The sequence below is a fragment of the Haliotis asinina genome, chromosome 1, assembly GCF_037392515.1.
Source record: "Haliotis asinina isolate JCU_RB_2024 chromosome 1, JCU_Hal_asi_v2, whole genome shotgun sequence".
Taxonomy (NCBI): domain Eukaryota; kingdom Metazoa; phylum Mollusca; class Gastropoda; order Lepetellida; family Haliotidae; genus Haliotis; species Haliotis asinina.
In genome coordinates, this window is record NC_090280.1 from 56,821,144 (window position 1) to 56,952,216 (window position 131,073).

Below are 131,073 nucleotides of genomic sequence, written 5' to 3' on the forward strand. Positions count from 1 at the left end.
GATACAGGATACAATGCTTCTTTGACTTGAACCTGATACTCGCACGTCTACTGGCATGGTACTCTGAGTTGTCATTCTGATTTTGATTTTGGTGAAACGTTGGAACCATGTAAGATGGTTTGTTCATGTACTGTTCATTTGTTTGTATCGAATAATTATCTTCTGTATATGCGTCCTGTTTGACAGTTAAATATGTAAATAAAAATTATCTATTTTTTAAATATATTTTTTGGCTCTAACACCAAAGTATGACCCGTGCATTGGTTTGTGGTTTTGTTGTAGGTCTGTGGTGGGAACATTCCATGGCCATGGTGATACCAGTACAACTTCCTTATGGGAAATTCATTTATAATCCTTTTTTTGCTTAAAGGCCACATGCAACGCAAAACACAACTTTGCAGATTCTGATATGGACTTACAGAAACAAATGATCAAAAATGAAAATTCAACTTACAGGAAATTCATTCACTATACTTTGTTTTCGCTCAATGAAGGGTCCAATTTAAGACAGCATGAGCGATCTAATATTTTATCAAACTACCACCAACAGATTTAACACAAATAGGCAGAAAGCAAATGTCTACGTGTGGTACCAGTTCACCCCGGATGAGTAACTCATGTGAGGCCGACAAATAATTCAAAGTGGTTTTCGGAAAATATCTAAATACTATCGGTGTGTTTAATGATAGAGTGTTTCACGCCTTTCAATATCTGCCACCTACATGATATTTATATTGACAGCGTTCATAATTAATATGCAATATGCAATTAAATAGATAGAACACGTATTTGACTTATTTCATTGCAGTGCGTTTAAATTACGGATGTGCTTATGACGACATTGAACCTTGGGGTGTAGCTGATGACCCCTGTCCAGGTCGCCAAACAACAAGCACTAGTCAGGAAAACATTGACAGAGTGCATAGACTTGTGCTGGAAAATCGTCGAATCACACTCCACGAGTTAGATGAGACCACAGGCATTTCGCACGGATCCATCGAGACAATTCTTCATGAACATCTCGTCATGTCTTAGGTGTGCGGGAGATGGGTGCCAAGAATGCTTACAGATGAAATGAAGCAAACAAGGGTCGCCATAAGCAACTCCATGCTAACCAGATACAACAAGAATCCAGAAGATTTTCACTTTAGGCTAGTAACCTGTGAGAGCAAACAAGAATCCATGGAATGGAAACATGTCACTTCTCCCAGGACCAAAAAGTTCAAAGCCTCCATATCAGTGCAGAAGATAATGGCGACAGTTTTCTGGGATAGCAAAGGCGTCATCCACATAGATTACTTACCAAAAGGAAGAACAATGAATGGGGAATATTACGCTAACTTGTTGAGGCAAGTGCGACAGTCAATCAAGGAGAAGCGCCGGGGTAAGATCAGACGTGGTATTCTTCTACATCAAGACAATGCTCCAGTACACACCTCTCGCGTTGCAGCCGCTGCTGTCCAGGAATGCGGGTACGAAATCTTGCCGCATCCCCTCTACTCTCCAGACCTGGCACCAACTGATTACCTGATTACCATCTGTTCCCAAATCTCAAGAAACACTTGCGTGGTCGTAGATTTCAGGATGATAATGAGCTTATTGCTGCTACTGAGGCTTGGAGTGATGACCAAAATGGCGCCTTCTACAGAGATGGCATCAGCGCCTGGCAGAAAGTGTCTTGACTCACAAGGGGACTATGTTGAAAAATGAATGTGGTTCATACCAATATCTTGTGTTTTTCTATGCAAGGCTCAAAACTTATTGACATCCCCTCGTGCTTCTGTATCGGGTGATGAATATACTTACTCCATGAATTTACTTACTCCTTCATGAGGTTTTTACTGTACATGCCATCATTACATACACTGAACGTGACACCCGGTGTCATCACTGATTATCAATGATGCATTCATGTAATTTTCTCTGTATTTTTGGCTTTACCTCAAACGGAATTTGTCTCTGAGAATAGATAAGAGAGCGTGCTCTTTTCCACTAACGTTCTATGATTATGCTGACTGAACATGCACTAGTGCGTAGATATGTTCGCTAGATAACCTCAACATAGACATACTGAACCTGGTTCAGTGGTAAGGTTGCTCTTTGGACGTGGGGCTGAACTGCTCGGCGGTTCATGTTATCTCGGAACAAAAAACCCTTCTTCACGACCAGGCGCTACAGAGATTGGGAGTAGTGAGCGGGTAACCTCTATCCGGGGAAATATCACATAAGGCGTTGTTGATCTGTTTGTGGTTGTTCAAAACAACTTAAGGTCAGCTTTAAACGCTAAGACTAAAGTTACGATTACCTTACTTCAGCTCTTGAGTTACGGAAGCATCCCCAGTTACCAGGTGACTTAATTACCTCCCCTGCTCACACCTACAAACGGCAACGACGTTTTCAGTCACGCGGAAGCATGACTGGCAATCAAAATTTTCTTCTTCCGAGATACTTTGATAGCTGATGAACAGTGTACTCTGTCGCGCCATCACAAACACAGCCAAACTACGGGAATGGGATGATAAATGAAATTTAAATCCCCAAACTTATGGATGATTTTTTAAAAAAATGCCCATTTTCCATACCTTTTCCAGTCCCAGTCCTGGAAAGGCATTTTCAACTTTCCAAATCGTTTTAAGCTTTCCATGACCTGTACTGACCCTATATAATGTAAGTGTATATCAATCATGTAAACAAAGAGATTTATAATTTATTTTGTTAAAACTTAATTTAAGAATAATCGCCTGTTCGTACATCGGACCAACCCTAGTTATCAAAGGGAGGCTAACCTTAGTAAAGGTCTATGGTTGGAATCTTAGAGATGAGGTTGTTTTGAACAACGGAGCAATGTGCCACTGATGACGTCAGTCTGGATTCGCTCCTTGGGTCGGCCAAGTAGTAGGTGCGTCCTTCGTTCTCAAAAGGGGATGACTGTGAACGGTTTCGGTTAATGCACGGTCTGCACTTCATCTGCATCTTCTATTGCAGCCTATTGCAGTCAGTACACACCTTCAGCGTGTAGAAATCTGACATGCAGCCTCTACCTGGCTCTGCATACAAAGGCCTTGCTGATCACCTCTCTGCGGTGTCACACACTCCGTTTCCTCGAGATCTGCATTTTGATAACGCTTGTAGGAGACCGTATTTTATATACTGTGATTGTAGCAGAGTAATCCAAGTTGTCAAAAGCCATAGGCTCGGGCCGCTAATCGGCTGGTTTCAACGGATGCGGTTTAACTACACGAAAGACAAAAATGTCATTGCTGTTGCTCTACATTGTGAGTGAGTTTATTGACAGTATGGGTGGCCACTGGCCCATTATACATTTAAAAGAGAAATACAGTGTGTAGCACAACAAAGCGCCTGGAACATCAGTTATACATTTGGCAATACAAAACGTGATCGTAGTTTAACTGCTAGGAATACATATTTTGCAAGCAGTGATAATACATGAACATTTTTTGATGCTAACAACTGTTGAAATTTGGTTTCTGAGGGAAATGTGAAGTAGTATGCAGGAATGAGGGAGCGTCTTAGACTATCATAAAAAGGACATACCAAACAAAAGTGATATTCTGATTCAATTTGTCTAACTATACACATGGGGCAAAGTCTCTCTTCCCTGGCTAAACCTATTTTCCTACCCTGTTCAATGAATAATCTATGGCCAGAACAGCGGAATGCTGTAAGGGCAATACGATAAACCTTAACAGAAATACAAGATAAGTACTTTTCAAAACCTGCCTCTTGTTTTACAGAGCGGTACAAAGTTAGTTTGTTATATCTGTGGAGATCTTCAAACCAGCGCTGCTTATCAATATCTATGCATCTCTGCTTGAAAGAGGAAATGAAATGATTTATAACACCAACATCCTGCTTACTCCAGACTTCACCAAAGCCATACTCAAATAATAACGACTTTACCTTTAATGCCCAACAGCTCAAACCCTGATTTGCTAATGATAACTGGTAGGAATAAACTTTCTTAAGAATAACATTATCATCTTGATACAAGAGTCTTATCCAATACTTGATAATCTTTACATAACAGTTAACTCTAAGTGAATGGCGACCTAACTCACCACGTGCTACAATATTCGGTACAGATCTTTGTAAATATAAGAGCTTTTTACAAAAACGATCATGGACTCTTTCTACATCTGGTGAGGGGTGAAAACCCCACACCTCGCTACCATATAATAAAACCGGCCGAATCTTAACATCAAATATGTGACATAGCATGTTGATAGGCAAGTTATAGAAATTATATATCTTAGACTTTAAACACTGGATAACTTTAGTAGCTTGGAGAGCTAAAGTTTTTTGAGCAATATACCATTTGCCGGAGCTTGAAAAATGTACTCCTAGATATTTGTAGGAAGAAACTATGTCCACGGGTTGGCCATTATAGTACAATCTTTCATAAGTTTTAAGTTTACCTTTCTTACGAAAGACAATAACTTTACTTTTATTTAAATTAACTAGCAACTGCCATTTATCACAATACCTTGACAATTTGTCTAACCTTTTCTGGAGACCTTTAACTGTACTATCCATCATCACTATGTCGTCTGCAAACAGTAATATAAACAATTGCAGCATACCGATACTGATAGACCACTGATTATCCTGCTCAAGAAATTGCACTAAGTCGTTGATAAAAAATGAAAAGAGAAAGGGGGAAAGCTGGCAGCCTTGACGAACTCCGAAATTACAATCAAAGAATTGAGTACAATTATTTCCTACAAGAACACAAGACTTTACGTTTTCATACATATTTCTAATAAGTCTAAAGACTCGACCTTTAACGTTGCCAATCCATAGCTTATACAAAAGGCCATTACGGGGGACTGAGTCGAAAGCTGATTTTAGATCTATAAACGCACAGTAGAGTCTACCTTTATGCAGTGATAAATATTTGTTTATAACAGTGTCTAAAACAAAAATATTATCGGTAGTCTGAAAACCTTTTCTAAATCCTGCTTGCTCTGGAGCTAAAGTATTTTCTCTCGTGGCCCAAATTGATAACCTGTTGCAAATTATTTTGGCGAATATCTTCGATGCCACTTCAAGAAGGGTAATTGGTCTATAGTTGCCTGGTTCATTAGGATCACCTTTCTTGTATATCGGGATAATAATTCCAAACGTCCACTCTTTAGGGTAATTACCAGTCTGTAGAATTATATTAAATAATAATCTAAGCATCTCATAGCACGCAGACGGTGCATATTTGTAAAACTCAAGGGGTATTCCGCTGAAACCTGGGGCTTTTCCTGGCTGCATATCATTAATAGCTTCAGTAATTTCTTCATGTGAAATAATTCTATCGAGAAAGTCATTATCAACTGTACTGTCGATAAGTTCGTCATTAATAGAGTCAATAAAGTCAAAGACAAAAGCATAAAAGTCTTGTTCGCTGTCTGCAAAGTTTGTACCCTGAAATAATGAATAAAAATGTTCATTCCAATCTGCGCATGAGATATTATTACGTTGTGTATTAAATGATTTAAAATAAGACCAGAATAATTTACTGTCTTTGGATAGTAAAGCACTGTTTAAAGTTTGTACAAAATTATTAAACACGTTAGCAGATTTCTGTTTACACAGTTCTTTGTACATCTTTTGGGATTCACGGTATCTGTCCTTGTTCATTTCACTGTTAGAGTCACGTAGTTCACGAAGTGCTTGTCTGGCTGCTGCACGTGTAGCACGACACTCGTTGTCATACCAGCTATTGTTATTGTTGCGATTGACAACAGGCTGAGTACCAAAACTCTGCATCTTGAACGGTTCGACGCAGTGATGGAGCACTTCCTGGAAACATGTAAAGGCTTTTTGAGTGTTATTACATTTAATATGATATATAAAAGTGTCCTGAGCAATAGAGTCTCTCTGGCGATTCCAATGGTCAAGATATAATCCTCGTTGATCGTCACTCCAAGAATACCTAACACGTTGCAGTTCATCGTATGTTGTGTTTACATATCCTTCAGGCTTTGTTATTTTCAATGAGTAGGCAATAGGCATGTGTGTACTTTCTACTTCGTTATATATTACATCAAATTTTTCAAACAATACAAATGATCTTTCTGAGCATAATACATAATCTACAACGCTACTACCACTATTTGCAAAACATGTAAAGCGTCCATGATCCTGATCACTGCCTATCCTACCATTACATATGCGGAGTCCAGTTGACATGCAGAAGTCCAAGAGGGCATGTCCTCGTTTGTTAACCACGTGATCCTGAGATGTACGTGGAAGGTGGGTATCTTCTATATAGTTTATATCGTCATCGATGGGTAAGTAGTGGGCGTCGTCATTTTCAATGTAATCGCAGTGGTTTCCGGCTCCTGTTCTGGCGTTGAAGTCCCCTTGCAGTATGATGTCACAGTGCGGTTGTGCAGATCTGTACTTCTCTATGTCTTGTAAGAGGAGATCAAAGAGGTTCTCTTCGGCGTGTTGACTGGAGTGTTGCTCTACATTATGAAATATGAAAACTGTCAATAACACATAATTACGTATTGTCCGAGTATGTTAAAGACACAATAATATTATACTAAACATTAATATACAAGCAAAAGTTTTGAATAATAACTGAAACCGACATATTATGTCTTGACCAAGGAGTGGCGAAAACAGTGAAATGAGTTTTTCTGATTATGTTGACATGTTTGTGGCAAGATCAGCCCTATAAGTGTCAATATTTTTAATATTTTTGTAGAGAAATGGTCTCTGTATGTCACCCCCCCCCCTCCCTCCACAACACCTTCCAATCATAACAGTAGACATTGCTAACCTGTCCAATGCAATGTCTACTAACTTGTTTAATGAAATGTATGGATTAAATATAAGCTAGTATTTATTTTATAATTACCTGTCCTGTTTTCTACATATCACTAATGAGTTCAGCTGATGTGCAAATAATTTTGTCTGCACTGCGCTTCCATAGCATAGCGTGCAGTTTTTGGATTATCGCCCTTCACGGGCAACCAGAAGCGGTTGGTGGGTACTTCCGGACAAGAATGACAGTATGGTGAGTGATAAGTGCATTTTTTACTACAGTTCTGTCAAACAGTTGAGGTTTACCAGACTCATGTTGCGACTGTATTGTCTGTTTCTTCTGACAGAGGGACTATGTTAAGTGGGGATGGTCTCCAAATGCGGCATCATTTGGTAACACATGTGTACAAGTAGCATAGTTCAGTAATAGTACTATCAGCTGGAGGTTTCATTGGCAAATAGAACAACCCAACACATTGCGCCGACGTGCATCACAAATAATTTGAATGACCCTCCCCCTTTTCACAGTTGATTTCCAGATCCTGTTATTTTAGCATTTGTTGATAATTCATGATGAAAAATAACAGACAAGGTTTTTCTACATGGTTGCTAATATGAAAATAAAAAGATGTTTTAGCAAGGTTTGAATCTGGTCCTTCAAAGATATTACAAATCTGTAATGTTATGAATACTTCAAGGCAAGAGAAATGTGAACTGTGGAGTATTAAAGGCTTTTTGGTATGCGTGAAATTTATAGATGAGTAATTTGTTAACTCATTAATTATTTAATTCCAAAATTCAACAAGTCTTACTAGTAAAGTGTGTTTTGTAGACAAATATTCAGGAGTATTTACAGAAATACACTTTGAACTGGTAATGTGACAGCTGTAATCCAATATTGTACAAAGCATTGCAAACTCACCAGCAATCCCTTTGAAAACTGCTCTTAAAAGAGCAGGTGAGGTCAGTCAGTCTAGATTGGAAACGAAAGTCTCCATACAATCATTTTAATTATCTAAAAATGTATGGAAATTAGTTGTAAAGAAGCAATGAGAGATGGAACCCATGTGTTACTCTCTACGCGTCACAAGATACAAAGTGGTGCTGCTCGTACATGAGTGATCGACTAAGATGTTTGAAGTCTTGCAAGTATTTATTTTTTGATATTTTGATAATGAAAATAGGGCACACATGGTCAGACTGGTGCAAAAAGTATTCAGACATTTGACGTAATTTCCATAGACTTGCATGTTAATTTAGTGTAGCATAAATAATTTTCATGAAGCAAGTCTGTAGGTACAAGTACAAGTGCAAAGAAGCCATTCATATAAATTTTTCTTGTGCAGTAATTGTAAATAGTGTGTGAAAGTGTGACAAAGGATTTCTATCATTGCGACCTATGGAGGTGCTGCATAACATTCATGTTAGTGAACGCCATGTATCTTAGCTACTGGATGAAGGTTGATCTAAAAGTGAAACTGAGGGTTTCGTTTTGGATGCCTTGGAACAGTTACTCCCTTTATCACCAAAATGTGATTCCAACCCTCTAGATGCCGAGCTTTTTTATCAGACGCACATTTTGATATTCTGTCATTTCAATATTTTTTAAATGTAAATAGATCGATTTTTTTATCAAAAACAATGACAGTGAATCATGAAACATTTCTGACAAACGCGCACATGGCCAATCAACAGACATATTTGTTTTGTCTATAAAATGATGATGTTCACAAATTCGGTGAACAGAACATTTTCTTTAAAATTCTGTGCATATACGTTTCATACTATATATAAATTCTTTCCATTAATATTGTCAGCTTTACTTATAAGGTTAAAGTATATCGCCGATAATCGGTGTTCATTAACCTGTTAATATGAAACTGCAGTGTTACACCCAATGTGTTGCATCATGAGAGCTAAAGTACATGCGCAGTCTTGGCAACGTTTTATCTTCTAACACTTGTGTAAAGGTGTGTAAATAAGTTGTACTACACTAAATGTCTTAATTTCTTATGTAAATATTATTCAGACAGTGAAATACTTTTAAAAAAAAAATAAACCCACATACCCTATCTGTATCCATGTATGATATGATGTTAAAAAATGCTAAATGTAGATACTGAAATATGTTTCATGAAAAATATCTGAAAGATTCTCAAAATATACATCATAATACTGAAAGTGTCATTGGAGGGATATGGCGATTGATTGTGTTCACTCTAGTTCAACGGACGTTCACCTCAAAGAAATTATTAAATTCATGCATCATATTTCATATTTCTGAATAATGTTTCAAGTACCAAATTCAGAGGAAGAATGACTTAGAATTGAAGAATTCTTGTCAAAATGGAACTTCCAAATTGTATTGGAACCCTCAGTCAGAAACATTGCATTCAAGGCGTCAAACAACAGTGGCACGTTATTCTTCAATCCCAAAAAGTTCTTCAGCATCATCCTTTTAGCATTAGTGGATGCTAACTGTATTTTTATCTATGTTGATGTAGGGGCAGATGGAAGGGCAGGTGATGCTGGTGTATACACCGATTCGGATGTATCCCAGGCATTAGAAAATGATTCGCTTAATATCCCAGAACCAAAAAGCAAAGACCAATACACAGTGTCATTGCTGGGGATGATGCATTAATGCTGAAACCTTATCTCATTAAACCTACCCCATGAAAGATTTATCTTTTGAGAAAAGGATCATTAATTATTGCCTATCAAGAGCAAGGAGAGTGTTAGAAAATGAATTTGACTTTCTCACAAACAGCTTTGCCATATTCCAGAGGCCGCTTAAGTTTCACCAGATGCTCCTTTATCATTTGTGTTGGCAACTGTTGCCTTTTACAACTTTCTGAAGAAAAGAAGTGATGCTGTGTATCACAATGAAAGTGACATGTTGCCTGTAAATTAATCATGTTTCAGCAACAAGGGATAACAGAAATGCTACTTGTGCAAGACTTGTACTTTCTGATTTCATCACTAACAATGGCCAGGTAGATTGGCAATGGGACAAGGTATATTAAAACAGTAAAACTTTGTTGTCTTGTACTCGAATATGTTAGATAAACAGACCTGTGAAAGTCTGGAGTAGAACAGGCAACTAGTATGAGGCGACTAGTGGGGTCGGGTGGATTCTGCAAGTAGTTACCACAAGTTGTACCATGAGAATGAACCTTAACATGTCCAGGGCATCATGAAAAATGCTGCTTTCAAACTTCTGTGGAAACACATACAGAATCAGAGGAATTCCAGCCAACAAACCTGATCTCTTGTTTTTTGTTAAAGCCATTGAAATATTTATGTCATGGATTTTTCAGTTCCTCATGACAGCAACGTGATTGGCAAGATTCTGGAAAAGCATTCTAAGTATGCGGACCTTGCCTTTGAAATGTCTCGTTTGCATCCCAAGAACACTGTCGTCAGTCTCCACATTGTTCTCGGTGCCCTAGGTTTGGTACCTCCGATCTCTTGGCGCACATCAGGAAAGTTCTTGGTGGGTTACCAGGGAGAAGTCCCATTTTCTGACTGGGCTGCATGTAGAAGGGCCAATGGCCCTGAGCTGATGATGAGCCTTACCAGCCTGACTTTGCCAGGATCACACGAACTATCTCTGCTACGTTTTTCATCTTCATCTGTAAATTATTATAAGCTGACTAATAAATCAGTGTTCATGAATAGTGTCTGACCCTCTGACAAATCTGGCAGATACACCAGCGGTCATATAGAAATCACCAACCCACCAGCCCCAGTGTCTGACTGAATATTTCACAATGTCTTTGTATGAAGATGTTATTTGCGGCATATGACACTTGTTTGCTGTTCAGAAATCTTATGTTTGTTATCATATAATGTTAATAATTACAATGCAAATTATAAGAAATGTCAAATCTGAAATGTTTGTTAAACTTTATTCTGTGGGTCCTGTGAATTTTCAGTGGGTCAGACAGACATCTGAAACTTACAGGACCCAATGTCCTGTTACTTTGAAACACCATCGTGAACACTGAGAAATATTATAAATTGACTGAAACTATGAATAAAAGGTGTCTGGTATTTTGCATTCTTACCTGGGTTAGGGACCTAATGCAATAGGGCAGGTATTTTTTCGGTGTATTTCATGTGTAGCAATCAATTCATCAGCATCATGTGCATTCACATGTCGACTCATTGTTGTCATACACTCGTATACATAATACATGGAACTGAATGGCCATAAATAGGGTTATCGTTAATGTCATGTATCTGAAACGAGTCTAAAACAATAACACAGAGAATTTCCGTGCACAGTGTTTTTCCATATTCAGGAGGAAGCATACATCTAAATAGTGTATTTTGTTTAACTCTGATCATGGCAACCATACCATACATGGCCTTGAAACAGTGGTCTTCTCAGAAAAGGTTCTGTTGCTGGATCTAAAGGCCCTCAAGGTGTTTAATGATGGGGGTGTGTGACTCCTTATGATATGTAATCTAAATGATTCGTACATGTGGAAAGGAATTAATTTAGATGCTGCAACATTATTATGTAATTCAATTGATCAAAGATAGATCTAAATATGTTCTCATGAAAACCAGTCTCAGTAATCTTACTTAGAGTGTTATTTGTTACACTCCACCACGGAGTCGAACAAACCACAGTAGAAGGTCGCATCAGGTAATGTTTGAGCGATCTATGACCATCCAATCAAACGTTAGACAATTAAATAAATTTATCCAATCAGACAACGTCTAGTACTTAGGGATCAGAGGGACTTACAAAATATTCAGGTCACTGACAGAGATCTCTCCACAAACAAAAATCGGCATATAACACAGTTAATTGACCTCAGTATATACGCTTTGGCATATCTGTTGACATGGTTACCATTACTTAATATTTCTGCAAGATGACATCCTTGATAATTGCCAAAAATACTATTTTCAGAGACTGTTTACTCACCATTTTCATGGTTGTAACATTTGCTGTGTGCATCACCCTGGAGCGAGCGTACACTAAATAGCATTTGGAATCGTTTGGGTACGAATCTTTTTGAGATAAAAAGTTCAAAAGGTATGTGTGAATGTCCACTTTTGTGATTTAGTAAACTGTACTCTGTTTGGTCATTTTAAAAAGTTACCTGACACAACTTCCTGTAGGTTTTGTTAGACTCAGTAGTGGGGTGTAGTGAAAAGTACTGAGGCTAAGTTTAACTAGACTGCATGAGTGAGTGAGTGAGTGAGTTTAGTTTTACGTCGTACTTAGCAATATACCAGCTATATGGCGACGGTCTGTAAATAATCAAGTCTGGACCAGACAATCCAGTGATCAACAACATGAGCATCGATCTGCGCAATGGGGAACCGATGACATGTGTCAACTAAGTCAGCTAGTCTGACCACCCGATCCCGTTAGTCGCCTCTTACGACAAGCATAGTCACCTTTTATGGCAAGCATGGGTTGCCAAAGGCCTATTCTACCCCGGGACCTTCACGGGTCCTAGACTGCATGAAGATGTTTGAATTATTTCAATGTAATGTTTAGAAAATTATGCATATGAAAATATTGTGGCTAGTGGAATAATAACCGAATATGTTCATTGCTTTTAACCAAATTTGGTTAAATCACTTGGTGTATATCACAGTGCTTGAAAGACATCCATATGCTTTTGGTTTTGCTTTGACATGATGATGAATTAGTCTTTAAAAATATGGATATTAATCAGCTGAAAACAATTCACGGAGAGGCTATAGATAAGATAACTGTACATCACACCACCGACATTTTCCATACTGACTGTTGAAAATCACCCGCTAAGTTGTATATAGTGTGTTGTATTTGGCATGACATTTTACAGTATCAGATACATGTCATACCATCATACTGTTTATGGTCACTACCCTAGTTGTTATAAGAGAGTGACGTTTCTTATATTTCCAGTAAACACCAGGTTCATGATGGGAACTGAAAGCAATCCACAGAATCCATTTTCTGTCATTGAAACTAATGAAATCGGTGAAAGTGGTTCACTTGAAACAGGTGATCTCAAAGAGGAACCGATTAATGGAACCCTGGAAGGAGGTGATCTGATGAAAGAACCGATTATTGGAACCAGGGAAAGTATTGATCTCATTAAAGAACCCATTGTTGGAACCCAGGAAAAAACTGGGTGTGAGAATCATGAAAACCACTCGGGTAACCTGCAGACACACTTAAACATTCAAAGTAGAATCAAGCCTTACGAATGCGTTGAATGTGGGAAAACATTTACATTATCAAATAGTCTTAGGAGTCACATGAAGATTCACAGTGGAATCAAGCCTTATGAATGTGGTGAATGTGGAAAAAAATGTACACACTCGAGTAATCTGCATGCACACATGAGGATTCACATAGGAATCAAGCCTTATGAATGTGTTGAATGCGGGAAAACATTCACTCTATCAGGTACCCTTAAGAGCCACATGAGGATTCACAGTGGAATTAAGCCATACAAATGTGATCAATGTGGGAAAAAATTTTCACACTCCAGTAATCTGCGGGCACACACGAGGATTCACACAGGAATTAAGTCTTATGAATGTGTTGAATGTGGGAAAACATTTACACATTCAAGTAGTTTGCAGGGACACACGAAGATTCATAATGGAATCAAGCCTTATGAATGTGTTGAATGTGGGAAACAATTTACACGATCAAATCATCTGCAGGATCACATGAGGATTCACAGTGGAATCAAACCTCATCAGTGTATTGTGTGTGAGAAGACATTTAGACGCTCATGTGACCTTCAGATCCACATGAGGATTCACAGTGGAATCAAGCCTTATGAATGTGATGAGTGCGGGAAGAAATTTACACAATCAAGTGGTCTGCAGGCACACTTGAGGACTCACAGTGGAATCAAGCCTTATGAATGTGTTGAATGTGGGAAAAAATTCACTCAATCTAGAAACCTACAGACACACATAAAGAATCATGATGTAATCAAGCCTTATAAATGTGTTGAATGCGGGAGAACATATTCACACTCAAAATGTCTCAAGCGTCATATGAAGATTCACAGTGGAATTATCACACTCAAGCAGCCTGCAGGCACACATAAGAATTCACACAGGAATCAAGCCTTGTGAATGTGTTGAATGTGGGAAAAGATTTACATGATCACATCATCTGCAGACACAAAAGTATGTTCTCAGAGGAATTAAGCATAAGAATGTGTTAAATGTGGGGAAAAAATTTACGTCTAGATTCTTTTAGGGAACACATGACGATTCACTGTGGAGGAAAGCCTTATGCATGTGATGTATGTGGGAAAACTCAGTGAAATCAGATCTCAACAGTGCACGTTTGATTTGCGATTGTATGCTTATAATATTGTTTTTGTTTTGTTTTGTTTTTTCACAATCAGGAATGTATGTTATATGTCATGAACAAGTGATAATTGTGTTTTATGTTTGTTGGTTGCATGTGACATTTGAGAATGTGTTAAATGTTACTAAGGACTATAATTGACAAGATCAGATTATCTAAAGGGACACATGCAGATTCACAGAGAAATAAAATCTTATCAGTGCACTGCTTTTGTGGAAATGTTCACTCTACCAGATGGACTGCATGGACATGCATATGTGACACATGATGTATGTGTTATAAATGATATATGTGTTATATGTGTATATCATATGTGACACATGATGTATGTGGCTACTTATGTGTTATAAATGATATATGTGTATATCATATGTGACACATGATGTATGTGGCTACTTATGTGTTATAAATGATATATGTGTTATATGTGTATATCATATGTGACACATGATGTATGTGGCTACTTATGTGTTATAAATGATATATGTGTATATCATATGTGACACATGATGTATGTGGCTACTTATGTGTTATAAATGATATATGTGTTATATGTGTATATCATATGTGACACATGATGTATGTGGCTACTTATGTGTTATAAATGATATATGTGTTATATGTGTATATCATATGTGACACATGTATGTGGCTTCTTATGTGTTATAAATGATATATGTGTATATCATATGTGACACATGATGTACAGTATGGTTCAAAATTATTGAGAATAGCTAAAGCATTTCATATTATTAAACGAGAACAAATCAGATAAAATTGAATGTATTGTGAAAGTGAACTGACCTTTTCATGTTGTGTAGGTAACAACTTAATATTTTATCAAGTCTCCTTGAGCTTCACGGCACAGTCTAAGACGGGTAGGCATACTTCCTATCAGAGAGGTTAGTGTCTCGTGAGTTATGCTGTCCCAGTATCGGACCACTTCTCTCTTCATGTCTTCAATTTTTGTCAACCCCTTTTGATTCACACATTCCTTCATCATCCCCCAAATGTTCTCAATGGGATTTAAGTCAGGACTATTTGCAGGAAATGGTAATGCAGTCACATTTTTCTCCTGAAACCACTGTTTGGCATGTTTTGCGGTGTGTTTAGGATCATTATCTTGCTGCAAAATCTAGTCATTTCCATAAAACACATGTGCACTTGGAGGGAGAAAATTATCTAATATGTTAGTGTAGCGTTGACTTGTCAGATTTCTCTCAAACACACACAGCGGGGTCGTTCCTAGTAAGGATATCCCTCCCCATACATGAAACTTTGGGCTGTATTTAGGTCGTCGATACAACGGTGCTGACGCAGACTTTGTCCATATTTTCACATTATTGGGATATACCCATATTGAGCTTTCATCAGTAAAAATCACATTTTCCCAGTCAAAGTTTTCATGTGCCAAACACCACTCAACACGCCTGTCTTTATGTTCTTGTTTCATGAGAGGAGAAGGAATTCCAGTCTTTTTCTCCCATCCAAGATCAATCAAATTTCTTCTAACTGTAGATTTTGATACAACTGTTGATCCCCTTTCTATCATTTCATACCTGATGTTGGAGATGCTTGCCCTTTGCTTTTTAGACGCTAAAATTCCCAGCCGGACGCGATCTGAGAAGTCCAATTTTCTGGGTCTCCCTGCTCCTTTCTGGTGCCCCAAATCCTTTCCCTCTTTAAAATTCTTCCTAATTCTATACACAGTAGAAAGAGGAGTTCCTGTTCTCTCTGCCAATGTATTTACATCATCAATTCCTTGATTACACAACTCAAAAATCAACCTTCTTTTATCTTCAGCAGACATTGTTGACAGTGCTGAGGAAAATGACGTCTGCTACAAATTCAGGGGAGGTAACTCTAATTGTACTATAGTCAGTAGGCCAAGATGAGTTACCTCCCTTATACCATTACTTAGTTTTAAGTATCAGTGAATCAGTTGAGGTGTTAGGATAGCTCAAAGTAAGAAGAAAAATTCTCAATAATTATGAACCAGACTATATGTGGCTTCTTATGTGTTATAAATGATATATGTGTTATATGTGTATATCATATGTGACACAAAATTATGAGATGGTGACAAAAAATGTGTGACAAATGATATACATGCATGTGACAAATGACTCATGTGACAATTCGCTGACAAATGATATACAGGTATTTTACGTGTGTAACAAATGATATATGTGACAAATGACTTGCATACATATACAAGTTAATATTATCTAAGAAATGTGACATTGACGAACTGGGCAGAGTGAATGGCGAGAAGGTGTATGTTCAGTGAGAACATGGATGGATGTTTATGAGAATTTGTTTTGTTAATTATAATGTCACATTAATTAACTATAAAAAAATCTGGGTCACAAAATTTTAAAGGGCTGAGTGTTTATTCACATCTTGATCTGAGGCTCTGTATTTTTTAACCTGTTAAGACTATGCTGGAGTTGCCTTCCTTTGTTTGGCTTTCCGGGCTTTTGCAAAGGATGCGGAAAGCTAGGATTGTACTGTGGCATGGCGTCTGCTAGAATTTTCCACAACTGTATACATAATAGATATATAATGGATGAATTTTGATAGATAGAAGTACTGCTTTGCATTTTCGGGATTTTACCTCTCAAGAGGCCTACCACTCATCTGCATTGAACTCTCACCAGCTGTCAACAATCTTCTGTCTGTGCATCTGTTTTATTGAGAATATCAATTCTTTGTTGTGTTTAGATTTGTGACCCAATATTTTAGATTTGTGATATGTAGTTGTGCTTGCTTGCATTTCAGGTTTACATTTATGGATCTGCTGAGGTGATCCACTTTACCAGCAGAAGATGTAACATGTATTGTAGGTAACACTTATTGTAGGTAACATTTAAAAAACAAAAGATTTCAAGGATGAGGATCTAGGGACTGAGATTTCTTTGAGGGAGCTGTCAATCATCATCCAGCAGTTCCATCATCCAGTAGTGTTACAACTGTCCATGATCCAGCAGTTCCACTGGCTGTCGATCATCACTCAGTAGTTCCACCAACTGTTGATCATCACCCAGTACTACCACCCCTGTCAATAATCACCGAGTAGTTCCACAAACTGTCAATCATCACCCAGTAGTGAATAAACTGTTAATCATCATCCAGTAGTTTTACCAATTGTCAGATCACCAAGTACTTCCACTCACTGTTGATCATCACCCAGTGGTAAATAAACCGTTAATCATCACCCAGTTCTTGCACCCACTGTGAATCATCAGCAAGTAGTGCCACCCACTGTCTGTCATCACTCAGTAGTTCTACCAACCACTGATCATCCATCCTCTAGATCCTTCAACTGCTGAAGTCCAGGCATGTATGGTGCCAGTTTCTTGTGATATGTACAAAACTCACTCAGTGTTCTTGGTGAAATAACAAAGACATCAATGAGAACAAAAATATAATGTATTCCAACTTGCCTAAATGATGTGTAGAATATGTTTGTACAATGATCACAAGTCAAACACAAATAGGGTGTGATAAATAACGTTCAGAAAACAAAACCGTCAATGGATCCAAGACACCTCCACATTTCTCCAACGATCTCTGTCAAGGGCTTACTTAAACTCAATCATATTGGACCATGTTGCCGTTCAACATGTGAAGTAGTTTGATAGAACCTACATCAACAAGTTAATTTACATTTAACTAAACCTGCTGAATCTCCTGCAACATGTAACACAAGCCATAACTGCAATATGTGAAACATGACTGTATGGCCTGTAACATAAGAATCATGTCTGGACCATATGCCCTGCAAAATGTGAAACATGACTGTAGTGTATCTCCTGCAACGTGTGAATCATGGCTGTACCTTCTACACTGCTGCATGTGAAACATGAATTGGCTCTGTGCACTCCAGTATGTGAAACATGGTTGGACCATAAGAAACATCACTGGACTGTGTCCAACATGTGAAACATGATCTGACCATGTCTTTGGCAAGTAGAAATTTTCACACAGATTGGATGTTTTACCCTGAATAATAATATCAATAACTTGACAGTAATCACAAAAATTAAATATAAATGTAAAATCATTGTGAAATAATGTTTGATTTAAATTATATTAACCTCAGCAGATCAGAGTAGAAGGAGGAAAAGTGAAAGGAGCTAAAAAATTTAAATGTATCAACCCATGAACAACAAATTCCAAAATGAAATATTGGAAAGTTTTGTATTTGACACTATTCGAAAGTGTTTGAAAAGGTTTTTAAATATAATACACATACAAATTTGTCAATACTTTATTTAAAGGTTTGGATAAAATGGCATTGTGTGGACTCTTAAGGAACGCAATTAGTGACTGAGTTCAGTTTTACACCACTTTCAGCAATATTCCAGCAACATCATGGCAGGTTCACCAACACTGGGCTCAACATTGTAGACGTGGGAATCGAACACAGATCTTTGGCATGATGACTGAATGCTTTAAGCACTTAGCTAACCCAGCCTGGGCAGCTATGAGGTAACCTGATGAACCGCCCACTTACACAAAATAAAACATTTGGTAGAACAGCCTGGTTATCAACAAGTATGTGTGGTGAAATGTCAACTTCATGCAAATCACACACCTGTCTGTTCAACCAACAAGAGGTCCCCCTAGTAACAAATGGCGAAAACTGACAACATGATGATTGTTAAACGACTTTTATATTCAGGTGTCCAAAATTATAAGACAAATTATCAATTTCATGTGAGTGTGCAAAATTTGATTTTGTTGCATTTATTAAATTTTGTGTTAGCAGTTTTTCAATCTCAAACTGACTGGGGGTGCACTTGTCAAGCTATGAATTGTATAAATAATGATAACATATGTACAGTAGTAACATAGTTCTAAACCTGTTATGTTGTCATATTTACACTGACATTTACACTGCACTCCACACTATTCCAGTTATATGGCCGTGGTCTGTAAATAATCTGGACCGTACAATCCAGGGATCAACAACATCGTGAGCATCGATTTGCATCGATTTGCGCAAATAGGGACTGATGTGTCAACCAAGTCTCACCACCCGATCCTGTAGTCAGTCGCCTCTTTCGATAAGCATAGTAGCCTTTCACAGCAAGCATGGGTTGCTGAAGGCCTATTCTACTCTGGACCTTCAAGGGAGAAAAGTTAAGGGTGTTAACGCTTCAAGCCACATTCACATGTTGGGACAAGCATATTTCAGCATACAGTGTAGTGATGATATGTCTTCCTCAGTCAGTGATATGGTCACACAATGGATAATTATTAGGGCAAGTCAAGGATTTGGACACTTTATTTCATAAATGCTGCTGGGATGACTTCATTTGGAATTTTAACTTGAAATCATGTACAAGTGTTACCATAATTATAGCGTTACGCACATTTTGATGTAAGAAGAAAGAACTTTGGAAAAGCATTACATGTGCATGCGTGCGTTTTGAATATATCACGTAAGTTTTGGGGATGATGCTGGTGTCTTCATAAGCCTGTAGATTTCTATCTTCGCTTTGTAACATTCTCCATTATAACCAGCCATGAATTTTCTGGAATCAAATCACTGACAGTAATGTAACCATGGCCATCAATCCTGACACGATCAACGACCCTTGACGCCATGTTTGTTTTCAGTGTGAACGTAATCCCAAAAAATTGAATTTGACCTCTCTAATTTGCATCAATATCTGTATATGACCCCAACAGATACAAAAAATATCCATTAGCTTTGTGTGTGTGTGTGTGTGTGTGTGTGTGTGTGTGTGTGTGTGTGTATATATGTGTGTGTGTGTGAGAGAGAGAGACATTGACACAGTAAATTCTTTTTCAATTTGACAACTGGAAAATAATGATGTTTACATATTCATGTTACAATTGTTTCATAACTTATACAAATAAATAGGTACAAATCACTGTCCATTCACAAAATGTATCAGTATGTATTGACATGAAGGAACCTGATGTATTCAAAGCACAACAACAGTACATTCGAAATTGCAAGAGGGGACATAACTCCTTATAGCATCACAAAGGGCATCTGACAACTAGCCACCAATGCCTTCCATTCTGCCATATTAATCACATTTTATCAAAGGCTACTGCATCATTGTCTTCTGTGATGATATAAAATAATAACTTAGAAGCTATTCACATCACTGATGTCACCATGCAGTTTTGATTCCAATTACTCAAACTTATATGAAATGGGTACGAAGGAATGATGATGAGGTTTTCAGATGTTTACCCATAAGTGAAAATGAACAACAAACCTGAAAGCATAATCAATGCAAATCAGTGGATGATCATTTATTTCTGGTATGGCTAACATCTCCTGAAAGCATGCACAAAGAATTATGGCTCTTATATGCTTAGGCCATAAGCAAGAAATTGCTGATTTTGATGGTATCTTAAAAAAAGTTTGGTCAGTTTTAACAGAGAAGGCAATCTCTAACCTGTTTAAGAAAGAGTTTACATAATTTTACAACCAGTGGCAACCTAAACAGGACAAGCATGAGTTCCTGAAGACCAGTGCTATCCCAAACCTTCTGCAGGACAAGCATGACTTTCTGAAGACCAGTTTTAACCCAGACCATCACCAGGGAAAAGTATGAGTTCCTGAAGACCAGTTCGTGGTGGCGAGTGGTCCTGTGCGTTGAGCTCAGGTCACAAATCAGTTGAAGTAAAGCACTGTCGAGGTCGGGCAGTCCTTTGATGGGTGACCACTTTTGGTAGCTTGACTCCTGAGAGTTTCTAGGACTTCAGTCCTGCCTCACACTGAAGCACATGTAGTGCATGTGGTCTCACTTTAAGCAAGTGAGTTAACAATTGCCTCTGTTCACCCAACAGAAATGGGTACCAGGTGAGATAAAGTCATGTGACCATAACCTAGTGCCTAAGAGGCAGCTTGGGTTATCTGGGGTAATAAATAATCAGATTGTGACTATAGCATCCAGTGAGCAACTTGTCAGATGGATACTTGGCACAATATAAGTGAACTATTATTATTATTAGTTCTAACCCAGATCATCACCGGGGACAAACATGGATTGTTGAAGACCAGCTCTGAACCAGATCTTCAAAGGGGACAAGCATGGGTTACTGTAGACCTGTTCTAACACAGATCATGGACAGGGACAAGCATGGGTTCCTGGAGACTACAGGTTGTTCAACTTGACCTGATCAAGTGAATACTAATGCATAGCGTGAGCGTGTCGCAGCTGGTTGGGTCTATTATCGTGAAGGGGTGCAACCTTGTCAGTATCCTTGATACCTCTTGGGTATACCTTCCAATAAGTCTCCACTATACCTTGGATGCATCTAAAGGTCGGCCCGATAATTTTATTACCTCCCTTTGCTGGCTCCACATTCTGACAATAGCCAATCAGCTAACCCGCCGTTATAACCGAGCCTTCCAGTGTCAACAAAAATAGCAGTCGCAACTGCAAAGGTTTGCTCACAGTGTGACTGAGATTTTGGGGAAATCATACAGACAAATTTGTAGGTCCGAAACATTTAAAAAATGTATGCAAAAATTCCTTCTGCCTATCAGAGAACTTCTGCATGGTTTGTTTTGCCAAGTTTAAAGGGTTAGAAATTTTTAAAAACGAAAGTGAGTTGTTACTGGTCTGCTCAACTTCCCAGCGTAGACCTGATTGGATAAAACACCAGCCAAGGGAGGTAATACATTTATCGGGCTGAGCCGTAGATACTTCCAGGGTATAGTGGAGATATTTATCCTGGAGATATTGAGGATGCCTTGTCAGGTGATTGTCCACATGTTCGAACAGCTGAGACAAGGTCTCAGTGTCGAGAAATCATCAGCATTCTTAACAATTACCTACAGATGGTTCGATGTTTCCTATTCGGGCTTTTAGCCAGCAGCAATTAGATTCTGAAAGTAATTGACTTTAAGCTGCAAAGTTAGTAAACCAAACTAGATAGCTTATGACTGTAAAAACAAATCAATTAAAACGTGAAATGATTGGGGCTTTTTTTCAGAAGAGTTGTTTTCCGATACAAGTTCTGTAACAAATCCATGTATACATGTTTCACATGAATGCAACAATAACAACATTCTCTGCACCCCTATTTAATGAAGTTAACTCAACCAGCCATTTGTGTTTGTGCCATGCATATTTGTATGTTGAGTAGCTCAGGTCAAGCTGAACAATCTGTAATTCCATCTCAGTTCTCCATTGGGATTTTGTTCAGGTGATGATTTGCACCATGGTGATAATAGTCAGATCAACATACCTTTTGTTCACAGATATTTTGATGAAAGGGCCTTTTGTTCTAAAACTGGCACTGTATATGAAGTAAGAAGTGTTGCTCGTCTTTCAGTTTCAGAGACAAAAGGCCTCATGAACAACACCAATGCAAGTCCTTTGAGTGGCATTTAGTATCTGGTATGATGAAAGGGAGACTTATTTATGGATAAGTTATTTATTGCAATAGATAACAACGTTTTGGTGTAGATCCTAACACCGCTATAAAGCAAATGATACTCAACATGTGCAATGAGGAGAAATAAAAACCTGAAGGGAATTGAAGACATTGTAAAGTATGTTGATATAATGAAGTTTGTTGTGATTACAGAGATGACTGACAACGGATGGACAAAGAGGGGTTATTTTGGTTGGCTTTGATTAGTTTAATGTACACCTACCTCGTCATTTGTATGACCTTAAATTTCCTTCATGTTTATGTTTCTTGTTGCATATGTTGTGTATCATGTGAATGGCAACAGTATTAGGATCTACTCCAAAACATTGCATCTGTTGCAAAAGAAAGATGTCTGTCCATGAAAAAGTCTACCTCATCAACATTATTTACATGTTTCAAAGGAATTTTCATGAGCTACAACAACAACACTTTCAACATAAATTCAAGAAAGAAATATTTTTCTCAAAAAGAAATCCAAACAAACAAATCATCCAGTATGTGTAATTGATACCTGGGTGACAATGAACCACATTAATCACACTTGGGACTGACCATTTCATATCAAAATAGCACAAGGGAATATGCTATGGAGATCAATATCTTTCAACAATATATTTTTTGTGGCAGATAATATATTAATTTTCAAGGAATCTGAAGCATAATTACCTTTTCAAGTGTTTGGGGAACAAGTTTTTTGTAAGGAAACCCTATCAAAGGACCAGTCCCTTTATCATGTTAATACATATGATAAAACACTCAAATGTCTTATATTGAAAAGGTTCAATAAGTGACTAATTATTCAGATACCAAGGTTAGGGACACCACCATCAGGCAAGGGAGTTTACTGACTGAAAGCATGAGTGAAAGGCTAACAGTCACCCCCAAGTCTACATTATATGTATACCCACATGACCACATAACCTTGACCACACTACTGCCATTTTGCCTTCATATCTACAAAGGCCACTGAACAATGAAATACATGTAAAAATACCTTAGCCAAACAGTTGCATCCCCTGATCCAGTTTCCCAACATGAATGTCCTACACTAACTCTGCTAATTGTCTGTTCTGCAGGTGACTAACCTCTGACTCCAAAAATACATTCCTAATCCTAATCAGTATAACATTGCTAACTATGCTAACAGTCTGTTATTGTGGAACTACCAGCACAGCAACTGAAACGCCCATCTCTACCCTTGCTAACATTCTGTTCCATGTCTAGACCAAAGTTTGCAACAAGAATACCCGAACCTAATTTGGTTAAGATTTTATTCCATGGTTAAAAACATTTTTCGTCATCTCGAATGCCCCACCCCACAGACAACTAACTTCGTACAAAGAATGCCCAATCCTAATCTTCCTGACAGTTTGTTCCATATGAAACTCCAGCTTTGCTACAAGACCTTACAGTTTGTTCCTCAGGCAGACCCAGCCCTGCTTCAGGTCCTCACAGTTTGTTCCTCAGAGACAGACAGCCATGCTATAGGACCTCACAGTGTGTTCTTCATGGTAAACCCAGCTATTGTGCATGACCTTACAGTTTGTTCATTAGGGAGACCCAGCTCTGCTACATGACCTTACAGTTTATTCCTCAGGAAAATCCGGCTTTACTACAGCACCTTACAGTTTGTGAGACCCAGCTCTGCTACAGGACCTTACAGTTTGTTTCTCAGGGAGATCTACCCCTGCTTCAGGTCTTTACAGTTTGTTCCTCAGAGAGAGAGGCAGGTATGCTACAGGACCTTACAGTTTTATTCCTCAGGCAAACCAAAACCTGCTAAAAGACCTTACAGTTTGTTGCCTGAGAGACCCCCTAGCCCTGCTACTGGACCTTACATTTTGTTCTTCAGAGAGACCCAACCCTGCTAGTGCACCTTACTCTTAGTTCCTCAGGGAGACCCAGCTTTGCTATAGGACCTTACAGTTCGTTCCTCAAGGAGACCCAGCTCTGCTAAAGGAACTGACAGCTTGTTCCCCCAAAACACCCAGGAGGCAACAAAAACAGTTACACATGAGACCAAACTTTGCATGACGAATATCCAATGCTAAGAATTTCTTGCTCATGGAAACTCAGTCCTAGCCCAGCACTGCAGCATGAAAACTGCACCCCATAATATCCCTCTACTCAAAGTCCTGGTTATCATCCATAACAGGAGATGTTTCTGGTTCCAGTGTCCAAGCTGGAGGAGACCTGTCTGGATTGTATCCCTCATCACCCTCTATTTGGCAGTTGGTCTCTGATGGGTCTGTGTCTGTAGAAGCTGCAGCTGCATGGATCTCCTGAACATGCTGCAGGAGATTCAGACTCCCTAAACACCTCAATCCACAGATGTCACACTTCAGCACCACATTAGTCCCATCCTTAGAGCTCTTGTTAACCTCAGTGTGGGTTTCAGGGGTTGGGTCCTCATCTATTTCAGCTATTTTCACCTTCAGTCTTTCTGTTTGCTCTTCAATCTGTTTTTGGTACTGTTCCTTGTGGACAGTTCGCATGTGGCGTTTCAGGCCGTGCGAACCCTTGAACTCCCTCTGACAAAGGGCACAGCTGAATACCTGGTCGGTGTGAAGAATCATGTGCTTCTGTAGGTTTGACTTGTCAGAACAACCCTTCCCACAAACTCCACATTTGAATGGTGTATTCCCTGTGTGGATTATCATATGGCGATTTAGACGAGCTGGTTCGGTAAAACAACGCCCACACACATCACACTTAAATGGGATGAACCCTGTATGGGCAATCATATGATTTTTCAATGAAACTGCTGCAGCATATTCCTTTCCACAGAGGTCACACTTAAACTGTTTAGAGCCATAATGTGCTTCCACATGTTTCTTGAGAGCTTGTGCGCCTGACATAACTTTACCACAAAGATCACAGGAATAATCTTTTCCACCTGCATGAACTTTATTTGTGTGATAATTCAAATCTGATCTGTCAATGAACTCCTTTCCACATTGCACACACTTGAAATCACGCTTCCCAGTATGTGTGACCATATGTCGTTGAAGGTGGTCTGACCTCGTGAACTGCCGGCCACATTCAGAACACGTATGGGTCTTTTCCCCAGTGTGGTTCTTCACATGCCTTTGCAGGTGAGATGGACAGACAAATGCTCGACCACAGTATTCACACTTGTGTGACCGCTCCCCGGAGTGTATAAGCTGATGTGTTTTCAGGTGGGTCGGTGTCCGAAACCATTTTTCACAAACATTGCACTGGAAAGGTCTTTCATCGGTGTGGATTTTCAGATGCATCTTCAAAGCATGATCTCGACTGAAATACTTCCCACAAAGCTCACACTGATGATCAGTCTTATCTGCATGGACACACATATGTCGCTTTAACTCCGTCTTGTCAACAAACCCCTTGCCACAGATTCCGCAGATAAATTCCTTCTCTGCCATGTGGATCTTCTTATGAACCTTCAAGCGCCAACTGAGAGCGAAATGTTTTCCACACACATCACATTCCAGGTTGTCTCCCCCTGTGTGGCTCTTCCGATGAGCTTTTAGGTTTGATCGGTGACCAAACGTACGATCACAGATCTCACATGTGAAGGGTTTTTCACCTGTATGTACCCTTAGATGAATCTTAAGGTACTGAGCCGAATGCAGGACTTTTGCACATATGCCACATTTATATACCCGCTCATTTTTGGGATGGATGTTCATGTGTTTTTGCAAGGCTCTGAAGTCAGGGAAAGATATGTTGCAGTCACCACACATAAATAGCATCCGTTCAATCTGCTGCGCACTGGATATAACTTTGCGTCTTTGGACTGGTTTTGATTCAGTGCTCAGTTCAGCTTCCACAGGTCGACCTGATGGTACTGATAAGCAATCGGTAGACTTATTCTCAGAATCGGAACAGTCAGATTTATTTCTTGTTATCACAGCACCGTCATCATTGAATGCAATGGCAGTAATGTTCCTGCCATCTTCAGAACTATCTAAACTGGTGCCAGACCCATCTATTTCATCAGTTTCATTCCTGATGACTGAAGTTCCATCCATTCTGTCAGAATCAGTGTTGCCTTATGTGTTACATCAGTCATCACCCATCACCAGGCTGCCTCATCACCACAGGTACACTCATGAAGAGAGTTGATCTCAGCAAGAAATAACTTCATCCTAAAACAGGAAGTATTCATTGTTAATGTTTTTTTCTGGGACTGATTTAATAAATTCCTTGAAAATAAAAAACAACCCAAGACTAGTGTTGGGAAATGGAAACCAAATCCAAAACTGATTATTGGAGAACTTCAGGTGAATGATTATCAATTACTGTGGAAGTGGTCAAAACTGGCATCTGTACAATACAGCAAGTTCTCTACACTGGCGTAAAATCTCAGTCCCATCTGTGACTTGTACATTTATCATCAGCTCTACAATCTGGCCCATTGTCTAAACCATATTATTTCTTCACTCCAAGTGAGTGCCAGTTTACACAGCTTCCACTGTACATTAAAAAATATAAACTTTTTCATGTAATCATCAATATTTAGGAGTTTTCTTATTAATGTTTTTATAACAAATACTGTCATGGAGTGAAATGCACATATGCAAGAATGAGTGAGTGAGTTTAATTTTACTCAGCACTCAGCGATATTCTAGCTCTATGGTGTAGGTCTGTAAATTATTGAGCCTGAAAAAGACAATCCAGTGATCAACTTCATGAGCATTGACCTATGCAACTGCAATACAATGATGCCATTCACACCTGGATGGATTAAGACATATAGTCACTGTCAGGTGTCCAAGTCTACTGCACGTTGCTGTACCTGCAACTAGGTGTTTGCACGTATTCATATGGCCACAAACCAAAATTGCTCCTAGATACATATATTATGTTACACAAACTGTTCATAAAAAGGAGGCCTTAACCCTTAAAAAACTTGTTTCCATCAAAACTTACCCTCTTGTCTTCTTGCTGACTCTAATGGCAAGCACAACTAACGGTTGGGTTTAATAAGGAAAGAGGGACAGGAAATGTACTATGACAACAGTGTGAGAAGTAGCAGAAGTTAGCAGAAGTTAGATGAAGGATACATTGATTTTTTGACCAGAAAATATTATTTATGCTTTCACGGGGTGGAATAAGTAGTAGTTGTACCACTTAAAAACGGGAGGTTTGTCCAGATAGATGTTGGGTGAGCCACATTTGATAGACAGCTGAGACACATACTCAGCTGTCAATCAACACTGGCTAACCCCATCATTTATCTGGACAAACCTCAAATCATCAGATGGCTTAACTGCTTCAAACCACGCCCACATCGTGTGTTTTCAATAAATAAATGTACCTACATAAATTAATCTTATTCTTAAAATTTGGCATTTACCTTTTCCAGAGACAAATGGGTTGTTTGGTGAAAGGAAATTTTGTGTCTTTGCTAAGGTGATGTTTTTGTCTGCAGTGCAGCTGGTTAGAGTTGTAGTTAGTTATTGTTATAATTCTTTGATTGATGCCTCAAAATCCCTAGTTTAACAATGGGATAGTGAGTGAAAGAGTTTAGTTTTTAGTCACTTTAAAAATATCAATACAGCAGCAATATCACGTAACAGGACACGAGAAATGGGCCGCAAACATTTCACCTATCTGCAGAATTGAACATGAGTCTTTGGCGTGACAAGCCAATGCTATAACCACCAGGCTACTCCTTCGCTCCGATCCATATATCAGATGATATAAGATTGGCATGCTCAAAGGTTTGATCTCTGATGTTTCAAATAACTTCATGATAACCAAAATAGCCCAGTACATGTCGACATGAACACTTCCATGCTTAATCACAAAAAGTACAATCAGCTGTTATCCTTTAAGTCTCTATTTGCTTGGGTACAGTGTTTCTTTGAATAATATATTAAATTAACAAACTGCCCATCATTTGTTTTCAAAATAATGTTCATATCTCTTGCAAATGGTTGTGATAAATATACCAACGATACAGTGTAAAGGTAATACCAACAGTACTATTAATAACAAACTAACAGCTGGACCATATTCTTTGAAATGAGAAATGATCCTGGAATGGCGACCTATATTTGGAATATTATTATTTTTACAGGAAAAAAGGTCATAGTTAGAACAAAATTAGTTCAGATGAACTAGAATAAAATAAATCAAAGTGAAAAGGAGCCCTGAGACGTTCTTCATTTTCAAATCCTGAAGCTGTGAAAATATACTCTTGTCATATGTCACAGACTTGCGTGGGCTGTCTTGTATATATTTATTTCAGGATCTGTATGACAGGCTATAATGATAACAACCATTATCAACATCAATCATAATCATAGGAAACCAGCCAATGCCTCGTATCTGTAATAATTTCATAAACAAATGCACCCACAGAGGTTAACAGATTGAATAAGTTTAATTGCATAATGCCATACCTCCAAAATCTTCAGCACTCAGTTCGAGAAATAGCTTTTGTTGTATGTAAATATCGAGACATTTGGTCGATTTCAGCGTTCGGAGTTACTTCCCTTCCCGATGGCTTGTGATCTACAAAACTGCAACTGCTTTCATTATCACAATAACGAACAGAGATTGTTCTGAAAAAAAACCCCCCAAAAACAACCGCATGTAAAAGTCCAGCACTTGGGGGAATGGGGTGAGGGTCTTGAGCATGCATGTTGCTGTTCATACACAAGTCAAAAATGTTCTACTTCTGCTTTATGTGCAGGGAGTTGTCTGTGTGAATTCAAGAGAAGGTTCGACTTTCATTTTAAGAACTGTGTTGTAGCATCGAGCTACAAACGTTGCATTAGGTATTCATGTCATTTCCCACCACATAAATAAAGCGTAGAAGGCCATGCAAAAGAGTATAAAGTATCATTTTTTTCTTTTTCTATTGTTTAAGTCCATCACGCTCAGTGCTATTTACCCAAACACCCCACTACCCCTTTGTACCCAATCAGAGCATATTATCAAGGAGACTTTAACAGTATCCCTGATATTATATATCTGTAATAATTTAGTTCTGGCTTCCCTGATATTATCTATCTGTAATAATCTACTTCTGGCTTCCGGGGCAGATGGGATTTGACAGCAATTGAAGCGCACGCCCGTCACCACAAAGGAACGGGTTCGATTCTCCACATGGTACAATGTGCGAAGCCTCTTCCCTGGTGACCCGCTGCAATATTCTTTATATATTGCTAAAAGCGGAGTAAACGTAAACGTACTCACTTCTCCTGGTTTTCATTTGTTCGTCGCTTTTACCAGTCTGCTGATGACTTCCCTTGTTAAGTGCCTACCTTTAACGGCCTCTTACTCTTTTGGCGTCATATGTACATATATGATCTCTGCTTTCTGTGTTTCATTCCGATGATGAGGAAGTAGGCCGGAATACGGTGTTCCATATTATGTTGAGTAAGTGAGTTTACGCTTACGCCGCATTGAGCAATATCACGACTGGGGACACCAGAAATGGGCTTGCACGTTGCGTCCATGAGGAAAATCGAACCCGTGTCGTCGGCGTGACGACAGAACGCCTTAGTCACTGGGCTACCTCATGACCCCTCCATATAATAGAGGAGTTGGTACTCACTGAACTTTCTGAAAGTGAGTGAGTGAGTTTAGTTTTACGCCGCTTTTAGCAATATTCCAGCAGTATCACGGCGGGGGACACCAGAAAATGGGCTTCACTCATTGTACCCATGTGGGGAGTCGAACCCGGGTCTTCGGCGTGACGAGTGAACCACTAGGTTACCCCACCGCCAAACTCTCTGAAAGGTTTATACTAGTAAAGTAGTATTCGACCGAAATATCTCAAGGCGTGCAATGCATGTATTTAGTCAAAATCCTGTACTGTTGTGAAACCCAACTTTCCCACAAGCAGACAGAGTGACGTTTTGTTAGAGTCTCAGGGCGCGTTAAACGTCATTATAAACATGGACCAACAGTTAACGGTAACAAGAGACTTTTAAGCGTTATAAAATAACGCATCAACAAAAAATTACTTCCCGCAGCTGAGTAACCAAGACGATAGGAGGCTATCAACAGAAAAAGAATTTATATGATGTGTATTATGCATTTCCCCATATCCATAAAATTATAAAATATATCGGAAATATCTTGACGTCGATACATTGCAACGAAACTGGTTATAACGTGGCCATATGACACTCGCCTTCAGTTAAACACAGGCAATTAAAACAAGTCCTTTATTCACTATATGTGTTCTCATATCGTCCTGTTTCCTATCTTCTCGGTGATATACCGCTACGAAACCTGCCAAGGTTGCCTTGGTGTCTTGGTATACATTCTGTTACATGGGATACTGATTTAAAAACGATTTGAAAGTTCTGTAACGGCGTATTTTGTCTCCATCTCTACTGCTGTTTTGACTGTGTGTGTGCCTGTTCAATTTGCAACAAAATCATCCATAAGTTTTGAAGACTGCGATAAAATTGACATAAATAGGCGCTAATGGGAAAAACAAAATTGGACAAAAATGTTTGCAATTTGTGTCCTCTTCTATAATCCATCTGGGCCTGGTGACATCTGATTTCTCTTTAGCCCATATAAAGATCTGAATAAAACCCTGTCCGCTAAATGTTGTAATTGATTTCAATTGTCGAGCACAAAGTGGAATCCAGTCCACGTCCCAAATGACTACTGTGTTGTGAGCACATCTGTACAGTTCAATGTAAAAAAGCATAACTCTGCTCAATATGGCGTTAGCAGCTGGTGAACTGTTCCTGTTCTGTTCATGTAACCAATGTTTCTCCCGAAATGACACAGGCGTTCTGGATACAGCGTCATTACATACTGTAAAGTGAAATAACTCATAATAAGTGGTATTCGTCACTATTCGAATAATTCCGTAAACTGCAATCTAAGCTGATTCCACTTCCACAGAGCGCATGCGCTTATCGATACTGAGAAGCCACTAAGAGACGAAGGGCAGGGTGCCAGTGAATCAGTAACCTTGTGAGAAACCAGTATAGAATTCTAGCAGGGCACGTGTCACGAGCCGGCCACGAATGGGATTGCTTACCTGGACATATTACCCTTCCAGTCAAGACGACCGGTGACGTCACGCGTCATAAGTAAATGTTACACGAGGTAACGCTTCTGAAAGTATATAGGGAGACCAACAGGAAATGTTGATTAACATATGATTATCACATAGTTAACAGTGATTGTGGTTATACACTCTTCAGAAAACAAACCCAAAAAAACCCAAAACAACCACCACCACCACGCCCCCCCCAAAACCCCCCCCCAAAAAAACCCAAAAAAAAACCCAAAAAAAAACCCCACACAAAACAAACAAAAACCAAAACCAAACAAAAACAAAACAAAACAAAACAAAACAAAACAAAACAAAACAAAACAAAACAAAAGCAAAACAAAAGCAAAAACAAAAATCCCAACAAAAACAAAAACAAAACGAAACAAAAATAGAAACGCAAAACCCAAATATCAATGAAAATTTGGTGTTTTTCAAGGACGTGTAGATCAGCGGAAAGCAAAGGTACATGAATGAAATTTTGTGGAGCAATGAGTTGCTATCTTGTCCATATTTCATGCATGAGATTAACAGTCATTAAAGTCATTACTGCTGTCCACCAGATGGTGTTGAAGTCAGTACCTCGTATGACCACTTCCAACTGCATGCTACCAGATCGAATTTGTCGTTGGATGTTTTGTTGTGGAATCCTTCTTCATTCCTCCTGCAGCATGTGGAATAACTGTTGAAGAATCTGTGGTGGATTATGACGTCAACGTACCCGTCTATCGATCTGATCCCAAAAGTGTTCGACTGGGTTTAGATCCGTGGATTTGGAGGGGAGGGTATTGAGGGGATCCGCCAGGGGAGGGTATTGATGTTGTTATTGGCCAGGGGCCCCTTTCACAAAACTCTCGTAAGGCTAAGGTCTCGTAACTTTTCTCGTAGCATTCGTACCTCCTATACTGTAACATAGGAAGCAGGAATGATACGAGAAAACTTACGAGACTATCCGCTGGACTACATAGGCTTACGAGAGTTTTGTGAAAGGGGCCCCAGGTGTAACAACATTGGCCACGGTGGCACGCGTGCTGTTTGGGGCCTGACGTTGTCCTGTTGGAAGAGCTGCCGTTGACGGTCAACAAGGTGAAGGACGTGCGGACGGAGAACCTGGTCGATGTTTCGATTGGCCGTCAGATTGCCTTGGACAAGCACAAGTTCCGATTTGCGGGTGTATGAGATCTCCCCCCCCCCCCCCCCCCCACACACACACACCATAACACTCTGACTACCGAATCTGTCCGCCTGTCTGATGCAGGAAAACGTTCATGACGTCGTCTGTGGACACGATCTCTACCATCACGTCGCCTGAGGAGACAACGGGATTCATCGCTAAACCATATGCGCCTCCAGTTTGCCAGGTTCCATGGCAGCACCAAGTTACACCATCTCACTCGTCGACGTCGATGTAGTCGTGTCAAGGAGGGGGCAACTTTTGGACGTTTGACACGTATTCCTACTTCTCGGAGATCGGACACTCTTCGGGCCCCAAACTGTTCTTGTGCCGGGAGGTACAATGGCGGTCACGTACGTAGGTTACCCGGATGTACCGATTTTGGGCAGGTGTGGTGCCTCTTGGTCACTGATCTTGGACGGTCATTTGTCGAATTTGTTTGACGAATCGATCCCAAAATCGAGTTACTGTGCCAGGATGAACGTTGAAGATCCTTGCCACCTCACTCTTTGATTCGCCAGCTTGCAATCGTCAAATTGCCTGATTTCGATCGTCCCATTTTCGTGTACAGTACATGCAAAATCGTGGATGAAATTGTGGAATTCAGTTGGGTATTTTATAGTAATATGCTGTACTCATTTTGCACGAGAGAAAGAATCATTGTGCCTGATATTCATGCTACATGACGTCCACGCGCATCATGACAGTCATGATTGATAAAACCGCTAAAAATCATTTTTGATTGCGTTTGGTCAAGAATGATCTTCTGAAACATTACAGAAACAACGCGCAACCCTGAAATATGTTTGAGTTTACATACATGTGTATGTGTACAAAATTGTAAGTATCATGTGTAAATTTGATTTTGCGTTTCTATTTTTGAAGAGTGCATATTCTGAGTTAATTTACAGACTACCCGTCCGTACATTTCATGGGCGAATCCCGAAAGCAGCAGCAGTGGGACGGGCGCACCCCCCCTTTTGCCATGTTTCACATATACTGAATCATTTATGAAACCTTACGCTATGTATATTTGGTCATGCATATCGATGATGTCTGGGTTCAACATGAAAAATGACGGGGGACACGAAGGGTTAAAACATTGTACCCACGATGGGATTCGAACCCTTGTCTTTATGGTGATTCAAGGCAGTTTTCCGCGCGCGCGCGCACGCACGCACGCGCACACACTGTTACAAGGGTAACGCTATTTTTCAGGGCATTATCATTTGCAGAAGCCCGAGGTCTTTCATTAACTGCCCGACGAAGGAGTTGAAAAGACCGAGGGCTTCTGCAAATGATAATGCCCTGAAAAATAGCGTTACCGTTATCATAGCTAAAATGAATAGAATTTTTTATAAAAGAATAATAAAAACAGCGGCATTGGTTTAGAAGCATTTACTGCCAACAACAAAACGACGGAGGTCACTGACACACATTTTACAAATATAGTCACGTCATAGAACAACAGAGATGACGTCACTATTGAAAGTGACGACATTCGACCTTGACCTTTGCTCATACTACCAGCCGCCATTGTTTTCAGTGATCAACAACGTTAGACTTCAAGTCGATATTTTCATTGCTGTATGTTGTCATTTATGGCACAGTTGTTATGGATGGCACAAGCAGGAAAGTGCATAATGGCACAGGCACATGTGACGAATGTGAGCCAGATATATGGTCAATAATGAACCCAAGTTCATTCAAGCCGTAGGTGATTGAACTTCAACAGCTGAGCTACTTATGACGTCACCTAACAACGGGCTTGATAATGGCATTTTGCGGGCGTTATCAAGTTACAGTGGACCGCTCATTTCTGATAACGAGCGGTCGTTTTCATGATAATTCTATCCATTTTAGCTATAAAATAATTTAACACACACACACTGTTATAATACTGACTGCCAGATTCTTAAGTTCACCTGCCATGTAATTTTGACACGTAAACTGACCGGCAAAAAAAGTATATAGGTTTTTCAAGAGGCCATTATCATTGGCCCAGAGTAACTAGACACACAAACATAATACAGTGGTATTAACAAGATTTTTACTCAACCTGAGCTAAAAATCACACACATACTACAGAAACACGTGGCGTCAAGTTAGCTGGGGGCCCTGAAAAACAGTTTTAGTCACACAGAGGATGATCAGTTACTGAGTTACACACAATAAATGTTCACTACCATCTTTTTAGTATCCTGTACGTCCACCCCTTGCATCAATACAGGTAGGCAGCCTCCTTCTAGTCGAAAACGTCAGACGTCCGGCAGGTCACGTGGTATGCGACCCCATTTGTCGTGGAGGGCTTGTGCAAGTTGTGTATTCTGTTGTGGGTTAGGGCGTTCCCGCACGCGTCTGCCATCTGCGTGCCACATGTACACGATCGGGGACATGTTCCTCGATGCCAACAGTCTGTGACGTCTGCGTTCAGGGTCAACACATGTGCTTTCAAGGTTCTGTGCCTGATGCCCAAAGACGTCTAGCCACAGTGATTGTGTATCGACTGACACGGTGATCAAGGGAATTCGCCGCTGATGACGTTACCGTCAGGAAACGGTTTCTCAAGTGTGACGTCCTCGAATGCGGATCTCCAGCTGGTGTTGTTACTCGCCATCTCCCACTTCATTGTTTGTGTGTGTGTCTTGCCCGTCTGCCTGTACGATGCAGCAGTCTAGATGGGTGCAAGCGAGAGTTATCACAACGTTGGCGTGTGTCGACCCCATCTAGAGCATACCTATGGCCCTCTCACGATCAACTGCTGACAGTAAAGGCATATCTGTGGTGATTTTATTCACAAACTGCATGTGCAACCTGTCCGAACACTGACTGTCATACCCTTGGTGCACGTAAAATTCTGACACAGCCCCCAAATGATGGTTTAAACAATCTACAACTACGAGGTTTTATTATGACGTGTACATGAATTTCACTGCAGGTATCACATTGCTGTTTTGGGGCGATATGTTTCAGTGGATACATTTACCTACGAAAATATGTCTTTAAAATTTGAGAAATGGTCATTTCTGGTACACTTTCTTTGCCTGTCACTTTATACGAAGATATTTGGTCAGGGCTGGCAATATCTAACTACATGTATACCTGTGGTCTGGCTGACATTTTAGTTAGTCCGACGCCTTGCTCTGCTGCTATGTTATGATAAACATTTTATTTGAAATAACAACACTGAAACAACATGCACAACGTGAATCAGTTGATGATTTTGAAAGTGTAATGTCACCACAACGTCAAAAAACATATATTCATATAAATAACAACGTCTTATATTCAACAATGCGTTTATTTATAACTACATATGTTGGCAAGGAAGGGACGAGGTGAAATGGAGCATCATTAATGCTATGAGGAAAAACGCCCAGTAGGATATAAAGAGCATTTCCGCCAGGGCTATCAGTGTTTGTGTCTGTTTATGCTTGTGTAAATTACATGTGTAAATATTAATACATATTTCACTGAATTTCATGCTGTACAACATTTACAGTTAGTACAATAACATAACAAAATGAAAAAAGAATCAAATGCAATATGATATTATACTCTTGCCAACCAGGAAACCAATATTTAACATAAATACTGACATGCTATTGGTCGTTGTGTTTCAATGACATGAATGTAGACAACAAATATCTTTTTGCTAGAAAATGAAGATTACAGTGATCAGAAGGTCAGGAAACGAAGGCTGTACGTGGAGGCATTCAATGAGGATGATGACATGGTTTCGGATAACAATCGCGGGCAAGATTGTTTTGCAGTTTTGTACAAGATAGTTCCACTGAAAACCAGAAGAATGATTCGAGTGATTTATTAATCGGGTTTTGTTTTAGACAAGACCAGAAAATCCTTTTGTGTGTTTCTTTGTTGTTTTTATTCAATATTCCACCTAAGGACAGTTTGTTAATAACTGAGTCTGGAGCAGACACTCCAGTGATTGATATCAAAAGCACGGATCTACGAAACTGGGATACAGTGACAATCAAGTCAGTACGCCTGACCATCCGATCCAGTCAGTCTCCTCTTACAACAAGAATGGGTTGCTGAAAACCAGTTTTAACCCGAATCTGCATGTGTTACCACTATGAGTACCCACAGCCTGGCCAAAAGAGTGGTGTGCTGTGACTTGTGTGTTAATCTCGAAGAACAGCGAGAAGGCTCCCCCAGAAAGTATCAATGTTGACTAAATCTGTAGACCAGGTAAACACGGTAGTGCTCTGAAGAAAGGAGGACATTGAAGCTGACATGTATCTGTTCTCAATGTCCTCTAGTAGGACCACCACCAGTGCCTGAAGTTGGTCCTCAAAACGTTTCTGAACCAATGACAATTCAAACCGACATCCTTTATCCCTAACAAAGCTGTTGGACATAACCACGAGGACTGTCCTGCAGCAGTTCAGGCTCTCAACGATATTGTTGATAACGTGCTTCTTCTGAAAGAAGTCTCGTTGTCTGACAATGAGCCGAAGACAGCCAAGTTCCTCAGTGTTTGGCATGGCTTCATGTCTTACCCAGGAATAATCGTCATCACTGTACACTACATAAACGTCAGCTTGAAGTAAGGCTGTACCCTCTTCTGGAGATGAGGCAGACATTTTAATTTGTCTTTTCATGTAGTTGTACCTGATAGTCCATCTCCATTTGTACAACAAAGCCAAGATGATTAAAGATCCAAATACTGAACCTACTACACAGACTGTTGAAATGAAAGGAGAATCTTCAATGAGACATCTCTTGTCACCTAAATCAGGTACATCAACTATTCTCTTCCCTCTGTCCTGATCTGGACTGGCGCACGTGTAGTTCACCTCCTGACCACGGAAGAGCAATTTGTCATGAAGAATCCATTTCTTGAGCCAAAGGAGTTTACAGCTGCAATCGAAAGGGTTCTCCTTGAAGTTAACGCAAGTCAGGCCATATCTTATTGAAGCAACGACCCCGACGCTATTAAAACTTCTGAGCTTGTTCTTGTATAGAGAAAGGTTCTTCAGATTTATGTTTTTGTCAAATGAATGATCAGGTACATTGTCTATTTCATTTTCTCCAAGATCCAGACTTTGAAGACTTATCATCGTGGAGACAAAAGGTGGTATAGCTGTGAGGCCACACATACTACATCGGAACGTTCTTAATGTTAAACCATGCAGTATTGAAGTTAAATACTTCGTGTATGGTATGTTCCGAGAGGTATTGGAGAGGTCAAGGCTCTCTAAGGACACGCAATTATTAAATGATGTCGGTCTGACAGATAACAGTTTGGATGACGTAAGATTCAGATATCTAAGGTTTAAGTTATTAAATGAATTATCAGCGAGAAGCAAAGGGCCCGCATTTCCTGAAACGTCTAAAGTTTTTAGATTGGTCAGGGTAGAAAAAGTTTCACCAAGAATAGCAGGAAAATTGTTTCCCGAAAGAAAAACATGTCTGAGGTTCGTGAGACAGTTAAAATCACTTGAATTCAGAGACGTAAGACTGTTGTTGTGCAAACCAAGTGTCCACAATTGGGGAAACAATGCCTTGTTTTTTGGACAAAGTTTGGGGAAAGTGGTCAAATTATTGGACGTTAACCACAGAGTCCTTAGTTGACCTAGAGGCACCAAGCCCAAGCTACGAATACCGCTATATTCCAAGGATATAGTCGTTATATATCTCATGTCTTTGAATGCTGTCATATTGACTTCGTCCAGTCTGTTGTGGGATAGATGTATTCCCGTGACTATTGTATGATGAAGACCTCTGAATAGCGAAGCTGATATCTTTCTCAGATTCATGTGATTCAAGTACAAGTAACTGAATCTTTTTGGCAGTGACTGTAAAGCACCCTCGATGGTCTTTGGAGGAATTGTGTTTTTACTCAGATGAAGAGTCAGCATCTTACTCAAAAAAGAGAATCCGTTTTTGGCGATTGACCGAATCTCGTTACCCCTTAAGTCTAAAAATTTTAGATTAAACTTCTTAACGGGTGCGAACGTATGTTCGGCAATGTTTGGCAGATAGTTATTGGCAAAGTACAACACCTCGATATCTTGTATGTTAATAGTGGGGATAGTATCGAGAGCTCTACCATTACCACTGCAGTCAGCGATGACATCTTGGCACCAACAATACCTCGCAAAACATGGCCTGTTACACTCAGCAGGTACACAACAGAGGGAACTGATCATCATCAGAACTAGCAACTTATTTACGGATGACATGCTCATTATTGCTATCAGTCACACTGTATTTGGTGGACAGGAAAATAGTACACGTTTCTAATCGAACGTAAAATCACCACAGTGATACTGACAGTGCTAAACAGAAATTTAAAACACGTGTTGTAGATTAATGTGGAAGTGAAGCAGAAATATACTAAGGTATAACTAAATAACAACTGAGTGAGTGTGGTTTTACGCAGCTTTTAGCGACATTCCAGCCATATTACGCCAGGAGACACCAGGGATGGGCCTCATATATTGTACCCATGTGGAGAATGGAACCCGGACCTCCAGCGTGACGGACGGACCCTTTACACAATTAGGCTGACCCACCACCACCACCGCCACCTAACCACTGAAGTACAGACGGTGATAAAACTGCAGCATACAATCACTCGACAGCAACTGACTATATTTTCAATAACGATAAGAAAATAAAGTATATATCCTTCTGGCACAATTACTTTGCAAGTAGGTAAAAAAGTCTACTTTTTGAAAACTGTATTTGTCATCTCAGTGCTGAAAAGCCACATGTGAGTAGGTATGTGTGTCATCGGTTCGGTTACAACGATTCGTCTTGAATAGGGAAAGTAAACACATGCGTTTGTCACTTGATTGTCAACCATGGGATAAAAGTTGATGGTGTTGTTGTTCAGCTACTGCTAGATATAGGTTGACTGATATTTCCAAACACCACCAGTCCACCTTTTCAACGCCTCAGCGACAGTTGGGCCCCCTTGTGGCCCATGAATAGTGTTTACGTATGTAAGAATTGATTTTCAGGTGGTACGTTACAAATTCACACAGTCAAAAAGTAGTGGTCACTCAAACGTTAGGTGGCAATATAGGCTAGTTCGGTGTTTAACACATCCCTTTCACAGAGCACAGTCAGTGAAGTATTCTATATCATTTCCAACGATTAACCCCGGTTCGATTATGCTGAACAGCTGAACAGTACACAAACTAGCCGTACACGGTACAGTTCATGTGAAAGATGAACTTTCGAACTTTCAGAACATTCCATGTGAATAACACTGAGGAGAGTGAATAACGTTGAGCATTAGAATGTAATCAGACTCAACGTTCTACAGAAATGCCGTTGAATAGTTCATTGAATAATATGGAAGGTTTACATTTACCGCTGAACAGTTCAAGGGAGCGATGCTGAACAGCTCACAAGAATAATGCTGTACAGTTCCGAGACAAGAGTATAGCTGAACATCTCACAAGAATAGCGCTGAACAGTTCACGGGAGAAATGCTGAACATCTCACAAGAATAACGCTGAATAGTTCAAGGGAGTAATGCTGAACATCTCGCAAGAATAAGGCTGTACAGTTCCGAGACAAGGATACAGCTGAACATCTCACAAGAATAGCGCTGAACAGTTCACAGGAGTGACGATGACAGTTAACCGGACTAGGGCTTACAGCTGGAGGGCTACACTGAAAAGTAAGTCGCGTGTGAAACGAACGATGATCCAAGTTTATCTGACTAACACACCAAGGAGAGTGGGACCTGTGTGATAGAGTAGGGAAAACTGTCGTAGCGTCAAACTATGACCACCAGGGCAATTTGAACTTTGGATGTTTAATAGATTTACGAGTTGAAACACTTCCTCGTGGTTATGCACAGTGTTTTCCTCCTGTGAAACGCCGCCTTATGGGGTTGTGGGGTAGCCTAGTGGTTAAAGCATTCGTTCGTAGCTCCAAAGCCAAGGTGTAATGGGGTTTAACGCCGTCCTCAGAATGTTTCGCTCATCTGACACGGTGTGTGTGTTGCTGCTTGTGCTAGCCCAAACTGAAGCTTGTTTTATGGTGCAAGCTCACTGCGAGACTATGAAGCAGTTAAGCATGAATACGACACTCAGAAGCATTATACTGACTCCGAGCCAACCAATCCTTGTTGTATCCATGAATGTCGATCGCCAGGCCGGACCAAAAAGTACCACGTTCTAACATTTTTTCGTATGACGCGACCGGTGATCGAACCTGCGACCTTCCGCTCTCCGGTCGAACGCTCTGGCCGCTACACCAAGGAAGAGGTCCGTCACGTCAAACACCTAGGTTAGATTCCCCACATGGGTACAATGAGTTAAGTTCATATTCTGGTGTTCCCCGCTTTGATATTGCTGCAATGTTGCTAAAAGTGGTAACTCACTAACTCACTATGTCGCTTTATAAAAACATGTTATAACAGATGATGCTCTCAATTTCAAGGTTTTGGTAGCCTAAAGGAAATAATTTATGTAATCAGGAAATCGAAACGAAACAATCAATTCAAAACGTGAGTCTCATTAATTATCTAATTTTTAAGCCGATCCGAATTTTCTCATGTGGAAGTGAAAAGAGACACAACAAACACCTATGGTTATAAGAAGTTCCAGTTCCTTGTTTCATAAGGGTATTTACAAATGAATTGTAATTGCAATTTCAAACTTTAAAAAATCGTATTTCTATATTTTACGACGAGGTTTAGGCAGCATGTCCTTAACTAAGACGGCACAGATCAGTTTGAAGAAGTCGTAGTATGATCGACAATTCATCTGGCTCACTATTTACACCTGTTGTGTGTTTTTATTAAATGTATTTTTGCAACGTAGAATGTGACTGATAGAATATTAAGTCCGTGCAAGACCGCCAAACTTTTCCAGCGGCCGAGCCTTGTTTCCAGATTTCCACGTCGTGACTTTAAAGAGACACTGTTCCCCGGGTCTGGTTGTTGCCTTTGTTGTTGTTTTTGACTCGGGGGAACCTTGATCATAATCCATAATTTTAAAATGGTTTGTGACCTCTGCTTAGCTACCTAGGTACAGTCGAGACTGCCGAGTTGAAGCCATAAATCAGTGCCCCTTTAACTAACGTTGTCATGACGATTGATAAGACTATTAGAGGAAATGTTTAGAAGTTATCCCGTTATGTAAGATAACGATTAATTCAACACAGGAAATACTAAATATTAAATGACTGGTTCTCATTGAAACGCCCGTTATTAAAATTCTGTCAGTAAGAAACTCAGTCTATCGATCAGTGGTCAGTCGAGCTTGGACAGTCTGGAACGCTGATCAGAATATCAATCACTGGATTGTGTGGTCTAGATTATGAACATAACCCAAGCGTACAGCTGGAATCGTTGAGTGTGACGTTCGGAACCCAACTGAAACACAAAGAGGCGAGGGTCGAAATGTAGCTTACAATTCTTGAGGAACACGCAGCCAACACGGAACAATCACCCTAAATAACCGTATCGTTTTCAGTATGTGCCAGATTACACAACAGAGTAAACACTGAGAAATATGTGACTCAGCCCATGTTACATACAGTCCTTGGTCGGCTCAGAGAGAAAAGGAGCAGCATACAGACTATTGTATTGGGTTGGGGAGGTCAGACCAGGGTGGCATAGACCATTCCATTGGTAGAGCAGAGCAGACCATTTCACTTGGCAGCACGTACAAACCATTTCTCTTTAGAGAGTAGAGCAGACCATTTCACTTGGCAGCACGTACAAACCATTTCTCTTTAGAGAGTAGAGCAGACCATTTCACTTGGCAGGACGGACAGACCATGTCTCTTTAGAGGGAAGAACAGACCAAGTCTCTTTAGAAGGTAGAGCAGACCATATATCACTTGGCAGGACGTACAAACCATGTCTCTTGAGAGGGTAGAACAGACCATTTCACTCGGCAGGGAAGAACAGACCATGTCTCTTTAGAAGGTAGAGCAGACCATATATCACTTGGCAGGACGTACAAACCATGTCTCTTGAGAGGGTAGAACAGACCATTTCACTTGGCAGGGAAGCTAACCATTGCTCTATCGAGAGTAAGGCAGGCCATTTCACTTTAGAGTGGAGGGCAGACCATTGCTCTCGGTAGAGCAGGACAGACCACATCACTTTAGAGGGTAGGCACAGACCATTCTTCTTTGCAGAGTAGAACATTCCATTTAACTCGGTAGGGCAGGACATATCAATTCACTTTCGAGGGTAGGGCTGACCATGTCTTGTTAGGGTAGGACGGATCGTTTCACTTGGTAGTGTATGACAGATCATGAGTAGGGCATGAGTAGGACAGACCATCTTGCTATAAAGGGTTGGGCAGACCATTTTTCTTGGTATTGTATGACAGACCGTTTCCCTTTAAAGGGTAGGGCAGACCATTGCTCTTGGTAGAGTAGGAGAGGCCATTTATTTTGGTAGGCCAGGCCAGGCCAGGCCAGGCCAGGCCAGGCCAGGCCAGGCCAGGCCATTTCGCTTTAGAGAGTAGGACAGGCCATATCTTTTGATTGGGTAGGACAGACCATTCTCACGTTTGGTTAGGATGAACCATTTCACTTGGTATGGTAGGACGGACCATTTCACTTGGTAAGGTAAGACGGGTTATGGCACTTTGGAGGGTAGGGTAGACCACTGCTCTTTTTAATGTAGTACAGACCATTGTTGGGGCAGGGTAGACCGTTAATGGTCTCTGGACATAACTCTTGGTATGAAGTTTGACCAAGAGTGTGTCCAGTTCATTCCGATTTCAGAAACTCCTGTGTGATGATGCACATGGATGAGCTTCTCAGTGTAACACGTACGCTCTCTCTCTCTCTCTCTCTCTCTCTCTCTCTCTCTCTCTCTCTCTCTCTCTCACACACACACACACTCTTTCTCTCTTATCCACACACCCACATTGTCTTCGTGTTCAACTCTCACGCGCTAGCTCCATCTCTCTTATCAGTAGATCTTTCACCCTGGACCAGTGATGAGCGACCTTGTCCGGAGTGCCTTAAGCTAACCCCAGACGACAATTAAGTATACTAGTATATATTTATGGCTTTAGCCCCAAACACTAGTCCGTGCGTATGTCTTAAAAGAATATCCCCATTACCTTAAGTATTTAGGGGTAGATAAATCTTTTAAATACACGCTGTTACATAAGTATGCAATTAGAGAAAGAGAGAAATCAATCGTACAATAAGTGTTTTCAGTGTGGGAAAATATTTACTCACTCTGGTAGCCTGAAGACACACGAACATTCACAGTAGTCAATGGGTGTTTCATCAGTGTTATGAGTTCAGCAATAAATGATGAATCAGCCAGCATGTTTGTTGTCTGTTTGTACACTAATTCAAGTGATGTAGAGATATAGGTACTTTCCATTTTCTTTCTAAAACCACGTGTTAGGGTATATAATTAAGACTCCCTGTTCATTTGTACATGTATACAGTAATCATCATCCTTGATATCTCCAGAGTATACATTCCGATAAGTCTCCTTTATACACTGGAAGCATCCATGACTCAATCTGAAATAGATTGGGTGGCATTTTATCCAATCATGTGTCTACGCTGGGAAGGCGAGCAAACCATTCACAACTCACTTTGGCTTTTTAAATTATCTGAACCATTAAACATGGCAATACAAACCATGCAGCGGTTTTCTGAAGGAGGTAGGAGTTCCTGCATATATATTTTTGCACTTTTGGACCTATCAATTTGTCTGTATGATTTCCTCAAAATCTGACTGCTGCGACTGCTGTCTTTGCTGACACTGGCAAGCTCGGTTTTAAGTTCGGCTCAGCTGATTGGCTACTGTGAGGATGCGGAGCCAGCAACGGGAGATAATAAAATTATCCGGCAGATGCATCCAGGGTGTAGTGGAGATCCATCCGAACGTATACCCTGAAGATATCGAGGATGAGTAATTATCAGCAGCTGTAAAAAGTTTTCTTCAAGCATGCACATGGGTGTCTTCACATAGGATACGGTTGTGAAAGTTCCATCTTCTATGCTCGATATTACATTTTTGAAACTGGATTAAGAAGTTCCTCCCCCAGAAAATGGCTCCGTTCCAGACCGTGAAAAACCTCTCCAGTAAACATTGTTTCTTGGTACTGCAGTCAGTTATGTGTTTCTTTACTTATGTATACAATCATAACACAATGAACACAAATGTGTATACGTAAAAATAGTAGTTGTGTGTATGTGTATGCGTATGAATATGTGTATGTTTATGTATGTGTGTGTGTGCGCGCGCGCGCGCGTGTGTGTGTGACAGAGACAGACAGATAAAGAGAAAGAGAGAGAGAGAGAGAGAGAGAATAAGTAAATATGGATGTTGCTGACGTGATCTCGTGCGTTGATGAAAAGCAAAGCAAAAATGCTCAATGGCGCTTATGTCTGAAAGCCTTTCTAGAGAGCCATATCAGTACTTGGGTGTTGATCATCAGTCAGGATAACTCCTCGGATAGGTTTTAACGATTAAATGCATCCCTTAGACGATTCCTAACAGTCTGCCGTTCGTGAAAATCGGGTGATGTCAAGCAACTCCTGCTTGCCGGAAAAGACGATCAAAGGACCGGGTGATCAAGAAGGCTTATTTGGTTGACGCATGTCAGCGTATCCCCGGCCTATGCTCATGATGTTGATCACTGGATTGTCTGGTCCACACTCGACGTGAAGAAATGTATGAACCAGTCATATTCTGCAGTTGTGACACGTGGTCTATCAATCTGGGACGGATTTTGGTGTTTGACAATGCCTGGAAAAACCTGGCTACGAAAGAGTGAGTGAGTGAGGGAGTTTAGTTTTCTTTTAGTTTTGCGCCACCCTTAGCAGTATTAAAGCTACATGGCGGCGATCTGTTCATAATCAAGTCTGAACCAGACAGTTCGGTGTTGAAAAGCGGGAGCATCTCTACTGAGATACGATGACATGTTCTAACCAAGTCAGCGAACCTGGCCACCCGATCTTAGACCCGATCCTAGCCATTATTTACGGAAACGACGGAAACCGTAGCCGACACATTGCTCAGTGCTTCGTTAAATAACAAACAAACAAAAGTTCGAGTGATAATGTGGCTAGATCATTCAGTTGATAACACCACTGAAAAGGGCCCATGCACTTGCACAGAGCAATCTTAGCGCAGCATGCATAATTGAATGTCTTTCCAGATTTACGCCCATTTCATCAGTATGAAAGCATCACTTACACACAATCTAGAAAGGGACTTCACACGATTTAAACGTGGGGAATGAAACCCTGACATGGCGAGCGAAGGCTTTAATCACTGGCTACCCCTATGCCCCTCAGGATGGGTATACACCTCATATTGTACGTGTTTTCAGACAAATGTTTTGACATCTTTTACTGTACCCTTTTCAGCTAATTTATATTACTTGGAGCTTTGTCAATAATGAAACAATGCTTGTCGTAAAACGTGACTAACGGCTGGGATCGGGTGGTCAGGCTCGCTGACTTGGCTGACATGTGTCATCGTATCCTAATTGCACATCGATGTACATGCTGGTGATCATTGGATTGCGCGGTGCAGACTCCATCATTTACATAGGCGGATTCGTGTGTGTGTGTGTGTGTGTGTGTGTGTGTGTGTGTGTGTGTTTGCACCCCTCCCCTCTGCCTCCCTTTTGTCCTGAAATTTGTCACACACACACACACACACACACACACACACACACACACACACACACACACACACACACACACACACACACACACACACACACACACACACACACACACACACACACACACACACACACACACACACACACACACACACACTTTACTCAATGGTGTGCGGCCCCGCAAAACACCTACATGAAAAAAGCGCCCAGATAATTCAAGGGCCATAACTCCTACAGCTCTAAACCCGTTGGAAGTGCGCCACTGTTCTTTAACGATTCCATTTAACATTTCATTTTGTGAAAATTACAGATGTTTTTGAGCGCCCAAACATACAACAGACATTGGCATTAATGTATTCTGCGAAATATATAGATCTAGATGCTACGGTTTGGAAGAATCCGGTTTCCTTTGATTTATTTTTATGACAAAACGTATTCCAAAATCCATCACAATTTGGTGACACTAACTGACATTTCACATGAATAAGGTTTAAACTTGAGATAAAGATGTAGTTCGTGAAGAAGTTACTATTGGGTGTAATGACATTTACAACTGTAACAAATGTCCTATTTGTAATCATCCTTAAAATGACAATTATAATTCAAGCTTCAAGTTGCGGTCTTTATTTGTTCAGCTGTGTATAAAACGACATGTTAGTCCCGTTGTACAGTCTGATTAATGAACATTTTAACTGTTGAGACGATCCCTGGAGTCATCAAGGGAGGTAACTCTCACACTCGCAGGTTACCGCCATGACGTTCTGAGACAAGTTCAACAACTCGCTACAATCATTCGAAAAATAGAAGCCTAGTTGTGCTTTTTCTGGTATGTATGTGCCTATATATCAGCCAGCGATTTTACGTATTTATGAGGAATGTATCGTTGTTATAGCTGCTACTTACAAACATGCGTGAAATGCCAGTTACCAACACGAAATCGGATCGTTGATGGCGGAAGCGAAACGAAATCGAGGCTGTAGACGCTTATGTGTGCATGTTGCGATGGTTTGCTATCGCCATTTGTAAAATGTGTTTTGATAGTTTCATTGATCAGTTTGGCTCACAATGTCACATTTGTGTCACATTTTGTGTATTGTTTTATCTAGGATATTTATGCTGACACATATCACCATAAAAGAACAATCAGTAGCTTATGACCTTGATGTTTTCTTAATGGATCAGTTTGCTTTGAGTTTTTGCTTCTTTCTTGCGTCTTCAATGCAGTGATCATGTATATATAATTATATCAGAATATTAGACTAATAGGATTGTTCTCGGCAGGTGTGTATGCACCTGTGTGTGAGCATAATCAAAACTCCAAAATGTTGAAACTCTCTTAGGACTATGAGTGGGTTCAGAAAACTACACAGTGACAACTTTGAGACTCTAGGTCCCTAGCAGTAAGTGTGCTGACAACAGTCCAATCAGCAGAAGCTGCAGATTCAGTATGGTCGCAAATCAGTTATTATTTTAGGAGATGATTGGTCATCACCGTCCCAAAACTAACTGCATCTTTGCATGTTGCCATGTTAAGATATGTAACGTTGGTTTGGTGCTTTGTTGTTTAATGCCGTACTGAGAGATATTCCACTTGTATACAGGCTGGCTGTAAATAATAGAGTCTGGACCAGACAATCTAGTGATCAGTAGCATGAGCATAAGTATACACAAATTAGGTTATAATGATAAGTGTGAACCAAGTTGGCAATGCTTGAGTGCTTGATCCTGTTGGTTTTTAGATAGGAATGGGTTACTGAAGACCAGTTCTAACCTAGATTTTCACGGCTCTAAAACCGCTGAATTTTTCAGATTTATTACAAAGACACTGCAGACTTTCTTTATCTAGTTTATTGTGATATTTGTTGGGAATATTTTGATGATTTTAGTGGTTGGAATGGCTGGAATATTGCTGAGTGCAGCGTAAAACTAAACTCAATCAATCTGCCTTATTGTAAATACGTTTCAGGGCATTCCTTTGTCCCATCATTCATCTGATGAACTCATTCACCTTAAAATGTTGTGTATTCAGTAAGGCTAGAGTGCAGTTTACCGGGTGTGCGACCTGGAGACTGCTGAGCGCTTGCTAATGAGCACGCTGCTGTATCCTTAGCCATTGGGCACCCCCATTCTAGATCCTTAGCCCTTGGGCACCCCCCTTGTAGATCCTTAGGGTTAGTGAATAAAAGTTGGCTTACCTTTGGTGGGAGTATATCCATAAAAAAAAAATCAGAAAAATCAGTAAAGTGCACTACTCCCTTCAGTAAAGTAGTTGACATCCATAATAGTTTGTCTTATGCTTGGATACCAACAACTAGACATGCTTCTCAAGATCCTTAATATCCCATACATCTGCAGTTGTCAAAGAAACACTTTCAGTGTCACATGTCTCTTCAGCAATCTGATGTAGCATCGGATTGGCACTTCAGGATACTTAGTATTATCTTACCTTCATGTAAAACTTTAATTTCACTGGTCAGTGATGCTTTAACAAGTTTCCATGTCATCTCTTCCAAGAGGGTGACAGTTGGAAAAAATATTTTCTGCTACCACAGTAAATGTCGAATTCTCTGTTGAGGAGCTGTATCTGTAACAATCGTATGACGTCATAATATGATGTATGCAGTGCATGAAATTAAAAAAGTTCATTATTTAGACATTTATTTTACCAACTTTCACGGCTTTATTTCAACTATTCTATACAATGAATCGTTCACACACTCAACTGAAATATTAATTTTTATAGCAGTTTTATGGTCTTAGTAGAATCATTTACAGGTTATTTTTGTTAAAAAAGTGTGGTTTCATTGTTTATTGACCTGTACACACAAAAGTAGCAATGTTGTGGTGCTTACATGAGTTCATGAAACTCAAGACATGTGGTGTTCCATTAATTAAATTCATTACCCTTATGTTTTCCAGTACTCCTGATGTGTGAAAAATTATCAAGAGCCCTGATTACAATTTTGAAGTTTATGATTGATACAAGGGCAGTTGACTATTATGGATTCAGAATATGGCTAATAATCCAGAAAATGGCCCTTTGTCATCAAAGTTCTCTGTCACACTCCCTGATCAATACTATTCGTTACACTCCTCTACTGAGTCTAACAAACTGTAGTAGAAGGTCGCATCAGGTAACCTTTGAGATTGACCAATATTTCATGGTCTGTGCTGGGATTTGAAAGATGGATCTTCTGATCCGAAGTCGGACGCCTTGTCCACATACAACCAAAGAAGTTATGCCCGTCAGCAAGCTGACAAGGTAAGGACGTCATCTGTAGGATGGCTCCATGCCCTGCTACAAACACTGCTTACCAAATCGTGAAAGTGGACATTCACACACACCTTTTGAAATTTTACCTTGCAAGAGTTTGTATTTGAATGGTTGTGAATACTATTTGCCATATCATTTCTGGGTGATGCACGTGGAGCACACTACAACACTGTCAGCAGTGAGTAAACAGTTGAAAATAGCGTTTTTGTCAATATTCAAGGGTATCAGCTTGCAGAAACATTAGCTAATGGTAACCATGACTTCATAAAACCCTAAGCATACATACTGCAGGTCAAATATCTGTGTTGTATGCAATTTTCATTTGTTGAGGGATCAGAGTCAGTGAGTGGGGAATGTTGTAAGTCCTGCCAAACCCTAAAGAGTACCGTTGTCTCATTGGTTAAATCTGTTCAACCATATCGCATTTGATTGGACATCATAGGTAGCACAAAGGTTACCTGACGTGACCTCCTTCAAGGGTTTATTAGACTCAGTGTAGGAGTGTAACGAATTATACTGAGACTAAGTTTACTTAGACTGACTGACAGTGCTTCCTGGTGGTCGTCAGTGCAGTGGATAAGCGTTTCCCTCCCAGATGTAGCTGTGGAGTGGAAACTGGGTTTCGGATCTTTGATCTATTTAAAAACTTATACCAATTGTTGACTTCAAAGTGTACCAATATGAAAATGTTTTAAAAATTGAAACAAGTAGGTAAATATTCTGCAAACTGTGGAAAGTAAAATGTTTATATGGTTTTTGTTCCTTTGTTATTGACCCCAAACCTGAATTTTGGGACCAATCATCAGTATTTTCTCCACCCCCCAATGTTTCATGCCTGAGTTGTGTCAAGTTTGCGCTACAGTCACAAATAAATTTCTTGGGGTAACAAGGTGAAAAGAGATGACTTTCAGTTTAACATGTGAAACAGTTGCATGGCATTTTAATGAGTTATCTCCCTATAAATGTAACATTGTTGAATTTTACATTTCTTGCTAGCTTTGCATACAGATCCTGAAACAGATATATCCAAGAAAGTCCATGCATGTCTAGAATATGTGACAAGTCTACAGTTTCAGTTTCTGAAAAGGAAGAAAGTCTCCAGGTTCAGAGACTAGATGTTAGTCTAATTTCTTGTCAACTGACAGTTATTATAGGAGCCTAAGTTATCACTGTTGTTTTTGTTCTAGGTCTCAAGATGGAGAATGTAAAGATCAAGGTGGAACCTGGAGTCGAAGATCCCCGTCAAGATGTCAGCCAGATGGATAAGCCTTATGCCATGAAGCTACAAACTGAGGAAGGGGAGGTAATTGTTGTTAAACAGGAAGAAGAGGATGATGAAATTGATTATGGAGGTCCATGTCGGACAAGCTCATTAAATAAATCTGGCCTTGGGGAGACTCACGTCAAAGTCAAGTCGGGGAAGAATGCTGGGTCATTACTCAGGTCAGCATTGATCGATCTTTCTGACAAGGCTGATGATCATAAAAATGATGCGAATTGTCTGAGTTCCAAAGCAGTCCCCTCAAAATTCGCCTTGAACGTAAAGATCAAGAAAGAAAAAGATTCAGAGCATGACAGTAGATCGAAAACAATGAGTGCTGGGATAAGTCCAGGCATTGGTTCTGGACATATCCCTATCAAAGTAGGAAAATCAAGTAGTTCTGATAAACCTACTGCAAATGTGGGTTCCAATGTCTCTGATAGGGTTGTCATTGAAACTACGAATAGAAATTTGGATGAGGATCGTGAGAAGGCCAAGAACTTGGTGGTGTCTTCAGATGCTGCAAAAGCTTTGTTCAAAGCTGCAGCAGATATCGGTACCAAAGCGAAAGCAGAAAAATCTAGTACCATCAAAATAGTCTTTGATGTTGCTGGGAAACTGAAAGAATGGCGAGTTGAAGCCAAGTCAGCTGAAGGTGCCTTGCCAGCTTCAAATCTTGGTAAAATACTGATGTTTGCAAATATGATGAAAAATGGAGACAGTTCATTAGAGCAAGAGGCTAAAAGTGGGGAAGAGAAGAAAGATAAAGTTAAAAAAGTGGTAAAAGAAGTCTTAAAACCGAAGGAGGAGGTAGTCACTGGCAAATCACAGCCTTCACTTCCGAGAAAAAGAACAGAATCTGAGAGTGCAGAGCCCCCTCCGAAGAAGATCCGAATTTGTGAAGATGGCACATCAGGTATTGTTGATGCTGATTTTGAAGGTTTCAAGTGTAAGATTTGTGGCAAAGAGTATCTCCATAAGCCTGCTCTGACAAATCACCTGAAGCTTCATCACCTGTCACTAAGTGGGCTTCCTGGGAGCAGTGCTGATTATTCTGTACCTCAAGCTTCAGTTGTTAAAGTCAAACACCCAGCTTCAGCCATTGTTGCCTCATCATCTCGAACAAAATCTAATACACCTACAGCACTTTCTACATCATCAACAAAAACACCATCTTCATCTACAGCATCGTCTGCATCATCATCTACGTCAACATTTTCTTCAGCATCAGCGTCCACTCCATTATCCACAAGAATATGTTCATCCACTGAGAAAAAAAAATATGATACCTCATTGCCACCTAGACCAGTTACACTTGTGTCATCCTCTACCATATCAAAGCTTGGCCCTGCAGTTCCTGAGTCTAAGACAGTTCAAATCAAGCAGTTTGTTGCAGTAAACAAGCCAGTCTTTACAAACAAACCAACAACTGCGCTGACACTAGTTCCTGCTCAAAAGCAGAATGATCATGCATCTGAAGCGTGTTCTGAAACATTTGTGAAGACTGAACAATTATCTGCCTCTAAGTCCTCATCTGCTTCCAGTTCAGATGGACCCTACAAGTGTGACTTATGCTTTGAAGAGTTTTCCCGTCATGCTGCATTACAAGGTCACATGAAGTCTCACCACAAAAAGAAACCTTTCATGTGTGGAATCTGTGACAACTCATATCTTCGGTATTCTGATTTGGAGTGTCACCTGCTCAATCACTCAAATCCGAATCCTAAGTCACAGGTGCTTTTCACATGCAGCATCTGTGTGGAAGAGTTTAAGACTGATGAAGATTTACAAGAACACCTCAAGACACATGGTGACATAGAGGCAGAGACGGTGTTCGAATGCGGAATGTGTGGAGAAGAACTTAAAAGTCAACTGGAACTGCGACACCACATGAAAAGACATATGGGTGATCCCTTTGAGCCATGCAAGTGTGGCATCTGTTTGTGTTCATTTTCCGAAGTAGCTGACCTGAAGACCCATCTTGCAGAGAAACATTTTACCAATGCCCAGTTTGTGTGTGACTTATGTAAATGTCGATTCCTGACAGGACAAGCACTCAAGGCTCACATGCCTGTCCATGAGAAACTGAAAGATTCAAAGATCAAGATGGTTCCCAGATGGAAGTGTAAGCTGTGTTCAACGGGATATGAATTCAAAGCAGATTTAGTCAACCACATGAAATTCAAACACAAAGACACAGGTACATTTGACTGTAGTTTCTGTGAATTAGTATTTATGACAAAGAATGATCTCCAAGCCCATATCAAAACACACAGTGTTGTGGCACATTTCTTGTAAATATACGGAAATAGTAGTCATGAATACTTTACAGATGGCAGGGCAGTTTGGATTCCTTTATTAAGAATTTACTTGTATAGTTTTTGTGTCTTTATATGAACACTGTAAATGGGTATACCAGATTCATGAAAAATGTGTCCTGAATAATGCAGGATAAATGTACAAATATTTAAAAATATTTAGATTTTACTAGGACTTTTGACATTTACTGAAGCTGGTTGAAATTATTCATAATCGGACCTATCATAACAGTTAAAATTATTGATGATTATAAATATGAAAATTGTTGTCCATGATAATGTCATACATTAACTTTTGTGATTGAAACAAGTTTTAATTTTCTCAAACAACATACAAATGTAGGACTATTCATTATCTGCTTTTAAATAATGTTCATCATACTGTTCAATTAGTAGACCATTCCAAACATGTTGCCAGTCACCATTTAAAATATGTGAAATATGTTGATTTCTTTCAAACTTTTTGGGCACTTTTGCTCTAAGTTATGTCTGCAATATTTATTGATAATCGAGCAGTATTTAGATATCCATTATAGGTCATAATGAAATAAATAAATTTGGTTTACATCACATGATGTGATGACATTTTTGCATGGGTTATTAACAAAACAGTGTCCTGAATATACTTTTATAAGAATAAAGTCCTGTTTATTGTGTGAGAAATGAAAACTTTTTTTCTACCAGAATAGTTATTGTAAGACATATTATAAATAATACAGTTTTCATATATATATTGATAACCCTTATTGATTTTTCCTATCAACGATGTTTCTGATTATCAGTCATTTTAGCCAGCCTTGGGTTTGAATTCAGACTTACTTGGTATGTGGCCAAGTTTGCAGTCTGTAAACGTAGGCTCAATATTATTCATCTCAATGCTATACTGAGTCTAACAAACCCTAGTATATGGTCACGTCAGCCGAATTTCGAGTGACCTATGACTGTCCAACCAAATGCAAGATGGCCAAACAGTTTTGACCAATCCATCAATGGCAACTATTTAGGTTTCTGCAAGCCTTTCAAAGTATTAATTTGGTTTTGGTTTGTTCTTTTTTGTCTTCCTTGCTGACACTGATCTATCAACAGATGAAAATCCGCATAAAACAAGAGAAATTTGATGTGCAGCATGTATGTTTAGGGGTTTCAGATGACATAGTTACTATCAGCTTCTATTTTCTCAAGATAACATCTTGGAATATTGACAAAACACTATTTTCAGCAACTGATTAATCACTGTTGTATGACATCTTCTATGTGTATAAGTCAAAAGCAGTTGTGTGGATATAGCATTCATAATCATTCGAGTACAAATGTTTTTGAGGTTTAAGTTGAAACAGTATGTGTGAATGTTAACTTTCACGATTTGGTAAGCTGTTTTCTGATTGGTAAATTCAAAAGGTTAGCTGACACAACCTTCTACTAGGGTTTGTTAGACTCAGTATAGCAGTAAGATAAATAATACAGAGACCATGTAGACTGGCCATTTTGATGTTAATAGATTATCAGGATACTGTAGGTCTAAGATGGTTTGTTGAAGGTTGTTTAGTATGTGGCTCATATTTTATGTTTGTAGATCATCTGGGTACTGAAGGTCTGAGAGGGTTTGCATTCAAACCTATTTCCCATTTCACGAAACACTCGTAAGCCTAAGATATCGTAACTTCTCTTGTAGCATTGGTACCTCCTATGTTAAAGATCTTCAGCTTGCAAGAGTTTTGTGAAACGGGGCCCTGTATAGTGGCCGATCTTGAGGAATGTAGATTATCAGGAGACAGTGTTAAGTGTAACTAACTGTGATGAATGTGGAAGTCACCATGTTTTTTCATGACCCATGTGAATCCTGTGCAATTGTTTACATGAGTTCAAGCTCAGTATGTTTGATATAGCCATCTAGTACTACACAATTTACTGTGGTCACAGGTAGGTGCAGGTATTTGCCCTATCCTGATACTGAATCTGAAATCATATACTTTTTTCAAATTTATTCTGACAGTGTTTCAGTTTATTGCGGGAATAATGGAAAATTGTACATATAGACATGTAACGTTGGGATGATGCTGTTTCTGTGAGATTTGATATCTCTTTGTTCCAACTGACAGTCAATGGATACATAAGGTTATGTTTTCCTAAGATCTTTCACATTATTTCTATTTGTATTAAAACCTGTTGCAAGGCAATTTTTCTTTGGAGCTGAACAGGAAACTGGAGTTTTTGTTGTGCCACCTGTAGGCCAAGTTTAAGTATGGGAGTTATTTGCACTTCAGCACTACAATAGCTCTGTGGAGTGGAACTCTGAGCTATATTTTTGTTTTGTTTAACTCACGTAACAAGGTAATATTCTAGTGCATTATGTTGTTTTATTCCATAATATTAGGCAGGGGGCATTTCATGTTCTTCGGAGTCCTTTACTGGATTGCTTTGTTATCTTGTACAGCTGCAAAATCATAAACTGAGTGCCAGACGTCCAGAAGTGAGAGCCTTCAAAATGTTATTTGCTTTATGTGTCTGCTCAGATAAAGAAATATTGAGTCAAGGTAAAGATGTGTAACTAAATTATTTGAAGAATAATTAGAAGTGATTCCCTTCACACTTCATCTTGATGTCTTTCTTAAAGAATGTCTTGTGTGTCAGAATGTAATATACTTCTTGCTTATGGATTGTGTGTAATTTGATATAACTTAAATTGGATGAGAGAGAAAAAAAACGAAATTCACTTATTTGTCAAATATACTTTAGTTATAAGTTATGTATGTGTCCCAATTTGTAATATCAAGTATCTGTGCTTTAAGACAATTTGGTTCAATTTAAATCAGGTTTTATGCTTGTATTCAAGCAGAGGGAAAAAAATGTACCTAAGCATATTATTTGGTGGTCATCCTCAATTCTTTATTATATAAGGTTCTTTTTATAAGTTTCAGCACATTTATACAGCTGGAGAGGCCTGGTGCCTGTTGTCTTTGTGACATTGTTGTGTTAACTAACTATCTCATGTTGACCTTTTTCATTGTATATACCATAGTTTTTCTCTTTGTACAATATGTTGGACCTGTACATGATGTTGTTATATACCCCTGGTGATGTAGGACAATGTTCAGGTTTGGGTAGTATGGCATTTTATCACAGCTGGACATACTGTGAGAATTTTTTTGTAGAAGAACCTGTGTTAATGTGTGTATTATGGGAGGTCAACACATCTATAAATAGATGAATAAGTAGGGAATATGAGGGGACCAAGCTTTCACTTCAAGACTTTTACTTAAGTTAGCCGTTACAGTGTTTGACTGAATACTGAATGCCCATAAAAGCAACATATTGATTCTTAAGGCAATATGAGTGATATGACTAAATATGTACTTTCTATAATACAGATCAGTTAATGAAACTGGCCTTTCGATAAAATCAGTTTGACCTCAGTGTAAGATGATATCATTGTCTTTACTTAATATCAGTATTAGTACAAGATATAATGACTTTTAACTTGATTAAAAATAAAACAAAACTTCCAAAATGAGATGATATTGCTGGAAAAGTAATAATTTGTTTGGATATTGCAAATTGTAACAAATTTTGGCTTGACAGATGCATTGCTTTGTCTTGCTTCCAAAATATCCTTACATCACAGCCTGAAACTCAAGTAATAGAGTTCACATCAATCATTGTGTCACCATTATCTAATATCAAACTGTTAGTATATGATTATACCGTTAATTCGTGTGATCTAAGGCATGGCAGTTGGCTATGTGGAGTTCTGTCCCTTAAGCTTTCCAGGAGCCTGTGATCCTGGCTCGCCCTGTTTGACCTTTTCTTCTGAGGCGTAACCTTGTTGAAGGGCTTCATTAAAGAGGTGATGTCTTGGGTCTGCGTCACTCCAAGCTTTTCTCAGGTGAAGCCAACATGCCATGATATAACTGGAACACTGATCACAGCAGCATTAATCTATACTTCGTATCTCATGTGACTATCTTGTTGGTTATATGGTTGTATTGCTTTTGACCACCAGTATGTACATTTCTTGTCAGAATAAACATGATTGTGACCATGGACTATGTTGTTGGTTGCTGTTAGGGGTCAAAAAAGTGTATTTCGAGATGTTTCTCATCCTTGATATCTCTGGGGTATACATTCTGATGACTCTCCACTGTACCCTGGATGCATCTACAGCTTGGCCCGATATTATTACCTCCTTTGCTGGCTCTGCATTCTCACAGTAGCTAGTCATGTAAGAAGCTGTTACAACCGAGCTTGTCAGTGTCAACAAGCATAGCGGTCGCAGCTGTGAAGGTTAGTTTGCAGTGCAGCTCACATCTTGGGGAAATTATACAAACGAATTGACAGGTCCAAAACTTTAGAAAAATATACTGAGTCAAAAAAGAAACTTTAATTTTTAAAAATAATGAATAATTTTTCTCTGATGATACATCTGATGACACAAAACCAACTCCAACTCATCCATTCAGGTTTTGCATGTGCAGTCGATCACGTGATGTTCACATCAAAGTTTTCATCATTTGCACGTGTTTGCATTGGCCTCAAGATTTGAAAAAAACACTTTTAAACCACAGTTCTAACGGTACTTTGAATGCCGTGATTGTAAAATGTGCAACATGAACGTGCCGTTGGCATGTTGCAAGCAGGAAGATCAGTTATTGATGTCGCAAGAGCAATGGGATGCAGCGGTCTTACTGTGTATGACTTGCTAGGTCATCTACAACAAACTCACACCACTTCTGATTGCCCAAGGTTGGGTCATCCATGTGTGAAATCGTCCTACGTCACCTACGTGACAGATTTCTGCCGGCTACATGAACCAGGGCTGAGATTTTTAGAGGTCGACTGTCCTCACAGACCACACATAATTGGTTGCGGGCTGCCAGTCTCCATTCTTGACATCCATATCGTGGGCCAATATTGACTCTCTTTCAACAACGTCAACGTCTGCTGTGGGCCCAACGTCACCTCCGATGGACCCAGAGAGACTGGAATCAAGTCATCATCAGAAATGATCCGCGGACAGCAGGCACAGAGTCTGGAGACGATATTGTGAAGAGTATGCCCAATGCTGTGTACAGGAAGTCGACAGATTTGGGCATGGTGTGAGGTGCTTTCTGTGGGAACAGCCGTTCATGACTTCTGGTCGTTCGTGGAAACCTCACAGCTGCGGCTTACTGTGACCAGGTGCTCACCCCTTAACTCATTCCTTTCATGGCGGCTCATGGCCCAGGTCTTCTGATAATGTTCAGCCTCATACTGCGATGTGGACACGAAATGTCCTTCAAAACTCTGGAATCAACGTCATGGACTGGCTATCGAGGTCCCATGACCTTAATTCAACAGAGCACGTTTGGGATGCACTTGGGAGAGGACTTCATGGTCTTAGGAGCCAACCTCAGAATTTGCAGGAACTTTGTGCTGCCTTGCAAGAGCAATGGCGCAGAATCCCCAATCACGTGTTCACAAGCATCAGGCACTTGATGAGGAGATTGTGTTTGGCAGTGGTGAATGTGTGGGGCGGCCATACACAATATTGAACTGAGAAAGTTCGAATTTATATTCTTGTGACTTGACATTCAGTATTGGTGTAGCCTAATGGAACTGATTGGGCGAGTACATCACACAGATCTCAGCAATGAAATAATAACAATTTAACTATCTTGCCATCGCTCTTTTATAGTGCCCTGAAGAAAGAATGTGAAGTTTCTTTATTGACTCAGTATATATGCAAGAACTCCCACCTCTTTCAGAGAATCTCTGCATGGTTTGTGTTGCCAAGTTTAATCGATTAGATAATGTAAGAAGTGAAAGTGAGTTGTGATTGGTACGCTCAACTTCCCAGCGTAAACACCTGATAAAAAGCCAGCCTAGGGAGGTAATAAATTTATCAGGCTGAGCTGTAGATGCATCCATGGTATAGTGGAGATTTATTGGAACGTATACCCTAGAGACATTGAGGATGGATGTTCTTTTACTTGTTGTTACTGGAGATTTTAGATTGGGGTTGTTATTTTCTTCCTTCCTTTGTGGTTTAATGGAGCACTGGTCAATATTCCAGTTAAAAGGTTGTGGAATAATCAAGTCTGGAACAGAAAGTCCAGTGATCAGTTGCATGAACATTGATGTAAACAATTGTATCGACTAATTCAGGGGACCAGACCTCATGATCTTGTTAGTCCACTCTTACAACAAACATGGGATGCAGAAGATCAGTTTCAACCCAGATCTTGAGGTAAGGAGGTCTTTAGGATAGTGGTCTTGTCTGAGACTAAGGTAAGTCCCCAGCAACTAAAAACTTCAGTTGACTTGATGTACTTCTATGTCAATCCCCTTTCATGTAACTGCACCATTTACTTCCACACATAATACTGTGGAGGTCAGTGGGGTAGCCTAGAGTTAAGAGTTTCCATTTGTCATACCAAAGGCCCAGGTTCGATCCCTCACATAGGTACAGTGTGTGAAACTCATTCCTGGTTTTAACCTGCAGTGATATTGCTTGAATAATGCTAAAAACAGCATATACTGCTACCAGGTAAGAACATACGTCCCAAGAGGCTACAAAATGAAGGGGTTGTTGGTGTTCAGTGAATTTGGCAATAGCAAGTCATCACAACTCAATTACATTGATCAGTTCTCATGAGTGAGTGAGTAAGGGAGGGAGGGAGCGAGCATGATTTTGCACAGCATTAAACAATATTCCAGCAATATCATGGCTGGGGACACCAGAAATGAGTTTCAGAGATTGTATCCATGTGCCAAATCAAACCGGGTCTTCAGTGCTCCACCAGCACTGTCTATCAGTGAATTGTCCAGTCCACATTTGCTTATGTTTAGACAGGAGCTGTGAAGAGAGTGGCACTTAACTAGGGCTGAAATTGTCGTAAAACCCTACTCACTACCATTGGGTAAGAGAGATCCTGTACTGATGGTTTGGACAATATTTGCCAACTTAGATCTGGATAATAATTGTCCTACACATCCCATCGAAGAGATGGACTACCCTTGCTAAGTGAAATCAGCACTAATGACACTGTTGGTGCTCTACTGGACTGACGTTTGTTGCCAGGAACAGGTGATATTCCAGCAATATCACAGCAGTGGACACCAGAAATAGACATCACACATTGTATTCATGAGGTGATTTGAACCAGTCTTCTGTGTGACTAGCAAACACTCGGTTACCCAGCTGCCCATGATCCTTGGAAAAAGATGTAATACGTTTAAACAATTAATCTTTAAACTCTTTTCTTGAACAAGTAGCATTTTAAATGTCAAGAAACTTATACAAATGGTAGATGCGTATATAGCAGGTGTGTGCATGCTATAGTATTCACAAATTCTTTAATAAAACACTGAAATATGAAAACAGAACAACTTGCATGTTCATCCAATCCTTTTCTTAGATAAAAACTTCCATAGTACTCATATATCTGTGAGACTTTCCTCCCACATAAAACGAGCTTGGTGAGTGCTGAGATTGAGCCCACCTGCAACGGGGAGTAAAACCTTGGAGTCAACTTTCAGTGTTGTCACATCCCCTCTGTACAGTACACAACCCTGAGCACTTAAAAGAACCCACAAATCCATTGGTAGATGACCAGAAGATGGCCACATGAATACGTGCAAACACCTAGTTGCGGTACAGCAATGTGCAGTGAACTTGGATAAAGTACTGCAACTATGTGTCCCAGTCCACCCAGCTGTGAAAGGGTGCTACATAAGGATAGGAAAGCCACATTAACTCGGTGCACCTAGTAGGCAGCATGAGTTGTATGCTCCCCTAACAGTTGAGATTGACAATATGATGTGCCATTGTGATGGACATGTGTAAAGCTGACACACTGCAGGGAAAGATTTAGAAAATGAAAATCTCCTTGCACACAGTGCAACGATAGGTAATAACTTTGTTGCCCAAAAACATGATGCACCTCCTGCTCCATGTAAAATTATATATAATACTTGAGTTTTGGTATTGATGCTCTTGAACATTATTGGGGTGGTGTGGTAGCCTAGTGGTTAAAGCGTTCGCTCATCACACTGAAGACTTGACTTCCATTTACCCACATGCGCACGAGTTAAAGCCATTTCTGGTGTCCCCCACCATGATATTGCTAAAAGTGACATAAAACGAAACTCAATCACCCACTCTAGAACAATATTATAACAAACTTTTGGGTCTGTCAAGATCATTTCATTTTTTGTCATAAAAATAACATAAACAGTAACAATCATTCATTCACTGTCTGTGTAGTCATCCGAGTCACTGATCCAAGTCAGTTCCTCATCATTCTGTCTTCCTGCATCCTCGATAATCTCCTGGGTACATGTTTTCAAAGTTTCGGACCTGCCAATTTGTCTGTATGATTTCCCCCCAAATCTGAGTCACACTGTGAACAAAATTTCACGGCTGCGATCTCTTTGTTGATACTGGCAAGCTCAGCTGTAATGGCAGCTTGGCTGATTGACAACTGTGAGAATGCAGAGCCAGCAAAGGGAGGTCAAGAAATTAATGGACCGAGTCTCAGATGCATCAAGGGTATAATGGAGACTTATCATAATGTATACCTTGAGATTATTGAGGATGGGTTTTATGCCGCTTTTAACAATATTCCAGCAATATCATGGTGGGGGAAACCACATTGAACCCACGTGGAGATTCGAACCAGAGTCCCTAAGAGACGAGCGAACTCTTTGACCACTAGGCTATCCCAAAGCCCCCAATATCTCCTCACACAAGAACCTGCCCTCTTTCTGCTAGACATGTCAGTATTTATGCATTTTCAGTAATGGCAGTGTTCACGAATAGTGTCTGACCATCTGACAAAACTGGCACATTTGCCAATGGTCAGACAGAACCCCAACCTGCTGGCCTCAATGTCTGACTGAATATATATACATTACAATGACTTTGTGTGAAGTTGTTATTTGTGGTATGTGACACTTGTTCACTTTTTACAAATCTATGTTTATAACGTTTGTCATTGTATAATGTTAATAATTTCAATGCCAATTATGAGAAATGTTAAATCTGAAATGTGTGTTTTATTTTATTCTGTGGGTCCTTAGAATTTTCAGTGGTCAGACAGATGTCTGAAACTTACAGGACCCAAAGTCCTGTTACCTTGAACCACCATTCGTAAACACTGTAATGGTGAGAAATAAATTGAATCTTAAAGTAACACACACTGGCATTATCAACCGTTACTATGGCAGATGCAGATACTACGAAACTACATATAGTCTTTGAAAATATTAACAAGAGAACTTTGCACAGACAAACATTTTGCCCAGAAAACACATGGTCCTGATGTGTTGTTTTACATCCCTTTTTGAGAGAAAATTGTCCATAAAAATAGTATATTTAATTTTTACTAATGTTGGCATGGAATTCTGTAATGGCACAAATTCCCCCCCACCCCCCCAAAAAATGAGGAAAACAATCTAGCCTCAGAAGATAGGTCTGTGTTTTTCAAGCAAGGGATCAAATTTTTTTTTAAAAAAGCCACTGGCCACAATGCAAGTGATTTTAAGAAAGTAATTTGTCCTGACTAATTTTTTCTCTTGCCCTGATTTTTATGACAAAATCATGATGATGAAACTATGAAAGAATAAATCAACATGGTATCTGATGTTAATGTTTACTGAACTATTTACCAAAATGTGATAAATAGCCAAGAAAAATAACCCTTCTGCGAAATTTATCACTGCAAAATGTAATAGCTACAGTTTAAGTAGATATGAATTGAAATCCAAGTTTATTTGCAGTTGGAAACCATAAGTGGAAAGTATTCATTAGCCCAAGGATAAGTAAGATACCATTATTTGATTGCCTGAAATGAAAACTAACTTGTCACTGGTGTCAGGCAATGGGAATTTTTAGACCCGGTTTTCTAAGTAAACCAGGATTTTATGTGATACGCAAATGGGCATCCAGTACACACAAATGTAGAGAATGGACACAGAAAAAAGAATTCACTGCGTCTTGAGACCCACAGTATTATTCATTGTACCTACAACACATCTATGACTTTGATAAGTGTCTGGGCCTTTATTCTTGAAATGTTCGTAGCCCTAAGAATTCTAAACTTTGATTGTAGCCAATGAGTTAAGAATGGGCTTAAGAAGTTCGTAGCGCTACAAACGTTTCAAGAATAGCTAGCCTGGTTATTTCTTTCTGAGCAGTTACATACATTATTTCATCTATCATCAATGATTCATCAACGGAAAGAAATGATCAAAACATACAGTTCTCTTCACCATTACTTTATAGGGCTCTCACAATGCCTGCAAGGACCCATAAAACTAACAATTAGAGGTCCACAAGACACCCATGTTTGTGAGTCCAGGTAAACCACAGGTTTGAACAGCTGAATCTGTATTACAGATAGTGGACCGTTACTGTATGTGTTTTCATATGTGATTTTAGGTGTTCATCTTTGTTGTAGACATCTCCACAGAAATGACATTCATACTTGGTGTGAACATGCATGTGATTTTTTAGCTGCTGTAGCCCGGAAAATTTAGTGTTGCACAACTCACACACATGGAGACTATGCATTATGTGCGTGATGGACACGTGCATGTGTAGGTCCATTTTGTTTCTGAATCGGCGCCCACACTGCTCACAAGGAAAGGGATTTACTCCACAATGAAGCTTTGCATGTTTTGAAAACTCGACAGCAGTCTTAAAAGTTTGGTTACACTTGGTGCACATGTACTGTCCTTGCTCAAAGTGCTGCTTCAGATGCAACTCCAGTTCAGTGCAATCAGTATAAAGTTTCAAGCACACTCCACACTTTCCTGATGGCTTGTGTGTGTGTATCTGCAAATGATTTAGAAAGTTCTGATCAGTCTTAGGCATGAGACCACAGATCCCACAAAAGAGCATATCAGCTGGGTGACAGTCTGTCAAATGGGTAGCAAGTTTTTGTTCTGATCTGAAATACTCTGGACAGACGCTACATGAATACTGCACCTCTTTCCAGTGGCTTTTTCTGAAGTGATCATGGAGATCTTTGAGAAAGTAGTAGCCATTATCACAGTTTCCACACATAATAGGTTTCCGTTCACAATGCGTTTTCATATGATGCCTGAATCGAACAATCTGGGCAAATTTGCTCCCACAAAAGACACATCTTAAAATACCATGTGTTGGTTTCACACTATGCATGATGTGGACCCTTGGGTCTTCAGATGGCTCTTGTTTGATTTTCTTCAGTAATGGCTCATCTGATTGGTCATTCTGTGATGTGACTCTTTGTGAAAGAATCCCCCTGTCCAAGTTCGAGTCTACTTCTGTTCCTATTGTTTCTGGTGTGATTACAACAACGCTGGAAGAAGGTGGCTTCCTTTTCTGAAGTTGGAAAGACAACTGATCTGATGCTTCTTTCCCAGCCTGCAGGTTCCTTTTATTAATGAATTCTGTGTTGAGGGTTTTGTTCACAGAAGGCAAAACTACAACACTGTCCTTCCTCACATTCTTCCCTTGATTGGTCGTTACCTGTGGAAGATTGTCTTCCTCATTAATCATCGCTTCTGATGGAAAAGAGGAATCAGACCTCATGAAACTATCACCTGAATTCATTCTGTCAGTCTCATGATACTGAGACTTTTCAACTTCAATGGATTCAGATTCTAACTCATTGTCTGAATGTTCCAACTTAATTGCAATTTCTTTATGAGCCATTATTGAATTTTGTGGTACTCTGGTGTGATCTGTTTCACTGGCTGAGATGTTTTTCTCCTGTGTGAAGCCATTTCTTATCACTACAGACTGCTGGGAATTCAACACGATCTCATTTGTCCCACTGACTGTCAAACTTGTTTGGGAAGAGTGTTTGTCTGTAACCTGCTCTTGACAATCATGGAGAGGACTGCTGCCTGTACCTCTCTCTGTCTTGATGATAGTAGTCCTGTCCTTTCTTGATACACTGTCATGGTTTGTTCCATCATCTGCCAGGTTGTCATGAACGTGTTGCACTTCCTGTTTAATTTTCATCTTTTTAGCAGCATCCTCCATTTTGTTCCTAGAACAGGAAAACGTAGCTTAGGAATAAATCAATTCTGTATCAAATAAATTGAGACAAAAAGCCTACACTTGGCTCTGAGCATCCTTTGGTAATTTTTCATAGCACTTCTTGCAAAATAACTACACATGAAAACGACTCCTTTTGTGGAACAAGTCACTTCCAAAGACTACAGTACTAGTTACAAATATTTCAACATGAATTGTTGAAGTCTTTATCCCAATTCTACTGACCATTCATGTAGACACTGGTACAGATACTGAACCTCGGAATAGGTCGAAAGCCTGAACATCAACACCGTATCAAATATCTTTTCTTTATAAAATAGAATTATATGAAGCTTTGGAATCCTACAGCACCTCCCCTCTGTCTTTCAAATTTGAAGTAAAAAAATAAATAAACATCTCATATAGATAGGTATATATCATATTTATAAATATGTAGGAGTCGGATGTCTAAGTCCCAATCAGATTAGCCAAGGTAAGTAACTCGTGAGTGAAAGATCTACTGCCCAGATTTTTGGAGAGAGAGTGGCCTTTGTTTTATGCTCCTGATCATTTACTGCGCTAATTAAACTGCAACAAAAGACTGACCCCTGTCACTGATACTTCGAGCAGACGACATGAGCAGACCTGTAGTCGCACGGTCGGCAAATAACAACGATACAAGGTGTCTCAACTTGATTTTAACATAGATCTATCAGCTATTTTGGACCCTCGAACAGAATACGTGTTGGCTAATATATATCATATCTGATTTAAAACAACCCATCAATTCCACTAATTAAGGGTCAGCTCTTCAAATCACTAGTTCAGCAAACGAACAAATTGTTCATAAAAGACAATCAGCGGACATATTTACCCTTAAGGATTGTCTCCCCTTCGCCATCTATCGACGAAATACTTGTTTCAAGGGAGGTTACACATTAACAACATTATAGGGGTCGTCTCAAAAGTAAATAATATGTATTTGCAAATGATATGCGAAAGATACTTTTTGAATACTTCCATGTGTCATCTACTCACAATTCAATATTATGCAACGGATGCCGGTTTAGAGGGCTTTCACTGTATGATCTATGTGAATGTAATAAATAAAGAGAAAACAAGACCATACATATTTATATATTCTAGTGTAACATGGAACATCGCCTTGTTACCCTAGGCGTGTTATGCAATCATTGTTGCTCTACGTGGGTAAGATCTACCGACGGTGGGATCTTTAGCCCGGCGTTTACTCAAGACTGACATATACTCAAGAGTTTTCCTTGTAGGTTAAAGTGAGGGACTGAACATAACTCACACTCTGTTTGATATTCCTAGTTGAAACATTTTCAGGGCTCGGCTGTTTACCATTCGAATGTTTTGGTTTGTGCCAATCGTGAATGGACTCATCGCGAGGACTCACATTTCGGTAAACCTACACAGAATTCAACCACGCAGACACAGTGAATTAATTATATGGACATTCCATACATAATTCCTATGACACGTAAATCCGACTCGTTGAATAATTATTGCAAGTTTTATTTGGAGATGTCATTATCCTGCACTCATGTCGAATGGGTTCGACGGCAGCATTGAGAGGATTAATTATATGGACACAGGAATATGGTATGGCGTAGAAGGTAATCCTTCATGGGATTTAATGAACTCAGCTCACCGAACCAAAAATTTGATGTTTCACATTTTTATAATCGCCACTAACAAAATATCGACGTGAATACGTTTCTAGAATAATTATTCTGTGAGATAATAAAACCTTTTCTCTCAAAATAACGTAATCTATTTGTGATTTCGCGAAGGATTCAAGTTCAACGCAACCAGTTGTCACATCCCATAAATCTAGGCGTCGCTCTATGATATGATATCCTACCAAACTGTTTCTTTGTGATCTCTAAAAGTAATATAACGCTAAAAATACTATAGAAACTGACTAAAATGAAACAGCTTGTTCACATCCAGCCATATCAGAACTACATGGTGTCGGTCTGTTGTTAGTAGTGTTTGGGTGGACAATCCAGCGGTGCTGTCCCCAAACTGGCAATCTCCATTTGACGTAATTAGGGAGATGTTACAATCCACTGATAGATATGGGACATACGGAAATTGCATTTCCAGAATTGGGACAACTACCGTCACTAATTACGAGCAGTTGGTTGGTGTGTAAATGAAATTGGGTTAATTAATCCTGAATTTATCCATTGCTACCTACCTGAGCCCCGTTCCTCAAGGCGATCGTAGCGCTACGAATGTCGTAAGTCTGTGTTAAAGTATGGGAGTTACGACTGTCGTAGCGCAACGATCGCTTTTAGGAACGGGGCCCAGATCAATTCCTACTTGAGCAAGTTAATCCTTTCAACATCTAATGATTTTAAGAAAACAGTTTGTTTTTTGTCTTTGGGAACTATTTTCAAATTTTGGGAAAAGGAAATGTGACTGGCACAAATACTTGTTAGTCAGGGTCTAGATTTTCGAAGCTCTCTTAGCGATAAGGTAGTCGTAAGTGACATACATTAACATTAACTTACGACTACCTTAGCGCTAAGAGAGCTTCGAAAATCTCGGCCCAGAGAGACACTGTGTCATATCTGTTCGCTGGTGGTGCAGCAAGGCTTGCAGGTTCAGAGCTGGAGCTCTGTGATCAGTGCAGTGATATCAACTTTTAAGTTGTACTCTAGATAAGGTGATTCACGCTTTTTATCATCATGTGTTTTAAATACTCATTATAATAAAATGTTATGACTTGCGAACCATGTTTCTTTGACCGCTTTAGTTAACCCATTTAATTAGCCTACTCAAGTCCAGTTACTAATGTATTGCCTATCAGTTAGGGAGTGTGAACAGCATACTGCCAGAAATGGGACTTACAATCTCACTTCCAGAAATGGGACAACGCGTTAGAACAATGATAATCTCGCTTCTAGAAATGGGACACCCACTGGACCAATTAAAGGTGTGATAATCTCAGTTGTTTCAAAGGCATTTAGAAGTTGGAGGAATCAAACTAAAAGTGCTTTATGGTTCAACTTCTTTATTATACAAGGTCACAACGTTTCGAGACAGATTCTAGTCTCTTCTTCAGGTGAGGTGAGGATAAAACTAGGGTTGTAGTATATATACACATAACAGATAGACCGATAACAATGGGTAACAAGCTATAAAGGTTTGTATTAATTGATGTACAGGCTTCGATTGATTGATGTACAGGCTTCAACTTATGTACAGGCTTCTTCAACTTATGTACAGGCTTCAACTGATTGGTGTGCAGGCTTATGTTGATTAGGTTAACGAGTTACAGGTAAAGATGTTTGGATAAAGATTAGTCACTGAGGATAAGGTTGTTCCATGCATTGGGTAAGTAAACACCTCCGTCTCTGTTGATTGAGGGCTTGTTCCGCTTGATTGCAATGGCTTCTAGGAGCTTCCGTTTTTTGAAGTCACTGGCGTTCCTAACTAATGTCCTGGTGTTGTCCCAAACAATCTTGTGATTGGGGTTGTGCATGATTTGTTCACATACAGTAGACTTCTGGTCCAAAAAAAGTAATATTCATTTTAAGAATTTACCATGTCATGAAATTCATTCATATATTTTTATTTCCCCCAAAATGTAGTTCTGTTAAAAGACATTTTATGTAGCTGTATTTTGTAAATATACTTTTTATGAATATTCAGTGTTAAAAATACTTAAGATATATCTCATAAGGTGCTGAGTATATATGCATATAAAGTTATATATATGTTTTTTTATAAGATAATACTTTAATGTCCATATAGTGGAAATTTTCATTGCACGGTTCCAGGTCTCAGTCACATTAAAACATCTATACACAACAACAACATCAAAGAACAGCAATCTCGAAAATTACATGCAATCCCTTTTCTTGTATTTTTTCCCCAAATACTTTAAGGTATAAAAGAACGACAGGTCTGTTTGTTCGTAATGTCGGCACATGTAGTCTACGGCCTGAGGGGAGAATGGAATACTAGCATTCTGAAAATGGGACACGAGTCGGGTCTCTTAGAATTTTGTTTGTCTTTTTGATAATTTGTTGCTCATAAAAGTAGCCGATACTTTCCAAAGGTAGACTAGTTATTGGTGATGAAGCATTAAGAATTTCAAGCAATTTGTTTTTGTTTTGAACAGAGAGGTTTCCATACCAGCATAGACACTTATAAAAGTTAGAACAGACTGGAAAAAACTTCCATAAAAAAGCACCATAATGGTTTGTTTTAATCACTATAGAAAATGTAACCGCAGCTTGCATTTTTTGTATTTACTGCTAGTGTTAGAATTACATGATAATTTGGAGTCTAAAATAGTGCCGAGATATTCGTATGTTTGTATTCATTTATATGCTTTTATATATACTACGAGAGAGACTTGAATAAACCTGTCTGTCATCTGGTCAGTGGTAAAACACATACTGCACTCAGTTAAAAGCGTCAGCACTAACAGAGGGAAGGCTACAGGGGCGGATACTCCTTTTTGAGAAATGGGGGTGGGGGTGGCAGCTGGGCAGTGGGGAGGGGGGTGTACACTTCATTTTCACCCGTTATCGCAGGTCATATAACAAACTATTAGAGACAAAGCCCCGGAGGATAATCTGCAGAGAACAAACGAAATTGAGCCCACTCATGACATCAAATAATTAAACGATCGCTGAGAAAGGGCTTTTTGTGAGAACTCGTGTGACACACTGCGATGCTTGGTGGAAGGGAAGTAACTGCGGAAAAATTCGCATTCCGAAATTGTCGGGCAGCGCCGACTGAAGCCGTGCCGTTGTGTACCCGTGAATGAATGCAAAATTCAATCAGGGCGTTCTGATCGAGATAAATCAAAATGGCGGAAAAGATTCCATTTGAGATAAGGAAGCCACCAAAGATTATTAGAGTTTGCACTGTTTGTAAAGAATATGTCAAAGATAAAATGTATCGATCACTAGAATCTGAACCATCCGAACTATACAGAAAATATATGACCGAGATTGGAATCCCTGCAACAGGACATCTATGTTATCCATGTGTTAGCAAACTCAATCGTTTAGTGAAAATTGACAGGGATCTGTCAACCTTGTTGGACAGGCTGAAACAAAAGAGGATTCATCTGATGTGTGAACTGAAGATGCTCTCAACTGGGATGGATCACGTGGATGCAGACTTTACTTCCAGTATTCTTGGAATGGCTCCCTTGGAAGTGCCCCAGTTGGAGGCACCTCCTCCAAAGGCAAGGCACACAATTCATACTCAACTGAGAATGTCGTGTTTGAATGGCATTTAGGGACCGTTCATAATTTATGTAAAGGGGGTTATGATGATTTTTATGGAGAAGCATATACATTGTGAATGACACGTCCACCCATGCTTGTCATGATTTTTTTCATTTAAGACAAGGGATTTAGATGGGATATTCTCAGGAGAAGTATTATTAGCTTTGATACTTGGAGACACCGTCAAGTCTTTTGCACTCAGGAGCTACCAGAGACTCTACATAAACTAGTTCTTCAAGAGTTTCATTGATTTGTCACCATCTGTAACATTAGGTGTAGTGATTTGGGGTTCATTGTTGTACTTAAGAATATTTCGCTCATATGACGATATATGCATGTATGTGTATATGTGGCTGCTTGTACTAGCCTAGACGTAAGCTGGTTTTATCGTGCATAGAGTGTGACTACCCCACTTTATCCTGACTCAGAGTCAACCAGTCCTTGTCTTCACCTATTAACACTAAGTGCCATGCAGGCAACAATATTTATCATCCTTTTGGTATGATGTGACCAGGGATCGACTCTGTGACCTTCCACTCCCCATGTGGACTCTCTAAGCGGAAGCGGTCGCCATTATAACTTTAGATCACTGGTAGTGTTAATATAGGTGTTCGAAATGTTTGCTAGTAGTGGTTATCAATAGACCTTAAGTGTACGGTAATAGATAACTTAGTCACTAAATAAGACAAAATTGGAAATTTAAACCAAAGTACTATCAACTGTAAGGGAAGAACCATTGATTAAGAACTAAATCTTACAAGTCAAATATGGATGTACAAATTCTGCTGTGTAATTTGAAAGTAATGTAATACACACAGACAAGAAAATACCCTCTGTATGTTTTCCCTTGCTGGTTGTGATAAAAGTGATGATTTAAGAATGTACCCTCAATTCTAAGTCTGTATTTTTCTCCCTTAGGTATTCAATAGTTTTGTGAAGTTATGATTCTGTGTGTCATGATAGTCATGTATGTACCAATGTGTACACAGTATGCATTAAACAAAATAGGATTTGACCAAAACGTTTTTTTAAGACCAAGGTCCTTTAATGTTGTTGGATTAAAGGGAAACTGTTGATTCTCGGCCTGATCTCTTCATTGTGTTCAGTTACGCTGAGAAATGAAGTTATTTTTAAAAAATGTTTGTTAATGTCAGTTTATCTATTTTCAGAAAAAGAAAGTTGTTGAGGAAATATCAACAGCACATTTTTCACCTATTCTTCCAAAGAAGCCTCCTGTATTGGTCATTCAGAATCCTGTTCCCAAATTGCCACAGACAGTGTCACTTGGCAAAGCACCTGTTATAATACAGACAGTTCCGGGGGCTGACACAAGCTCTGTTCCACCTACAGGAACACATCAAGTAAAATCAAAGCCTAGACCTGTTGTTCCTAGACCAATACAACCATCAAAGCCAGACGTTGATTTGGTTTCACGTAATGGAAAGCACAATGCTCATAAGCCCTTACAACCTACCACCCAAGTGAAAAAGGAATTGCCAAAAATCTTACCTCGACCTTTGCAGGTATGCTGTGACTTAGGAAGCACAGTGTTGGGAAGTGGTAAGAATGGTGCCACTTTACCAGTAGTGAGTAATGTGGTTGTTCAGACAAAGGTGCCAGTTTGCCATGATGTGTCAGCTATACCCAGTAGTGTGATATTTCAACCAGGGATACAGGGTCCAGAGATACATGGTCCAGAGACCTCTGAGAAGGGGGCTTTGGTTGCTTTACCACTGAGTACTGATGATAAAAGCAGTCAAACAGGTTTTCCTCTCAACAGTGAAGTAGAAAGCCTAAATTCTGAGTACCAAAACAGTTCACAACAGTGCCAAACTCAGGAGGAGGTTTGTTTGAAGAACGGTTTTGAAAGAATTGTTACAGAGTCAGGTGATGAGTATGATATTGTGAAACAAGAATTTTCAGATTCTGAGTCATGTGATACTGATGAACCTGTGTCTGAAATCGAGGAGAGTTCTGGAAGAACAGATGTTAATGAGTCGTCATCCCAGAGCTTTGTTATCAAGCAAGAACCGCTAAAGGACTTTCAGACATCAGTGAAATATGTTTCCAAAAATTGTTTGGCTAGTCATCATGAACATATGAAGGATATTGGTGATACAGGTGATAATGGTATGTCGGTATTCAAGACTCTTGACATCAAGCAAGCGCGACGCTCTGCTTTTGGCACTCCTGAGGAACATGTTCCTGGAGGTGGAGTGTATTGTGATACCCATGTGAAACAGGCAAGTGATACAGGTGATTGTGGTGAGTCAGTATCCCGGAGTGTAGTCATTAAGCAAGAGCGACCCTCTGCTTTTGACACTCCTGAGGAACATGTTCCTGGAGGTGGAGTGTATTGTGATACCCATGTGAAGCAGGCTAGTGATGCAGACGATAGTGGTGAGTCAGTATCCCAGTGTGTAGTCATCAAGCAAGAAAGACCCATTGCTTTTGACGCTCCCAAGGAACATGTTCTTGGAGGTGGAGTATATTGTGATAACCCTTTGAAGCAGGCCAATGATACAGATGATAGTCGTGTTTCACAGAGCATTGTTGTCAAGCAAGAACGACTCTCTGCCTTTGAACATAATTCCAGCAGTGACTGGCATAATTGTGAAGAACAATTGGAACATAGTAATGGAGGATGTCTGTCATCTCAGAGTGGTGTCATAGTCAAGAAAGAACTACCAGACCATGCTAATGCATTAGAAAATGTAACATGTCCTGACAGTGGAGCCAACAATCTCCCAGAACCAATTTCAGAACACTTTGTTAAACAGGAGGTGACGTAATCAGTCAATGTCAAGGCTGGGAGATACACATCAGGAAACCATAGCCCCTCAAGTTAGCCCCCAAGCATATGCAGGGTTTTGTCTGTATCAGATCACGAGCTGATATTCTATAATGAACAATGTATATAAGGGCTCCAGGTAAGAACCGTATCAGTGTATGTACAGATAAAAAATATGCACGATACGATGGGAAAAAAATCAGAAAATGTAGCAGATACGCACCACAGCAGTGGTATATGTCTTAGAATCATTTACAGACATATTTATCTGAAAAGTATTTTTTGTTCATTGACCTGTTTACACATGAGCAGCAATGTTGTGGTGCATATATGAAATGAAATACGAGATTACCTACACACTATTAAATTCCATTCAGTACTCTAACTTTTCCCTGTACACTTATATTGAAAAGATAAAGCCTAAGTGCTCCTCATGTTAAAAAATTATCGGGGCCCTGTATATACAGTCTTTGCTTGGATTAATATTATTGAATGAATGTTTATTCAATAGTTACGTATGTGATGCACTTAGTCACAAACAAATTGTAGCACATACAATAACTTTTGTATAAACATTCATTTACATTATTGCATACAATGCAATGGTCAAATACCATGTTAAACTAACTCAGTCAGGATGGATTGAAGGGATTTTATGTCTGTTTTGCACAAAATAAAAAATATATCTCCAATTGTCTGCCAAATTAGTTTGGAATGCTTGGTACCGACATCCCTGATGTGTGACAGAGACCCAGATCAGATAAGGTCCCCAACTATTGTTTACTTCTCTAAAACAATAACTCAGTTGAATGAGGTAGTCAGGCTTGGGCCTACATATCCCATGGCCCAGTTACTTAAGGCACACCAATTCACAGGCGTTAAACCTGAAATAATGGGCTCAAATCCTGATTTTATCCAGTGGGCATACCAGAAACAAACATTTGGTTTGAATCCTGGTTTCATCCTGTGGACATACCAGAAACAAACATTGGGTTTGAATCCTGGTTTCATCCATTGGGCATACCAGAAACCAGTAGTGTGTTCAAGTCCAGATTTCATCCTCTGAGCGTACCAGGAATCTGAAATAGTGTGTTCAAGTCTTGAATTCAACCAGTGGGCATACCAGAAACAGGTAATAGTGTGTTCAAATTGTCCAGTGGTTTTGTCCAGTGGGCATGCCAGAAACCCAAAGTGGGTTCAATTCCTGATTTTATCCAATGGGTATATACCAGAAGCCAAAAGTTGGTTGAAATCCAGATTTCCTCCAGAATCCTATGAAAATGGGTTCTGACACCCCAGAAACCAATAGTGGACTCATATCCCAATTTTCTCCATTGACCTAGAATTTCCTCCACTAGAATGTATGACTATCTTAGCAATGAGAGAACCTAAAATATCTAAGCCCTGATTTCATGCAGCGAGCATACCAGAAACCTAGGATATTGTGTTCAAATCCTGATTTCATCATGTTTGCATGCCAAAAACCTGAAATAGTGGGTTCAAATCCTGATTTCATTCAGTGGGCATATCATAAGCCTGAAATTGTGGGTTCAAATTCCGATTTTATTCATAGGGCATACCAGAAACCGAAAATATTGAGCTCAAGTCTCAATTTCATCCATTGAGCATACCAGAAACCATAAACAGCATTAAACTCATTCCTTCACACTCTCATTACAATTACCATGATTACGCTACACTGTACTCACTGGCAAGAGGCAGGCTTGAATATTCAGAGGCTGCCGCAGAAAAGAGGACACAACAACTGATGACAGACTGATGACCCTGGAGCCCTGATTGGTATTTTTATGATTGATATTTTATCAGTGTGTGAATGAATACTGGTAAATAAATCATTACTAGTATTCAAGATTTCAAAATTTGCATATATCACTAACTATTTTTGTCCAGTGTATATCCTGATATACATGAAGAAACATTCATCCCATTTTGTTTGGTTTCTGGAGCTGAACTTAACTACCACTGAAAAATTTAATAGGCACTGAACTGATACTGGGTAAGCTAGACTTCAAATGCTGACAGAGACTGTTTCTAGAGCTGAACAATGGCAAAGGGTGATAACTGAATCTAAAAGTCAAGTTTTCAAGCCTGCTGAACTAGGCTGGAATTGTGGCCATATATTTTGGCTGGACTCAGGAATCACGGAATGGTCTAGTCAGAATGAAATGTACATCTGGTTCATAAACAACCTTACATCTTAGAATTCCTTTAATTGTAGAGTTTGTAGTTTACATATTTCTACTGTCTAGTAATCATGGTCAGATATTTTCCAAATCCTTTCACTGAGCACTGTCTATTTTGAGCAACAAAACAAGATTCTGTGAAGGACGTAAGTCATAAAAAACTACTTGTTGCAACTGAGATCAAGCTGCAAAAAATCCTGCATATTTTGAAAAGGGATGGCAACTGGACTTTGCTGAATTGCCTTGAATATGCCAAGATTCATATGCTCATTAATCGGTTATTATTTCTCTGTGTAACTTAAAATAAAAATGACATACATGTGCATGTAACAACGACGCTTTATTTCACACACAGCTGTAAAAAGCAACAAGCTAGACTTCACGTGTTACAGTTCAAATCAAGGTTTTGTTTTGAGAGGTAAATAGCAAAAATATTGAACACTTCTCGCGTTGTGCTACAAACAAACCCTGTCGTGACTGAGTGCGTGTTTTGATCGAATGGTTAGGGTTGGTGGTAACTGTTAATGGCGACATTGTTCATAACTCGTTATACAAAAGACACTACACGTGAGTGAATCATTGACTTTTTGTTAGTTTTAGTTTTATGGTTATTGTTTAAAGTTTGAAATCATTACAGTTAAACACGGAAGGAACCCTTACTCATGTCAAGAAATCGAATCTCATTTGGGTTAGATAATGCAAGTTTGGTATGTTGTTAAGGAAACCGTTCCATAACAAATTAGGGAACTATTCAAGATTACGTGGCAGTGAGGTAGGCTAGTGGTTAAAGTGTTCTCTCGTCACGCTGAACACCCAGGTTCGATTCCCCACATGTGTACAAGTAATACAACGTGTGAAGCCCACTTCTGGGCTTAAAACCCAACTCACTCGCGCAGATGCCTTAGGGTGGGCTTCCGGGTGTGACAGGTCCACGCAACATAATCCTGTCTTCGGAGGTCATCTTATGATCGATCTGGGTTATCCTTGGATTTCGTAATAAGCAAGAGAGGATTGAGTGTTGGTGATTTAGATCACTGGATCACTGATGTAGATGTGTTGATTTACATGTTTCCAGTACTATAGCTGGAATATTGTAGGCTGTGACGTTAAACAACACACTAGCAAAAGTGAAGCACGATTTAACGGTTGTAGTGGTACTTCAACTTCAACTTCAACTTCTTTATTCACATAAAACCACCATTAATGGTACAAGAGCAAAGAATATACAATATTGACAATATGAATATACGCATGCGTCATGATGATGAGTTATTTACGTAACAATTCATACAAGTGAGAGATAAAAAGTGACAAACATTTGCTAAATTTAAGTTAGGCGACATAACCTTGCTAAGGGATGATGAATTGGCCCAGCTGTGATATTTGGGGTTATGAATGATTTTCTGTAAGAATTGAGTGACATACATTTAAAAAGATAATGGAATTCGTCACCAACTAAGTTGCAGTTGCATAATCTACATATTCTTTCCTCTCTCATTATGTTCTGCCATCTGCAAGTTTCGATCGGAAAGTTTAGATTTGAGGTTCTAAATTTCACAATAGGGATGTGTATAGATTTTGGAAATTATTAGTATTGATAATAGAATCCCTTAAAACTGGAACGTTTAACTTCTTGCCATTGTTGAATAAACTGATCTGTTAGGGTTTGTTTTGCTTTTAAAACTAAGGACTTTGTAGAATATGCCGAGGGATTTACATATATATCGGATAAATCGATTCTGTCTAATAAATGTTTTATGGAGTGTAACCAAGGGTAGGTCGTATTGTGTTGTTCATAGTCATGACTGATACATTGGTTTAAAACATGAGATAGTTGAATCGTCTCAGTTGGCGCGAGTTTATGCCAAAAAGACAACATACTGACATGGATTCTTATATTTAATGGGGTTCTACCTAATTCGCCATAAACCATAAAGTTTGGAGTGGATTTTCTAAGACCGGACGCAATTTTTAGAAATTTAAAAAGACTCTTTCAATACGTGCTAGTTTCTCAGTCAGGCTGGGTGACTGTTTGGTTGGTGACTGGTGAATGGCGGTCACTATACGGGGAAATGGTTGTGTAGGCAATATCAATAACGACTTTTTTCTGGTTAAGTCTCTGGTTTGGCAGCACCATGTCCGCGTTCGTGGGTTTCATTCAGATAAGACATTTCAAACTAATGATATACCTGGGCTACTATTGGAACGACTTCACTCATTCATTTCTATGGATATGAATAGACATACCGCCTTCATCTGGTGGAAAATCAAAATGATACAGACCTATCATACTAATCTATTTCGTAAAACCAACGATGCCTACAAAACTGAAAACATACAACCTGGATTCGTGCCCATGGCCCCACTGACATTGTGAAAATGGTTTGGTCTGCTCATGTTTTGCGTTTCAAGGCAACATGTCGAACAAACCTTTCAGATTACGGTCAGATTACAAGTTGTTGTATCAAATCTGGCAAGCCATGAACGGAGTCTTTTCAGCGTATCTTATTTGACGACTTGCCTTTCCAACTCGGAAAATGTTGACAAGATAGTATAGAACTGTGTACCTTTTGATTTGCTCAAGCGTTATTGTACATTGTTCTAACGAACATGTGAAAAAAGTGGAGTGACACTCTTGAAACAAAACACTGAACACATTTAACCAGCCCCCCATTCATTTCGCACGTACGTAATCACGTAAGGTGAAGGTGAAGGTGAAGGTGAAGGTGAACTAGATGCTGACAGTATGAGCTGCTTGTATCCATACCTGTGTCTATACAAGAGTTCCTAACTCACGTATCGACGCTGACGTGATAATCACTCTATCAGTTTTACCGTTAAACTGGCAACATACTTAAGTGAGAATAATCCAATTATATTTCTAGCATATTCCCAATATTCTTTATATCAAACTGGTCAATGGGATGTTATCTGAGTCAAGTCTCGAGTTCGTAGCAACATGGATATTGTAATGAACGGACTTCCTACTAATATGTCAGATACCTTTGTTGAGTAAAAAAGCATGAACATAATAATAGCGACACTATCAATTCGCGCAGTTTCGTTCAGTCCTGTAGATTTATATTTCCATGAAGTCCATTCCGGGTGTTCCCCACCGTGATATTGCTTACAGCGTGGTATGAGAAAGGAGCTCTTGTTGAGACAGAGGTATAAAAACAGGGCTGCTCTTGGTGTCGCCTTCACGTCTACCCTGCGCTCTAGACACACACCTAGGCACATCAGGTAAGCGGTTTGTGAGATGGTCGTAGTACCTGGTGTAGAAAGGTGTCTCTCAGTACAGCGTTCTTAATTTGGTTGCAACATTTGAAACTGATTTGTGTCCTAGAACTTCTTATAGGTTACATACAATTCTGTTCGCTACTAGCAGCAGGTTCTTATCCTTCCTGACCATATGGGTCTGTACGTTTGATGCATCACGCCTTATTTCAACAACCTTGTTCGCTACTAGCAGCAGGTTCTTATCCTTCCTGACCATATGGGTCTGTACGTTTGATGCATCACGCCTTATTTCAACAACCTTGTTCGCTACTAGCAGCAGGTTCTTATCCTTCCTGACCATATGGGTCTGTACGTTTGATGCATCACGCCTTATTTCAACAACCTTGTTCGCTACTAGCAGCAGGTTCTTATCCTTCCTGACCATATGGGTCTGTACGTTTGATGCATCACGCCTTATTTCAACATATATTATACATATATTACTGATCGTTTGATAAATCACGCCTTATTTCAACAACCTTATACATATATTACTGATCGTTTGATAAATCACACCTTATTTCAACAACCTTATACATATATTACTGATCGTTTGATAAATCACGCCTTATTTCAACAACCTTATACATATATTACTGATCGTTTGATAAATCACGCCTTATTTCAACAACTATATATTACTGACCGAACAACAACTACTACAACAACGACGACAACAACAACAACTACTACTACTACTACTACTACTACTACTACTACTACTACTACTACTAATGTTTCTGCTGCTACTGCTATTGTTACTACTACTGAGGAAAATGTTTTTTAGTCAAATGTCTTGTAACATTTCGCATGTGAATAAATACACAGACATACACGTTAATACTGTTTTGTAGATTTCAGACAAAACGAAGACTTGCATGTTTGTGATGACGGTCATGACTGCTGCTATGACGCTGTCTAGTGTCCAAGCTGGTTGAGTATACAGTAAGAGCACATGTATTTATTAGCTCCCCGGCATATGACGATTCCTCAAAGCTGTTCTCGGGCAAACTCGGAACCCTAAATTGATATGCGTTTTTAGCGTATAGTGAAGACTGTTGGTGTTAACAATATTTTTTGTTACGTTGTATATTTTTTAAACTTGACCTGCGTTACTTTCGCGCGTGTGTGTATATTTAATCCGACTTACACATTGGTGCAATATTCATTTTCTGAGAAGAATGTTTTTAAAAAACAATTTTTGAGTGAGTGCTATGCTAGACTGCATGTTTAGTTTAGCCGCATTCCGGAAATATCATGGCTGGGGACGCCGGAAATGGACTTCACACAGTGTACCTCTATATGTAGGGAATCGAATCGGTCACAAGTAGTAAAACATCGTCACCCTTTCTGGTGTATTAACCAGGTATACCAATAACTAAACCGGTCAACTTCATCCCTTGAATGGGGTATTCATTTAGCACTGAGGTATGATATCTCAGTAGAAATACTAGACACACAACCCACGGTGTGCCTCGTGAGACACGGTCTTGAACACACTTTTAAACTTTTTATTTAATGACAATGCCTTGGGCTGCTTTTTGGGCTGCTTTTCTAATCAGCAGTTTTCCAGCTATGACGGTAGTTTCCAAATGTTCGAGTGTGGATCTGACAATGTGCTGACTGTCGTCAGGAGCATCGAGTTACTTGTGATACGATAACATGTACCTGCCACGTGAACATGCGTCACTCCCAATCCCGTTAGTCGCCTCTAATGACAGGTATGGATTTGCTGAAGATCAGTTCCCACATCTGTACGGGTTAAGCATTAACGTGCGTGGATCCTACTGTCCTGGGGCCCGTTTCACAAAACTCTCGTAAGCCTAAGAACTTTTAACTTTTCTCGTAACATTTGTACCTGGTATACTGTAACAGTACGAGATTTTAGGCTTACGAGAGTTTTGTGAGACGAAGCCCAGAGCCTAGATTTTCGAAGCTCTCTTAGCGCCCAGATAGTCGTTAGTGTCATGCATTAACTTACGACTACCTTTGCGCTAAGACAGTTTCGAAAATCTTGGCCCAGGGGCCCTGGACTACTTGTCCTGATCTACATTTGTGTAGCAGCCAATGTGGCTGGGTAGGTTAGATCTGAGGGTGTACACAAACAGAAAGATAAGGAAGACGATGGTGTCATCATGTCAGATTTATTGAATGTACACGTTTATCTTAACTATCTCGCTATCTCGTCACATTACCACATCACCACAGTAAGGCCATGTTGATCTCTGAATACATCCTTCGTCTACTCATTATCTGTGTAATCATCGTCCGATTCATAACCGCGTTTCGCATCTGGAAAAAACGGGAGATTAGTCTTTGGCTTTAAATAAAACACATCAATAAACATTTTTAACCCCCTTTCCCCCCATCAAAAAAATAAAATAAATAAAAATAAAAAAATAAAAAAACCCAAAAAAACCTCCAAACCAACCAACAAACAAAAACAAAACAACAACAACAAACAAACCCAAAACACCCCAAAAAACCCACAAAACAAAAAACAACAACCCCCCTCCCCCAAAACACCCCAAAACATCCAAAAGATGATTTATTAAGCGGAGTTCCAATTTGGGTAATACAGTGGAAGCTGTCAAAATCGGCATCTGTCCAATCCGGCAAGTTGTCATCACCAGCATGAAATCTAAGTCTCATCCGAGACTTGTACATTTATCATCAGCTCAACAATCCGGCGCAATTGTCTAAACTGGATTATTTATTCAGTCCCAAGGAGTGCCGGTTTAGACAGCTTTCACTGTAGATGCTTTTTAGTGTTTATCTTGATATTACAGTCATGCCTGAGTGTTAGGCTGATATGATATGTATCTACTTTTGGTTTGACATTTTTTACAAAGTCAAACCAGAATGAGATCAGGTCTACATAAAACGGATTTCCATTTTCTAAGACAATGTCATATTTCAAATGATGACAACTCAGGTAAAAAACAATTTACAAAACTCATTTTTAGTAATTTCATGTCAGTAAGTTTGGTCCGTGATATTGGTTTCTTATAGCAACGTCAAAGTACTAACAATTTTTATCTCGTTTATTTTTCCAAATGAATCTGAACCCGTAAGTTATAAAATCATTAATAACTTGTTCAGTTGGATTTGGCATTCAACAAAAGGGGTGGTTGAGTTTTGTTAAAAAAGAATTATTTTTACACAGTGTTTCTACCGAGAGGGGTGAGGTTTTGGGCGGACCATAAGTTAATCAAGATTTGGCATTTCAAGAGCTTTTCATCATAATTCATATTGATCACATGATCACGGTTTAATCTAAGAGTGATACGCAATAGTGTAAAGGAATCTTGATCCCAATTTAGTTTCCACTTGGCGCATGATTTCATTCTGAAACGTTTCTTTGACCCCAAAGACAAAATCCAAGTTTCATTAGCATTTACCTTCAGTGCAGAGAAACGTCCAAATTGTTCTGATGTTTGCATTACAGCACAAGGACAACGCTCAGTGCATACACGTGGTATCGCCAGCAAACGTATATCCGACATTTTCAATTGTTATGCCCTAGGATCTGATAGACATGAAACTAACAGAAACGAGAGATTATATACCGGTATATAAAAAACCAAGGATTCGAGTACTCATGAGATAATCCACTCCTACCTAACGGAGGAAACTCTGCATAGCGACATATCAGTCAATCACTTGGTCAGCTGAGTAGTGGGCCCTTAATTCCTAAGTTCTTAATTCCTACCGTAACTGTACTCACTGAATCGCTTCTCATCTTCCTTGCTGCCATAGGTCACCGTCCTATTGTACTTTGACACCGTTACGAAGGTATTCTCCCTGCTGTCTCCATCAGGGATTATGTTTTCTTTTGTTGAATGGGTATTGGTTGATTTTCCATCTGGTGGATACTGAGATTGGTGCTTGTCGTATTTAGTCGATGTTTGATTTTCAGTGTTTCGCTTTTCGCTGGATGACCTTGAGGATTCACGATCATGGGGAGATAATTCCGTAGATATCTTTCTGTTGGAATAGATATTGGGCAGAACTCGGTATGGGTTAAGCGGTTCATTGTTTAGTTCAATTGTTGTATTGTTCCTTGTTGGCTGGGATGTCGATCTGAAACAATATTTATTCCGGTAAGTGCATATTGCATATATAAAGAACCTCTTTATTCCTGTGATGCGACGTTCGATACAGGTTCTTCTAGTTATTTTTGTTAATCACATATTGTAGAATATGACACTGCTTTCTAAAGGATTCATACCTGTTTGACAACGACGCGAGAATCTGCATTGAATAATGTAGCTGATTATCCATGCAGTTTGTCCTGTCCTGTTTGTCAGACTCCCCAACTCTTTCAGTCTGATTTTTTTCTGTCAACTAATTTCACAATGTTTTGATGCTTTTCACTATTTGCAATGTCTAAAGTTTGCCTGTCATTACACCATGTACAATAAACCATCTTGATCTTGAAATTGACTCGCCAACTTCTCGAAAGGAATTTTTATCGCCTTGCTGAATTTTTGTAGAGATGGATACTTCTAATAAATACTGAGGTAATGGTGACAGCGCACGTTCAACGAATACTTTGAATGACTCGTGTTGATATTCTGGATAAGACGTGATCCCAATCATCTCGTTTGCTGGAAGCACGATGATGGCCCGATGACTTGTCAACGTTTCCGCTGCTGCTGGTATCAGTCTGCCGTTATGTGTATGACTCATAAAACAGATGACAGGAATCCATTTTGATTTTACGGTGATAATTGCTCATTTTTTCCACCAAAACCCCCACTACTTTTCAAACAAAATCATGTCTGTACAAGTATGGCACCGGAATGTTTTGTATTGAATGTATTGGTGAATGTGAACATTCAAAATGTTGTGTTGCGTGTCTTATTACACGATTCAAGGTCAATAACAGTCAGTACTCTCCACCCATTGGCCTCCTGATCCTCTGAAGGAGCAGTCTACGCCATTAACCGTGCAAAGCAGCTTCCAAATGGGCCGGATGTTCTACTGGATGTTCCCTTTGTTGCACACGACGACCAATCATGTCAAAGACGTGCTCCAAAGGATCAAGATCGGGGCTCATTCAACCACGAGGTGAGTCATGGGTTGCTTAACTACGTTTTTGATTACGCATAGTTACCTATTGCGGCATTACATGAAGACCCAAAGCAGAACAAACGTACCTTCTTCAAACGATAACACACATAAACATAACAACCTATTTATTCAGCGCCAGCTACGTGATCAGTGGAGGAACAATTGCCTGCTGTATTATGAATTAAATGTGCATCTTTTTGAAAATCATACTTCGTATTTAAAAGTACGAGTGTTTGTAATTTGAAGGTTTGATACAAACCAACCCGCGGGATCGAGATTGCCAATGGCGAACTACTTTCACGTTTTACCTATTTTATGCCTTCTTTCTCAGCATGCCATGTCTAATGCTCCCAGTACACAGAAGTGTTTTCCGGTAAGTCTCCGACAACCATGGCGCCTTATGATCTCGCATAATGTGGTAAATTGGACCGTTCAACCAAATACGTGTCCAGTATGAGTGAGTGAGGTAAGTTTTACGCCACACTCAGCAATATTCCAGCTATATGGCGGCGGTCTGTACATAATCGAGTCTGGACCAGGCAATCCAGTGACCAAGAACATAAGCATCGATCTCCACAATTGGGAACCGATGACATGTGTCAAGCAAGTCAGTGAGCCTGACCACCTGATCCCGTTAATCGCCTCTTACGACAAGCACAGTCGCCTTTTATGACAAGCATCGGTTGCCGAAGGCCAATTCTACCCCGGGACCTTCATGGGTCTGTCAAGTATGAAGGATATATGATAAAATAGTTATCTGTATTAACAGAGACTAACTTAATACATGCACATTGCAACGAAATCTGAGGTATTTATTGAAGAATGGAAGCAAACTAAGAGAAAATATATATATTTACGATAGCTTTAAGGCTTACATGCAACGCAAAACACAGGTGTTTTTCTAGATTCCGATACCCCTCAGTATGGACTTACAGTAACAGATGCAAATTCAGCTGATAAATGACCCGCGAAATAGGAGTTCACACGATTCTCTCTCTCTCTCTCTCTCTCTCTCTCTCTCTCTCTCTCTCTCTCTCACACACACACACAAAACCTTAGCTGGGATGAAAAGTGGCCTCGACAGCTGTGCAGCGCTGCGCACATAGCACATGCGCAGTAAACAGGATCCCCGGCTTGAACCTGGATGCTCGGATTATGAGGTCGTAAGCACGAGTAGTCTAATGTTGCTTGTGTACACAAACAACAAATAGTAAATAACCTACTCGTTACATAAAAAAAACCCCACAACATGTTGATTGCGATCAGCAGCCTCTGTCACTGACAAAATTCATCGTCTGCCTTCCTTTCTGCTATTGACAACATGCAGTGCACAACTTCAGTGGTTGACCACATGCAAGTTGACCTTAACACCTATCAGACTACACACCATCAATAAAGAGCCCTGAGGGTATCGGCAAATGGGAACCAGCCAATGAAAGTGTTCGTTACACTTAAGTGCACGCCCACTCGCTCTTACTGGGTTCGGTATCCCGTGTACTTAGTTTTACGGGTAGTATACCCAATACAAAATACTGTGCTTTTGATTTGCGATTGTACGCTTATAATATTTGTTTATTTGTATTGTGTTTTAATTATGTTTGTTTTGTTAGTTGCTTTAAGATTTGAATTTTGAGAAAGTGAGTTTAGTTTTACGCCGCTTTTAGCAATATTCCTACAATATCATGCCGACAGACACAAGATATAGGCTTCGCCATTTCACTACCCCACCGCCCCGATTTTAATTATGAACACTCCCGTCATTACGCAATTTCCACAGAAACCTCAGTTAAAAATATCACGATAAAGAGTGTTATATATTAAAATCGGTCATCGCTAGCATTAGTAGGTTTCTGAAATCAGTACAACAGCTTCTATAAAGTCAATTACTGGGAGCATTTTAAGGGATAAAAAAACATGGATACCTCCTCTTTCGAGATAGATGCCCTCTTGTTGGAACATGTCTCCCTGGTGACGGTGAGTGTATCCTTGGTGATGGTGAATGTCTCCTTGGTGATGGGGAATGTCTCCTTGGTGACGGGGAATGTCTCCTTGGTGACGGGGAATTTCGTCTTGGAGAAGAGGACTCGTATCCTTCCAGAGGTATGAGTTTAGACTCCGGGCGCTTTGCTCTTCTCTTCGATGTTACATCTGAGAATACAAACAGAGGCTGTGAAGCTCACTTGGATATTTCGAACTCGTGAAGACTCAGAATGGTTACAGAAGAAAACGCAAAAGGCACAGCACAGGTTTCTTAACATCGTACCCCTCTCGTGGCCATGTCTATTACTTGTCTTAAAGCAAGTGGGCACGGAGATGAAAATAGTCTAGGACTAATAATAAGATAAGATAACTCTGGATTACCAAACATGGCTACTTCTACAGCTTGTTCAGCTTGAACTGGTCAAGTCAATACTAATGCATTGCGTGAGCGTGTCACAACTGGTTGGGTCTATTATCCTGAAGGGGTGCACCTTTGTCAGGTGATTGTCAGCATGTCCGATCAGTCGGTTGCCGTTTGCTATCTCAGTATCGGGAAAGCGTCAGCAATGTCCTAACTTTCTTTAAACACGAAGGTACAGATGACGTAGATGCGTTCTTTGACAAATAGATGACAGGTGGATTTGGTGTTTACCAAACCATGATGCAGACAAACTCTACGTGGGCCAAATGACCAAGATGAATTTGTATAGAATGATGCAGTATGTAGTATCCTGACTCAGTTCATCCACTTCATCGTATCTAAACTGGGTTGATGGATGAACATGATGTCATTTGGCTTGTTTGGTAAAGACTCGATTTTTACAGACTACCTTCATATAGCTATAAGGTTGCACAGTGCGGCCTTAGGCAACAAAAAAAACAAACCATCAGTTGACTGATCAGGCTAAGTGAGTGAGTGAGTCTATTTTTACGCCGCATTCAGCAATATCCCGGCTATATGGCGGCGGTCTGTAAATAATAGAGTCTGGACCAGACAATCCAGTGATCAACAACATGAGCATCGATCTGCACAATTGGGAACCTATGACATGTGTCAACCAAGTCAGCGAGCCTGACCACCCGATCCCGTTAGTCGCCTCATACAAGCATAGTCGCCTTTCATGGCAAGCATGGGTTGCTGAAGGCCTATTCTACCCCGGGACCTTCACGGGTCGATCAGGCTAAGACGAGCACGACAACTACCTTCAATTCTCTTATCGAGTCGTTTCCGTGTAGCCATCTTGTTGTATGAGTTGCAGTAGACTCGGGCTGTCTGGCAAAGGAGCAGGACATTCTCCTTGGATATCTTACAGTCCTTGACCTTCACAACGTCACGTGCTGAGGCGGGAACCGTGAAGGGATCCGGGCTATGTTTCTGGAGGTGAAGGGTCAGTTCTACTGGTTCACTTCCGGCAAAGCAGGCGGTGTGATGTTTTCGGTTTACAAAGGAGAAGTCTGGACATATATGAAAAAAAAGAAACAAATTCAGAACAAAATTGTCTTTTTTGGATGAAATTTCTATTTGGAAACAACTTTGTTGACAAAAATAGGTCATAGATATGGATATGAAGATTATGATCATCAACTGGAAAGAAAATGTAATCGTTGCACCAATGAGTGAATTTTATGAATGAAATATTAGGTGCAATTTCGACCTGTATTTCTACAGGTTTTTAATCTTTAAAATGATCCAGTAAGTTTGAAGTTTGCAGACGAACTGGGGTGGTCAAATGGGCCAAATGTACTTTCTTATATAAAATGAACTTTTTCTTCTGGATTTCTGTAGAGTTTGATCTGGATAGCGTTCAAGTTGTGCGGTATCCCGCAACCCACGGTTGTTCTAAGCAGCAACTAAATGAGCATGAATATGTTGTTTGATACATGCCATGGTATCCAAGTTATGTGGGTCGATGCTTATCAACTCTATTGTCAGATCGACAAGGAACATACAGAGGTATGCCAGCGTGTCAGTTTGACAAAGTGAAGCTCATTTTGACGCACCGTGTGTTAAGGACACCGGAGGCCAGTTGTAAGAACTGGCATTCAACCTGTGATAGAGGCTCAACTCTACTTCCTGGTTAGATCACTATGCAATCAATTGGGTTCAAGATGAGACCACTGAAGACATTGCTGAGATCATCTGAGGGAGACTCGGGTCTCGGGAACCCAGTGAGATTCATCACTGGACCCGAGTCTTCCCTACTATCCTTTAGATGCATAGTCGCCTTTTATGGCAGTCATGGGTTGCTGAAGGTCCATTCTACCCCGGACTTTCACGGGTCTAGGCGTCACCTTCGAGAAGTGTGTGTGTGTGTGTGTGTGCGTGTGCGCGTGCGTGTGCATGTGCGTGTGCGTGTGCGTGCGTGCGTCCGTACGGTGTTGCTCTATTGTATGAGTTGTACATATACGGGTATTCGGAATCTGTGTTCATATATTTTCCACGATTCGAGGACTAGTCCTGTATATTTGGTCGAACACCCTCCTCAGACCAGACGCATGTCCTGTAGTCTCGGCTGAGGTAGCATGTCGCTGACGTAGGTGAAAGACACGGACAGAGCGACCCGTATGCAGGGGAGGTTACTCTTGATCTGCCACCTTGGTCAGTCTCGTGCTGAAGTATGCCTATCTCACATGAGATATTGATGTACGTTTGAATGACAAACCATACCGAAGCATCAGTCTCATTAACCTATTCAGACAATGACTTACTTTTCAGCCGATCCGATTACACTGAATTCCTATGGTATTTACAAATGAATTTCAATTTTAAACTTTAATAACATCGTATTTCTATATTTTATGGCGAGGTGTAGGTATCATGACCTTACTAATCTCTGTTACATGAGGCCGTAAAATGATTCACAATGCATCTGGCTTACTGGTCACAACTGTTAGTTGTGTTTTACGCGTGTTCAGTGTAGATCTGTAACTCACATTGAGATTGATATGATATCAATTCCGTACCAGATTGCAAAAGTTTTCTAGCGGCAAAGCCGAGTTTTGAGCTTTCCAAGATTTCCAGGTTTCCGTTTCCAGGTTTCCGACAGAGCACGCTGTGCGAAGTGTATGTAAGGATTAAAAGGGTCGTACTGTTGCTAAATACAAGTGCTTATATGTATCCAGTTAAAAGAGTTAGCCTAAAAATTCTGGACTGGTTATTGCTCTAAGTTGCGCAATAGGACGGGACCCAGTCAACAGCAAAGAGTTGTGTGATCAATGTTTTGACTTGTCTACAGACTGGGGACTCTTCGTATGGCAATGTTGTCACTGGCATCATTCAGTCTAGTACTTTTTCCACTTCCAGTAAGTCGAAAACATATCACAAACTGTTGAAAAAGCGTTGTCACTGCACATGTATGTGCTTTAAAATACTCAGCCTCAACACATTTGATGTATCAAGCTACAAAAGTCATTAAAATGCTATCCTGAGGCATAAACCAAATATGGAACATGTGTAACTAATATCGTTCAATCAAACATTTATATTGATTGTTTCATGAATATACAAAATCCACATTTTAATTGTCTCCTGAACGACGTTTTGCTTTTGATGAGCATATTAGGACTGTAAAGTTACACAGACAAGCAGCCTTCCCGAACTGTGTAATCCCAGGAGTGAAATAGAGTTACAACCAACGAGGAGACTTCTATGGATACACAACTATTACATTAACGATAAAGAACGGACATATCGACAGAACTCTCCTTGTTGTTCAACAGGTCTAATCGCCAATTTAATATCATAATCCATAAGTCGCAAGTACGTACCGTCATATTTATGAGATGATTCCATGTTAAGCATACAGTCACAAGGGCATTGCCCGAGTTTCCCAGAAGAGAAGCTCTCAATGCAGGGGTTGCCTTAGATCAAGTCAGAGTTGCCTTACTTCCTTGTTGGTGTATAACACACAAGCATGCTAGCATGTGTCAGCTACCGATGGCTCTTAAGATGTCGCAGTTGTGCACTTGAAGGTCAAGAGCTCAGATAAAGATTACAATCTGTTGCTGTTATTGTTCAGTATAACTGTAGGACGACAAACCTGGACTTTAGACCCCAACATGTTACGATCCCTTTGAGATGTCTTTGTTGTGAAACGGAGGATTAAACAAAGGCGACACAATTGTCTGAGGATTGTGTTACGAACTTTGTTCAAGGAAGGTTTGTGTTGTATTTCTTTTGTGTATCTTGTGTATGTTCTGTGTAAAAACAAACTTAGTGTTCTCCGAACACCTGGTGTCAAAGTGTGCGAATACACAATGCCATTCAGGAAGTCACAGATAAAATACGTCACATTTGGGATGACACTATAGAGGTTCGTACTTTTGGGAGGTTGTGCTGGCGAGTAAGTACCTTCCCCTGAGAGTATGGGTTCGAATCCCGGCTAGAGCACAATCCCACATACATCTCATATATAGGGTATATTCGTAAAGTGTATCCTTTAAGAAATAATACAGAAACGGTAATAAATAAGCAGTGATTTTATTATTATTAGAGTGCGTTACTTGCTGTCGATCAGATTATTTGCATATTTCGTTATAATCGTTATAATAGTACCTTCCCCTGATAATATGGGTTAGAATCCCGGCTAGAGCACAATCCCACATATATTTCATATATAGGGTATATTCGTAAAGTGTATCCTTTAGGAAATAATACAGAAACGGTGATAAAAAACAGCCATTTTATTATCATTAGAGTGTGTTACTTGCTGTCGATCAGATTATTTGCATATTTCGTTATAATCGTTATAATGTCGCCCTGGATGTAATGTCATGATTTCTCCTGGGCAAGCGGTGGCATTATAACCAGGGTATAAAAAGTTGTGCCTGTAGGAATGGTAGAGTTGCCCCTAACAACAAGACTGAATGAGTTTGGTGTTACGCCGCTTCTAGCAATATGTCAGCATTATCACGGCGGGGAACACTACAAATGGGCTTCACACATTGTGCCCACGTGGGGACTCGAACCAGGGGCATACTCAGACAGACCCTGACAGAATGAAAAAAAGACATATCAACGGATTATACATATCTACGGTAACATATACATGCGTCAGTGAGGTAAGTTCCGAGTCACTGACTGGTTCCGTCAAAGAGATGCCCCAACATATTTCGGTGATGATCCCTACCTGACAATATGTTTATCTCTACAGATGTGTCAGATTCAATTATGACTTCAGTTCGAAGACATCAGCGTTACTTGTTCCACTTAAAGTTGTGTCGTTATTGTTAAATACAAAATGTTGATGCCACGAACGATGGTGAAATCCTATTTTGTTTTCGAGAACTCTTTAAGAGGTAATACCTGCACAGGTACAAATGGGGAGCTCAGTCTGTGTTACTTATACCCTGAAACGAACACATCCAGGAAATGATTACACAATGCCATTTAGAAAGCTGTCAAATGCAACATACGTCATATTTGGGATTTCACTTTCTTAGTAAAGTACAAATTCTAGTACTTGAGTCCCATCCGGGATTCGAACCTGCACTCTCAGGGTCAGGCACCTAATCTCCAGCACGCAAAGTCAGCCGCCTAGCCCGCTCAGCCACCGCGACTTCCACAAAAATGAAAGTCGGACAACTGGTAGTCTAGACTGTGTACTTTGTGTACCCCCCTGATAAGTGTAAATTGATGCCATTTAGAAAGTGGTCAAATGCAACATATGTCTTATTTGGGATTTCATTTTGTTAGTAAAGAAAGTACTTTTATGGTTGAGTCCCATCCAGGAAAGTCCATACAAGTCAAGAATATGTGCCAAATTTAGATGATCACAGTTGTGGAAATTAAGAAAGTCTTTAGGCTCCTTTCATTTTATAGCTTATGATTATAATTATAATTTAAGAACCTATTTGTAAAATTTGTTCATTTCAGAGACTATGTCTTAGTGTCTGTTTGAAGGTTAAGGCAGATAAAAAAAGTAACGCTGGAAAGGATAATGGCTCGTATCAATAACATTCGATTTGTGTTACTGCGTGACAAAAGTGTTGTGTAGAACACTATCTACTGTCAGTTTAATTCCCTCGAAAACAGATTTGTAAAAAAGTCATTTGCTAAAATGTCCCCTTATTGTTTTGTTTATGACATGAAAGACAAACAAGAAGAGAAATTAAAATTTACCTTTATGAACAGGCATGCCCTTCTGTGACGTCATGGCCGTTTGTGGTACCCAGACCAAATGGCAAACCAAACCAGACTTTCAAGCGAGCACGTTCTATCGTGAAACGATGCAAATCTTTCCCATCTCTAAGTGTATCCAGCTTGCACCCTACACAACAAGAACATTGATTGGGGATTGTGTCGTATCATGTTACAAAAGAGATATGAAGCATGAACATAGCCGGTCAATAACAAAAGATCAATATCATATTTAATTCAGCTGGAATCGAAGTTTGTCCCTGTATCTAGTTAACCACAAGGAAAAGGGTTCAATGGCTACAGTCTCCTCGTCTTTTGTGCTATCACAATAGACAAATACCACGTGAATAGAATCCGGCAGGTGAAGGTCGCGGCTATAGTGAATATGCAGGAAAATAATTCAGTCCAGATTAACAGCCAGAACTGATTTCATTTGGACTGAAAGGCAAACTGGCTAAACGGAACGCTAAAAATCAATGGTGGCACTAATCCCTTGTTCTACAGTGAAACAACAGTCAATAACCAAAGCACGTTTAAGTAGAAATGGAAATATAAAGTCTGTTGATTATTGATGGAGGTTGAAGCATCAGTGCCAGGAATAGATGATTATACAATGTACATGTATACCGCTTTGTGTTCTTGGACTCTGCTTCCACGGACAGGCGAAGCACATTGTTATGTGGTATTTCATGTAAATGTTTCGTTAATGAATACATGTCAATCACTTAACCTCATCCATATCAATGGGTATGTGAGTGAATATTGCTCAAAACCGCAGTCATCTTTATGCCAGGTATGTCATAAGCAAGGCGACGACACATTGACTCTATCAGCCTGTGCATACACTGCGTCATCCCAGTTCGTATTCTCGTATTCAGCCGCTTTTAGGGGTTGGGTGGTGAGTTGCGTGTGTGTGTCGGTGGGGTGGGGTGGGATGGGGTGCGTGTATGTGTTTGTGTGTGGTGGTGGCGGTGGTGGTGGTGGTAACTCTTCATGTTCGATTCCCCACATGAGTACAATGTGTAAAGTCCATTTTTGGTGTACCACAATGTGATACTGCTGGTATACTGTAAAATATGGCGTCAAACCTTACTCACTCTAGTCACCTCTAACGATTCTTCATTTGCATAACAATTGCCAGACAACCATTCTCTAAGAAGTGGAATTTCCTAGTGCCTTATCTGGTGAATATGGAGCATGTCCGCACTCATGCATTACAAGCATGGCCACCTCAGATTTGAGGACAAGGCATTGTCTTGGGCCCGGACTAGACATTAATATTAACTTAAGACTATCTTTGTGCTAGGAGAGCTTCGAAAATCTAGGCCAAGGTTGTCCCAATAGGAGTCTCTGACAGCTGATGCCAAAGAATCTGCTGTCTCAGAGGTCAACAAGTTCACTGGCGTTTTGACACTGGTGAACGGTGTTACATTCATGGTTAGATAGCCAGGCGCGGTTTAAAGCGACGCCAAATCTCACAAGATATCCTGCCCAGTAGAACTCGTTATTCGGAGGTGGCGGTGGGTGGCTTGTGGTTAAATCGTTTCCTCGTCATGTGGGAGGTCCGGTTTCGATTCCCCACATAAATACAGTTAGTGAAGCCCGTTTCTGTTGTCCCTCGTGATATTGCTGAATCTAAGCGGCATTAAACGTATCTCAGTCACTCACTTAATTACGTTATTCTTAACTCTCGCACGAGGGTCGCGCACTGTATTGTATATATGTGTGGCACGCGGAGAGTCAACAGTGCCCTATCGTGTATTTTCGCAATACTTTCATGCGTCATCTTGGTCATCTTTCATACATCATCGTATCAGGAAACGATTATTTGGGCGCATCTGTGCCAACATCGGTATCTGCAATGTAGCCAACATCTGTGCCAACATCAATGCCTGCAATTCGAATACTTTGACTGTTGCACTTTTGATGACAAATGCATTTTAGACGAAAATGGGGTAAGGTGAGGGTCGTCACACAAAGAAACGTGCACACCGCCATAAGGAAACTTGCTCTAGGGTGAAAAGTTAACGTCATCGCGGAGTGTCGCCACGAGGAAACCTTTTCATCGTCATGCAAGGCAACATGGACACAATCATAAACGATCGTAAACATCGTAAACATCGTCATACTGGCAATGTAAACGTTGTCATACGAGGAAACGAGAAGAGGTCCATGACTGGTCTTCGTCTTGTTGCCGTGCCGCACGCAGTGATGTTGAAAATGTCAAGTCATTTCCTCTCCATGTTTGTTTACCTGTAAATTATGGGCACACTCAGTTAAGTCGGGACTTCAACTTGCGTTAAATTGCATTCGGATAATGACCTGTCTTTACAAAAGAATTCATTTACATCCATTTATTTCCCATTTGGCATCCGCACCTACCAAGCTTCATATATCTGTCATCTACATATCTATCTATATGGACCATCTTCATATATCGGTCATCTACATATCTATCTATATGGACCATCTTCATATATCTGTCATCTACATATCTATCTATATGGACCATCTTCATATATCTGTCATCTACATATCTATCTATATGGACCATCTTCATATATCTATAATCTTCATATACCAATCCCTTACATAACTCTGTCCATCTAAATATATCTCTTCAACTACATGTATTTACCATTCAAGTATATCTATTATGTATCTGCATACATCTATACGTCTACATATATCTGTCTGACTCTCCGCCATGAATCAGTTAACCCTTAACCACACCCACATGCCTCCAGTCGTGCTAAGGAGAACCTCACCTTCTCCTTACACGTAACCTAAGACCTTGCATGTTTAAGTCATTAAGTACCTACCTTGAACTGTTCCCCCAGTAGTGCACATGAAGCGCAGGTGTTCTCCTCTGAGGCTCGGCACTTGTGATGGTTTCGGCACATCGATTAATTTACATCACAAGAGTCTTTAGTCAATAAACCGTGTATAACAAGATAGTTTCTAGAGCGCGTATCGATTAACGATTTCATCATGTTAGATCTATGAGCATGACCTTCTGAAATATCACTAATTGTCTGTGTTCAGGGTGTAACCTAGCAAGTCAGCCATTAGTGACTCTGAAGATGGGTATGATTCTCCACAAAGTGTTTTATTCTGTTTGATTTGTTGATAAGTTGTTATAACTGATTTGTACGTGTATGCATGCATATTTGTTTTTTGTTGTAGTTATTGGCGTTGATGCTGTTGTTGCTCAAAAGGACCTCCAAAGCAAGAGCTGTCATCAAAGTATACAGATACTGCTGGAGTATCTGCATTACGTAAATGGTTAAGGACTCATTTACGCAGTGCATAAGACCTTAGCAGTAACATAATATTCCTTTCTAGGGCGTTACGCTGGAAGATCAAAGACGCCAACAGCACTTTGTCAGGCGATAAAAAACACTTTTGCCTGGGGTCATGCTGTTTTCTCCACATTCTCGACCGTCACTTCATTATTTGAAGTACCCCTGGTAACCGACGTTACGATGCACGTCAGTTATCGTCGCCTCGTACAGTCTCTTACGGTAAGCTACACCATAGCACCGCTTTCTTATGGTCAGTCTGCAGTTGCTTCATTTGGCTAACATCAATGCTGGAAACCTTACGTCTATGCTTGTCGACGGATCAAAGGTCTCAGCTCGACCCAGAATTAAACAGGAAACGTTCGCAGTGTTTACAATCCCACAATGCATCCGTAGATCATCTCGTGACCACTAAGCGTCATCTGAAGTTAGGGTTCTGAACTTACGCTGGTAGTAGAAAAAACGACGTTCATATTGCCCCATATCATTTACGTTAATCGCAATGCAGTTGAAGACAAGACATTTAACCCGAACCTAAAACCTCATCTCAATGTTTATAATTTGGTTGTTTAACAGTTAACGTGTGCGTGCGTGTGTGCGTGTGTGCGTGTGTGCGTGTGTGCGTGTGTGCGTGTTTTGTGGGGGTGGGGAGGAGAGACCAGACACGTCACTGAACGAGGGTTTTTAGGGCACTCGCAGAAAGGTAGTTCGTTTTACAGTCCCCGGACCACAATATTTTGCCTACTGCCTTGCCCTCCCTGCAATGCTGAAGCCTTAAATGAAGCGAGTCTAGATTTCCTCAGATTATGAATCTGTGGGGGTCCTGGGGCTGATTTTCAGTTCATGTGGGCTGGTTTGTTAATGTGAAACTTATATATATTCAGAGACTAGGCATCAGTCTATCAGAAAGGCAAAGGACTCGTTTGTAGTCGTTGTCTCTCTTTGTAACAGATTCATGTATCTACTTTCTAAGCAATTACGTATCGGGGTCGGAACGGGTACCGTTAAAATGACGTGTACATTCCATGGAGTTTTGAAGACGATCCAGTAATTTAATTAAACACGTATGATTCGTTATTTGTATAAATAACAATACTACAAACACATGTAGCAATTAGATGGCCATCTTTATTCTGTAATCATGACATAGCTCAAATATTTGCTCTACAGCATAAACTTCACTGGACACAGCAAATCGGATGGCGCTGAAGTCTGAAAATAAACCGTGCTCAATTGTTAAACGCTCTCTTCAGGACTTTATAGCATGGTTAATCGTGATTAACCAGATTCAGTCTTCACGTGACAGGAGCTGATACGACTTAACGTTATGGTCTCATCTGGCCAATCACTGTATGCCTGTATACTAAACATAATCACATATTACAATGTCTGTTTGCTGGAAAAACGTTTCAGCATTCCAATTATATGACGCCAGCTGATGGAAAAGAGAGTCTTGGCCAGTTAACCCAGTGATCGATATAGTGAGCACCGATCGGGGTGCTCTGACCCGCAGTCAACCATATGATGGATCAACGCCATGACGTCCGCAGTCTCATGTTACCGCCAGCGTCTATGTTCAGACTGAAGGTGATTAAAGGGGGAAATATGCCAAGTCCGAAGTGATTGGCCATTACCACTTGGAAGAGAAAACAACACGCTCGTCTGGAATTTTGGGATTAGTCAAATACCGCTGTGGCGAAGGTGATGGGACCTCCGTGACCATTTCGAGTTATACGAGGTTCATCGGAAACACTGAATATTGAGTAAAAGAGGGAATAAACAGAGGTCGATCCTTTACTTTGTGGGCCTACGGTCGACACATAGAGATTCGACACAAGAATATCTGACTGTCTAATCTGACTGATATTTAACCACTTAAAAAGACAAGCCAAGTTGAAGGTTACCTACGTAACTACTCCGAGTTGTCCAAAGTGCGATAGAAACGCTGAATGTTGACTAAAGACGGAATACTCAGGGGCCCATGTTTTACTTCGCGACAGCACTACAGTCGACCCAACACCTTTTCGACACAAAAGTATTTGACAGTATGATCTGACTGATTGATCTTTCAGCACTTTAGACTGAGAAATACAATACAAGTTGTGTCGATGTTAAAGGGACCTACTTCGAGTTATCCGAGTTCGATAGAAGCGCAAAATATCGACTATAGAAGGAATGTCCAGTGACAAATGATCTCAGAGGCAATGTTAATGTCGACATATCAGATTTCGACATAACCGTGTTTGACTGTGTTGGTGAACATCGACACAAGAAGATCGTGACATAAGATTTTAACCTGGCGTTCATGAATATGCACATAAATAGTGTGTATGTGTGCACATGCGTGTGCGTGTGCGTGTGCGTGTGCGTGTGCACGTACTCTGAGACATCATGCCGCTGTTTAACGTTGATATCCCTTTCAGACACAATATACCGAACCCGGTCCAACCACTCATGGTTTTATGACCGTTATGTGGAGTGCTATCATTTGTTTGTTTTGGTGTGAAGCGAACAGGGTTCGACCGTCAGCTCTAAAGATGGACGCTCTGTCCATTACACCGCTGAGGCGGCGGTTTATGATCGGGACTAGGGTCATAAGAACTTAACTTACCTCAAACACATGCGCCATTTCTGCACACTTTGCTGAAGTTGACACACTGGCTGTTGTCACTACAGGCTGCAATCACATGAAATGTTAATATCACCAGTATGATTAGATATTAAATATTTCTTCGAATTTAAACTTTGTCAGTCAGTTATTTACATACGTCCACAGTCACATCAATACCAGTTCATGAAACTCCATCAGACTTACATTTTTCGCAGAGGCATTGCCTCGCTAATGTGTGTTACGACTTTCTCGCTGACAGAAGATTGGAATTCAGAGATCCACCGTTATTTTATAAGGTGGCTCTACCGTTTGTTATTGTGTGTTGTTGTTCTACTAAATACGAAATACGGTCACCTGGTAGACACATCCCTCTGCGACAGACTTGGCCTTGGGGACACGGTTCTCTTTGACACCCGGTGTCTGTGTGACAAGAAGAAATCACTTACAGGTATATGCAGCTGGTAGTATCATCCGAATCATCGCGCTTTAAGTGGCTTTGGGAGGGGGGGATGTTGCTAAATCACAAACCTTTGACAGCCTTTATTAAGTGAATACGGTTAGGTATCAGCATTACTGCATTTGTATCACGGCATAACGCTCTGAACCAGACAAACTAGTGATTGACAGTATGAGCAACGAAGCCAGTTGTAGGGTTACTGAGTAATAGAGCGTCGCCACTCTGTCTCCTGTATACGGACCTCGTTATATGCAGGGGAGCTAATAATTGAGTGAACTCTTACTTATTGTCATGACAGCTTGGACACTGGGCAGCGTCACGGCGGCGATCACTACTGTCAGAACAAGCAGGCAAGTCTTCATTTTGTCTGAAATCTACGAAACCGGGGCTGATGTGTATATCCGTGTATTCAACATGTTAACAGACATTTGAAGAAACCACCAACTGACAGCAGTAGTCGTAGTAGTCGTCATCGTAGAAGGAGTAGCAGCATTATGATCACTGTCAATAGTAGTAGTAGTAGTAGTAGTAGTATGTATGTATGTATGTATGTATGTATGTATGTATGTATGTATGTATGTATGTATGTATGTATGTATGTATGTATGTATAAACGACCAGATAGAAGCATTCAATTCCTAATATGTGAGCCATTAGTAATGATAATAAACATTTGCGCTGACACCATACAACGGCAATGGTCAAAGCACTGTTCAGTATACGTTAGGTTGCGTAAACAAATTATGCGTTTCTCGGCCACATTTATTTTCAAAAGTGACGAGGGCAGAATTTGATAGAAAAAAAACGTGACAAGGGAGGAACACATTTTTAGTTTTTCTCTCAGAAATAAAGCTTGGGAAGTTCGTATCAGTGAGTTGTAGATTCAGTCAGACCTTTCTTAAAGACACAAATTCTTATAGTGCAGAAATGGATGATCGGGACGCGGCCAAGTCATTATGTTTTTAATGTCATAAAAAATTGTTACGCGCACCAATAAAAGTGACGCACCTATGCTCACACTATAAGTTGTTCATAGATCACGAGGCCGACGTGAGTTGATGTACCTTCTCTAGGCTCCGGGTACATAGATGGGACATCAACCCACGTGTTCCAGGGACCTGTGAACAATGTGTTTATCATACCGAACACCTAAGTGTGACGGATATTGGAGCATGATACGGAGTACCGGAGTTAGGCAACACCCTAAACACTACCAAATACGAAGTCCCAAACGAATTCCCGCAGTTCGGCATTTTCCATTTCGGCATAGAAATATTACTCGCATGTAAGCGAGATACATTGCTTGGCGCAGCCAATCAGAAAACGACATTTATGTGTATGGAAAGATGATAGTTCTTAGCAAACATGACTATGCGATTCACTTACTCCGAGCATGGTTTTCAGAAAACCTATTCTAATCCACATGATAAGAGAATCACTTATATACGTTCAGATCAGACATCCGATGTACAACTAAAGGAAAGGCAGTTGTATTAAACGATCATAATAAATATGACACATCTATAAGAAGGTCTAGGATACAATCATCTACACCAGGCAACACGACCATCCAACAAACTGCTTACCTTGATTTGCCAAGGTGTGTCTCTGGTGCAGAGCAGACGTGATGGCGACATCGATGGAAGTCCTGTACTTATAAAAACAAGAGCTCCATTCTCATATGTCACTTTAAACAATACCTCGACGGGGAACACCCGAACTGGGCTGCATGGAAATATTAAACTACTATTTAATAAAACGGAACGAATTAATAACGTCACTAACATAATCTTCACGCTTATTTACTCTACACAGGTATCTGATGTATTGGTAGGGGACTGAATATATTACAATATCCATGATGCTATAAACACAATACTTGAATCACATACGCAGATAACATCCCATAACCCAGTTTGATATGAAGTAATGGCACTACATTTCATCTGATGCACATAATAACATATACATATCTAGCATATTATTGGAAATATATTGGACATCTAACTGCAATATTCTCACATAACTGTTCTGCCAATTTAACGTTAAAACGGGTAGTTATCGTGTCATCATTGACACGTGATACAGGATCTCAATACAAGCAGCTGTATATATAACCATTGTCTTCACCATACAAGGTGTGCACACCTGTTATATAAACGGGTTAAATGTGGTCAGGGTTTTATTATAAGTGTATGTGTCCCTACACTTTCCAACATTTAATGTTGGAAACGCAATGTGTAATTGGTTAAAATTACCCAACAAATACACGGTGCTTTGATTAGTTTTATGTCCAAAACACAATAGCTATATCTATGTTTCAAAAGGTAAAAAGAATGTTTTAAGAAACTCATGAAACAAAAGCTTAAGCTAAAAAACTAATGTCATCATCAACATGAAAAAACAGACATGTTATACGTCTAAAATTACTGGAAGGTTTATGCGGTTAGCATTAGACACAGCCTCTGATCTCAATTCAATAAAATCAATACATAACAAGTTCCTTCAGCGCCTTCTTAATTCTTAAAAAAATTAAAACTACATACAGTCAAAAGAAGCTACTCACCACTTGTATGCTTATGAATTGATCACCGATAGGAATTCTGCCGTTTATAATTCTGCCACGTTTTTATTACCATTCCTTTGTATTCGATATTCATGGACGACGCTCTTGACCCGAAAGAGCGTCTACCACCAAAATACCATGTACCATGAACCCCGTCACACATCTTTGTGGCTGTCGTGCCAAGATCGTGTTAGAGACGTTCTGAATCTGGAACTGACGCAGCTGATTCATGAGGAATAACAGGTGATTCCATTTCTGAGAAGTGGACGTTTGATTGCCAGAATGAGGAGGAGGAAGCGCTTGGATGGTATCCGTGCGAAGAATGGACACACCAGGTACTGTTGTCGCCAGTGATGGTTCATAGAAAGTCAGAAAGTAACTGCTCGCGATTTTAGGATGACCTTTGCAGTTATATCGGATTGGCTATTAAATAACGGACTCCTGGTCAGGGAGGTCACAGGGCAGACTGTGTAGTAACACGTTACAAACGAGTTAGCACCTAGCATATGGTCCTAGAAATGTTCTCTGTAACTTGAAATAACATGTACTTGTTGGTGAAATCCAGCACTGCACTCAATTCCACCATAAGTCGTGAAGACATTATACTTCATGAAGACGTAATGCCAACAATATACGTCGTGAAGCCGTGCTCTGCTCTATAACAACACTGTACTTCATGAAGTTCTATTTCGTAGAGACGTGTTCTGCTCCACACTGACATTAAACGCCGTGAAGACGTGTTCTGCTCTATAACAACATCGTGATGATTTGTTCTGCTCTACATCAACAGTGTAGGTCGTGAAGATTTGTTCTGCTCTACATCAACAGTGTAGGTCGTGATGGTTTGTTCTGCGCTACATCAACAGTGTAGGTCGTGAAGATTTGTTCTGCTCTACATCAACAGTGTAGGTCGTGATGGTTTGTTCTGCTCTACATCAACAGTGTAGGTCGTGAAGATTTGTTCTGCTCTACATCAACAGTGTAGGTCGTGATGGTTTGTTCTGCTCTACATCAACAGTGTAGGTCGTGAAGATTTGTTCTGCTCTACATCAACAGTGTAGGTCGTGAAGATTTGTTCTGCTCTATAACAACATTGTACATCGTGATGGTTTGTTCTGCTCTACATCGTGAGGACGTGTTCTTTTCTACACCTTTTCTATTTCGTGAAGACGTATTCTGCTCTACATCAACATTATACGCCGTGAATACGTGTTCTGCTCTATGACATCACTGTACTCCCTGCTATATATCAACATTATACGCCGCGAAAACGTGTTCTGCTCTATAACATCACTGTACTCCCTGCTCTACATCAACATGATACGCGTCGTGAAGACGTATTCTGCTCTACACCTGCACTATATTTCATGAAGTCTTATTTGCTTTTTAACCATACTCTACTTCGCGAAGTCTTGTTCTGCTCTATGCCGACACTGTATTTCGTGAAGGTTAATTTTTCTCTGTACCAACGCATTTACTTCATGAATACATATTCTGCTCAGCACCAACAGTATACGTTCTGACTTCATCTGTTCTGCTTAAAGACTAATTCTACCCTACAACGACAATGTCTTCTTGAAGACCTGTGCATTGTTTATCCATGGCAAATCCTTTTGTGCCTTGATCATCAGGAGAAAAAAGTTTGAAAACGTATGCACATAACAAACAGGGACACGGCCTCCAACATTGCATGACAAGACACTCTTTAACCAGACCATTGTAATAGTCCAAACAATGTTGTTTAGTCACACCGCTGTGCACATTCATATATTCAGCTAACGGGTGAATGATATCCACAACAGCTTTCCTAATTGCCATGATCACGCAGATATGTAAATAGTGTTTTGGTCTGCCTAGCTGGTTTGAGTGATAGAGTTTAATTTAGTTTTACGCGGCTTGTAACAATATTTCAGCAATGGCAACGGAAAGTGGTTTCATTCAGGCACTGAACCCCTCTCCACAACAACAACAACCTCCGGGCGGTTTGAGATGGCGCACACTGAACAAGACCTACCATTATAACAACCTGCTCCCGCATCTATAAAGCATGTCAGATTTGTACTAAGGTCGCGTGATGTTAAAAGACGCCACTTGAGAGCTGTCAACACATCGGGCCATGGATTCTTCCCAGTGTTGGTTTAACGCCGCACTCCCTATTCTAGCTATAAGGTGGTGGTTTGTTTCGACCAGACAAACCAGTGATCAACAACATGACAGTCGATCCGCGCAAATGGGATATGATGGCGTGTGTCAGCCAAGTCAGCGAGTCGGACACGATCCCGTTAGTCACCTCTTTGGACAAGTATCAGTTGCTGAAGATCAGTTTTAATCCTTATCTTCACGAGGTACTGTACAAAGCATCTAACCAGCCATGAAGAGAGCACCAATCTGATCCATTTCCACCTTATACACGCAAGTCTACTGTACGATACCGGCTGTGTCATGAGGTTTGTTGTGTTAGTCATCATCAAATAGTAATGATGCCAGGTGTTCGTGAAAAGGTAAATATCAAGCAACTAACCCAGTCTTCACTCTCACCCAAGCCGAGCGTTCCTCGAACGCCTGGCCCCGATCTCTCGAAATCATTTCCCAGAATGAACTAAAATCGATAATAATCTCACCCATGGTAGACAAAAAATGCAATTTGAACTTGGTGGATAGACTACTAAGTTGTTTTTGCGTTTTAGTTAAAAATTCAGCTGTTTCAAACTGCCAAACTCGAGAAATTGGGGCCTGGAGCCATCAATGATTCTTGATACCGGTATGTATAACCGCTGTTTTGGCGTTTTATATCAAGGGAGGCAATCGTGTTCATGACGTCAAAGTAAGCGCACGTAAAATATACGTTTTCCGTGGGGATGTGCCAACAGTAACCCAATTGTGGATATCTCTAAGAGCCATGGAAACAATGCGAGTGGGTTTGGTATATATTCGCTTTGACAGTACTATGATTATATTTCAGTGTGTCAGGTATATGCCAAAGAAATGCCTGAGGCGATGGAGGTCTTTGACCTTTACATTTCGGTGAAACTCAGCTCCCGAGGGACATATTCGACACCAATCATTGATCTCACATCTCAGATTACCGAGACGTCCACGGAACGAAACTCTAACTTTACTCTGCGTGTGTGGTGAATTCAGCTGGAGGACATGTTTCTTAATTTGCTGTAATGTTGCCTGGGATCAACTTGAGTAGCTTAATATGGTAAAGGGTCAATTATATCTCCGGGTTATATGCTCAACAATCTACGTTTGAGTCAACAATGGTGAACATCGTCCGAACTACCCATCTATTAACAATTAGTTCTATACTAGCTTCCTGTTATCCCAACTGTACGTATATTTCTGTAGTAAAGCTGTCCGAGATAGCAAGGTTCAACTATACGTATATTTCTGTAGTAAAGCTGTCCGAGATAGCAAGGTTCAACTATACGTATATTTCTGTAGTAAAGCTGTCCAAGATAGCAAGGTTCCACTGTACGTATATTTCTGTAGTAAAGCTGTCCGAGATAGCAAGGTTCAACTGTACGTATATTTCTGTAGTAAAGGTGTCCGAGATAGCAAGGTCCAACTATACGTATATTTCTGTAGTAAAGGTGTCCGAGATAGCAAGGTTCAACTGTACGTATATTTCTGTAGTAAAGGTGTCCGAGATAGCAAGGTCCAACTATACGTATATTTCTGTAGTAAAGCTGTCCGAGATAGCAAGGTTCAACTATACGTATATTTCTGTAGAAAAGCTGTCCGAGATAGCAAGGTTCAACTATACGTATATTTCTGTAGTAAAGCTGTCCGAGATAGCAAGGTCAAACTATACGTATATTTCTGTAGTAAAGCTGTCCGAGACAGCAAGGTCCAACTATACGTATATTTCTGTAGTAAAGCTGTCCGGGCTAGCAAGGTCCAACTATACGTATATCTCTGCAGTAAAGCTGTCCGGGATAGCAAGGTCCAACTATACGTATATTTCTGTAGTAAAGCTGTCCGAGATAGCAAGGTTCAACTATAGGTATATTACTGTAGTAAAGGTGTCCGAGATAGCAAGGTTCAACTATACGTATATTTCTGCAGTAAAGCTGTCCGAGATAGCAAGGTCCAACTATACGTATATTTCTGTAGTAAATCTGTCCGGGATAGCAAGGTTCAACTATACGTATATTTCTGCAGTAAAGCTGTCCGAGATAGCAAGGTCCAACTATACGTATATTTCTGTAGTAAAGCTGTCCGAGATAGCAAGGTTCAACTATACGTATATTTCTGTAGTAAAGCTGTCCGAGATAGCAAGGTTCAACTGTACGTATATCTCTGTAGTAAAGGTGTCCGAGATAGCAAGGTTCAACTATACGTATATTTCTGCAGTAAAGCTGTCCGAGATAGCAAGGTTCAACTATACGTATATTTCTGCAGTAAAGCTGTCCGAGATAGCAAGGTTCAACTATACGTATATTTCTGTAGTAAAGCTGTCCGGGCTAGCAAGGTCCAACTATACGTATATTTCTGTAGTAAAGCTGTCCGAGATAGCAAGGTTCAACTATACGTATATTTCTGTAGTAAAGCTGTCCGAGGTAGCAAGGTCCAACTATACGTATATTTCTGTAGTAAAGCTGTCCGATATAGCAAGGTTCAACTATACGTATATTTCTGTAGTAAAGCTGTCCGAGATAGCAAGGTTCAACTATACGTATATTTCTGTAGTAAAGCTGTCCGAGATAGCAAGGTTCAACTATACGTATATTTCTGTAGTAAAGCTGTCCGAGATAGCAAGGTCAAACTATACGTATATTTCTGTAGTAAAGCTGTCCAGGCTAGCAAGGTCAAACTATACGTATACTTCTGTAGTAAAGGTGTCCGAGATAGCAAGGTTCAACTATACGTATGTTTCTGTAGTAAAGCTGTCCGGGCTAGCAAGGTTCAACTATACGTATATGTCTGTAGTAAAGCTGTCCGAGATAGCAGGGTTCAACTATATTTCTTGAGTAATTTTAGCATTTTAGAGAATTTTAGCATTTTTACATGACACAGTCTGACGGGCACATAACAAGTCTTTGTGGTATGATATAGTCAAGCAACAGATCCGTGAGCGAGACTGCCACTGTGGGTAGCTGTGAAATACTGATTGTATCCATACCAGTAACCCTTGACAAACTGGGACAACGCAAAATACATGACACTACGCACATGCGCGCCGAAAGCCGGCACTATTCAAATCTCATGGTACAGGTTAATACACCCTACGATACAATATTGTAAATCTGATATGATCAGTGGGTAGGCTGTATTGTCCAGCCACGGCGTAACTGGCGAAGTGTTTAATGCTCTATTGACAAACGAATCGCTGATATCTCTGCACTCTGTTAGTTTGTTGTAACGACCAATTTTGAAATCGACATGCCAGTGACATCGTTCAGACTTGATAGATTGATATAGCTACTTCGGATCTACCGTTTGACAATGTATGTATATATTGTTCTTATTGATTCATAATCCACATTACTGTCCTATACGATATATTGCAATATATACCGTCAAGGGAGTTTAGGATTCATTAGTCGTGAAATATACCACAGACACCGATCAATGTAATATTTTATGTACATAGACTTTCACAGTGTTTAATAATTGAACTGATCGCATTGATTTTATGTTGCTGAAACATATCAGTTGTTACCGACAGAGAACATAAACAAAAAAGTATTCGATTACTCTACGTAATGACACCCGGGGGATTTAATGAATTTGTTCTCGATCTCGAAGACAGCGTGATGTGATTAAAGGCGGGTTGAGACATTGTTTACTGACCTGTCAAGCAGAATTTATTCATCTGGCCACTGACCTTAATGGAGACTAAGATACTAATTAGCAGTCTCAGTAGCTTCTACTGAAACTGTTAGAAATCACTTTCCTTATCATGTTGACCTTAGATGAGTTCTGTTGTATTTTATGATTAAAGAGAGTGAATATGGTTTTACGCCGCTTTCAGCAATATTCAAGCAATATCAGGGCGGGGAACTCCTGAAATGGGCTTCAAACACTTTACCCACTTTCAGCAAGGAATGATCGGGGACATGTTGTCCATGTGCTGTATGTGTTTGTTTGAAAATATCGCGTGATGTATCAACGCGCAAGCACTATCAAATAGGCACTAATCCAACTAACAGCGTGTTAGGGGTAGCCTAGTGGCTAAAGCGTCACGCCGAAGATCCGAGTTCGATTCTCCCCACTTCTGGTGTCCCCCGTTGTGAAACCACCCCCAGTTCTGCCGCAAAGATGCGTACAAGTGCAGGGACCTCCACCTCCTTGTTGTATCAAGGGAAACATGAAACGTGCAGTGTATTCTAATTCTAATCCACTCATAAATGAAAGTGTACACACACACACACACACACACACACACACACACACACACACACACACACACACACACACACACACACACACACACACACACACACACACACACACACACACACACATACATACGTCAGATCACATTACTAAGGACGGGGTCAATTACTGGCTCCTACCGCTATAATTACTGTCTCCTACTTTAGTAATTTTACAGTCCTGTTATATAACTAGATCAGAGCTGACAGTTCAGTTCATCTCTGTCTCGGTCATTCGGTCACCCGTGAAAAAAGTGTAGAAACACAACGTTGCATGGCCATGGTCGTCCTGTGCATACACCTTGTGAACTTGTGGACAGCGTCGTTTCCAGGTCAAGGAAAACTGCCCGAATCATTGGTTTTTCAAACATTCAAAACAAAGAATTGTGACGGGTGATGTGCTTCTAGGGTGGCGAGTACACAATTTTGTTAATTTATAATTGTGAACTTTTGAATTTTTAAGTAGTTTCTGTTTCGCCTACAAGCATGGTTAGATTTCCATGAAGGAATATAGGTTGTCCTGGAAGTGTATATGTTTTCGTTGTTTAACGTGCCACTTAGAAATTTTGCGACTACACAAGTGAAAAAGAGTATCGCAACGAGCCATCAGTGAGTTACCATTATCCACAACAGATCCAATATAACTTACCCAACCCCCATTTTCACTTTAAATTTCCACCCGTGTGATATGTAATTAGATGGCAAATCTAAACCGCTAAAACTGAACGAAAAACTAAAGAAAACATGGAAAACAATTACCCTTTTTGTAGGGCTGATAACTTAGGTCATGTGACGTTAACAGTTGTGGCTATTTTCAAGATTCAGATATACAGTTGTCAGGAAAATGCCCAAGTATCAATAAAAGAGCATAGAGTCAATCTTGTTTGACTACCACCACCACCGCCAAGATGCAAGTTGCAACCCCCAATATATATATATTGGGGTAAGGGTGGTGTGTTGTGTGTATGTGTGTGGGAGGGGGGGGGGGGGATGAGGCGGGGTTGCGTAGTAGAGTCATACTCACTTTTCTTACTCATTACAGACGGGCGGCGTTCTGGGTATGACGTCATGGCGGCTCATGCGCAGCAATTGACCACTCCTCGACCGAAGACCACGCATCACACCTCGAGACAACGTTCTAATAGTGGTATGAGAGAGAGAGAGAGAGAGAGAGAGAGAGAGAGAGAGAGAGAGGGGTGGGGGGATGGGGTGGGGTGGGGGATGGAGCTACAGAGAGGGCGAGAGAGGAGGAGAGTGGGGTTGAAGAGAAAGTCGGAGAGAAGAGAGAGAGAGAGAGTGGGGGGAGGTATGAGGAGAGGAAAGTAGGTGATACCGTGACACGTTCCTATCAATGATGTTGCTAGTTGGATGACATATTGTCAAGCTAACATCTGTTTTCAGAGCCAGTCTGAATTATCCTTGACAATTACCACAAATACTGGCCAAATTGCCAACTTTGCGAGGGCGAGAGAGATAATTTCAAACAATGACTAATAATTGCAATTTACTAACAAGCAGTGACAATTTCATAAGTTGTAAAAAAATAAGGTCTTCAATAAAAGAAGCTAGACTTGCCAGCCTCGGAACGTAGTATACCTACTAACTTGCAAACGCTGCAAGAAACAATATATTGGTGAAACTAAAAGATGTTTCAGAATCAGAGTAACAGGACACTACGCCGATATTACCCACAAACGTGAAAAACCTGCCGCACTTCGGAACATCATGGCAAGAGTGATTTAAAATTTGAGATCATCGAACAACTCAGAGAGAACCCAGACTTTGCACAAACCACAAAAAAAAAAAAAAAAAAAAAAAAAAAAAAAAAAAGAAGAAGGTCTCCTCCGGGAGAGGGCTTTCTAAGTTGGATAACATGTGCCCAATCCTTTTCTCCAACCGCAAGGACTCCATAATAGGAATGGCTGAAATATCCCTTTCGCCTTCTATATCTGTTTTCAGGGTTTGAGGATTATTCGAGATACTCTGTATCACGTCCTGAGACTTCCTATGATACACATCCGAGACTGACGCCACAGAGTAAGTACAGGGAGATTCGACACCTGTAATGATCAGTTGGTCGTCGGCAAACCATGCATGTCTTCCGTGAACATCCGGGTTACAGGTGGTCTTCAGCAGCCCATGCTTGTCGTAAGAGGTGGCTATCGGGATCGGGTCAGGTCAGGCAGGCTGACCTGGTGGTGCATGTCATCTGATCCCAACTGCGTAGATTCACGCTCATGCCAATCACTGGAATATCTGGCGCAGACCTGATTATTTGCAGGCAACAGTCTTATGGCTGAAACATTGGGGCGTACGCCGTTAAATAGCAAACACACAAAGAGTACATCGTGTTTAATGCCACACTGATCAAGAAGAATGAATTAGCGTTTTCCAAATATACAAATAGTTGTAAAGAATTAAAGTAAAAGATCATTGAATGAATGTTAGTTAATGGTTAAAGATACTTCCGCGGGGACAATAGTGAGTGGGTGAGTTAATATTTAGAGTCACACTAGCAACATCGTGACAAGAACAATTTAATTTATATTTATGTTAAAATCAACATACGTAAAAACCTGTCATCGAAGGACATTAAATATACTGGAGTGTCACAGATATATAAATTTAAAACTAGTACGCTATCGTGAAATTAAACCACTGGAGACAGTACAAAATAAAAGTGGGCTATAAATCACCAACAACTGAAGGTAGGTCACCATACTACTGTCCATGAGGATAACAACGGGATATAGGAGTGACCGAATAGGATTTTACACCTCTTTTAGAATTATTGACTTAACCGACTGATCCGACAGAATCGAACACATCACGAGTTCCAGGCTAACCTGGATGATTATGATGAATATGATTTTACACCTCTTTTAGAATTATTGACTTAAAATGAAAGGCTTAACCGACTGATCCGACAGAATCGAACACATCACCAGTTCCAGGCTAACCTATCACCTCATTATAGTACCAGCAACACCAGCTGCACTTCACACGGCGCCTTTGGTGAGACTGGGCCTCTGGTTTGTTTGAACGGGGTAGACACATCAAACTATCCGTTTCAATTCAGGGAGTTAGCATCATAAAAAGCAGCACTATTTAACACTGACAGTGCTGGTGCTCGCCCAGACCGCCGAAGACTTGCGTTTGATTCCCCACACGTTTCTAACTCACATTCATTTCTGGTGTGAACTATACTCACTCACATAATGATACCTGTTTCAGAGAGAATCAGTTATTCGAGAAGGAGGACCGCACGGCCAGTGACGTCTCACCACTCACACCACCTGCCGCCTCACAGTAAGTCAGTTTACTATAGCGGTAGTCAAGAGGTATGAGGGGCGTTGGGGTAGCCCTGTGGTTTAAGTCATCGTTCATAACGCCATCGACCCGAGTTAGATTCCCCACATAGGTATAATGTGTGAAGCCCATGTATGGAGTGTCTTACCGATATTGCTGAAACTCACTCTGTCTTCTCAAAAACGTTTACTTTTTTCTGTGTTTTTGAGAACCACAGTTCAGTGCTTTTAAGCATTTGACAATTTTTTTGCAACTACAAATCATTCAAAGTATAGTAACTTCAAGCGTTTTTGTTTAATTTTTATCAGCGTTGTTAGTGAAGTTTGCTTATGTTTTACTGCGAAAGAAATTTTATTAAGTGAGTGAGTCGGTGAGTATAGTTTTACGCCGCTTGTAGCAATATTCCTGCAATATCGCGGTGGGGGACACCGGGGATGGGCCTTACATAGTGTACCATCTAGGGAATCGAACCTGGGTCTTCGACGTGATGAGCGGAATAGTAGGGATTGGTTTGTGCATGAAGATTACGGATACTATCAACATTTCAAGAGTAATTAATATGTGGAATTCATCCGTGTTCACATTAGGTGTTTCGTCTCTGTGTCCACAGGTAACGTTAACACTAATCATCATACGGCATGTTTTGTAAGCTTTGACGACCTACCTCTCACTTTGACCGTGGAACCGTCTCGTTCACGACGAACTGACGGCTATGGCGTTCCAGAGGCCTTGCAGAATATCTTGAAGTTAGACGACGAGTTCATGTCCAAACGTCTCAAAAGGAGGCTGTGTTCCGCCGGAAGAGTGTATTGTGGGAACAATATCCTGAATCTTTACAAACGGGCGCACGAGAGACCAATTCCAGGTGAGGGGTCAGCTGTTTTAATTATTGAAATTTGAACCAAATGATCATACTGAACTGTTCCATATTCGTGGAGTTTTTTCCCTTTTCGTGTCAGGATATTACTTTTACGGGTTTGTGTCAGATACTTCCTGATTATGATTCTTAGTTAGCTATTACGATATGTGCTAGTGGATTTCTACCTGGTGGTACATATTTCGGTGCTGCATCATTTGTGCGTCGTCTTCTTTCTCAAGCTAACATATCATGATATAAATGAGATATTGTTCTAGTGGTTTTAAACTATACTCACTCGCTACGTGTGCATTAATATTTAGAGATTTCCAAATAAGCGAGTGAGTATGGTTTTACAAGACTTTTAAGCAATATTCAAACAATATCGCTGCGAAATACACCAGAAATGAGCTTCACACATTGTACCCATGTGTGGAATCGAACCCGGGTTTATCGCGTGACAAGGGAACGCTGTAACCACTAGGCTAAACCACCGCCTAAGTCTGTAGTTGCATAAACGCCTGGTGGACGTGCATGAAGTTCGATGGCGTCACAGAATCGGATAAAAAGCAGTAGCAGAAGCCGTAGAAGTAATATCCGGCATTATCTGCTTGAACAACCCCGCTAGTCTACACAAATGGGGTACAATTACATATGTCAACACGTCAGTGAGCCTGAACGGGCGCGCCTGAACCACCCGATGCCAGTAGTCGCCTCTTAAGGCAAGCATGAGTTACTGAATATCAATTCTAACCCGGATCTTCACGGGCGTAATAGAAGTAGCAGTAGTATCAACAGTAGTAGTAACACCAGCAGTATCTGTACCAGCAGCAGTAATAGTAGTGTGGCGAAAGGTTGCGCAGTTTGTATTGACTTATTCAAACACCCACATGACACTCGCATACAAACCACGTTTCTAACAGAAGCAACCATCTACAACACCAATACTGCGTTGTGTATTCACGTAAACGGAGCACTGAACACTGCAAGGGTTAACTTTTGGAGTAATGTTATGAAATGCACCCTCCTGTGTCTCTTGTCATTGAGAATTATTCAAAATTGACTGTATAGAAAGTGGAGTTATTGTTATTACTGTAAAGCTTGTCGGCGCCCATAAAAAGGAATTAATGTTTACATGCCAACTGTAGCGATAGGCCTTGTGCCACTATTTCCCAAATCATAAACCCGAATGAAAGTGGACTGAAGTGGGGTGACTCAAAGCAGACTGGGACTTTATGTCCTGCCAACGCCTAAAACGAGGTCAGTGTGTTTTGTGCACTGAGGAAGGATGAAAACTGACCTTAGATACTGCATACAATGGTCTGCGATCTCTGTATTTGATTGGTGTATAGCATTTAGCATTTACAACACTTGTATGCAGGTGCGTGTTGTTGTGTCTCATTTATGAAGAGCATGAAACGACTTATCGTTGCTACTAAAATTACCATGAGAAGACCCCTCTTATACCCTCACTCCCTGTACCGTTGTGTAGTACGTGCGCGTTTGTGCTGTTATTCTGGCAGTCGTGCCTCCTCCGTTTACGGTGCCATCTTATATACACTCCTACATAATATTTTCCAGTGACTGGTAGAAAATATCAAAGCACAGATTATCGTGTACCGTATGTACATTTAAAGGACTATTCACGGTTTTGAGTTATTTTGCAATTAACCGTGCTTATTTGGAGACAAACAAACTGTACGTAAGAAATCCCAGTTCGTCCTTCTCAAGCATTCGTCACCAATGAATATTCCGGGGCCCAGCTACCAAAACTGCTCTTATTCACTGTCAAGGGTTGACTCCCTCAGCTGTGATAGTCGTTGGTTCTAATCCACGTAACTATAATCAGTTAAACTTAAGTCAGAACGAACGTTCGTTATGAACGTTGGTCGTTGTGATGTACAGCGAGCTGGCGGGATGAAAAAACAGTTTACAGTCAATGACGATCAGGTAACGGTTCATGTCTGTCGTCCTAGATAAGGCTGTTGTACCACATTTCGATGACCATCCTCTCAACACAAGGTCAGTCTTCACGGACGACAATGCTAGGTCACATTCTGTACGAGGCGTAATTTCTTCCACAGGTAGTAGCAATTCTACCTCTCCCCGCCTTGGATCGCAGAATACGCCAGTGATGCGCCAGTGATACCCCATATTCCAGTACAAAATCGTGATGTATTGGAAAACCCCTCATTAAGAATAGAACGCTATAGCTCAAAGACAAATTCTAGCTTGAAACAGGCACTTTGGCCAGGGATGTTACTACCTATTAGGAAGTTACACATTTTGACATTGTGCTCGGTTATTGCTACTTCCTACTACCTCTGTAATTCCTTGAACACTGTTTAACAGAACCTTACACATGACCGCGCTGGTTAAAGTAGTACGGCATTTCAAAATGGAGGAATTTTTGCCATAAGTGCTTCACTGAATAAACATCAGTTTTTCATTCTGTTAGTGTTTAGATTTGCCATTTAATTATTCCTTGAGCATCCCTTCATCCTGAAAGTAAGTTAAATTTAGGTTTGGATAATTTCGTTTGTTATGGTAGAATGTTGGTACTATTGAAATATAGGGTGTTGCGATACTTTTCTTTCATTTGTATATCAGTTATTATAAAAATAATAAATTCCTTGTCTCATTGAAATGTTCTCCGTCAAACTAAATGAATATTGCTAATGAAACGGGGTGGGGCGGAAGAAGGAAGTTTATACATGATTCTCTTACATTGACAATCTATCTCTTCACAGCAGTGCAGATGGGTTGTTATTATCAAGCAGCTGCATGATTCACGGATAAGTCAGGTGTCCACAAGTCCACAATTATAGTCAGACAATGACCTCTTGGTCATTGAAGCATGACATTGTGCATGAAGTTGAGGACACTGTGGGATGACCAGACGTCTGGGGATGCGAACATACTGACATATGAAGGAAGCTTTGTATTAGTCAGTACATGACCTTGAGACAGCGGCTAAGCAAGTTGATTGAGTGCACTGAATAGGCCATTGTTGAATTACTGTGTAGTTATGCATGTATAAATGTCCATGGGCCCTCTGATAGACTCATGCGTTTATCCACACTAGAACAGCCATGGACTCATGAGTAGTCAAAAGACCTTTCCAATTCCACACATTCATTATCCATCATTTAATACCGTAACAAGGAAGATAGGGAAATGCGGAAATCGAGAAAAAGGTTTCCGTTGACAGCCTACAGAAAAAAACCCCATCAAATTGTGTCGGGGCTGTGGGGTCGTCTAGACTCAGACGACCCGGGTTGGATTCCCTACATGTGTGAAGTCAATACTGCTAAAAGCGGCGTAAAACAATACCCACTCACTCACATCTTCGACCGGTGTATTTCTCTAAAAAAATCTCTTTATAACCGAGGTATACCTTACTCATTATTTACAATGCTTTCATCTCCATATGGCTGTAACATTGCCATTTAGAAGTTGGATGAAGAAGAACTGCAATATTGCCATTAGTAGATGTTACATCAATTCCTGGGCTACATGTAACAATGATAGAGACATGCCAAAACTGTTAACATTATAGCGTTTGTACCCGAGTTCATTTTATTGTTTATTGATGAAATTATATGAAGGAGAGTTCTCGGAAATATTCGTACAACTCAGGCATTAAATCTCCTTTACCATCTGACAGGAGTACGTGTAAGAGAGCAATGTCAGATCTAATCTTAGTTCGATGGGAGCTTGAATGTCTGGAACAGGAGTTGGAATCTCTGCTTGGTACTGTTCTGAATAACTTCTCTCTCCAGGGGCCCCGCAGTACCAATGGTCGTCTACCAAGTGTACGATGATACTACCAAGGATTGTACGAGGTACACCCAGGGCGAGGTAAGCACTCACTCAGTAAACAAATCCATTAATTTTATATTAAGAGTACACGTGTCCTGACCGGATGTAGCTTTGTTCGATTCCCAACCGTCACCTTTTTTGACAAAGCTATTTAGTTGTGACGTTCAGTATGCAGTGAGTACGAGCACATCACACTTGTTTCCACACTTGCTTCCACAGCATTCCACAGCACAGCATTGTTTCGACAGCATTCTTATTTGCATTCATTGCGATGCCCATGGTAATTAGATCAATGTTCTTATACATCGCTAATGTTTCGATTTACAGGACAGCCGGTTCTGTGAGGAACAGGAACAATGAACGAGAGAGAGGATGTCCTCGGCCTTTAACAGCCGTCGAGAAGAACAGGAACAATTCCGACGACAGGAACACCACAGGTGCGAAAGAAATGGACAACAAAGAACATAGAGAGAAAGACAACGGGCGTGAAACCAACGCAGACGTCAGCGACAAATACAACTCCAACGTTGATGACAACATCAGTGACAAAGTTAACTCCAACGTCAATGACAACGCGAACGCCAAAGAAAACTCGAGCAACAAATCCAACTCTAACGCCGATGGAAACGCCAACGTCAACACCAACGCCAAATCCAGCGACAAATCCAACTCCAAAGTCAATGAAAAGGCAAACGCCAAAACCAACGTCATCGACAACGAAAAAGCCGACTGTAGCTCCTCACAGAGTAGTGACTCGTCGAGCAGTAGTGACTCATCGAGCAGTAGCGACTCATCAAGCACTGACGCGGAGCACAGCGAAGACAGTAAGACCAACAAGCGGTCGCAGAAGGCAGCGACCAAACAAAAGAGAGGTCCTGCTTTGAGCAAAACCAGAGAGACAGCTGAGAAGAAAGAGAATGATCCTGACCGCGATCGAAACCAAAGAAATGCTAAAGCTGCATTTTGTAAGTATATTGTCCAATAACATTTTTGAAAAAGACTCAAAAGAAACTGTACTTCAGACAATTAAAAAAAAAAGAACATATAAGAATGTAGCATTTTTATAGTTCCCATTTCGTTCATAATCAGCTTTTTCAGCTGAAACTGAAAGGATATCTTGTCTCCAGATAAATTGCAGACTGTTAAAGTGATCCAGTGTCAGTTCTACAGTAGCGCTAAGATTTCGCCCCTCACTTGGTGAAAGAAATTATTGTCGCTCACTTTCACAAAGGGTGTGAATAAGAATATAGCTTTGTTTTTGCTTTATACGAACCACTGTGCTGGAGTACGGTTCATTCCTCCGGACATTTGTCGCACTGGAATAATGTATTTAGGAACCTTACAGGAGGTCTTTACTAATTCATCAACTATTCAAAGCATTAAGTCACTAAGGTAACCTTAGTGCAATGTTAAAGAATGGGAGTTAATGTTAACCTTAGCAAATGTTACTTCCTGAAAGAAGCCCCTGGAACAGAATTAACAAGCAATATACTCTTATCATGAAAGCTGGTTACAGAAGATTCGGTGTTTGCAATGTTGAACCGGTTGACTGTCGTAATGCGTCATTATGTGTGATCACTGTTTTACATGGTACAAGTATTAGAATATAGATACAGTCTCAGGCAGGAACGTTCCTATAACAAACATCGTCTAAAGGCACATATACTTTTATGAATCGTGGCGTAGTTGTGATTGCAAAGGGTCTTAACATTATGATATGTCAAAGACAAGGCTCGGTACACTGACTGAATATTTTCAGCATCTTTATCACTGGGAATTTGGTTGGTTTCTGTTGCAGCAAAACCAAGGGGACTTAACTCTGACGATGACTACTCTTCAGAGAGTTCGGAAGACAGCGCGGACGACAAAGGAAAATAATTTGTGATAAATGTGTCACCGAAGTCTCTAGGTCTTTGAACGTTCACTGAACACAACATTTTGTGTATATTTGTGTTTTGCAACGCCAACTGTATACACCTATACGTACTGAGGAATATTATCAGTCAACTGTGTATATAGTGTCTACATTGTGGGCCTCTTCAATGAAGAAGTAAAAAATGAGGAATTCACACATACTCGAGTATAAACTACGTAGTATTTATATTTCCTTAAGGAAATGCAATTCAATATTAGATCCATGAATAAAAGTCGCCGAGACCCACAATTACAACACTTTCCCAAGTTTATATGCTTCCAGAAAGTATGGATTGTACAAAACTTTCTTTTGTAGTGTAAAATTAAGACAGAATAACATTCCCTTATGTTAGTATTTGTAATGCATATGTCGTATCGCGCGATTTCCATGCTCGTGAAATGCTTTTCTCACGGGGTTTTAGGATATCTGGAGACCCAGACGCTGTTATTATTATTACCTCTCTCTCTAATCACTAGAAATGATAGGTACAGGTAAACATAATAGGTAACATTGTGAAACCGATATTTACAAAACCATTAGTCATTGTAAAGAACAGAGGCACAAAGACAGGAACAGCTAGGTGTGAGGGAAATGTTTGAGACGTCACAGCACAGGTAATAATAATTAACTTGCTCTTACACCTGCATGCCGTTCTTTCCTCTAAACACCTCCCTCGTAACAAATACTGAACTGTGTCAATATTTTAATTATAGTTTGTTGAACACTTTTTTGTATTTAAAGGACATAAATTCCTTTAAAAAGGCCTCACAGAGTTGGTATGATGTTTTGATTAGGGCCAGCGTTTCACTGAGTATTATGTTTATTAGTTGTCGAGCTAGACTGCAATTCATCGATCCGCTTTTGAGCTAAATTTACTATATAGGACAATGGAAATTATATCTCCATATCCGTGATCTGAGACAATTACACAATAACTCCGATTAGGGCAGTAAATAGTGTTATTGTTAAGTTTACTGAACAATATGTCGAGTTTTAAACTTTTCGAGGTTTTACTGTATTTCTTTGTTTTCTCTTCTTTACACGCACGATTCTTATATAGATCGATATCTGCTCACATTGTCAGGAACATCTGGTCAACACCATTTGACGCTGATTCATGAACACATTCTGATGATGTAGACGGAATGCTACCATGGTAACGTTTTCATTTAGTGATGGAATCAATCACGATTATTTCAACCTTGAAGCTTGGCATTTGAAAAAATACACATCACACTGCATGATATATTGTCATGCTAGTTAGCAACGTTATGAAACATTTTATTCTGATACGGGGCTAGAACTGGTCGTCAACATTCGTCCTTGAAGAATGCCACTAACGGGATCAGGTGGTCAGGCTCGATGAATTTGTTGACTCACATCATCGTATTCCCTTTGCGTAGATCGTTGCTCATGACGTTAATCACTGGATATTCTGGTCCAGACTCGTTTATATATAGGCCACCGCCATATACATAGATGGTATTTTGCTGGGTGCGGCATTAAACAACAGACTCTCCAAGTTTGCTTCCTAATTCTTTCTTTATATTGATAATGTCTGGAAGTCAAGGCCAGACAACAGTCTGGATTATATATATTTACGTGTAAAGTTCGTTTAGCACAAAAATTTCTTTTTCAAAGGATGGTGTGAAGAGTTCTGTCAGGGCTAAATCATCACAATTAAGTGTCCAGATGGCAGACTGCCAACTTGAATCCATTTCAAACACGTGTCAAGTCATGTGTCACTTGTCTCGTATGTATAATATACAGCTGGTCACGAGGCAGTAAACGTACGAGCTAAAAATAACGTGTTACTCTTGAAGTAACTACCGTCATGGTGCTGTTGTCAGCTGCGGGTCGGTTTGGGGGATTCTGGTTAGAATTGGTACCAGTCAACCTATACTGGTCGTAAAAAGTGACCTGATTAATCACGACAGGTGTTCGTGTTAATGTTTGTGTTTAAGGCCCCAATCAGCAAATTTTACGCCTACACGGCGGAGAATTGTCAAGAATCGACTCTGAATCAGACAATCCAGTGATCAACTGCATGAACATTGATCTACGCAATTGGGATATGACATGTTTCAACCAAGTCACCATAACCCGCTCGTCGCGTGTTACGACAAGCATGGATGGCTGAAAAACACTTCGACCCCCGATGTTCATGGAAGACAAGCATGGGTTGCAGAAAACCAATTCCAACCCGGATCTTCAAACAAGGTAAGCATGGGTTTCTGAAAAACAATTCAACCCCGGATCTTCAGGGAAGAAAAGCATGGGTCGTTGGTGACCAGTTCCAACCCGGATCTTCGCTGAAGGCAAGCATGGGTTTCTGGTGACCATTTCCAACCCGGATCTTCACGGAAGAAATGCATGGGTTATTGAAGGCCAGTTACAACACGGATCTTCTCGGAATGCAAACATAGGTGGCTGATGACCATTACATTCTAACGCGGAAGACCAACTTTAACACAAATCCCCAGAAGTCGTTCAGGCCACACGCCATCGAATCACGACCATAAGGCTCATAATATCAATAAGTAATTAAGATTATCTGGTTAAAATCGATTTTAATGGTCGTCGTCAAACGACTGTAACGTTGCTAAGTGGTTCGTTAAACAACAAACAAATAAACTATCAGTACCAATGCACACAATACTACTTTATATCTTTACAGCACCCAGCTAACCGTTAGCCTTGAGGACATCAATAATGAATCTCCATGAAGAATGTGCAGAACACAACTTCGTTCAATCCAGTTAACGCAGAATGTCAGGCAAGTCAGGCAATATGGAATTCCATCTCGAAGTCAGCACGTTGGGAAAACGCTTTCTTAACAATGAAATATTAACGTTAAGGAAATTCCCAATAGTCATTAACTTATAATGGTTCTCTCCCTTTGAGAATTGACAATCCATCACACTGCAGTTCTCTCCCTTCGAAAGTTGGATACTCTTGAAAATGTTTTTTCATTCTGTATACAGTTACACTATTGAGAAGACGCAGGCGATATGGGAAAAACGTGGTTTCGAAATTGTAAAAGATGTTTGTTTTTAGTAGCAGTAGTGGCAATAATGAATGAATTGCTAACATTTCATAGTCGGTAGTGAAGTATGACAGTTCCTGTTTATAGCCGCCTTCTTGAAATACGATATGGGTAACATAGGAAATTGGAACGTTGAATTCGGTTGACTTCCAACCAGTCGTGCGTGAGATTCGTCAAACCGTCATTCGTTCGACGAGACAGGGAGACTGATAGACAGTGTCTGTCCTTACCGTTTAGCCTACAGCAAGTTGTTTCAAAACAGATCTATAACGAGCAAAATCATGGGAAACTGAGTTCCCATCTATTAGGAAAATACTGATAACCTATGTTGTTTTAAAGATATCTCGTATGAAAAACACAGCTATCTTGAATTGAACTGAAGATATCGTGAATCAAATTGACCATATCTCGAAATGAATTTAAGATATCTGGTAAAGAGTAAAGGTAGATATCTGCATTATGATTAATGATATCAGGAATCAGGGATATAGTGAAGCATATGAATGATATTTTTAAAGAAACTGTTGATACCTTAGATGGAATTTAAAGATAAGTACAAATTTATGTACTGTAAGTCACTTCCTAATTTATTTCAAATATGACAGATCCCTTTTACTGTTTGAAGTTATAGAAATTGAACTGGAGATGTCTTCAACTGTCAGTGAATAAACGATATCTCAAATATAGATAATGTACTGAGAAATTACTGAGATCTTAAATTGTAGTAATTGGTTTTAATCCCTTGACTGTAAACAGAATTGAATTGTGGATATCTCTAAATGAAGTAACGATATCTTTGATGTATTTGAGGATATGACAAGTTTTGCCAGATATCTTGAATTAAGTTGTAATACATGTACATTATGATATCTCAAAACATTATTGATATATCTAAATGGAATGCGAATATCTTTAATGCAATTACTTATGTCTTTAGTTTCTCAATAAATGTGATGCGAAACCGAGTAACATACTTTAAGAATCGATTCACTGCAAAGTTTTCGCTCGTTATAAATGTTTTGAAACAATTCGTATTAAGATAAATAGCATCTGAAAAAAGCTAGATCATGAATCTGTTTTTACACACCATAAAAGAGTCAAATAGATTCAGATTTCATATTTCCTCGTGGTAGTGGCACATAAAGTCACCATGGTAGTGGCCAGGGATGAGTGACGTCACTCGACTCAGGTGATCCTCCAAAAACTGTTTCAGCCCCACTGTGTGTTATCAAGGCGATGCATGACAAGTGAGTTTATTTTTACGCCGCTTCTAGCAATATCACGGCTGGGGACACCAAAAATTTGCTGCGCTCATTGTGACCATATGGGGAATCGAACCGGGTCTTCGGCGTGACAAGCGAACGCTTTAACCACAAGGCGACCCCTCGCTAAATGACGAAACAGACTTGACACGATAAAATACATATTGTTATTTATCGTCGCTCATTATCGCCCTCAAAAGGGTATCTTTGGGTATCATCACTTGTGTAAAGCGTCCTGGTCAATGTTCCTCCACAGACCGGGGCCAAAACTGTAGTAGGGTGTTTGTTATCATGTGACACCCGTGAGTTTGAATATTACATTGCTGTATGCTACGTGATCCCCTATTTTATTTTAACAGTATGTACATAAACAGCTGGTTCACCTCAACAAACTCTCCTTCAACCTCAGAGTAAACTGGGTTAACATTAATATATCATTGGTTTTTATCTGTTGTGTTCATATGAAAATAAATTGATTACCTTTCTTTTTAATCATGAAATCGTAAAATATATAATGTCACATCAAGTTTTATTAAATGTATAGCAGACTTAATATGTGGCACAATCAGTACATTTTCTTTTCGTATACTTTATTGTTGACAACGGAAGTGATTAATACTCCAGATGTTGATGAAGTTAATAAAACGGCTTTAAAATATTTTTATATATTTTGTTTAATGTCTCCGTGTGTGATGTAGTCTTGTCGTTTGTTTTTAATGATGCTGTGAATAGGCTGTAACCTTTTCTTATCGATTTGGTTGAATTTTATGACTCCCCACGTCATATTAGTGCGGTAGAAGCTAAGTCATGTTGGCGAACCTAGATTGCAGGCTGTTATTTTTTCTTTTTAACTTTGAATTTGAAATATACTCAGGGGAAAAAAGAAACGCATGGGTGACTTAGAGACCATTGGACTCATATAACTGCAGCAAAAACAGTGGAAATACTCGTATACTATTTCTTTCCAAAACGTCATCTTTGTGTGATTGTACACTGACATGAAAAAGAAACGTCCCCATGTATATTATCCTCTCTCAAACAACAATGATAAACACAATTATTATGTTCAAGGTTTCTTATATTTTACATATCGGTAGGCTAACATAGAGATCAGGCTTGATTCAACATGTTTATAGACTACGTTTACAAACGACGGTTGATCGCCAGGTTTTCGGGCACATGCCAACATACACATCACAGCATAGGTTTTTGCTCCTTAGCTTGTCTGCAGTCCTTCCAGTTTGTCTTAAGCGTGTGAACAATCTTCCAACTGTACGTTTTGAGTAGGCACTTGTACTTGCAACATGAAAGTACGTGGCTCCCACCTCCAGCATACCAACTGCTCGTTCTCTTTGCGCTGATGTTAGAGTGTAAGATGAGAGAACAGTTCGGCTCGTGTTTTACATACAGATTGCATACGGGTACTTTTCTGCTCGTGCGGGAAGTTTGGGCGCTCAAAGTTATTTAGCAGGTGCTTTTCCTTCATATATAATGTTAGCGTGTGTTTGGAAGATTTGCCCCAACCATAATTCACGTATATGGCCACTTAGAAGACAATTATAATAATTCATAATTTTGGGGAGGTTTCCTTTGCACGTGAGTGTAGTCAGCTTCAGCTTCAGTTTTAACATTTCTATTGCTTTAGAAGCGTTTGAAGAAATATTCCATGTCTTCATGAAGACAAATGTAAAATGTACCCACAAGCATGCGGTATCGGTCACCATTAAATGGCAATCGTTGTGTTTAATTTTGCTATTGCTTTTGGCCTGGAACAGAGGAAAGTATTACGGCACGACTGAGTGCCACCAATTGAAACATCGCCACAGGTGGGGAGCCGCATTCTACATTTCAACGTTCATCAGAGGTCAAAAAGTTCTAGGCCTACATAACTTCTAGACTGGTGACACCAACTGGACAGTGTTCTTCATCAGCATTTCCAGATATTTTACTCAAATAGATCTACTAGTTTTAAAGCAACGGGTCCTTGAAGTATACTGGGATATACATACGAGTACAGCAGATTTGAGCTCGTCATTACCGGCATAGCGTTTTCCATGGAAATGTTCCGGTGAATTTGGAGGATGAGGAAGTTCTTCAAAGCCACATTGATGTTCTGCAGACTTTGCCAAGCGAGAGGCGTGAGACGAAACATTGTCGTGCAAAATCAGAACTCCAGTCCTCCAGATGATCTATTTGAGTAAAATAACTGGAAATGCTGATGAAGAACACTGTTCAAAAACACTCCTAAGATCAGTTGGTGTGACCACTTTAGAAGTTATGCAGACCTAGAACATTTTGACCAGCCCTCGCCTTTGAATGTCATCTTCTTGCCACAGCCATGTAGACTGCAAGACGCGACTCTGGTTTGAGAGGAATTTCCGACCAAACTATCAGAAATCCATTGCGCGAAGTGGAGATTCGACCAAGAATGCCAGTTGCCACCACTGTTTCTGAGTGACTTCAATCGGCGCAATTCGAACCTGGAACCCGAGAAACTGGAGGCGAGGCTTGTTCAGTGATGAACCACGATTTCTCCTTCACCGGCGAGATGAAAGACAGCATGTTTACCGTCAGAGAAATGAACGTTTTGCCCCTAAATGCATTCAACCGGAAGACAGATTCGGTGAACACAGTCTCGCAGTGAGGGGTGCAATGATCTGATTTATTTGTGGTTCTTAGGAAGTTAACAGCAACTCGGTACGTCAACGAAGTCCTTGTATTTCACTTGCTTCCGATTGTAGCCGACAGAGGGGACTGTTCCAGTATGACAACACTACTTCAGATACAGCGGACGTCACGGTCCGCTAACTTGCCAATACTGTCGTCAGTGTTTTCCCATGGCCATCACAAGATCTACTCCCGGTAGAATACCTGTGTTATGAACTCGATCGACATAATTCGTAAACGTCAAAACACTCCTCAGCCACTTTCAAGACTGGCCATCGCATTGCAGGAAGAGTGGGGAAGAATTCCGGAAGAGCGCTTTGTCGACAAATGCCGACGTACCAAGCAGTAATTGCTGCCAGTGCTGGCCATACAAAGTACTGACTTTGACGCCATCATGCGGACTTAAGTAAACACAACAATAAAGGCTGATGTTGTGTTGGCGAACTCTTTGTCTATAGACTTGTGAATGTTTACCTTTTCACCATTTAAATTACATGAAATAATTGCTCTAAACTAACGCAATATTTTTAAAAAGAAAATGGCTAATGCGTTTCTATTTTGTTTTGAAAAAAAAATATTATACATTTGTTTTTCGTTTTCTCATTGTGTTCAGCAAGCATGGAATCCTCTGGCTTAAAAGCATGGTTGTTTTATATCTGTTTGTTACACAATGTTTGTTTGTTAAAGTTACTGATGGACAATTGCTTCAAGGTGTTTGATCAAGGCCAAACATTCAGAATTTCAACAAGATTTCTAAAGGACAGACGGTGAATATTTTCAGCATGATATCAGATACAAATTCGTGGTTTTATGTGTACCGAAAGTTTATTTGGTTTTCAGATGAACAAAGGATGTGTCTTTGTATGGTTTTTTTACAGTGGAACTGGCGATATGATGGGCCATCCTTTTCACGAATACCCGTTATGAAACTGTTTGGAATAACTGTATAAACACATGCTCTTGCTAGTAATGTGATAGCGCAGATATTTCATCAATATTTCGCACATAATAACTATGATATTCAAAATGTATGTAAAATCAAAGTATGGGTAGCTTTGTGAATATCGTAATCTCACAATAGACCCCTATGAATATGGAAATGTGGATGTCTCATGAATAAGGAAACAAGGATGTCTCATGAATATGTAAACAAGGATGTCTCATGAATAAGGAAACAAGCATGTCTCATGAATATGGAAATAAGGACGTCTCATGAATATGGAAACAATACTTAACGCGTGATTTCTTTTGTTGCATTACAATACTGTGTATTTGTTCAATGCGTGATTAAAACGATTCAAGTAATAAAACAGATAAATAAATATAAAACCGTAGCCTAAAAATACGTCAATCGTGTTCAATATCTGATTTACTGAAAAAGTTACAGTATAGGAAAGCCTTTACAAAACTGACTATTCTACCGTTTTTCACAACTACGAATACTGTGTCAACATCGTTTTTTAATTTGTAGCCACAAACGATAAGTTGTGCTTGAGGAAATAAAACTGAATGGCCGCACTCAGTAGCTCCTGGCACTACGTCATGAAAGTCAATAGTCATTCAAGATGTCGCCGTTAGTCTACAACCTAATGTAAGCCGGGATGTTTTCGCCGTGGTCGTCGTCGCTGATCCAGAGAGTGAACATACGACACGTCAATCAGTGGCTCGTCAATATACTCACCGACTGAAATGAACACATGTCAATAGACTTCAGCTTCGTGAGAGCTGACAGCTATGTTCAGGCATAAAGAAACCGAGCATACCTCGGTGTGTTTATACAGGTGCTAGTCACATATACTTGTATTGACGATGGGATAATTTTGATAACTGTAAGAGGTTCAAGTTGACCAAATGGAAAATACGACAAAACCTAATCGCTCGCTCGGGCGTGGACAGAAGGGGAAAGCTGTTATAAGTAACGGTAAGTATATTTTAAACCCCGGGCAAATAAAGCTCGCATTTTAAAAATAACATAATATATCTTTATCAAAACTTTCTTGTTTGAAAGGTTGCATACTTGTTATCCAAAATGGTATTGTAATATCCATGTAAAATACATAACGTTTAAATAATTATTTCTGGCGTGCTTAGTTTAGCTGTTATTTAAAAGTGCATATATTTTCTCTTGCGGTATATTTCTTTATACTCATCTGGGAGAAGTTTGCTTGATACATATGATGTGTTCGGAGAACCAAGCTCGCACTCTTAAATATTTTTTTATAAATTATTGTTTGTATCGTTCCTACTGTGCGACAAAATAACCAACATGTTGCTGAACTTGTGTCGTCTCGTTGTTTCGTGAACACATAGTGACTTATTCTTGCAAGAACCTTTCTGGATCAGCTTCTAACAGGACTAGATTGTCACAAGACATGTTGCGATTGATGCGATGTTGATCAGTCTTTGAACCTAAAGAGCAGATTCTCATTACTGCAAGGGTGTCAGTGATAAATGAGAGTCTCCCGGGAATCTTTTAGACCTTGCAGGTATCCACCACCCCCTACCACCACCTGCCCTGCCCCTGCTCCCATACATGTGCACCATTGACTTGCAATGAATTTGTTTGTAGTTTGGTCGACGTCCGTGCCGTCATGTAATGTAAGCAACAAAACGTTTCACTATTACCCACTTCAATCTGTGTGAGGCAGAACTCACCAGTCAACCTCTTTATCAGCGTAATTTTACTGTTCCTTTCTTTCATATGCTGGTTGTTGTTGTTTAACACCACACTTCCGACAATATCCCCTATATTATGTCTGGGTTGCTGAAGATTGTCACATTTTATATCACATTATAGTTGACACAGGTATATTTCAACTATAGGCGTATTTGATATAGGTATATTTAACAAACAAACTTAACAAGTCAAACAATCTCTGTTGATATCACCTTCAATTTGTCTGTGAGCTTCGGGTCACATGAAAGGTAAGACTACCGGTTAGTCTTGCAATATATGCTTGAACACAAAAGAAACACAACTCTGGGGTTTTTTTTGGTCAAGTTTTAAAAAAGAAGACATAAACATGAACGTTTAAGGAGATTTCATTTTTTTCGAACTTGCGTGTCTTTTGTTGTTCATTATATATATTTTTGATAGTACCAAATAAATTGATAAGGTTCCAAAATGAGATGTGAGATTCTACATTTACTTAACTGAGGGCTTTGCGGGAAGGGCTAGGCAGTAGGGGAAATAATGTGGTTCAGGGACTCTGTTTGATGAAGTGTGTTTAGTTTTACGCCGCACTCAGCAATATTCCAGCTGTATTATGGCGGTCTGTAAATAATCACGTCTGGACCAGACAATCCATTGATCCAGAATGAGCATCGATCTATGCAACTGGGATACGATGACATGTGCCAACCAAGTCAGCCAGCCTGGCCACTGATCCCGTTAGTCGCCTCTTACGACAAGTATGGGTTACTGAAGATGAAATCAATCCCGAACCTTCACTGTTCCAGGGTCTGTGAGACAGAAAAGCGGTAAGTTAGCCCTGTGTTTGAAGCGTACTTTCGTCACGCCAAACACCCGGGTACAATAGTTCTTGCGTGGGGGTTAATTTGTCCCTGTTGGCTAAACTTAATATCATAAATACCGACTCTTAGAGGATGCAAGTTTTCGCATAAAAACGTGATACGTTTTTATTGGCATTTGTACGTGATCTGGAAAACCTCTATGTAATTGTTATATTTTATTATTCATAAAGCAGAAATACGTATTGTTACAGTGCAATGTTGTGTGTAACGCTGCACCCAGCAACCTATAATGGTCATACATGGTGAATACAAGAATCGAGCGTTCAGTGTTGATGTTTATTCGTTCTTCAACGCCACATTCAACAATATTCCTGCTACGTTGCGACGGTCTGAAATAATCGCCTCTAGGCCATGAAATCCAATGAACAACATCGATCTACGAAAGCATGGGTCAGCCATGTTAACCAAGCCTGATTACTTGACCATTCATCCTCTGACGATATGCAGTGGTTGTTGTAAACCAATTCTAAACCCGATCTTTACAGATCGTAGTAACAGTGAGGGAGATTCATTTTAGCAATCAATCTGAACATGTTAATTAAATGACTAAATGGCTAAATAAGCAATTTAATCAAAAAGTCCACTGTATCTAAGGAGTACTCATATCAATCTTCTTCAGATCCAAGACACACACCACGTCGAGCATTCTCCACACGACGTCAGAGCGCCGCCGACCTTGAACTTCAAGACTGGGTAGTTGAAAAACTGCAACTCAGCAGTTCTAAGCTACCACAAAAAGACCTGAATCGTATCGCCACATTGGCTTCTGTTTATTGCAGAATAAAAAACTTAAAAGGGATTTTAGCTACACAGTACAAAGAAGCTGATATATTCAAAAGTAAGTACAGCGCGAATCGAATACAGAAGAAAGAGAACTGTTAATCAAGTTCATCAAGTTCCCAGATTAATTAATCTTAAATTACTCTCCGTAACAAAGAACGACAATTTTAGGAGCTCGCTACCTCGGTCTCTAAAGCGTCTATGGCTTTATTACTTAGGTAATTACTTACAGGTCAATTAAAACAAGTTTTCCTTTACATGTGACAAGCGTAATTAATTGTCATTCCACCAACTTTTGATATATTAAAATCTATGTTTTCAGAAAGCAGTAAGTGCAGATCTCCAAAGAAAGTCAATAAACCCATGACCGCCACCAAAGACAAGGATCAGAAGAACTATGTCCAAGAAGAGCTAACAAGGTATGCCTGGTCATGACACTTCCAGTGATAAACGGTCTTTGTTCGGTCGAGCCAAATGGGTAGGCATAGGCTGATTATTTATTTTATTTTATTTTTATTTGTACTTTTACTGTTGTCTGTTTATTTTTAAGACTTATTCATTTGTGTGTGTGTGTGTGTGTGTGTGTGTGTGTGTGTGTGTGTGTGTGTTTGTTTTACAAATTATGCCACACATCTTTTGATAGGCGTCTTTCACCGCCATGGACGCTCCGGCCTCTTTGCTTAGTTTTTGAATGAGGGATGTCTAGTAATTTCTCAGTTCTTTGCCGTCGTGGACTGAATGGCCAAGGTGGTCGTGTCATCGTACACTAACGGAATAATCTGCTCACTCAACGAGCCTCTTGTTTCTCCGTCCATTGTCCAAAATAGCCGATTTTTACGAATAGCCTTACTCTTTCGGTGCCAGCTTCTTAAATTCATTTCTTCAATGTGAAAAGAAACAGTATTGCAACCAAAGGGAAAACGAAATTATACAATTATTTTTTTTTACTTCAAACGATGACCACTAGGTGTCTTGTCTACATTGGATTTGTAACGGATGAAAGCCATTAACGTCCTGTTCGAACCGTTTTAGAACACGTGTCTCAAGAAGGGAATTAATCATTCTTGATGATTAACATGTCCATAATGTACATGTTGATGACGAGAATCCCCGAAGGATTCTTCAATAGCGCCCAGCTGGAACATCTTTGTCGTAGTTCCGATAAGCTGGACACTCGGACATCAATCATTCATGCGTCACTTAAGGATTAGCTGTTAACTTAGGTGCCTCTCCGATATATACTAATGAGGGGTTTACAATGAACACAGTACATTACATAGTTTGAATTACTAGAATGAGGGGATGTTTGTGGGACGGCCTGTAGTTATGGCTAGCAATGTGTGTGAGTGAGTGAGTAAGTGAGTGAGTGAGTGAGTGAGTAAGTGGAATACAACCTACTTTCTAAATCACAACATTTCCAAATCAGATAGTTTTGCCAACATGCCAACACATGATCATGCATGTTACCTTGCGACGTTCTAATTTACAGCAACATTCACCAAGATGTTTCGCTACTGTGAAAAATATCTGTCACTGGGAATTGTTCTCCATTCCACTCGGAGACACAGCTCTGACTGCAATACACTGCACGTCTATCTTATCTCACACACTTACAATCATTTTGTCCCATACATGAGGGGTTTTCAATACCAGTAGACACGGGAGTGGTTGGGGTCATTGTTTTAATTTTTAAAATGTAACTAACACGCTCAAGTACACTAATGACAACCGATGTCGTCGGTGAACCAAGACCATTGGGACGGCCTGTAGTTATGCCTAGCAATGTGTGTGAGTGAGTGAGTGAGTGGAATACAACCTACTTTCTAAATCACATTTCCAAATCAGATAGTTTTGCCAACATGCCAAAACATGATCATGCATGTTACCTTGTGACGTTCTAATTTACAGCAACATTCACCAGGATGTTTCCGATCAAGAGGCTGTCGAAACGTTACAGGATGGTGACGTGCAAGACGTTGGCGAGGCGCGATCAAAAACAGCGCAGTCCCAATCAGATTTGACTCCTGTTGAGACTGTAGACCCGATACCAAGCTGTTCGAAAGACTTTGATCACCAACTAGTTCCCTCATTGCCGAACACCCCAGCCGATTGTCCTAAATCTATGACAGTAGACCCAATGCCAGGTTGCTCGAAAGACCTCGACAATGAACATATCCTCACATCGTCTAGACCCCCAGAGGATGATCCTCAACCCGGAACGTCAACAGAGTTTGAGCCAACTCCAGGTTGTTCGAAAGATCCTGATGTTCCACTTCGAAGTTTTTCGGAAGCCTCCGGGAAAAGCAATCTCAGTACACTTTCGTCTAAAAGTACGAAATCTGAACCCATTCCTGCGTCTGATTACGTCGATCCGTTTTTCAGAAGGTCAAGGACTCCCGATTTAAGACCAGATCTTGAAGATGAATCATTGCCACCAAACCGCCGTTCCCTTGTTCCCGTGGTTACTTCCAGTCATGAAGAGGAAGAAGACCCTGGCAAGGTGAACGTCGATTCTGATCTCATGGAAATGGCACTATTCATCCATCTTGCAATGATGAAGAGGACCAGAG

The 131,073-nt window shown here is 40.0% G+C and overlaps 8 protein-coding genes and 1 long non-coding RNA gene across 13 annotated transcripts; 4 read left to right on the forward strand and 5 right to left on the reverse strand.

The window, feature by feature from the left end:
- Window positions 1–6,984: 6,984 nt before the first annotated feature.
- LOC137294706 (zinc finger protein 658B-like) lies at window positions 6,985–14,341 on the forward strand. Of its 3 annotated transcripts, none has more exons than XM_067825798.1 (3): window positions 6,985–7,036; window positions 10,104–10,279; window positions 12,704–14,341. In XM_067825798.1, exon 3 carries the CDS (start codon window positions 12,718–12,720, stop codon window positions 13,894–13,896), a length of 1,179 nt encoding a protein of 392 aa, XP_067681899.1. In that variant the 5' UTR covers window positions 6,985–7,036; window positions 10,104–10,279; window positions 12,704–12,717; the 3' UTR covers window positions 13,897–14,341. The 3 variants fall into 3 exon arrangements, with proteins under 3 accessions (XP_067681899.1, XP_067681892.1, XP_067681884.1); XM_067825791.1 differs by lacking the exon at window positions 10,104–10,279 and adding an exon at window positions 9,570–9,688 and having other exon boundaries at window positions 7,001–7,036; XM_067825783.1 differs by lacking the exon at window positions 10,104–10,279 and having other exon boundaries at window positions 7,008–7,036.
- Window positions 14,342–20,092: 5,751 nt separating this feature from the next.
- LOC137294750 (oocyte zinc finger protein XlCOF6-like) lies at window positions 20,093–29,077 on the reverse strand. Its single transcript, XM_067825859.1, has 2 exons — window positions 28,969–29,077; window positions 20,093–26,706 (listed from the first exon to the last, which is right to left on the reverse strand). Exon 2 carries the CDS (start codon window positions 26,587–26,589, stop codon window positions 24,697–24,699), a length of 1,893 nt encoding a protein of 630 aa, XP_067681960.1. The 5' UTR covers window positions 26,590–26,706; window positions 28,969–29,077; the 3' UTR covers window positions 20,093–24,696.
- A 7,837-nt stretch (window positions 29,078–36,914) lies between these two features.
- Window positions 36,915–38,978, reverse strand: LOC137281259 (toll-like receptor 3). Its single transcript, XM_067812416.1, has one exon. It carries the CDS (start codon window positions 38,976–38,978, stop codon window positions 36,915–36,917), a length of 2,064 nt encoding a protein of 687 aa, XP_067668517.1.
- An 8,141-nt stretch (window positions 38,979–47,119) lies between these two features.
- On the forward strand, window positions 47,120–57,281 carry LOC137294759 (PR domain zinc finger protein 5-like). Its single transcript, XM_067825871.1, has 2 exons — window positions 47,120–47,211; window positions 50,847–57,281. The coding sequence occupies exon 2, from the start codon at window positions 50,855–50,857 to the stop codon at window positions 53,216–53,218; it is 2,364 nt and encodes a 787-aa protein (XP_067681972.1). The 5' UTR covers window positions 47,120–47,211; window positions 50,847–50,854; the 3' UTR covers window positions 53,219–57,281.
- A 5,928-nt stretch (window positions 57,282–63,209) lies between these two features.
- Window positions 63,210–66,148, reverse strand: LOC137281270 (zinc finger protein 235-like). 2 transcript variants are annotated; one of them, XM_067812427.1, is made up of 2 exons: window positions 66,117–66,148; window positions 63,210–65,255 (listed from the first exon to the last, which is right to left on the reverse strand). In XM_067812427.1, exon 2 carries the CDS (start codon window positions 65,246–65,248, stop codon window positions 63,608–63,610), a length of 1,641 nt encoding a protein of 546 aa, XP_067668528.1. In that variant the 5' UTR covers window positions 65,249–65,255; window positions 66,117–66,148; the 3' UTR covers window positions 63,210–63,607. The 2 variants fall into 2 exon arrangements, with proteins under 2 accessions (XP_067668528.1, XP_067668537.1); XM_067812436.1 differs by lacking the exon at window positions 66,117–66,148 and adding an exon at window positions 65,849–65,899.
- A 3,878-nt stretch (window positions 66,149–70,026) lies between these two features.
- LOC137281281 (uncharacterized) lies at window positions 70,027–73,656 on the forward strand. Its single transcript, XM_067812448.1, has 2 exons — window positions 70,027–70,481; window positions 71,694–73,656. Exons 1-2 carry the CDS (start codon window positions 70,098–70,100, stop codon window positions 73,314–73,316), a joined length of 2,007 nt encoding a protein of 668 aa, XP_067668549.1. The 5' UTR covers window positions 70,027–70,097; the 3' UTR covers window positions 73,317–73,656.
- A 7,270-nt stretch (window positions 73,657–80,926) lies between these two features.
- On the reverse strand, window positions 80,927–92,081 carry LOC137281290 (serine/arginine repetitive matrix protein 1-like). 2 transcript variants are annotated; one of them, XM_067812457.1, is made up of 5 exons: window positions 91,976–92,081; window positions 87,058–87,309; window positions 85,797–86,022; window positions 82,526–82,881; window positions 80,927–81,090 (listed from the first exon to the last, which is right to left on the reverse strand). In XM_067812457.1, exons 1-5 carry the CDS (start codon window positions 92,007–92,009, stop codon window positions 81,041–81,043), a joined length of 918 nt encoding a protein of 305 aa, XP_067668558.1. In that variant the 5' UTR covers window positions 92,010–92,081; the 3' UTR covers window positions 80,927–81,040. The 2 variants fall into 2 exon arrangements, with proteins under 2 accessions (XP_067668558.1, XP_067668567.1); XM_067812466.1 differs by lacking the exon at window positions 91,976–92,081 and adding an exon at window positions 89,623–89,793.
- A 4,340-nt stretch (window positions 92,082–96,421) lies between these two features.
- LOC137281304 (uncharacterized) lies at window positions 96,422–100,051 on the reverse strand. The gene is made up of 5 exons (XR_010956724.1): window positions 99,950–100,051; window positions 98,647–98,737; window positions 98,261–98,326; window positions 97,907–97,972; window positions 96,422–96,507 (listed from the first exon to the last, which is right to left on the reverse strand). It is a non-coding gene; the product is annotated as an uncharacterized lncRNA (long non-coding RNA).
- A 6,274-nt stretch (window positions 100,052–106,325) lies between these two features.
- Window positions 106,326–117,978, forward strand: LOC137281310 (glycosyltransferase-like protein gnt13). Its single transcript, XM_067812485.1, has 8 exons — window positions 106,326–106,382; window positions 108,355–108,459; window positions 109,272–109,349; window positions 110,547–110,621; window positions 111,232–111,486; window positions 115,260–115,338; window positions 115,627–116,264; window positions 117,098–117,978. Exons 2-8 carry the CDS (start codon window positions 108,381–108,383, stop codon window positions 117,175–117,177), a joined length of 1,284 nt encoding a protein of 427 aa, XP_067668586.1. The 5' UTR covers window positions 106,326–106,382; window positions 108,355–108,380; the 3' UTR covers window positions 117,178–117,978.
- The last annotated feature ends 13,095 nt before the right edge of the window (window positions 117,979–131,073 follow it).

Excerpts from the sequence above, each read along its gene's own strand:
- LOC137281290 (XM_067812457.1), bottom strand. The coding sequence starts at position 92,009 with ATGACGTCACAGAAGGGCATGCCTGTTCATAAAG. Across the intron at positions 87,310-91,975 it reads GGGCATGCCTGTTCATAAAG|ACTTCTCCTTTGTAAACCGA; the intron begins GTAAATTTTAAT and ends ATATATGTCCAG. Across the intron at positions 82,882-85,796 it reads CATCTATCTCGAAAGAGGAG|ATCGACATCCCAGCCAACAA; the intron begins GTATCCATGTTT and ends ATATTGTTTCAG.
- LOC137294750 (XM_067825859.1), bottom strand. The coding sequence starts at position 26,589 with ATGGATGGAACTTCAGTCATCAGGAATGAAACTGATGAAATAGATGGG.
- LOC137294759 (XM_067825871.1), top strand. The coding sequence starts at position 50,855 with ATGGAGAATGTAAAGATCAAGGTGGAACCTGGAGTCGAAGATCCCCGT.
- LOC137294706 (XM_067825798.1), top strand. The coding sequence starts at position 12,718 with ATGATGGGAACTGAAAGCAATCCACAGAATCCATTTTCTGTCATTGAA.
- LOC137281310 (XM_067812485.1), top strand. The coding sequence starts at position 108,381 with ATGGCGGCTCATGCGCAGCAATTGACCACTCCTCGACCGAAGACCACG. Across the intron at positions 111,487-115,259 it reads GCACGAGAGACCAATTCCAG|GGGCCCCGCAGTACCAATGG; the intron begins GTGAGGGGTCAG and ends TTCTCTCTCCAG. Across the intron at positions 115,339-115,626 it reads CGAGGTACACCCAGGGCGAG|GACAGCCGGTTCTGTGAGGA; the intron begins GTAAGCACTCAC and ends TTCGATTTACAG.
- LOC137281281 (XM_067812448.1), top strand. The coding sequence starts at position 70,098 with ATGGCGGAAAAGATTCCATTTGAGATAAGGAAGCCACCAAAGATTATT. Across the intron at positions 70,482-71,693 it reads TGGAGGCACCTCCTCCAAAG|AAAAAGAAAGTTGTTGAGGA; the intron begins GCAAGGCACACA and ends ATCTATTTTCAG.
- LOC137281270 (XM_067812427.1), bottom strand. The coding sequence starts at position 65,248 with ATGGAGGATGCTGCTAAAAAGATGAAAATTAAACAGGAAGTGCAACAC.
- LOC137281259 (XM_067812416.1), bottom strand. The coding sequence starts at position 38,978 with ATGTCATCCGTAAATAAGTTGCTAGTTCTGATGATGATCAGTTCCCTC.